General features: G+C 38.3%; 4 protein-coding genes across 5 annotated transcripts; all 4 read left to right on the forward strand.

Moving 5' to 3' along the window:
* The first annotated feature begins 49,102 nt into the window (after positions 1-49,102).
* Positions 49,103-52,561, forward strand: LOC145166873 (auxin-responsive protein IAA9-like). Of its 2 annotated transcripts, none has more exons than XM_079085928.1 (6): positions 49,103-49,386; positions 50,035-50,562; positions 50,648-50,874; positions 50,962-51,103; positions 51,182-51,243; positions 52,176-52,561. In XM_079085928.1, exons 2-6 carry the CDS (start codon positions 50,072-50,074, stop codon positions 52,211-52,213), a joined length of 960 nt encoding a protein of 319 aa, XP_078942054.1. In that variant the 5' UTR covers positions 49,103-49,386; positions 50,035-50,071; the 3' UTR covers positions 52,214-52,561. The 2 variants fall into 2 exon arrangements, with proteins under 2 accessions (XP_078942054.1, XP_078942055.1); XM_079085929.1 differs by having other exon boundaries at positions 49,129-49,386; positions 50,038-50,562.
* A 21,945-nt stretch (positions 52,562-74,506) lies between these two features.
* LOC145164323 (uncharacterized) lies at positions 74,507-89,877 on the forward strand. Its single transcript, XM_079083051.1, has 9 exons — positions 74,507-74,570; positions 87,956-88,026; positions 88,407-88,553; positions 88,642-88,748; positions 89,031-89,123; positions 89,213-89,340; positions 89,424-89,508; positions 89,604-89,739; positions 89,821-89,877. The coding sequence occupies exons 1-9, from the start codon at positions 74,507-74,509 to the stop codon at positions 89,875-89,877; spliced, it is 888 nt and encodes a 295-aa protein (XP_078939177.1).
* Positions 89,878-89,970: 93 nt separating this feature from the next.
* On the forward strand, positions 89,971-96,462 carry LOC145164324 (uncharacterized). The gene is made up of 11 exons (XM_079083052.1): positions 89,971-90,029; positions 90,107-90,227; positions 90,300-90,479; positions 90,565-90,576; positions 90,626-90,831; positions 90,895-90,910; positions 90,992-90,998; positions 94,315-94,476; positions 94,638-94,895; positions 94,992-95,427; positions 95,526-96,462. The coding sequence occupies exons 1-11, from the start codon at positions 89,971-89,973 to the stop codon at positions 96,460-96,462; spliced, it is 2,394 nt and encodes a 797-aa protein (XP_078939178.1).
* A 168-nt stretch (positions 96,463-96,630) lies between these two features.
* LOC145164325 (uncharacterized) lies at positions 96,631-101,352 on the forward strand. Its single transcript, XM_079083053.1, has 4 exons — positions 96,631-97,789; positions 97,918-99,457; positions 100,634-100,869; positions 101,024-101,352. Exons 1-4 carry the CDS (start codon positions 96,631-96,633, stop codon positions 101,350-101,352), a joined length of 3,264 nt encoding a protein of 1,087 aa, XP_078939179.1.
* The last annotated feature ends 42,827 nt before the right edge of the window (positions 101,353-144,179 follow it).

The raw sequence follows: 144,179 nt of genomic DNA on the forward strand, positions 1-144,179 counted from the left end.
TAAGCCCTGTGAGGCGGTCCATCCACGCTGCCTGTTCATATTGTATGCTTGCCTGTTTTGGTGTGTTGGTGTTTTGGGGAAACTCACTAAGCTTTAACTTAAAGTTTTAGTTTATGGTTTCAGGTACTTCCGAGGATCGTGGGAAGGCGAAGGCATGATCGTACACAACTTCCAGTTTTTATGTATTCGGGTCTTGGGAAAACTCTAATTTGACATAATGCTTTTGAAACAATGACACTTTTCCTAAAAAATATTGATTCATGGTTGGTTTTAAAATTTTTAAATATATTGTGATTTTTGGAGTGTTACAAGTTGGTATCAGAGCCTTGGTTTGAGAGAATTGGATGAATATTCGTGTGAGTCCAGACTCAAACTAGGGAACTGCAAAAGTTTTTAAACTGGTTTTCAAAAAAATGTTTTCAAAAGTAACCAAAAAAGGATGTGATATGTATGGTCAGTCGGAGCAAGAAAGTATACCCCAAGTTACCCATACTGTTATTTGATGTTAAGTTATGTTAGAACATCATGCTAGTGATATGCTAAGGATCTTCAAGAATAGCATGATAGAAATGCCTGGATTATGATGCCTGATAGCCTAGGGATATTTCTGCTATGAAATTGACATCATTACTATAGTTGCTTAGTGTATGCATCATAGTTGTACATAACTAAGATTCTATAGCTTGAGAATGTTTGGTTTAGCCTTATTTTCTTTTCTGGTTTGATGAAGGGCTTGGGGTAGAATCATGTATTTGACTGTCTATAGGATCCAATGTTATATATGATTAGCATACATGAGTTTTGTAGGGTTGGTGTAACATCCCGAAATTCAGGTATATTCCTTTGACCCTTTTCTTTCCCCAAGTTGTCAAAATTAGTCCTTAAAAGAAAAGTTTGGCTTTTGAGTACGCTGGGCGTAAGGAGGAGTACGTTGCGCGTACTCATGAGCGTGTTCTTGACGCGGAGTCTACCCAGTACGCTGGGCGTACCATTGTGTACGTCGGGCGTACTACGTTCAGATTAAAACCCTAACTGTGGGGGTGAGCCCTATATAAGAAACATTATGGCCTCCTTGTTGGCCACCATTTCCAGAGACTTGTCCACCAAAAACCCTAATCCTTGTTCTTATAGCTAGAGAGTGCCTTTGAGAGCTTGTTGGTGTGTTCTTGAACATTAGAAGTGGAAAGGAAGCTTTGGAGAAGAAGGAGTGAGAGCTCAAGCACTTGGATCTAAGCTTAGCAGTGTGGGAAGCTTCACTTGGAGATATAAAGCTTCAAGCTTTCCTACTCTTTTCTTTTGTATTTGTATGGGGTGTTTTAGGGTTTTTGTCCCCAAAGGTGATGACTTTATGAGTTAATGAGCCCCAAGAATCCGAGATCTGTCCCTTGTTAGTGTATTTCATGTTATAGAGTCATAAAAATCCAATCTTGGACGTTAGAAGTGAGCCATGCATGAGATATGAGCTCTTTAGTGAAGGAAGTGATGTGTTTTGGGTGTTGATGACCATTACAGCCATGAAAGGGCGTAAAGTCTTCGACTTTATGGATTATGAGGCTGTAGGAGGTCCAGATCTGTATTTTGAGCCAAAGTCTTAACTGATTAAGACCTTAGGTGAGGAAATAGTGAAACTGGGACTTACGCTGGGCGTAATCCCAGTACGCGCAGCGTAGGGGGTCGAGCTCCCCGATTCTGTGAAGCCTTCGAGTACGCCCAGCGTACAGAGCTCGTACGCACCGCGTACTCCGGAGGGCTGACTTTCGTTGACTTTTAGGGTTTAGTCAACATGTGGACTTTTGGACCATTGAAGGGGTAAAATGGTCTTTTAGCTTTCTGAGAGAACATAGGAAGGGATTTGTCTAGCCTTGGGAACCGTTATTGATTTAAGATAATTACTTTATGTGATTAGGCGGGGGCTAGGTCATTGTTTCGAGTGCGGGGATATCGAGCATGTGAGTTACTAGACATCATACGAGGTGAGTCTTCTCACCATACCTTACCTAGAGTGGTAATTATGTGTGACCGGAAGGTCTTATGTGCTATGACGAGTATGTGATATATGTTTCTATGTGATATGTATATGTTATGTATGTTATGAGTAGTATGGTATGGACCGGAAGGTCAGTATGGTATGGACCGGAAGGTCAATAGGGTATGGACCGGAAGATCAACATGGTATGGACCGGAAGGTCGACAGAGTAGGACCGAAAGGTCTACTCAAAGGGTGGGACCGGAAGGCCCGTGAGACACATTGACCGGAAGGTCTCGTAGAGCTATAGCCTCGAGTGGCTAGTTGTATGTACGTGGTATTTTGGGGAACTCACTAAGCATTTATGCTTACCGTGTTATGTGATATGTGTTTCAGGTACCAGCGAGGATCGCGGGAAGGCGCCGGCATGATTTGTACACACTGACAGAGGATTATGTTTTGAGATTTTGGGATATGTTTTATTGTGATGACATTTGATACATGAGATTTTTGAGAATATTATATGAGTTTTGTTATGTTTGAAAAATGAAAAATTGTTTTAAAATTTACTTCGTTACAAGTTGGTATCAGTGCCTTGGTTTGAGGGATTCGGATGCACCTTCGGACGTATCTGAACTCAAACTAAGGATTTGAGAAATTTTGCATAAAAGAAACAATTTTTCTAAAAAGAGAAACAGATTTTTGAGAAACGAAGAACGGAGCAGTGTGTACAATCAGCCAGCGCCCGAACAGTGATTTCCCAAAATACCCTTACATTATGTGTTATGAGATATTATGTGATATGCTATGCATGCTAGAGTAGGCTAGGTATTCATAGTTAGGACTAGAGTGGGCCTGATATGTGATGCCTTAGCCTAGGAGTTACTGCTGCTATGAGATACTTTGAGAGTGAGTAGGTAGCAGCGAGGAGCTTATGAGTGGTCTACTGGAGAGTATCCTGAGTTTAGTAAGATATAGAGTGCTTGTGATCTGGGATCCTAGGAGGAGGACTTGGGGTGAATACCGATGCGTTGTGGAAGGTAGTATAGGGCCCGTACTACTGGAAACACCGGATCGGTGAGCAGTCCAAGTAAGAATCCTTAGGGTACTAAAGAACAAGTAGGGTTGAGTATCGAGTGCGAGTATACTCGAGCAAATCTCTGATTTCTTTTGTGTTGTATTTCAGAGACATCATGGTTGGGACACGCCACAACCCAGGAGGCAGTGGTACCAGTGATGAGGAGATCCGTAGGTTGATTCACGAGGAGGTGACCGCATCCATACGAGCTGAGATTCCTGAGATGTTTGGGTCTATCAAGACCACTTTGATTGAGACGTTTGACGAGCGGTATGCTTCTCTTACCGAGGCTGCGGTTGCTGCAGCCACCGCAGCTGTTGCCGCTGCTAGGCCACAGGGGGTGACTCGTTGCTGTACCGAGAGTTCAGCAACACAAAGCCACCAGAGTTTGATGGGACACAGGATCCGATAGCCGCGATGAGATGGATTTCTGACGTTGAGGGATGTTTCTACACTTGTTCCTGTCCGGAACATCTGAGGGTACGGTTCGCGCTGAACCAGCTTCGCTTGGGAGCGAAGGACTGGTGGAAGTTTGTGACGGTAGATTTTACTCCTGCAGAGCTTACCGCGGAGACCTGGGAGAGGTTCACCACTATGTTTAGAGACGAGTATGTTCCCCCGGTGGAGAGGGAACGTTTGGCCCATGAGTTCTTGTCCCTCAAGCAGGGGACGGAGTCTGTGACGGTGATCACGCGGATGTTTCATGAGAGGGCGTTGTTTTGCCCTGAGCACTTGTCTATCGAGCAGGCACGCATGAGTCGATATTTGAGCATACTGAGGAGAGACATTCGGGAGTTCGTGACGAACTCGAAGTACCAAACATTTGCCGAGCTCCAGGAAAATGCTCGGAAGAGGGAGATTGAGCTAGAGACTCAGGCCAGGGAGGAGGCCGAGTCTCAGAGGAGGGACAGGCGGCCGGCGCAGTCTCATCCGGCAGCCAAGCGGGCAAAGCCCGCCGATACGAAATCTGGAGGGCAGAAGGGCCGCACTTGTGGGAAGTGCGGTAAGGGACATGATGGAGTTTTTCGATCAGGTGTTTGCTACAAATGTGGCAATGAGGGGCATATAGCCAAGGATTGCCCCAAGGGATTCATGGTTTGCTTTCACTGTAACCAGACGGGCCATCGGAAGGCCGAGTGCCCACAGCTACTTCAGGGATCAGCACAGGGATCTGCACCTGCTGCTAGAGCCACCGAGGTCCGGCCAGCGAAGGCCGAGACACCGAAGGCTCGCGGGAGAGCCTTCTAGTTGACAGCGGAGGAGGTCCGCGCAGCGCCCGACGTCATAGCTGGTATGTATTCTTTTACTTACTTATTTTGAGTTTGAGATTCTATGCTTATATTGTGGTATGCATAGGTACTTTTCTTGTGAGTTCTGTACCTGCTTTGGTGTTATTTGACTCGGGTGCGAGTCGATCTTTCGTGTCATTAGCATTTAGTCAGCACATCAGTGTCCGACGAGAGGCGTTGAGTAGACCTCTACTAGTTTCTATAGCCGACGAGCGAGCGGTGTATGCTACTGATGTGATTCGAGGATGTGTACTCGAGATCTTCGGTATTGAGTTCCTGATAGATCTGGTCCCGATTGCGATGGGGGATGTTTGTGTTATTGTGGGAATGGATTGGTTGAGCCGATTTGGAGCCGTTATAGACTGCGAGCGTCAGATGGTGACGATACGAGACCCTAGTGGGGGAGTGCTGACAGTATATGGCGAGGGCACCCGATGTGGGTCAGCATTTTGCTCGGCTGCCTGAGCAAGACAGAGTTTACAGCAGGGCTGTAAAGGGTTTGTAGCATATGTGATGGATATACGAGTGGCCGCAGAGAGGCCGAGTTCTGTCGATGATGTTCCGATAGTGCGCGAGTTCCCGGATGTTTTTCCCGAGGAGTTGTCGGGTGTGCCTCCCGAGAGGCAAGTGGATTTCTGCATTGACTTGATATCGGGGGCAGCGCCTATCGCCAAGGCACCCTATCGTCTTGCGCCACCAGAGATGCACGAGTTATCCTCGCAACTTCAGGAGCTGTTGGGGAAGGGATTTATCCGACCGAGTAGCTTGACCTGGGGAGTGCCGATCCTTTTTGTTAAGAAAAAGGATGGTTCACACCGGATGTGCATTGATTACCGGGAGTTGAACAAGTTGACGGTCAAGAACCGTTATCCACTACCGAGGATCGACGATCTGTTCGATCAGTTGCAGGGAGCATCTTGGTTTTCCAAGATTGACCTGAGGTCTGGATATCAGCAGATGAGGGTGCGGGATGAGGATATCCAGAAGACGGCGTTCAGGACTCGTTATGGGCATTACGAGTTCGTAGTGATGCCTTTTGGGCTCACCAAAGCACCAGCAGCATTCATGGATCTCACGAACCGAGTATGCAGGCCGATGTTGGACCGATCAGTGATTGTGTTCATCGACGACATTCTAGTGTATTCGAGATCCAGAGAGTAGCACGAGTAGCATCTGAGGGAGATCCTTGGAGTGTTGAGGTCGGAGTGGCTTTTTGCCAAATTCTCCAAGTGTGATTTCTGGTTATGAGAGGTCCAATTCTTGGGGCACCTCGTTAATCAGAATAGGATTCTGGTCGATCCGGCCAAGATTGAGGCTGTTATGAGTTGGGAGGTGCCGAGATCCCCCACCGAGATCAGGAGTTTTCTGGGTTTGGCCGGCTACTATCGGAGGTTTATTACAGACTTCTCTAAGATTGTCGTTCCCCTCACCAGATTGACCTGGAAGGGCGTTGCTTTCACTTGGGGTCCAGAGCAGCAGACCTCGTTTGAGACTCTTCGCCAGAGACTGTGCGAAGCCCCGGTGTTAGCTCTTCCCGAGGGAATGGAGGATTTTGTGGTTTACTGCGATGTGTCTATATCGGGATTGGGTGCGGTGCTTATGCAGCGAGGGCACGTGATAGCCTATGCATCGAGGCAGCTGAAGCCTAATGAGACGAGGTATCCCACTCATGATTTAGAGTTGGAGGCAGTGGTGTTTGCCCTCAAGATATGGCACCACTATTTGTATGGGGTTCGATGTACCATATACACGGACCACAAGAGCTTGAAGTATCTGATGGATCAGCCCAACCTGAATATGCGCCAGAGGAGATGGTTGGATGTGGTAAAGGATTACGACTGTGAGATCCTGTACCACCCGGGCAAGGCTAACATGGTAGCCGATGCTCTGAGCCGCAGGGCGGAGAGTGCCCCGATTCGAGATATATGTATGAGGATGACGGTGATGACTCCGGTGTTGGATACCATTCGAGAGGCCCAGGCAGAGGCTGTGAGACCGGAGAACCGCAAGAGGGAGCGGGTGATTGGACAGGTGTCCGAGTTTGTTACTGATAGCCGAGGGCTTATGACCTTCCGCGGTCGGAATTGGGTGCCGTTTACGGGAGGGGCACGTAGCATACTGATGGAGGAGGCGCACAGATCGAGATTCTCTATCCATCCCGGGGCCACTAAGATGTATTTGGACCTGAAGAGAGATTACTGGTGGCCCTGTATGAAGAGGGATGTTGCATGGGTAGTTGAGAGGTGCTTGACATGTCGTCGGGTTAAGGCCGAGCACCAGCGTCTGCATGGCAAGTTGCAGCCACTAGAGGTTCCGCAGTGAAAGTGGGAACAAATTTCTATGGATTTTATCACCAAATTGCCGAGGACCGCGAGGGGTGTTGACGCAATTTGGGTGATTGTGGATCGGCGGACGAAGAGCGCTCATTTCCTTGCTATCAGTGAGAGCTCTTCTACAGAGAGACTGGCAGAGATGTATGTGAGAGAGGTGGTGTCACGGCATGGAGTGCCGATCTCGATTGTGTCAGACCGAGATGTACGTTTTACTTCCAGGTTCTGGAAGAAGTTTCATGAGGAGTTGGGTACGAAATTGCACTTCAGTACTGCTTATCACCCACAGACGGACGGGCAGAGTGAGCGGACGATACAGACACTTGAGGACATGCTTCGAGCATGTGCTATGGACTTCGGTGGAAGGTGGGATACATACCTACCCTTGGATGAGTTTTCTTACAACAACAGCCACCATTCGAGTATTGGTATGCCTCCCTTCGAGCTTCTTTATGGGAGGAGGTGTCGGACTCCCATCTGTTGGGGAGAGGTAGGGCAGCGAGTGATGGGTAGCACTGAGATAGTGCTTAAGACGATTGAGCAGATACAACAAGTCTGACAGAGGTTACTGATAGCACAAAGCCGCCAGAAGAGCTATGCGGATAGGCGGCGATCCGAGCTCGAGTTTCAGGTTGGAGATTTCGTACTCCTGAAGGTATCTCCTTGGAAAGGAGTGATCCGATTCAGGAAGAGGGGCAAGCTGGGGCCCCGATACATTGGACCATTTAGGGTGACCGCGAGAGTAGGTAAGGTAGCATACCGTTTAGAGCTACCTGCGGAGTTGAGCCAGATTCATGATACCTTCCACGTATCCCAGTTGAGGAAGTGTATAGCCGATGAGACGGCAGTAGTGCCGGTAGACGATATTCGGGTGGATGCGAGCCTGAATTACGTTGAGAAGCCGATTACGATCTTGGATCGGAAGATCAAGGTTCTGAGGAACAAGGAAGTGTCCCTGGTTCAGGTCCAGTGGCAACACCGGAGGGGATCCGATTTGACTTGGGAGCCGGAGTCAGAGATGCGGGAGCAGCATCCAGAGTTATTTGCGGAGCACGACTTCGAGGGCAAAGTCTGATTCTACTGGGGGAGAATTGTAACATCCCGAAATTCAGGTATATTCCTTTGACCCTTTTCTTTCCCCAAGTTGTCAAAATTAGTCCTTAAAAGAAAAGTTTGGCTTTTGAGTACGCTGGGCGTAAGGAGGAGTACGTTGCGCGTACTCATGAGCGTGTTCTTGACGCGGAGTCTACCCAGTACGCTGGGCGTACCATAGTGTACGTCGGGCGTACTACGTTCAGATTAAAACCCTAACTGTGGGGGTGAGCCCAATATAAGGAACATTATGGCCTCCTTGTTGGCCACCATTTCCAGAGACTTGTCCACCAAAAACCCTAATCCTTGTTCTTATAGCTAGAGAGTGCCTTTGAGAGCTTGTTGGTGTGTTCTTGAACATTAGAAGTGGAAAGGAAGCTTTGGAGAAGAAGGAGTGAGAGCTCAAGCACTTGGATCTAAGCTTAGCAGTGTGGGAAGCTTCACTTGGAGATATAAAGCTTCAAGCTTTCCTACTCTTTTCTTTTGTATTTGTATGGGGTGTTTTAGGGTTTTTGTCCCCAAAGGTGATGACTTTATGAGTTAATGAGCCCCAAGAATCCGAGATCTGTCCCTTGTTAGTGTATTTCATGTTATAGAGTCATAAAAATCCAATCTTGGACGTTAGAAGTGAGCCATGCATGAGATATGAGCTCTTTAGTGAAGGAAGTGATGTGTTTTGGGTGTTGATGACCATTACAGCCATGAAAGGGCGTAAAGTCTTCGACTTTATGGATTATGAGGCTGTAGGAGGTCCAGATCTGTATTTTGAGCCAAAGTCTTAACTGATTAAGACCTTAGGTGAGGAAATAGTGAAATTGGGACTTACGCTGGGCGTAATCCCAGTACGCGCAGCGTAGGGGGTCGAGCTCCCCGATTCTGTGAAGCCTTCGAGTACGCCCAGCGTACAGAGGTGGTACGCGCCGCGTACTCCAGAGGGCTGACTTTCGTTGACTTTTAGGGTTTAGTCAACATGTGGAATTTTGGACCATTGGAGGGGTAAAATGGTCTTTTAGCTTTCTGAGAGAACATAGGAAGGGATTTGTCTAGCCTTGGGAACCGTTATTGATTTAAGATAATTACTTTATGTGATTAGGCGGGGGCTAGGTTATTGTTTCGAGTGCGGGGATATCGATCACGTGAGTTACTAGACATCATACGAGGTGAGTCTTCTCACCATACTTTACCTAGAATGGTAATTATGTGTGACCGGAAGGTCTTATGTTCTATGACGAGTATGTGATATATGTTTCTATGTGATATGTATATGTTATGTATGTTATGAGTAGTATGGTATGGACCGGAAGGTCAGTATGGTATGGACCTGAAGGTCGACAGAGTAGGACCGGAAGGCCCCTGAGACACATTGACCGGAAGGTCTCGTAGAGCTATAGCCTCGAGTGGCTAGTTGTATGTACGTGGTATTTTGGGGAACTCACTAAGCATTTATGCTTACCGTGTTATGTGATATGTGTTTTAGGTACCAGCGAGGATCGCGGGAAGGCGCCGGCATGATTTGTACACACTGGCAGAGGATTATGTTTTGAGATTCTGGGATATGTTTTATTGTGATGACATTTGATACATGAGATTTTTGAGAATATTATATGAGTTTTATTATGTTTGAAAAATGAAAAATTGTTTTAAAATTTACGTCGTTACAGTTGGTGGAAGTTTCATGGATGAGTTATGCGGGGTCATCATGCTAGTTGAGGAATGTCTAGCCTTTCTCTAGGAAGAGAGAATAGGATGTATGCTTATTCTAGTGTGTGATGTTAGGGTCATTGTGATGATCTTATGAGACAAATACGGGTAGGTGCAGAATGTACTATGGACCCGTACTACTGGAAGCACAGGACTCGTACGCGTAGAATGGAAGTCACAACCCCTAGGGTTTCATTATTTGGAATAGCTCCTATGATATGAATTGCGCTTTATCTGATAGTTTCTGATTTATTTCAGTATGGTGTTCATGAGGGGATCCAAATCAGGAGCAGGAGCGAGTGACGAGGATAGGCCAAGGCTGAAAGAGGATCAAGTTAGGGAGATGATTCATTTTGAGGTTGTTTCCATTGTCTAGGGGCAGATATCGGAGTTTTTTGGGTCTATCAAGAACGCCATGATGGAGTTCTTTGATGACCGATACGCTTCACTTTCAGAGGTTGATGTTGTTGCAGCCACCGCGACTGTCGCTGCTGCGGGGATTGGAGGGGGAGAGCCTTCTAGTACCGGGACTTCGACAATACGAATCCCCCGGTGTTTGAATGGGGTTCATGATCTGATCATTGTTGTAACATTCCGTTTGAAATTAAGTAAATTAATAATAAATCCTAAACCCCGATATGTAAATTTATATTTTATATTATTTAATTCTAGCCCTAAATCCATAATAATTTAGCAGGGTTTTGGTTCCGGGAGTTAAATGTCATAATTTTGGGTATTGGGGGTTAAAGTGTAATTTTTTGGGTGGTTTTGCAAAGAAATTCAGAAGGCAAGGGATTTTTGGTAAATTTTGGAGTTAAATTGAAAAAGGATTTGTGGAGTCAGGGACCAATATTGTAAAAATGAAAGGAAGTTTGTGATGGAGCCAGGTTTAAACCTGTCACTACCCTTCCCTCCCATTTGGAAGGAGCATGGAGCCAAACCCTAACCCTAATTTCATTTGTCCAACTGCCACCCTTATACCCCCATACTTCAGTCGTCGCCGCCTCCTAGTCACGCAAGGACCGCCGAGCATCACCGTCGCTACTCTCATCGCCGGCGAAGGCGAGAGTTTTGAGCTCGACACTGTGGTCGTGGGGAGACCGGTCGAACGTGTTCAGTAGCCGTTATGTCTCTCTCCGTCGATGACACAACCCCAATTCACCCTCTTCGTTGCTGCTGTTGGGTCTCGTCGTCGCCGTCGCCGCTATGCGACCGTTTCGTCTTGATTGATGTTCTCCGACCGCTACCTGCCACCACGAGGGTGGTTGTGTGAGTGTGTGTTTCAGTGGGTTCATGTAGGTATATGTGTTGTTGTTCTAGCCGGAGGTGTGTGTGTATTCTGTTGGCCAGAAATCGTGGGGAACCACCATGGCAGCCAACCATGGTGGTTGTCACCTTGTTGCCGCCATCAACCACCGTGGAAGGTGGCTGTGTGTGTGTGTGTAATATGGTGCAATCATGCGTGTGTTTTATGGTGTGATGTTTTATGAACAACCTTTGGCCGTGAAATCAAGGAAAATCCTCCACTGCCACCGTGAGGTGGTGGCTACCGCCGTGAACCGTCGTCGACCACCACCGCCCGAGGTGGCAGTGGGTGGGGGCCGACCTATTGAAACCCTAATTGACCTATAAACTGAACTTTGGACATTATGACATGTGTTTGGGTTGGAAACCCTAATTAGGGTTCAGAAAACCCTAATTTTGGAGACTTTAGTTGGGGATTTGCCGAGACCCGCGTTTTGGATCGTTGGATTGGAATTATGAATTATGCCCGACCACATTGTATGATTGACCTGGTAGAGTGATAGACTTAATGGATTAAGTTCTTAACGGGTTAAGTGAGAACACTTAACCCTAATCGTCATTTTATGTGAAAACCCTAATCATGTTTGGGCTTCGAGTTGGGCCTTTCTTTTGGGCTTAGGTTTTTGGATTCTTGTTGGGCCATATGAGAACAAGTGTATGGACTAGGATATTTGTATGGGCTTTAGGGTAAGGCCCATGTAAGGGGTTTGGGCCCAATTTGGAAAATTGGGCCATATTTGTGCCTTGGTTGATTATTTGGATTTTGGGCCTCCAGAGTTTGAGTTTGGGCCTTGGTCTTAGACCAAGCTAGGTTAGGGGTAAAATAGTCTTTTTACCCCAAGTATGGATTTATGGTTATGCATTGGCACCCAATTGTTAATTGGGTGTTGTTTTGATGTTTGACAGTTTGGGGATCTATCAGCCAGCAGTCGGGGTTCATCTGTGTGATTCGGCAGTGTGAGGTGAGTCTTCTCACTATATCCATGGGTCGAAGGCACTAATGTCGGCCCATTACTTGTTATGTGGAATGCTAGTTTTCTATGTGATACTTGCATGGAAGACTGATATGTGCATATTTAGCTATATATTTAGTATAGATTTTCATTATTTATTAGTTAATTATTTACATATTATGGACAAAAGGTACTTAATAGTGTTCAAATTGTATTTTCAGCTCAAAAGAAAAAGCTCGGAGGTAAAAGGAAGCAGGAGGTACGATTGAAAGCTCGGGAACTGAAGAAAGAAGAAAAATTCTAAATCCTGAAGCTACTCGGCGAGTAGGGACGTCTACTCGACGAGTACATACGAAGATTCTCGAAGCAATACGTAAAGTCCTTGCCGTATATGGATTCCTCAAGGGGACTCGACGAGTCGGTTGTCTACTCGACGAGTAGCCCCTGTTTTGAGAAATCTATAAATAGAAGCTACAAACCCGAATTGACTCTCTCTCTGGCTTTTGGGAAGCTTACTTGGCGACTAAGGACCCTGCTGGAGATCTGAAGAACGTAAGAAGAACCCTAATCCTCAATTCTAAGAAGATAATATTAGTAATTAGATTAATTTTCGTTCCCTGAGTTCGATACTCTACTTATTTAACTATACCACAATTGATAGGTCCACTGTCTTTGTGTGTCTAATTCGTAAGTGAAAAGTAGGATAAAACTAGTTAGTTTAACACACATCAAGTTTTTGGCGCCGTTGCCGGGGAACGGTTCAAAAATTTATTCTAATTTCTAGTATTATCGATCCTTTGTGTAAGATTAATCTTGCACAAAGTTGCTGCTTTAGTAGTCTAGGTATTAGGTTTAGTTTTAATTTTCTCTGATTTGTTAGAATTTTTATTTGATTTTTTCAGTTTTAGCCTTGAACTCGCCGAGTGCAATCGAAGCTAATCGACGAGTCCATCGCTGAAACTCAGTTTCGTTTTTATTTTATTTTTGTTCTTTTTACGCGTGTTTTCTGTTTTGTTTACAGTTCGTTTATGACCAGGGGAGGAGGTACACCTTTGATCCCACCGCTTGAAGACCCGGAAGCAACCTTGAAGAAAAACAAAGGCAAGAACGTAGGAGAAACCGCAACATTAAAGAATTCACCGTTAAAGAATTTCAAGTCTGTATTTAGTAAGAAAAAGGACAAGAAAGTGGGAGAATCCAACAATTTTTCTGAGGCAAACGAAGACCCAAACAAGGACGATATCGTGTAAGAATCCGGAAAAGAAGAAAGCGAATCCGAGGGAGGAAGCGACATCGAGGGCGAACTAGCTGACCCCATGGCTAACATAGATGAAGTTCCCATGGGTGAATGGAAGAAAAGGATGTGTGACGACACCGGCCCGGGACTCGTGCAACCCGCAATTCCCGGAACTGCCACCTTTGAACTTAAAGGCCACATACTTGCTTAACTAAAGGAGATTCCATTCTACGGGAAGCATCATGAAGACGCATACAAGCATCTTGACGAAGTCAATGACATAGCCGACTACTTCAATGTCCCTAATGTGGCTCGCGACACTGTCTTGCTTCGTATGCTACCTGTCACATTCAAGGGAGCTGCAAAGGATTTGCTAAAATCACTTCCCCCAGGATCCATCACTACTATGCAAGTGATTATGTTGTGGGAGCTGTTTTGGGACAAAGAGTTGACAAGCATTTTCAGCCAATCTACTATGCAAGAAAGACATTGAACCCAACTCAAGAAAACTACACTACTACCGAGAAGGAGCTACTTGTTGTGGTATACGCTTTTGATAAGTTCCACCCTTATTTGGTATTGTCCAAGACCATAGTTTTTACCGATCATTCTGCCCTAAAGTATCTTTTTACTAAACAAGATGCTAAGCCCCGATTGATACGTTGGGTCTTACTTTTGCAAGAGTTTGACATTGAAATACGCGATAAAAAGGGAATGGAAAACGTAGCTGCCGACCATTTGTCAAGATTAGAGAATCCGCATTTGGAGGAGTTGGAAGAAAACAAGATTGGAGACGATTTTCCCGATGAATATCTTTTAGTAGTATCCGGAGAAATGCCATGGTTTGCGGATATAGCTAACTACTTAGCAACCAATTACATTCCAAAAGACTTGACCCTCCAACAAAAGAAGAAATTCTTTTAAGAAATTAAGTACTACTTTTGGGATGAGCCGTATCTCTTCCGAAGCTGTGTAGATGGAATGATAAGAAGATGTGTATTCGGGAACGAAAGTCGAGAAATCTTGGCACACTGTCATAGCGGGCCCGCCGGAGGACATCATGGAGCACACTACACAGCTAGGAAGATTTTTGATATTGGGTTTTATTGGCCCACAATTTTTAAAGATGCTCCTAAATTCGTCAAAGAATGTGATTCGTGCCAACGAGCGGGAAATATATCATCCCAAAATGAGATGCCCCAACATAGTATTCAAATTTGTGAGATATTTGATGTGTGGGGTATTGATTTTATGGGACCTTTCCCAATGTCCAAAGGGAATAAATACATCTTGGTGGCGGTCGATTACGTGTCTAAATGGGCGGAGGCACAAGCATTACCAACTAATGATGTTCGGGTGGTGGTGCGATTTCTAAAGAAGTTATTCTCAAGATTTGGAGTTCCTAAAGCTCTTATTAGTGACCGGGGCACTCACTTTGCAAATGATCAATTAGCTAAAGTGTTGAAAAAATATGGGGTACATCATAGGTTCTCCACATCTTATCATCCACAAACTAGTGGGCAAACTGAAGTGACAAATAGGGCGTTAAAGAGGATTTTAGAGAGATCGGTTGAAGGAAATCGAAAGGAATGGTCGGATAAATTAGATGATGCACTTTGAGCCTTTTGAACAGCTTTCAAGACACCTATTGGTACTACACCATATAGGCTAGTTTATGGAAAGAATTGCCACTTACCGGTAGAAATTGAGCATAAAGCTTTTTGGGCTCTAAAGATGTGCAATTTTGATTTGGCTGAACTTCGAACCAACCGGTTGATGCAAATGAATGCCCTTGAAGAGCTTAGAAATGAGGACTACACTAGTTCCTTGATATACAAAGAAAAGACAAAGAGTTGGCATGACAAAAGATTAAAGGGTAATAAGGACTTTCATGAAGGACAAAAGGTGCTACTCTTCAATTCAAGGTTCAAACTTTTTCCGGGCAAGCTAAAGACACTATGGGATGGTCCATTTATAGTAAAGCAAGTTTTCCCTCATGGAGCTATTGAGCTTATATCAAGAGACGGAACTCCTTTCAAGGTTAATGGTCATAAAGTGAAGAGATATGAAGAAGGAATTCCAAGAGATGAAGGTCTTGAAGAAGGGCTGCTTCTAGGAGGAACTACAGAAACTTAAAGCGGGGAGGAGTCCAGCTAATGACTCCTTAAAAAGAAGCGCTTCCGGGAGGCAACCCAAGTTTAGAGTTTGCTTTCTTTTTTCCTTTATTTTTCATTTTTATTTTCGTTTTTCTTAGGATCTACTTTTATCATTCTTCTTCTAAGCTTATGATGATTGCTTGAAGGCAAGCAATGCTCAAGTGTGGGGTCTGACATACAATTCAAAAAAAAAAAACTCAATGTTTTTAGCTTTCTGAATAAAAGACTCGCCGAGTCCCTAAACCTGCTCGGCGAGTCCATTTAAGAAATCCCGATCAAACGCGGAATAGCGAAACTACTCGGCGAGTCCACGTATTTATCCGAAAAAAAATAATAATAATTTTCACATTCTATAAAAGGGGTTGGTTATTATACTAGTTAAATTTTAAAGTTGGTTATTATACTAGTTAAATTTTAAAAATTTTTGCATAAAATTGCTAGGACTTAATTTCGAAAATTTGGTAAAAAGCAATTACGAATCATGCTAGTGTTATGTTTAGCGATTGCATGAAGACCCAAATGTTTAGTTGAGCCTATAAACGTTACAATGCATTTGTGGCCCCCTTTATTCTAGTGAAATCATGGGACAAAAACATAACCTCGCTTAGTTTGAGGGATGCAACACGTTTCGCATCGTGTACTTGAAATGTATCCAGGAAAATTTTTATCTTTAACCAATAAAGGTTGAAGTTGAGCGCCCCTTCTTAAGCATGTAGGGTTTTGAGTGAAAGAAAAAAAAAAGGTGAGTTGCATGTGAAAAAAAAAGAGAGAGAGAATTACAAGAAAAGTTTGAAGAATTTTGGAGCAATTAAAGTGAAGATCAAAAGATCAAAATTCCGAAGGATCAAAAGTTAAAGATACCAAAAACCAAAAGTTTGTGAATTCAAAGAAATAAAGATCAAGTTATCAAGGAAGTGAAGAATTCTAAAATAGCTCCATATTGGTATCGGAAAATTTGTAATTTTCTAGTTATGTATGCTTGGGTTGCTCAACCAAAAATACCTTGAGGTTAGGAGGTTTTCTGCGGATGGATTCGGAGGGATGCATAAAATGAGCATGGTTCAAAAGAAGTGGGCAAGTGTTTATGAGGATTGTGAGTATTTAGAATTGAGGGGGGTCCTTAGGAAAATTTTAGACACAAATGCATGCGTTGCGGTCTTGATATAATGGCTGGGTTTGATTGGAATTGTCTTAATTAACAGTAGTATGCTAAAATTCAGTTTTGCTTGGGGGCAAGCAAAAGTCAAGTGTGGGGTATTTTGATATGTGCATATTTAGCTATATATTTAGTATAGATTTTCATTATTTATTAGCTAATTATTTACATATTATGGACAAAAGGTACTTAATAGTGTTCAAATTGTATTTTCAGCTCAAAAGAAAAGCTCGAAGGTAAAAGGAATCAGGAGGTACGATCGAAAGCTCGGGAACTGAAGAAAGAAGAAAAATGCTAAATCCTGAAGCTACCCGGCGAGTAGGGACATCTACTCGATGAGTACATACGAAGTTTCTCAAAGCAATATGTAAAGTCCTTGCCGTATACGGATTCCTCAAGGGGACTCGACGAGTCGGTTGTCTACTCGACGAGTAGCCCCTGTTTTGAGAAATCTATAAATAGAAGCCACAAACCCGAATTGACTCTCTCTCTGGCTTTTGGGAAGCTTACTTGGCGACTAAGGACCCTGCTGGAGATCTGAAGAACGTGAGAAGAACCCTAATCCTCAATTCTAAGAAGACTAAGGCAACTTAGGTTTAATTTTCCACTTCACCTTCGAATAGAACTATGTCTAGCTTGTTTGAATTCGTTTTTAGTTTGTTATCTACTGCAATTATGAACTAATTTCGTTAGTTTCTGTTTAGGGTAGACAAGTTTGCTCCTATGGATTAATTTACTATTTTGATTAATTGTTATTGGTGAATCTTGTTAATTTAAGCTTGTTAAAGACCCTTATGCATTAACCATAACTATTTTCTGTTAATTGCTAAGTAATTAAGCTGCATGAACATCTCTTAATTGCTTATTTCGTATGATTTATGTGAACACATTGCTATATGCCTAGGATTAGTGAATATGAAACTAGGATTAACTAGAGAATGAGTAAATTAATGTGTGAGCTTGTGTGATACACCATCAACAAGAGGTTAATTGAATCACCAATTTATTTAGCTAATTACAAGTCTTATTTAACCCGAATAATTAAACTAGGGAATTTATTAGTTTAACCACTTGATCACTGCTTAAATTAATCTATTTTCTAAGGATTGGTAATAACGAATGTGAATCTAATCACCTTACTCGGTAGCCAAATAACAATTAATCCATTACATTACCATAAAAATGAACCGTAGGAGTAAATGAGTTTAACCTAAACAGAAACCCTTTTGATCATTGAATTTAGTTGGTTTTTACGTGTTTTCAACCATTTGTTGATTAATTAAGTTTTAGTTAAGTTTCTAGTCTTGCAAAACTAGAGAAAACCCCTCCTATTTTATTATTTGTTTTAGATAATATTAGTAATTAGTTTAATTTCCGTTCCCTGAGTTCGATACCCTACTTATTTAACTATACCACAATTGATAGGTCTACTGCCTTTGTGTGTCTAATTCGTAAGTGAAAAGTAGGATAAAACTAGTTAGTTTAACACACATTAAAGACCATGGGGGGAGCCCATGACATTTTATATAATACCATGGAGGGAGCCCATGACATTTGGATATAAGACCATGGGGAGGAGCCCATGACACTTGGATATCAGACCATGGGGGAGCCCATGGAATTCATGGTAAAGACCATGGGGGAGCCCATGGCATTTCCTGGTAAAGACCATGGGGGAGCCCATGGCAACTATATGTATGTCGCATGATATTCCCAGGATGATATTTTATGGATGATATTCTGTGGTTGTATGCTATGTGGTATTTTGGGGAACTCACTAAGCTTTGTGGTTACGGTTTTCAGTTTATGTTTCAGGTACTCTGGTTTTCAAATGGACGGGCTCGGGATGATTGCAGAGCACACACCACATGTTTCCGTCTTATGTGAATTACTCTGATTTGTCAATGTTTTGTTAAAACTTAATTACTACGGTTTTTGTGGGAAAGACATGTATTAACGATTTATTAATCTAAAAACAAAAAAAAATTATATCATGATTTTTGGGGTGTTACAATTGCCATGATGTGGCTGTCTGATGTTGAGGGATGTTTATTTACTCGCTCCTGCCCAGCTGACCAGAACGTCAAGTGTGCTCTGAACCTTGTTCGATCTGGAGCAAAGGATTGGTGGAAACTGGTCACTAGTTCATACACTTCGAAGCAGAGAGATATTGTATCATGGGAGCATTTCTCTGAGATGTTTCGCTTGAGATATGTCCCACTAGTTGAGAGGGAGAGATTGACCCAAGAGTATTTGGACCTGTGGCAGGGTACTGAGTCGGTGACGGAGATCACCAAGATGTTTACTGATAGAGCTTTGTTTTGCCATGAGTTTGCTGCTTCTGAGCAAGCTCAGATGACCCGGTACTTGAGCATGCTCAAGACGGACATCCGCCAATTTGTGTCTACTCAGCATTATGGTACACTTGTGGAGTTACAGGAGGCCGTTGGGCGGCGGGAGATTGAGTTGGAGCTCCAGAATAGGGAACAGAGGTAGGCTCTGATGTAGTCGTAGCCTGTGGAGAAGCGGTTTAAGGCCGCTGGTATGAGATCTGGGATTCAGAGGGGCCGCACATGTGGCAAATGCGGCAAGGTTCATGAGGGTTCTTGTCGATCTACTTCTGGGTTCCAAAAGTGTGGTAGGGCTGGGCATTATGCCAAGGACTGTTGCCAACATGTCTCTGCACCGACCACCAGGATCTGTTATCACTGTGAGCAGGTAGGCCATATTAAGGCCAACTATCCTTTGCTCACGTCGGGACCGGCATAGGCTCCAGCGCCAGCTACTTAGAGGATGACCAATGGGTGATAGGGTAGTGCGGATCCCCTGAGGGCTCGAGGTCGTGCTTTTCATCTCACGACAGAGGAGGTCGGGGCGGCGCCAGACGTCGTTACTCGTATGTTTCCATTTACTGTTACGTCGATTATATATCGGTATGCTTATGTTTATGTTTCTGATAGGTACATTCTTAGTGATTTTTTTGCATGCTCTTGTGTTGTTTGACTCGGTCGCGAGTCAGTCCTTTGTGTCTCGATCTTTTAGTAGGGATTTTGGTTTGACCCTTAGCGAGTTGGAGCGTCCGTTGCGGGTTTCTATCACCAGCAAACATGGGATTTTTGCATCCTGAGTGTATCACGGTTGCGTTCTGGAGATTTTTGGGGTGCCTTATCCGATTGAAGTGATTACTATCCCCATGGGGGATGTATGCGTGATAGTGGGGATGGATTGTCTAAGTAGGTTTGGTGCTATGATAGACTGTGAGGGTCTGCGAGTGATAGTTCGAACCCCAAATAAGGGAGAACTGGTTATCTACGGAGAGGGTAACAGGATTGGCTCAGTGTTTTGTTTGGCGGCCAGGGCTCGGCAGTACATTCAACATGGTTGTATGGGTTATCTTTCCTATGTGGTTGATACACGGGTTGTGGAGTAGACATCGGATTTGGATGTGCCAGTTGTTAGGAAGTTTGCTGATGTGTTTCCGGAGGAGTTACCCGGTGTGCCTCCCGAGAGGCAGGTTGAGTTCAGGATCGACCTAGTGCCAGGTGCGGCTCCTATTGCCAAGGCGTCATATCATTTGGCACCGCCCGAGATGCAGGAGTTGTCCTCTCAGCTTCAGGAGCTGTTAGGCAAGTAGTTCATCATACCGAGCAGTTCGTCGTGGGGAGCACCAATATTGTTCGTTAAGAAGAAGGATTATTCACACCGGATGTGCATTGATTACCAGGAGTTGAACAAGTTGATAGTGGAGAACCGTTATCCCCTTCCGCGGATAGAAGACCTCTTTGATCAGTTGCAAGGTGAATCTTGGTTCTCCAAGATCGATCTGATGTCGGGGTATCATCATGTGAGGGTTAGAGAGGAGGACGTGTAGAAGACTGCATTTCGGACTCGTTATGGGCATTATGAGTTTGTGGTGATGCCATTTAGGCTCACCAATGTGCCTACAGTGTTTATGGACTTTATGAATCAGGTATGCAGGCCGATGATCGATCGATCGATTATTGTTTATATTGATGATATCTTGGTGTATTCCAAAACCAGAGAGCAGCACGAGGAGCACCTCCCGAGAGCTTTTGGGAGTATTGAGGCGGGAACAGTTGTCTGCTAAGTTCCTGAAGTGTGAGTTTTGGTTACGAGAGGTCTAGTTCTTGGGGAATCTTGTTAACCAAAGTGGGATTTTGGTCGATCCGACCAAGATTGAGGTTGTGATGCAGTGGGAGGTTCCAAAGTCTCCCTCAGAGATCAGGAGTTTCTTGGGTTTGGCAGGTTAGTATCAGAGATTCATCCACGTTTTCTCCAAGATTGTTGTACCCCTAACTCATCTGACGAGGAAGAGAGTGGATTTCTAATGGGGCCCTAAGCAGCAGAAGACATTTGAGACACTACGACAGAGGTTATATGAGGCCCCGGTGTTTACCCTTTCAGAGGGTGTCGAAGATTTCGTTGTATTTTGTGATGCATCCATCACAAGTTTGGGGGTGGTTCTTATGCAGAGAGGGTGAGTGGCTGCATATGCTTATCGGCAGCTAAAGCCGCATGAGGCACAATATCCTACCCACGATTTGGAGTTGGGGGTAGTAGTGTTTGCACTTAAGATTTGGTGGTACTACTTGTATGGGGTCCGGTGTACTATTTACACGGATCACAAGAGTTTGCGATATCTTATGGACCAATCGAAACTGAACATGAGGCAGCGCAGGTGGCTTGATGTGGTCAAGGAATATGACTGCGAGATTCTTTACCATCCGGGTAAAGCGAATGTGGTCGTAGATGCCTTGAGCTGCAAGTCGCTTGGATCTTCAGCTGGGGATATGTGTATGAGGATATCCATTGATTCTCCACTTTTGGATTTGATCAGAGGGGCACATGCAGAGGGAGTCAAGAAGGAGAACTGGAAACAAGAGAGGATCAGGGGAGAGATCGACAGATTTGTCACCGATAGTCGGGGATTGTTGACCCGATGTGGCCGGGTTTGGGTTTCGGTTTCTGGCGGAGTCAGGCAGGTGGTTATGGAGGAGGCACATAAGTCTCATTTTTTGATACACCCGGGAGCCACCAAGATGTATCGGGATTTGAGACTAAGTTACTGGTGGTCGTGTATGAAGAGGGAGATAGCCTAGTATCTTGATAGGTGCTTGACCTGTAGGACGGTCAAGGCCGAGCATCAGAGGCCGCGTGGCAACCTGCAGCCTTTGGAGGTTCCAATGTGGAAGTGGGAATAGATCACCATGGATTTTTTAACCTCCATAAAAATCACAAGAAATTTAAACTTTTAAAATCAACCCAAAATCATAAATTGTTTACAAACCATAGTTTTCAAAATATTTTCCAAATATCAGATTCTCCCAGAATCATAAGCCATAGACAAGAGGATGTGTATGGTCACGCCTTTGCCTTCCCGTGATCATCCGAAGTACCTGAAACCACAACCCAAAATTGTAAGCCAACGCTTAGTGAGCTCCCCCAAAGTACCACCACATAAACATAACAACAAAGAAAAATGCATACATAGCCTTCAGCCTGACTGGAACGTCGCACGGGCCTACAGACTATCTGGACCGCTCACAGAACCTTTAGCATGACTGGAATGCCTTACCGGGCCTTCAGCCTATCTGGACTGTTCTCCGGGCCTTCGGCCTGACTGGTACACCTCTCAGGACTTCAGTCTATCCAGGCCACCCTGGGTCTCTTGGCCTTCATTCTATACTGGTCCACTTCAACCCAACCCCACAGAACATGTCGGCATATACATAACAGATAAACATATATAACCAGTCAACAGACAATCAGGTAGATCTACAGATCACTAAGCATATCATCATCCTATATACCAGGATACTAATCTAACATATCACAACAGCACGATAACATACTATCACATAACAGGATATCTAATCTAATAGGCAAGCCTTGGTGCCTTCGACTCGTAAGTACAGTGAGGAAAACTCACCTCACAGTCCGAACAATAGCTGATGAGGTCCCAACTCCGAATCTCAGCTCTAACAGCTACCTATTCATCCAAATGACCAATTCTAAAACCCCATTCAAATTACCCAAAAATACCCCTTGGTCAAAGTCAACTTAGTCAACTGAGTCAACCCAATCGAGTCAACCCAGCCAATTCAACTCATCCGAGTAAACTCAGTGAGCGTATGCGGGGGGTACTTTAGAGGTATGCGGGGCGTACTCGCATTGACTGGAAATGGAGTGGCTGACTGAGTACACTCAACATACACATAGGTACGCATGATGTACTCACAGAATTTCCTCTTTTCATATTAAAAGCTTAATACTTCGACTTAATGCTGCAGATCCATGGCCAAAATATCATAAAGAGTCATAAAGTTTCCAATTTTATGACCTTGCATGTCCAATAAGTGCTTAAAACACCAAAACTCAACATCTTAATGCATCAGACCTTCTAAATGATGCATGGAGCAAAACCAGCCATTTGGAACCCATTTTTATGACTCAAGACCCTTCCAAAGGTCTGAAAGGACGGCTTATTGGGTCAAGAACATGTTATTCTCATGATACACCACATTTGGGACAAAAAGGTCCTAAAACCAACCCAAAACAAGATCTAAAAGAAACTTCACCAAGTTCAGAACTTTATACCTCCAAATGATGCCAAAAGGTGGTGTGATCCTGAATCTAAAGAGATTCACTCCTCCAAGATGGTCTCTCCTTCCTCCCTTCTTCTTCAAAAGCAAAAAAAACACACAAACAAGCTTAGAAATGCTTCACAAGATGGATTAGGGTTGCACAAACGTTCTAAGAGGATGGAGGCTGATGAAGTGAGGGCAAATGAGGCTATAATGGGGTTTAAATATGATCCAAACCCTAAAAATTAGGGTTTGCATGCTTGGCACGTACGTCCTATGTACAGATGTACGCCCAGCATACACACGTACACATGGAGTACTCCCCCAACACCCATATTACGAAAATGCCACTAAGGCCCTCATTGACTCTTTCTTTTACTTAGGTTCCACATTTCAATATAATTAGATTATAGGGTCAAAATTAGAAGTACCTCATCATCGGGATGTTACGTATTTTATCACCAAGCTACCGAAGATGGCCAAAGGATTTGATGTTATCTGGGTCAACGTGGATCGATTGACCAAGAGTGCCCACTTGTTGGCCATCCGGGAGAGCTCCTCTGCCGAGAAATTGGCCGATGTGTATGTTCAGGAGATTGTTGCTCGTCATGGGGTTCCAGTCTCCATTATATCAGACCGAGATGTTCGATTCAGTTCCTGATTCTGGCAGAAGTTCCACGAGTAACTCGGTACGATGCTACATTTCAGCACTGCTTATCATTGTTGGATTAGTGTCTAAGTCCATAACTATAATTGGTATGTACTTGACCCGACTTCGCATGGTCCATTTGGGTTGCAGTTCACTGGAACAATTATATATGGATAGTCTTTTGAGAATAGTATGTTTGTGATTTATATTAATATATTATAAGTTCTAATATATTAATATGGAATCATATTATTTAATTAGTATTGATCAACAATTAATTTAGAATTAATTTAGTGATCAAAAGGAACTAATTAAATATGGACTCTTATATATATATATATATATATATATATATATATATATATATATATATATATATGGAATGGGCCAAGTTCATTTAGGTTGGGCTAAGCTTGCATGGAAAGTCCATGGAGTTTTTAACCCATGGATCCTATGGAAATGAAAGGTCATGGGTATTAAGGTTTACATGGATGAAACCCTAATCCTCCATACTATATAAAGAGGTCCTTGGCACTTGAAATTGGCACTAGTTTGTGAGGACAAAGGGTGGGCCGATTTTTAGAAGTGCTTGCTATTCTCTCAAGTTTTCCAAGGTGTTTTTGGTGATTTGTGATTCTACTTGAGGCTTCCACACTATTGGGGCTAAGCTCTTAAAGACCAAGACTTCAAGCTCCATCAAAAGGTTTGTCATCTAACTAGGCTTTTGTAGTATAGTTGCTCCATATTATGCTAGTTAGGATGAAACCTTGGAATATTGAATATTTGCATGTATAATAGAGAAAACATAGATCCAAGGTTTATAGGGTTGCATGTACACCATAGGAGTGTTAGAATGCTCAAATCCCTTCAGTGGTATCAGAGCCCAGGCTTGAATTCTTTTATACTTGATGCAAATTGCTGAAAATCGAAGTTTGTATGCTGACTGGATAGCTGACTCGCCGAGTCCATTAAGGTACTCGACGAGTCCATGCCTAAATTCATCCAACTCGGCGAGTTGGTTCATGCACTCGACGAGTTGGACCCCCTGACAGCATATCTTCGAGTGTTAAGTCTGGAATTGGTCTAGAATCATTACCTTAAACTGTTTTGGACCTATAAAACCTGTTTTTGATGTGGTAATGATTATGGTAAACCAATTTCAAAGTTGTTATCAAAATTTCAAGCTTTATGTGTGTTTATGTAATTCTTGAAATTGTTGATATGGTTGTTCATGCACTTATGAGTTTTGGTAGATCATAGGAATTATTTGCAAACAATTGTTTGTTAGTTAATTCTTGATCTAAATGTATTTTAATGGAGTCGATAATTTGTCCTCAAGTTATGGATTACCAAAAGTTATTTCTTTTAAAGATCCATTAAAATGCATAGGTTACAAAATTGAAGAGTCTTTTTGTTTTATGAACTCCATAACTTAATCCAAAAGTTTTTGAATCGTTCAAAACTTGCCCTCAAGTTTTGGAATTTGTAAAGTCTCACACACACTTTAATTCCAAACCCTAGAGTTTTAAAAGTTAAAATTCAACCCTTAAACTTTATAGTATTATAAGTTACTATATATATATATATATATATATATATATATATATATATATATATATATATATATATAAGAGCAAGTCAGTCTTACCGTTAGTAGGCCTCATTCACGAAGCCGGTCTATAAGGGGGTATAAGGTTATTGCCTATAAAATGGCAGTTTAATGGGTGTCCACTCTCACCCACCGCTTCCTTGACTAGTGGAGGGTCGTTAGCCGAGCGGGTAGGACAAGGACTATAATTTTCATTATAAGTATAATGATAAATATAAAGTAACTAAACCTTTTATAAATTCCCAATCTTAGTCACTTTAGGAAAATGTGAATTTGGTGCTAACCCATGAAATTACACTTTGTACTTTGCTTAATTCGTTAGTGGAGCTTGTGTGGTTAACCGACACACTAACCTGGATTTAACAAGGTAGGCAAAGGGTAACTTAATGTTTACCATAGAAACGGTGGAGCGCGTGTGGTTAACCGACACATCGATTAAGTGATAAATATTAAGGGCACCAAGTATATTTGCATGGTTATTCACACCTTGTTTTGTGATCCTTGGCATCCCAGTCACAAAACTTGAGAGGGCACAATCGAGATTGAAACATGCTATTGAAAAGTTCCATGAATCTCAAAAGATCTAGGAGTTTCAAATCCAATTAAAACCTAATATTTCTATTTCGTTTTTCATGGTGGAAATTGGTGAATCGTCATTCGCCTACCTTCAAATATTTTATAGCTTGGATTACGGCATCCCTCTTCCAAGTTATAAAAGTATTGTGTTGGGTCCTAGCCTTAATATTTCATATTGGGTGTTATATTAAGGACTTTAAATCAACTAACTTGAATTTCTCCCGTTGTAAATGTCTGGTTCAGACAACTATGATCTTCCCAAATCTCATGGAACAAGCTTTCCTAATGAAGACGATATCCCGTGGTTGGCTCATGGAAATCATACTTCACTTCCTCCACCTCCTCCAATTATTCTCCCTAACCCACAAGTTCTTGAATAGTTCAAGGTCACTCAAGCCCTATTGGCAAGCAAGGTCTATGTGTGGTCACATCTTGGAGATGAAGTCACATATTAACAAGCCGGGAGAGTTGGGTGTCAAAGTCTTGAGAAAGTTGGTTGTTCAATCACTTTCTAAGTCACATAGTGAGTTTCCTTTGGGACTACTATGAAACAGACCATGACATGACCCTTAATGATCTTATCTATTTGCTAGGTGCTGCTGAATCAACAATGATTTGGAGCACTGGTAAAGCAAATTTGATTAGAAGATCAACTTCCCAAACTTGCATGGACTTTGACAATGGTAACATTGAAAATCCAGAAAAGCTTTCTCATCCCAATGGAAAGGATCGGCCATAGTCAACTCAGTTGACCAAATGGTAAAGAGAAAGGCTAAGTTTGAGACAGTCTCGTGTACCATTCACAAAGAGTCAATATGCTTATATTGCCAAAGGAAGGGGCATTGGTTGCAAAGCTGCCCTATTTACCTGAAAGATCATAAGGTTGGTCAAGTCAAAAAGTTTGACTCTACTTCAGGTAAGTCCACTATATAACTCTATTAAGTTCCTATTTGGAGATTCTTATTACATGATGTGACTGGGTCACATGTTGAAGTTTTAAGAATCAAAGAAAAAAAGAGGAAGCTTAAAGAAGAGTAAGCTGATTCAGATCGCGAAGATGGATTTCGATCGCATGGTTTAGTGATCAGAATTTTTGAGCTGCTGCTTAAGAGTTGTGATAGATTGCTTAGGAATAGATAACAACATATTTTTCATATGCATTTGCATTGTAAGGATAAGTTTTTCAGCAAGTTTTAAATAAAAGAAAAGTTTCATTTTTATTTATTTTAAATATCCTTACAGTGGCATTTGTGAAAAAAAATTGTTGTTTATATGATTCCATTCATACCAACATTGGCAAATGGATTTGATTCTTTCGTTTGTGGTAGTATCATAATTTACCAAATAAGGAAAGATTCTCATCAACCACGTTTTAGTTGGATAGGAACTTAGAATTATGCAAGTTGTATTGTATGGTGAATGAGAATTTTCATCTTTGGAAAATTAAGACTAGTTCCTTGTTCACATGTATATGTGAGTCAAGTGAAGGACTAAGGGATCGGGTACACATTCTTATGCACTGGTCAAGTCCACCACAAAGATCGATAAGATTATTCATCATGATTTACTGAAGTTCAGTAAATATGGTTATACTTACAATTTTAAGTATAATTCTAAAACATTGGAAAAGTTTCGATGTATGGCAGAACGAATGAGAAGAATCAAACTTGGCAGAAAGATAAAAGTTTCTCAAATCTGAAAAGATGGGAGATTACTTTAGTATCATGTTTTATGATCATCTTAATGATTATGAAACCATATCACAATTGATTCTCTAAGGACATCTTAGTGCATTTGTTTGACTAAGAAGAGGAATCGTGAATTGTTGAATTGGTTAAATAAAAAGATGAATCATACTTAGTTCCAAAAACAAGTCTTAGAGTCATACTCCAAGATTTTAATTTGAGTGACACATCTTCAAGAAGGTTTATTAACACTTATAAAATGTAAGGGTAAGATGTGTCCTACTCTTGTACATTTGAAATTGGTAAGTTGTGATGTTTTGGATAAAACAGAGACCAACTTAGGCCAATTGTGTGAAGTGTTTGTCTTGATAAGAATCTGCACTATCTCTTGAATATTTGTTTGTCAAGGATTGGGTCTTGGAAAGAGAGTCTTATATGTCAAGAGGACAGTGGGAGTCTAAAATATCTTGAAAGAGTCTAATCAAGAATAAAACATGTAGTTTATCACTAGCACACGACTTGAGGTTTATAACCTTTCGTGTTGACATATTCCTATTTCTGTGCCCATTCCAGTTAAAGTTGGCTTTGCATATGAGTTCTGAGAGTTCTCAATCGGTTGCATAACAACTTGGAAGCAATGGCAGGCCCTTGTGCTGCCAGGTGGCAAGCATTTAAGATTGCACAAGTTCAATCCATGTGTGTTTGGATTTGTCACTAACCTTGTCTTGTGATTATGGCTTTGCCAAATTCACATGGATAGGAACACATACACCATAAAATCTAAGTTTCATAAGGTTTCTCTCCGATTCATGAAAATGATGGTGAGGAAACGCTTTCACTAAGAGGTTTTAAGTAGATAGTAATTGTGATATTTGCATTCTCAAAGTCGTTAGTGGAGTGTGTGTGGTTAACCGGCACACTAACATGGACTTGTGAGCAGTGGAAAAGGTCTAAACAATTGAGACTATGATTATGGAATCCCTTTTCATAGTTCTGAAATTGTTTAGACACACATGTGTGCAATCTAAGGAAAGGTGTATGATTTTGATAAAGTTTTATCAAATCATCTTGTATCAGAAATCTGAACTTTGGTAAGAAAGTCAATAAAGTATTGATTTCTAGAAGTCCAGCTGATTTCTGAGTACATGTCAAAGCTAGTGGGAGCATAAGTGTTATGCGAATAATCGTCATGTTAGTGGTAGCATGATAATTATGATAAGTGTTGCAAGTTAGCAATATTAATTGTAGAAAACAAAAGTTTCAATTGGGAAAAGTTGTTTTGCTATAATTAAGGGAGAGGAAATTATACTTCATTTCAATTCTAAAAGCTTAGATTGATATTTTAATCAAATTTAGTCAAGTATATATATGAATGTTATGTTGGAATGGTTCAACATAAGGAAATTCTATATATGGCAACATTATTTGCGTTCTCAAATTTGATTATGATTACGGCATCCCTTTTCATAATCTGAATTGTGAGAACATGGCAAATAGAAATAGAAATATTATAGCAAAAGACTGGTCTAGTATCATGTCTTTATGTAATACATCATGAATCGTGTCCCATATGCTTCGAATATAGGATCGATTGCATGTGCTATAATATTCATCCTTTCTAAATTTTCCAAATGCTCAGGGCATTAAGAGGGGAAAAGTCTAGAACTGGATATGACTAAAATGATTAAGCAATTATTGAGGACAATCTAAGGTTTACCAAAGATTGGTTGCTCAGGGACAGTTGGAAGTATGGTGTGAATTTTTAGAGAGGACCATATTGACATATTCTGAAAAGAGGCAACTCTTGTTCAGAAGTGATAGTCAAAATGAGAATATGGAAATATTCTCATAGGTGGAAGTTATTCATTAAATTTGTGTAAGATTAGGAAACTTAATGCAAGAAGGATGTTCAAAGCAATGTACTTTGAATTTGAGACTTCGTTTTCATGGAATGATCTCCATTGGAATACTCTGTAATGACTGTTGACAAGTCTTTGTGACTTTGTGCATAATCATTACAAGAGGATCGGTGCATATAAGTTTAAAATCTAACAAGATTTCGGTAAATGGCAGGAATTTGGAATTCTTGCATTTGCGGTAAAGGATTTGGGATTGTGAAATGAGAATCATTGGAATTATGTTCAATCGATCTATTCCACAAAGTAAAGATCATAGACAAACATAGTGTACGTACTTGGTGTATGACATGACTAGTGTTTAGAAAACATAGTGTACATGCTTGGAGCATGGGACAACTATTGTTTTAATTCAAGTGTAAAGTTGATAATTTGAAATAGTATGCGATGAATAATGTGTAATCAATATGGTGATAAATAAAAGATGTTCTATTTATATTATAAGTTCTGAGACCATATTGGATTCGATTATTCTTGTGTTTCACTTTGCATGCTTTGACTTCCAAAACAACTAGGTCATTCTTCCCGAATGACTAAGTTATTCAAACCATCCACAGCCGATAATACGTTGGAAGTAGGTATTAAGGCAAGACTGTCATGAAGCTGGTTTGTAGATGCCCAAGGTATTGGACATAGCAAGAGTTGCTACAACATTCATGAGTGTTCATAAGTTCTGAGTATTGGATTAAACCCACGCTCATTTGACTCACTTCATGGATTTTATCACGAGTGATCATGCGACCATAATATCTTATATTCTTCAAACCTAGAGATATGAGTTGTCACCTATGAGTTGGTTATACATTGATTGTACGAAAACACATTGGTAACTCGATGTTATAAAACATGCCTTTGTGTATGATTCAACAAGTAGTAGAACAAGCATATGAGTTGAAGTTTATCCATTCCTTTTATCCTTAAAGGGATAAAAGCGATATCTGTGGGCCCCTCGATGATTTAGTGATGACACCCCGAAGTGCTTGTCCAAGCCTGCACTGATGTGATTTGTTCAATTAGTCAGTCGTCATAAATCGAAAATCGGGAAACAACAAATGGACATAGAGAATGATTATAATCCATGTCTCAGTCCATATGATATCTAGAATGGAGGAATATATGATCCTTTATCTAATGGACAAGTCATTGGATAAGGTCAGAGTTTGACAGCGACTTTAAGAGCTACGATTGCTAGTCGGGTTTTGGAGTCATACCCAATAATAGTTTTAGACTTATCCAAGTGGGAGACTGTTGGATTAGTGTCTAAGTCCATAACTATAATTGGTATGTACTTGACCCGACTTGGCATGGTCCATTTGGGTTGCACTTCACCGGAACAATTATATATGGATAGTCTTTTGAGAATAGTTTGTTTGTGATTTATATTAATATATTATAAGTTCTAATATATTAATATGAAATCATATTATTTAAATAGTATTGATCAAGAATTAATTTAGAATTAATTTAGTGATCAAAAGGAACTAATTAAATATGGACTCTTATATATATATATATATATATATATATATATATATATATATATATATATATGGAATGGGCCAAGTTCATTTAGGTTGGGCTAAGCTTGCATGGATAGTCCATGGAGTTTTTAACCCATGGATCCTATGGAAATGAAAGGTCATGGGTATTAGGGTTTACATGGATGAAACCCTAATCCTCCATACTATATAAAGAGGTCCTTGGCACTTGAAATTGGCACTAGTGTGTGAGGACAAAGGGTGGGCCGATTTCTAGAAGTGCTTGCTATTCTCTCAAGTTTTCCAAGGTGTTTTTGGTGATTTGTGATTCCACTTGAGGTTTCCACACTATTGGGGCTAAGCTCTTAAAGACCAAGACTTCAAGCTCCATCAAAAGGTATGTCATCTAACTAGGCTTTTGTAGTATAGTTGCTCCATATTATGCTAGTTAGGATGAAACCTTGGAATATTGAATATTTGCATGTATAATAGAGAAAACATAGATCCAAGGTTTATAGGGTTGCATGTACACCATAGGAGTGTTAGAATGCTCAAAACCCTTCAATCATCCACAGACTGACAACCAGAGTGAGCGGACCATCCAGACACTTGAGGATATGTCGCGGGCTTGTGTTATAGATTTTGGTGGGAGTTGGGATTCCTACCTACCTCTTGTAGAGTTTTCCTACAACAATAGTTATCACTCCAGCATTGGTGCACCGCCCTTTGAGCTTCTGTATGGTCGGAGATGTCGTACCCTAGTTTGTTGGGGGGAGGATGGTCACAGTGTCATGGGAAGGACTAAAATATTCCTCCAGACCACGGAGCTTATCCAACAGATCAGGCAAAGAGTGGAGACCGCTCAGAGTCGACAGAAGAGTTATGCCGACCTGAGTTATTCGCAGCATCCGACTTTGAGGACGAAGTCTAGATCAAGTGGGGGATTATTGTCACATCCCGATGATGGGGTATTTTCAATTTTAAACCTAACCATAGTGTCATTTTGATAATTTTTGCCAGGAGTTTAGTACGCTAAGCGTACGTTATGTACACTAGGCGTACTGGCGGACTCTAGTACACTGGGCATACACCGCGTATGCAGGGCGTATGTGGTAAATCTTCAAACCCTAATTTTAGGGTTTGATCCATATATAAGCATCATTATCACCTTATTTCTCATTCCCTCATCAGCCTCCATCTAAGAAAACGTCCCTCTAGCAAACCCTAAGTGAGAAGAGTGCATTTTGAGCTCATTTGTGTGCTTTGGTTGTGTTTTTGAGCTCATGGTGTGCATCTTGGTGTGTTTTGGCTCATATTCGAGAATAAGGAGTTTGTTGCAAGGTTATGTATCAAGGACCAGCTTGTGGATCTTGATTATTTGCTTTATTTCCAGCTTGTTTGAGGTAAAAAGCTATGAACTTGTTTATTAATGGCTTAGACCTATTATATTTGAGCTTTGGTTCATTTTTGTCCCCGAGAATGAGATCTAGTGGTTTGGTACCACTCCAGGACCTATGAGTTGCCACTCTTGGTGTTATGAGGTTTTAGATTCATAAAGTTGTCTCCTTTAGGGTTTGGAATCCCCCATGTATGAGATTGTGTCCATTTGGTGAAAGTATAAGGCTATATCTTGAAGTTGGGTTCTTTTGGGGGATGCAAAGTCACCAAGTCAGTGACTTTATGGTTCTAGACAATTATTAGTACTCAAATCTGTGGCTTGGACTTCTAGACTTAAGCATTAAGAGCTTAATGGAGATTTTGGCTTAATGGATGAGTACGTCGGGTGTACAAGTCTGTACATGTAGCGTAAAAGCCAAATAGCATGTACGCTTAGCGTACAGCTGAGTACGCCCCGCGTACTCAGTCAGGTGGGATTTTGCATTTTGGGCTTCGAGTTTGGGCTTCCTTTTGGGCCTGGGTGTTTGAGTTCTTAATGTTCCATCTGAGTACAAGTGTTTTGGATTAGGCAAAATTGTTGGGCTTTAGGGTAAGGCCCATATAAGGGGTTTGGGCCCAATTTGGAAAATTGGGCCATATTTGGGCCTTGGTTGAATAATTAGCTTTTGGGCCTTTTAGATTGTGAGTTTGGGCCTTAGTCTTAGACCAAGCTAGGTTAGGGGTAAAATGGTCTTTTTACCCCAAGTATGGATTTATGGATATGGATTGGGACCCAATTGTTGATCGGGTGTTGTTTTGATATTGATATTTCGGGGATCTGTCAGCCAGCAACCATGGATTTTCTGTATGATTCGGCAGTGCGAGGTGAATCTTCTCACTATGTTCACGTGTCGAAGGCACCAAGGCCGGCCCATTATCTAGTTATGTAGTAAGCTAGTCGTTGTGTGATACATGTTATGTTCGGGTTGAAATATCCCCCTAGGTGGGGTCCACTGTGATATGTTCGGGTTGAAATATACCCCACGACGGGTCCCATATTTGCTTTTTAGGTTGGAGTGAACCCCAAGGCTGGGACCATTTGTATGATTGGTATGTGGTATCTTGGGCAACTCACTAAGCTTTGTGCTTACGGTTTTCAGTTTATGTTTTAGGTACCTCGGTTTTTAATTGGAAGAGCTCGGGAAGATTGCAGAGCACACACCACCTCGTTCTGCATTTTATTGATTTGCTCTGATATGATGTGATGATTGATACATTTATTTTATCTGGATTTTTATGATGATGTTTCTTGAATAATGGTTTTATTAATTTATAATTGCAATTTTTGGGTCTTATTTTTGGGACGTTACAACGCCCCGCCTACGAGCTCGAAGTTGACTCGACTGGGTTGACTCAGTGGACTTGTGGATTTTGACTAGTTTTAACCAAGGGTATTTTGGGAAATGTTTTGACATTTAGGATTTGGGTTGAGCCGGTTGTCGGAGTTGGGATTTTTTCAGACTGCATTCAGATTTCAGACTGTGAGGTGAGTTTACCTCACTATACCTGTTGGTCGAAGGCACCAATGTCGGCCAACTAGATTATTTATCCTGGTCTGGATGGTGATTTGATAATTGTAGCTGTTCGGTGGATCCGTATGATTATCTGTATTTGTTGGCTCTATGTTTACGTTTGTGTTGTAGGCCAAGACACCCGGGGACGACCGGATAGCTGTAGGCCATACGAGGCGGTCCAGTCAGGCCGACGGCCCGTGGAGCGGTCCGGATAGGCTGTAGGCCCTGCGAGGCGGTCCAGTCAGGTTGCATGTTCATATTGTATGATTGTTTGTTGTGGTGTGCTGGTACTTTGGGGAAACTCACTAAGATTTGACTTACAGTTTTAGTTTATGGTTTCAGATACTTCCGAGGATCGTAGGAAGGCGAAGGCGTGATCGTACACAGCTTCCAATTTTTATGTATTCGGGTCTTGGGAAAACTCTAGTTTGAAATAATGTTTTTGAAACAATGATTCTTTTTGTAAACAATATTGATTCATGGTTGGTTTTAAAATTTTTAAATTTATTGTGATTTTTGGAATGTTAAAATCTCTCTTCCTACATTTACACATCTACTCTTTTTTCTTATTATTATTATTATTATTATTATTATTATTATTATCTTTCTCTCTTAATGGTTAATATCATATTGTTCTATTAAATTCATTTTTTCCTTAACGTCAACAATCAATCTGCAGTTGTATCATTTGATCTTATCCCTTATTTCCTCGCACTATCTTAATTTATATAGGGTTAAGGTTCTATTGACCGATCCCTTATCAAGAAATCTAATGTATTAGTCGATAAATCCAGTTATAGTTGAATCAAATATATTATTAATTGTTGAAAGTGTATATTTTTTATTGGTTTTGTGAAATTAAAATGTATATGAATTGGTTCAAACTATATTGCTTATCTTGTAGCAGAAAATTCAACACTTATTTGAATAAGGTTTTGAGGAAAATTTTGATCTTTTGGGAGGAGAACACAAAGATGGCGGTGAGGGTGATAAAGTGGTTACATGTGGTGGTCGTTGTTGAGGATGAATGGTGGTAATGTTGGTGGTGGGGCTAGTATTGATGGTGTGTTTTTCTTGTTGGGAATATTTATGCACGAAAATCGGTCGAAATTTTATTATCTAACCGGAGAAAATGAAAGTTTTCGGAAGGAGGCAATGGTTGGAAGAAATGTGATATAGTGTCAAGTGGGGTGAGGCGTTGACCTAACGAATTAGAAGGGGAGACACACCTATAACTTTAACCATAATTATATAAAAATAAATATGAATAGAAAATCTAAAATAATGGTAAAATGATAATTTAATAGTGACTTAGTAGACTAAATTAAACGATGTTAAATTCAGAGACCAAATCTACGATGAAACTATGAAATAAATATGATTTTTACAAGGAATTTTTTTCGACATCAGCAAAAAAAAAGTACAAACTTTACAAACTATTTTAAAGTTTTGACTTTTGAAAATAAATGTAGAGTTTTTAAAAATATTCTAATGTATAACGAAAAAAGTATAAATTATATAACTATAATTTAAAATAACAATTTAAAAAGCAATAGTCATTTTTTAAATATTTAGACTTTAAGTCCTTTTTTTTGTACATCTTCAAAAGTCATTTTCGTTAATATATATTTATCTCTATCTCTATATATTGTATATTCAATTGTGACCATGAGGGCGAGTACATGTCATAGCATACATGATCGAGCCAATTGCAGAAGCATATGGTACTCGGCTCATCTCTGCTATCTCGGCATCGGTACTCGGGCTTTGAGTCTTACTCAATTTGGTATTGCTCTGGATAGATAATTCTCCTTTCTTGGAGTTCTCCATGTTGAAACGTTTCAACACCTTGTCCAAGTAGGTTCTTTGACTAAGTCTAATTTGTCTTTTACTCCTATTTCTCAATATCCTTATCCCTAGAATGTAAGCAGCTTCTCGAAGGTCCTTTATAGCAAAATACTTTCCAAGCTAGGACTTAACCTCCTTCAAGGTTGGAACGTTGTTTCCTATGAGAAGTACGTCGTCTACATACAATACCAGAAAGCTAACTATACTCCCACTAGCTTTGACATATACGCAGGACTCATCCTCGCTTCTCGAAAAGCCAAATTCTTTGACTTTCTCATCGAAACAAAGATTCCATCTGCGAGATGCTTGTTCCAATACATAAATGGATTTCTCAAGATTACACACTCTATTAGGGTACTTCGCATCGACAAAACCCTATGGCTTACTCATGTAAACATCTTCAGCCAACTTCCCATTTAGAAAAGTGGTTTTGACATCCATTTGCCATATTTTATAATCATGAAACGCAACTATGGCTAGCATAACCCTTATAGACTTGATTTTGGCCACTGGTGAGAAGGTATCGACATAGTCAATTCCAGGAGTTTGAGTAAAGCCCTTCGCAACCAATCGCGCCTTATATGTGTGTACTTTCCCATTCATGTCGTTCTTATTCTTGAAGATCCATTTGCACCCGACTGTCTTACGACCAAGTACATTGTCAACCAAGTTCCAAACTTGATTGTCATACACGGACTGAATCTCGCTGTCCATAGCCTCTTTCCATTTTGTGGACTCGGGGCCCGCCATGGCTTCCTTGTAGTTATTAGGCTCATCCAAATTTACCAGTGTACTATCACTGATAAACGTATCACCATCTGTAGTAATATGGAAAACATAAAACTCAGGTGCCCTTCTAACTCTACTGGAACGTCTCAGAGGTAAGGACTCGTCAACTGGTTCAACAGGAGTTTCCTCCTTAGGTTGAGTGCTAGTATTTGAGGTTCCTTCATCGCTTAACTCTTGAAGCGCTTCAAGGTCAATTCGCCTCCCACTGTCCTCTTGACATATGAGTTCTCTTTCGCTGAAAACCCCTCTCCTCGCACCGAAGACAACATTGTCACTCGGTATATAGAAGAGATATCCAAAGGACTTTTGTGGGTAGCCGATGAAAATACAACGCTCACTACGAGGTTCGAGCTTGTCGTGAGTCTCTCGTCTTACGAAAGCCTCGCAACCCCAAACCTTGATATTCGCTAACGAGGGAACCTTCCCTGTCCACATTTCGTGAGGTGTTTTGGCAACCTTCTTAGTTGGGACTAGATTAAGAATATGGGCGACAGTCTCTAAGGCATACCCCCAGAATGAGATAGGTAACGAAGCTCGAGTCATCATGGAACGAACCATGTCCAACAAGGTTCAATTGCACCTCTCATCCACACCATTAAGCTGCGGTGTCCTAGGTGGCGTCAATTATAAAACAATTCCACATTCCTTAAGATAGTCATGGAACTCAATACTAAGATACTCACCACCTCGATCGGATTGAAGCATCTTTATCTTCCTGCCCAATTTATTTTCCACTTCTTGCTTAAACTCTTTGAACTTTTCAAAGGTTTCTAACTTATGCTTGATTAAGTAGATATACCCATATCTGCTATAATCATCGGTAAAAGTCACATAGAAGCGATTAGCATCCCTTGTAGCAGATCTGAAGGGCCCATACACATCGGTGTGTATGAGATCCAACAAACCCTCACCTCTTTCACAAGTACAAAGTGAAAGGTGACTTGGTCATCTTTCCAAGTAAACAAGATTCGCATGTGTCATCCGACTTTAAGTCAAATGACTCCAACACTCCATCCTTTTGGAGTTGGGCTATGCGCTTCTTGTTAACATGTCCAAGACGACAATGCCACAAGCATGCCTTGTCCAAACCATTGGACGAATCAATATGCAATACAAATACATTATTTCATAAGTTTTCTACAACCATCATAGTTTCATATATACCATTACAAGACAATGCTTCAAAATAAAGAGTACCATTATAAAAAGCATTAATAGAACCAATTTCATTATTAAACAAAAATCTAAAACCTTGTTTATACAAACCATGAAAAGAAATAATGTTTCTCGCCATATCCGACGAGTAGCAATAATTATTCAAATCTAACTCTAACCCATTATTAAGCAATAAAGAATAAACTCCAATCTTGGTGACAGTCGATACTTTCCTATTCCCCATGATCAGGTTCATCTTCCCGTGCTCCACATCCCTACTTCTTTTTAGACCCTGCAAATCAGAACAAATGTGAAAACCACATCCTGTATCAAGGACCCAAGAATTAGCATGTGATGAGTTATTAGATAGAATAGTGTAAATACCTGCGAAGGTAGGCTTTATTTTCCCATCCTTGATGTCATGCAAGTATTTGGGACAGCTTCGTTTCCAGTGCCCTTTATCATGACAATAGAAGCACTCTGCTTCTTTCAGATTGGAAGAAGGAGTAGCAGAACCAGCTTTGGTCCCACTAGAAGAGGATCCATTATGGGACTTTCCCTTGTGTCTCTTAGAAGGAGCCTTCCTCTTCTTCCCTTTCCCATGTCCAATTGCCAGAACAGGGGCAGCAGTAGTAGGAGTGGGTACAATAGACTTGCTTTTAAACTACTCTCAGCAGTTCTCAGTAGGCCTTGAAGCTTTCTTAGTGTCACTTCCTCCTTGTTCATATGATAAGTCATTCTGAACTGATCATAACAAGAAGGTAAAGAGTGTAGGATAATGTCGATAACCAACTCTTCATCAAAATTGACATTCAACTTCAGCAAGCGGTCCACATAACTTTGCATCTTCTGTAAGTGGGTCGTGATGGACTCTCCATCCTTCATTTTGGTTGTTATCATGGAGGAAATGATCTCATACCTTTCCCGTCGAGCACTTTGATGGTACCTTCCATCAAGTCTTGGTGCATCTCGAAAGGATAATAGTCCTCATAGGACTTTTGGAGTTCAACTGTCATAGTGGAAAGCATGACGCACGACACCTTTCTCACGTCCTTCTCATGAGCCATATATTCATCAATTTCTTCAGGAGTAGCAGTCGCTTCATCAACCTCTTTTAGCTATTTATCGAAGACATATTCCTTATCCTCGTAACGAGTGACCATCCGTATGTTTCAAATCCAGTCATTGAAATTCGACCCATCGTAAATCACCCTCCCACATAAGTTCATGAGGGAGAAAGAGCTGGAAGGGTTGGAGCCAACAGCGTTTGGGGTAGACATCTGAAAAGAAAGACAAAATTTTGGATTTAGATAATAATCCTTAATATAACACCCAAATAAAATATTAAGGCTAGGACCCAACACAATATTTCACAACTCGGAAGAGGGATGTCGTAATCCAATTGCAAAATATTTAAAGGTAGGTAAATGACGATTTACCAATTTCCACCATGAAAAACGAAATTTAAGGGTTAAGTTTTAAATGAATTGAAATTCCTAGATCTTTGAGATTCATTGAACTTTTCAATGGCATGTTTAAAGCTCGATTATGCCCTTCAGGTTTGTGACTGGGATACCGAGGATCACAAACAAGGTGTGAATAACCATGCAAATGTGCTTGGTACTCTTGATGTCATTTATCACCTAATCAATGTGTCGGTTAACCACACACGCTCCATTGATCTATGACAAACATCAAGCTACCATTTGCCACCCTTGCTAGTCCAAGTTAGTGTGCCGGTTAACCACACACGCTCCACTAACGACTTGGCAAGGTGAAAAGTGCAATTTCATGGAATAGCACCAATTTCACATTTTTCCTAAAGTAACTAAGATTGAGAATTTATAAAAAACATTTAGTTACTTTTATAATTATCATTATACTTTTTAACGAGTATTAATGTCCTATCCTACCCGTTCGGCTAACGACCCTCCACCAGTCAAGGAAACAGGGTGAGAGTGGACACCCATTCAATCGCCATTTTATAGGCAATTTCCTTATACCCCCTCATAGACCAACTTCGTGAATGAGGCCTACTAACGGTAAGACTGACTTGTCTTATATATATATATATATATATATATATATATATATATATATATATATATATATATATATATAAGTATTAATCCTTTAATATTATAATAGTATAAGGGTTGAATTTTAACATTTTAAAATTCTAGGGTTTAGAATTTAATGTTTCATAAATGAGATTTTTCAAATTCCAAAACTTGAGGGCAATGTTTGAAACTCTTCAAAAACTCTTGAATTTTAGAATTTAGTGTTTCATAAATGAAACTTTTTAAATTCCAAAACTTGAGGGCAAGTTTTGAAACTCTTTAAAACCTTTTGGATTCCAAAACTTGATGGAAAGTTTGTAACTCTTCAAAACCTTTTGAATTCCAAAACTTGATGGCAAGTTTTGTAACTCTTCAAAGCCATTTAGATCAAATTTTAAACAAGTAAAATAATCACATATTTTTATCATTTACCAATTTGATCTAATTCAACTCATATAGCAAGATAATTTCAAATCAAATAATACAAATAATTAGCTTATCATATAATCTAGTAATTACCTTAATATTTGACAATTATCTTTCAATTTGGATGAAGATAATCATTACCTTGTCATAAAAAACAATTTTTATTAGTCAAAACAGTTTGTGGTAATGATTCTAATCCAAAACTGGCCAAAAAACTCGAAAATCTGCAAGCAAAAGATCCTATTCGTCGAGTGCATGAACTGGAATCGTCGAGTTGTCAGTCTGTGAGTGAACTCGTCGAGTCAGATAATTGGACTCATCGAGTCCATCAGTCAGAGACCAGAAATAAGACTTTTTCAGCTTTGAAAATTTAACCAATGCATCAATATAACAGAAAACAACCTTGCTCTGATACCACTGATGGATTTTGAGCACTATAACATCCCTATGGTGCACATACAACCCTAATGCTATGGATCTAAGTTTTCTCTAGTTATACATGCAATTTTCATTTTCCAAAGCATGAAGCCTAACTAGCATACAACATTGATATTTGAAACATAAAAACGAGTTAGATGATTACCTCTTTGTTGTAGCTTGTAGAACTTGGCCTTACAAGAGCTTAGCACCTCAAATGTGATGCCTCAAATAAGTCACAAAACACCAAGAACAAATGGAGGATTATGAGAGAGGTTTAGAAGGCACCAAAATCATCTATACTCTTCTTAGAATACTTGTGTCTCGATTTTAGGGGCTTAGGGGTTACATATATAGTGTAGAATTCCAAGGGTCACTTGTAAACCCTAATCCATTCACTTAGGCTTTTGATCACACAATTCATTTGAACTAACACTTCATGGACTCTCACATAAGCTTAATCCATCACTAATTAAACATGGATAATTAGCCCAAACTATATGTATCATTGATTTACATAATCAGCCCCTGTTAATTTAATCAGTCTCTTTTGATCACTAAATTAATTCCAAATTAATTCTTGATCAATACCAATTAAATAATATGATTTCTCAAATAATATATTACTCTTATAATATATTAATAAATCACAAATAACCTCTTTCTCAAGTATCCTTCCTATCAAATTGTTTCGGGGAATGTAACCCAAATGGACCATGCTACTATCGGGTGAAGTACATACCAATTATATTTATGGGCTTAGACACCTAATCCAACAACAAGTTGGTATCAGAGCCTTGGTTTGAGGGATTCAGACATACTCTCGGGTGTGTCTGAACTCAAACTAAGGATTTGGTAAAGTTTTTCAAAAATGAAAGAAAATTGATTTAAAAAGGGGAAAAAAGTTTTCTAATACAAGAAAGGGTTTGGTGCATGCAATCGACCGAGCTCAAGTAAGTTTCTCCCAAAATACCCATACATGTTATCTGGTATGATTTAATTTATGAATCTGTGAATCGCATGCTAGTCAGGGCTAAAGACCTACACAGTTTTTGCATGGTATAATGCTAGGAGAGATGCCTTGTATGTCTATTGTATGAGCTTGTAGACTTGCATGCTAGTTTTGATTAGCCAGTGATAGGTTGGCCTGATATGTGATACCTTGTAGCCTAGGAAGCATGGGATGCTAGCTTGGGTATAGTTTGTATACGTAAGGCAATCAGTAGCGGGAGTGGGAGCTCCTAATATGGGTTGTAGTATGTGGGTTTGGATGCTCGTGTTTATTCTTTGGGTTGAGTGTTACTGCACGAATGTTGCTTGCTTTGTGCATAGTGGAATTCATAAGTGATGTGAGTTAGTTATTGAGTGACTATATCAAGTCACATGTGGCAAAGGTTGGATAATCTCAAAGTGATGGATTTGACCCTATTGCACAACTCTTGTCTGAGTCCAACCGTTGTAGGGATGAGTCTGTTACTCAAGGGATTATCTAAGCTTTGTTGCATGTGATTGTATTCATGAGGTGGGTGACTGGAAATATGGGAAGTTCTTCAGCAGCTGATGCTAGGGTGAGGTCGGGAACCTAGGAAAGCCTAGGGATTGCTTTAGTGGGTTTTTTTATGCTGGTTAGTGAGTGTTGGTGTATGGATTTGAGAAGGTGACTTAGAGGATTTGGGAGGATTCTTGAGGAAAGTATGGATTGGTGTGGAAGGTAGTATTGGGCCCATACTACTTAAAGCACAGGATCCACACTCGAATCGGGAAGAGTCTTGGAGAATCTAGGAAGCCTGTGGGATGAGGATTCTTAGGTATATTCAGATCTATTGCATATTGTTTTCGGTATGGTGTTGAGAACTAAGGAATGGGGTTCAGATTCTTGTTCCGGCTTAGGAGCAGGTACTGAGTCAATCGATGCGGGATGTGGGAGTTCATCTCATTGGAGGTTACCCGCAGTATTTTTGAATGGACCGCGGTGGTCTTGGGTTCAGTCAAGGAAGGGATTTTGGAGCTCTTAGATGGTCATCTTGGGGCCTTTTGGGCCGAGATTGTAACAGGGCAATTGGGGGATCATCTGGAGCCCAAAGCTTGTGGATCCCTAGGATCCTTCAGGAAGAAGGATCCTACTGATAGTTCTTGTTATTGGGATCGAAGGTGAGTTTTGCACCATGTCCTCAGGATGGTCGGGGTAACTCAGGAGGAGGAGGTCAGGATTCCTTCGCATGCTTTTGCAGGTATGATATCTTCTGTTTTCTTCTGGGTTGTTATCATGAATTTGTATTGCTTTGGAATTTTGCTTGGGTTTGGTTAAGTTATATCTCGGGTTGGTTCTTTGCTATTGTCTGGGTTATCAAGGATTGTTATATGCCATTCTGCATGCTGAGAGTCTTCAATGAATCTTTAGAGGGTCGTATTTTGTTGAGCGGGTTCAGCGTGTTCAGTTGTTGATCCGGGTCTTTGTCGGGATTAATTCAGGGGTATTGCTTTAAGGATCTTTGGTCGGGGTTAGCGGGTTAGTTCTCTAGTGAAGTTAGGGTTCAGTGGTTTTATCATCTGTTCTGGTATGATCGGCGGTTGCCTATGGAAGAACTTTTAGGTTCAAACACTACCGTTGCTAGGAGAGGAGCGGTAGCAGGAAGATAGTGGTGTCAGTTACATGAGTTGTTTGGTCATTGGATGTGTCATGGGAGTTGTATATTCACATGGATTGTAGACGGTTAGAGTTTAATGGTTCTTTGAGGATGGAAGTTGGGGTGAAGATTCATCAGTTCAGGTCAAGGGTTATGATTTTTTTTAGTCGCCAACATAAGAACTCAGGAATTGTATGGTATCAAGGGAGGTGATTTGGATTATCAGACTGGTTAAGATTTCAAGAGTATTCTTCAGGATTTCAGGAGTTGGGCGATCATTGAGTCTGGCTAGCAATGGAACGCTAGTATTGATTAGCGCATGTCATAGGCAGTTCATGCTATATGAGGTTGATGGGATGGGAATCCATCAGGATTTAAGAGATGATAGAGCTTCGTCAAATCCAAGTGGGGGAGAATCGATCAGAATTTCCGGAAGTTTGGAAAGGTGTGGAACTAAGGCAAGTTTCACATCCCAACCAGGAAGAGAGACGACCCAAGTGGCCGTTTAGATTGAGATTGTGTAAGTGGGTGTTCAGGAAACTTCCAACCGCTGGTCGGCGTCTTCTTTATTATGCATAACAGGCTTGTGGTTGAGTTCAGGTGGAGGGATTTGGGATTCGAAGCATGACCCGAACACCTGATTGGATGCAAGTTTCGGCTCAGGATGAGTGGGGTTGTGATGGTTAAGGTGTGGTAAGGCCATGGGTGGTAACCATGGTTGGTTAGAAGTGTTGTAAGACTGCGATGGGATCGTAACATTCACCAGTTAGAGGTAGACTATCGTTGGAGGTGGTCATGAGCGTAAAGGAGGAATCAATCGTGCCTTGGGCCCGCCGGTTAGGATTGTTGAGGAGTAATTATCTGTTTTCGGTTGAGGACCATTGGGGTCCGAGGTGAAGTCGAGCCTGTGTAGATTTAAATTGGTGGGACCCGTGGTCGAGGCCGCTCTGTGGTATAGTTGGGTGGGACCTGGTAGTGACCGTTGGGTCAAGGTTTTGGATCTTGAGTTGCAATATTAAGTGGGTGGTCAGTGTGTGAAGCAACGGGGTTTATAGGATGGGTAGCCTTGTTATTTGGACTCTTGGGAACCTGGTGGTTGGACCAGGTGCGAGACTGGTAGTCTCATAAATGTTTGGGAACCTTTATATATCGGTCTAGAGAGTGGTTTTCGTAAATCAGAAGGTTTTGGTGAAATGCAAGTGCAGATCTGTGGATCTCGGGTTTGGAGTTGAGTATCGGGTTAGTTTTTGGGTGAGATCTCGAGTTGGGTATCACGAGTGTTTATGTGCAGGATTTTCCTTTCAGTGGGATAAGAATTGGGGTATCTATATGCCGAGGTCATCAATCGAAGGGTTCAAGGGTTAGAAATGGATTCAGTTTTGATGACAGATCAAGCCTTTGTGATCGTGTCTTGGATTGGTTCTTTTGTGAAGGGCATCAAGATAAGTCAAGGCGATATTATTGATTTGGAACTCGTGTGTGGAGTCGCTTGTTATTCGGAGAATATGTTAGGTCGCTTGCAGTTTGGGTTAAATAATCTCAGAGTAAAAGATTTGACCCTGTTGCGCAACTCTCGTCTGAGTCTAACCGTTGCAGGGATGGGTCCTCTACTCGAAGGATTATCTGAGCCTTCTGTCAAGTAAAAGTGTTCTGCAGCAATAAGTGGTCCGTGATTATGTTTTCTAGTGGGAACCTCAAGTTATCAGAAGTTGAGTAGTCAGTTGGGAGATAAGTGGAATGGATTTAGCAATGGTTCGATATAGGCGGTCTGACAGGGAGTCAGACTATCTCGAGACTTCAGATTCCAGGTTGAGTAGACGTGGTTGTTTTACAAGGGTGTATTTTAGGTTGAAAAAGGATTCATTCATCCTCGGGTCGGAGAGCCCTGGGGATGGTAAGGAATGATTGCGAGGACAAAATCTAATTTAAGTGGGGGAGAGTTGTAACGCCCTGTTTCGAATCGTTTCCCATTTCGGGGTGGTGATCAAGGATTGGGTATTAGCAGACTTAGGACCCTTGAAGAATTGAGATTTGGACTCATTTGGGGGTGGATGATGTAATTTGGATGATTCGGGTATTCGGTTTGTGCATAAGAACCAAAGGGTATTTTGGTAATATGTTAGCTCGGGCTTTTATGGAAATTGGATGTTTGTTTGGGAAATTGCAAGGCAAATATGAGTTGATTAAAGTGTAGAGCTTCTTGTTACCTTTTCATGTATATAAGCATCGTCAGAATCGGATTTATAACAAAGAAGTTATGGCCTTCGGAGTGCTTAAGGGTTTTAGAGGAAACCCTTATATGCGGGGCGTACCTAAGGAATCTACAGGGCGTACCTAGGGAGTACACGGGGTGTACTGATGCGAAGGGTGGTACGCGAGGCGTAATGTGGTGTAGGCTTAGGTTACTGCAAAGGTTGGATCGGGGGTCCGAGACCTCGTACGTTGGGCGTAAGAGGAGTACGCGGGGCGTACGAGGGGGTAAGTGAAAACCCTAATTTTTTATGTTGTACCCTATATAAGCACATTAAGTGTTTTGGGTTGGCCTCTATACCAGCCTCCAAGTCCCCAAAACCCTATAAATCATTCCTTAGCCTCCATGGTTGTGTTTTTGAGCTCATGGTGTGCATCTTGGTGTGTTTTGGCTCATATTCAAGAAGAAGGAGTTTGGTGCAAGGTTGTGGATCAAGGAAGAGGTTGTGGATCTTGATTATTTGCTTTATCTCCAGCTTGTTTGAGGTAAAAAGCTATGAACTTGTTCATTAATGGCTTAGATCTATTATATTTGAGCTTTGGTTCATTTTTATCCCCAAGAATGAGATCTAGTGATTTGGTACCACTCCAGGAGCTATGAGTTGCCACTCTTGGTGTTAAGAGGTTTTAGATTCATAAAGTAGTCTCCTTTAGGGTTTGGAATCCTCCATATATAAGATTGTGTCCATTTGGTGAAAGTATAATGTTATATCTTGAAGTTGGGTTCTTTTGGGGGATGCAAAATCACCAAGTCAGTGACTTTATGGTTCTAGACAATTATTAGTACTCAGATCTGTGGTTTGGACTTCTGGACTTAAGCATTAAGAGCCTATTTTGGCTTAATGGATGAGTACGTTGGGTGTACAAGTCTGTACGTGCAATGTACAAGCCAAATAGCGTGTACGCGTAGCGTACAACTGAGTACGCCCCGCGTACTCAGTCAGGTGGGATTTTGCATTTTGGGCTTCGAGTTTGGGCTTTCTTTTGGGTCTGGTTGTTTGAGTTCTTAATAGGCCATCTGAGTATATGTGTTTTGGACTAGAAAAAATTGTTCGACTTTTGGGTAAGGCCCCATGTAAGGGGTTTGGGCCCAATTTGGAAAATTGGGCCATATTTGGGCCTTGGTTGAATAATTGGCTTTTGGGCCTTTTAGATTGTGAGTTTGGGCCTTAGTCTTGGACCAAGCTAGGTTAGGGGTGAAATGGTCTTTTTACCCCGAGTATGGATTTATGGATATGGATTGAGACCCAATTGTTGATCGGGTGTTGTTTTGATATTGATAGTTCGGGGATCTGTCAGCCAACAACCATGAATTTTCTGTATGATTCGGCAGTGCGAGGTGAATCTTCTCACTATGTCCACGGGTCGAAGGCACCAAGGCCGACCCATTATCTGGTTATGTAGTAAGCTAGTCGTTGTGTGACACATGTTTAGTTCAGGTTGAAATATACCCCAGGACGGGGCCCGCTGTGATATGTTCGGGTTGAAATATACCCCAGGGCGTGCCCATATTTGCTTTTTGGGTTGGAGTGAACCCCAGGGCTGGGCCCATTTGTATGATTGGTATGTGGTATCTTGGGGAACTCACTAAGCTTTATGCTTACGGTTTTCAGTTTATGTTTTAGGTACCTCGGTTTTCAATTGGAAGAGCTCGGGATGATTGCAGAGCACACACCACCTCGTTCTGCATTTTATTGATTTGCTCTGATATGATGTGATGATTGATACATTTATTTTATCTGGATTTTTATGATGATGTTTCTGGAATACTGGTTTTATAAATTTAAAAAAAGGAATTTTTGAGTCTTATTTTTGGGACGTTACAACGCCCTGCGTACGAGCCCTGAGTTGACTCGACTGGGTTGACTCGGTGGACTTGTGGATTTTGACCAGTTTTGACCAAGGATATTTTGGGAAATGTTATTAATTTAGAATGGGAAATGTTTTGACATTTAGGATTTGGGTTGAGCCGGTTGTCGGATTTAGGAGTTTTTCAGACTGCATTCAGATTTCAGACTGTGAGGTGAGTTTACCTCACTGTACTTGTTGGTCGAAGGCACCAATGCCGGCCAATTAGATTATTTATCCTGGTCAGGATGGTGATTTGATAGTTGTAGTTGTTCGGTGGATCCGTATGATTATCTGTATTTGTTGGCTCTGTGTTTATGTTTGTTTGTTGTGTATGTCGACATGTTGTATTGGGTTGAGGCGGTCCTGCTTTGTGTTGTAGGCCAAGACACCCGGGGACCACCGGATAGCTGTAGGCCATATGAGGCGGTCCAATCAGGCTGACGGCCCGTGGAGTGGTTCGGATAGGCTGTAGGCCCTACGAGGCGGTCCAGTCAGGTTGCATGTTCATATTGTATGCTTGTCTGTTGTGGAGTGCTTGTACTTTGGGGAAACTCACTAAGCTTTGGCTTACAGTTTTAGTTTATGGTTTCAGATACTTCCGAGGACCGTAGGAAGGCGAAGGCGTGATCGTACACAACTTCCAATTTTTATGTATTCGGGTCTTGGGAAAACTCTGGTTTGAAATAATGCTTTTGAAACAATGATTCTTTTTGTAAACAATATTGATTCATGGTTGGTTTTAAAATTTTTAAATTTATTATGATTTTTGGAATGTTACAATCTCCCTTCCTACATTTACACATCTACTCTTTCTTCTTCTTCTTATTATTATTATTATTATTATTATTATTATTATTATTATCTTTCTCTCTTAATGGCTAATATCATATTGTTCCCTTAAATTCATTTTTTCCTTAATGTCAACAATCAATCTGCAGATGTATCATTTGATCTTATCCCTTATTTCCTCGCAATATCTTAATTTATATAGAGTTAAGGTTCTGTTGACCGGTCCCTTATCAAGAAATCTAGTGTATTTGTCGATCAATCCAGTTATAGTTGAATCAAATATATTATTAATTGTTGAAAGTGTATATTTTTTTATTGGTTTTTGTGAAATTAAAATGTATATGAATTGGTTCAAACTATATTGCTTATCTTGTAGCAGAAAATTCAACACTTATTTGAATAAGGTTTTGAGGAAAATTTTGATCTTCTGGGAGGAGAACACAAAGATGGCGGTGGGGGTGATAAAGTGGTTACATGTGGTGTCGGTTGTTGAGGATGAATGATGGTAATGTTGGTGGTGGGGCTAGTATTGATGGTGTGTTTTTCTTGTTGGGAATATTTATGCACGAAAATCGGTCAAAATGTTAGTATCTAACCGGAGAAGATGAAAGTTGTCGGAAGGAGGCAATGGTTGGAAGAAATGCGATATAGTGTCAAGTGGGGTGAGTGGTTGACCTAACGAACTAGAAGGCAAGACGCACCTGTAACTTTAACCATAATCATATATAATAAATATGAATAGAAAATTTAAAATAATGGTAAAATGATAATTTAATAGTGACTTAGTAGACTAAATTAAACGATGTTAAATTCAGAGACCAAATCTATGATGAAACTATGAAATAAATATGATTTTTACAAGGAATTTTTTTTCACATCGGCCAAAAAAAATACAAACGTTACAAACTATTTTAAAGTTTTGACTTTTGAAAATAAATGTAGAGTTTTTAAAAATATTCTAATGTATAACAAAAAAAAAGTATAAATTATATAACTATAATTTAAAATAACAATTTAAAAAGCAATAGTCATTTTTTTAAATATTTAAACTTTAAGTCCTTTTTTGTACATCTTCAAAAGTCATTTTCGTTAATATATCTCTATCTCTATCTCTATCTCTATATATTGTATATTCAATTATGACCATGATCTAAAATTTGTCGGCTCAAAATTCAGAAATATTATTTATTTAATTGTTTAAAAAATAAGAAAAAAACTTATTACATAGATTCAAGTTTCAGGGCACACAGCTCAAGCTCAAGCTCAAGCTCACAAACCCTTTTGTTGCTTTCTGCTTAATGGAGGGACCTTAAAATCCTCTTTCTCTCTCTTCACATCCATTCATACCTTTCTCCCCCTCTTCTTCATCTCAATTCTCACCTTCTTCCTCTCAAGACTACTCTCGTTGCTCATCTTCATCTTCTCCACTGACTGATTTTCAGGTATGTTGTTTTTGATCATCATTCAGCTAAACTCCAAAATCATTTTTTTTCTTCTTCTAAAAGTCGAGATCTGGATTACGCTTTACAGTCATTCCTCTTGCAACCTTTTCGCCATTTTTTCTAATGCTTAAAAAATCAGTTTGCATGTGCATAATGTTTGCGTTCTTGTGTTTTGGATTATTTTTGGCAAAAGTTTCTTCTCTACAGCTGTCTGATTGTCCTTCGGATGATTTATTAACAGGAGCATTATTGTTTCGAGCTTTAAGACGGAATTTCCGGTCATTTATTGCATAATTTTACTTTTTATTTTTTACTGATATAAATGCGTAAAATAGATCTACAGCTTCCTCTATGTATGTTCTGGATTTCATCGGAAGAAAATCGAAGATAGTTAGGTTTTTTCGTTTACCTTTTGACCCTAGTTTGATGATTGATGACAACAATCCGTAACACATTCATAATCAGTGTTAATTTCTTACTCATTCGTTGATTTTAGTCGATCGATAGTTTTAATTTCCGAATTTATCAAAATCTGCTTCCATTATTACTTATCTCTCTCATGAATTTTGCTTTATCCTAAATGAATACTCTCAAATAGGGTTTTTTGTTTCTAAATTGATCGACTTTATGATTCCATACTTATTACAGCAGGTTTGACTAACAAATCAAGAACTTTAGGCATCTGATGTCTCCACAACTCTTAGGTGTTCAAGAACACATACAAGGGAACACCTCCTTCCCCACTTCCACATGCTCCATGGAATCAAATTTCCAGAAAATTCCTGGATTAACTGAAAGAAATTACCTCGGATTCTCTGATTGTTCCTCTGTTGACAGCTCAAACGTATCCACCATATCAGAAGTTAACAAAAACAGTCTCAACCTTAAAGCTACTGAATTAAGACTAGGCCTTCCAGGATCTCAATCACCCGAAAGAGATCAAGAAAACAGCTTAACAAGCTCTGAAAAACTCGATGAAAAACCCTTGTTTCCATTACTCCCTTCTTCTTCTTCACAAAAGATTATCTCATCTGGACACAAAAGGGTATTCACTGATACCATGGATAGTTCTTCTGAAACAAAAGGAATCATATCATCAAATTCCGAGCTTCCATCAATTAAATGTTCAACTCCTATTAACAAAGTAAACAACAACCCCAATCCTCCTGCTTCCAAGTAAGTAAAAACAAACCAAATTTCTTGATTCAATGATTCAATCTCTGTTTTTTTTTTCTTCACTAATTTGGATTAAATTTAACAGAGCTCAAGTGGTGGGGTGGCCTCCAGTTAGATCATTTCGCAAGAACATGTTAGCTGTAAATTCAAAGAACAATGATGAAGTAGATGGAAAGCCTGGACTTAGTGCTTTATTTGTTAAAGTTAGTATGGATGGAGCTCCTTATTTAAGGAAAGTAGATCTCAGAGGCTACTCTACTTATCAAGAACTTTCTTCAGCCCTTGAGAAGATGTTTAGTTGTTTCACCATTGGTTAGTTAAAGTTTTCTATTCTTGTAAACAAAAGTCATAATCTTTTTTGCATTTTTATATCTCAAATGAAAAAATCTTTGATTGAAGGTCAATGTGGATCACAAGGAGGTCCATTAAGGGGGAGTCTTAGTGAGAGCAAGTTGAGGGATCTTTTACATGGATCGGAGTATGTTGTTACATATGAAGATAAAGATGGTGATTGGATGCTTGTGGGAGATGTTCCATGGGAGTAAGTACTAAGTAACAATGGTCATTCTAGTTTGATGAGTTTGACTTATATTGACTTTTGATTTTATTGTTGTTGCAGTATGTTTATCGGTTCATGTAAGAGGTTGAAGATCATGAAAGGCTCTGATGCTATTGGTTTAGGTATACTTTGCATTTAATCATCCACTTTTAAAATTCGCAAACAATCCTTCAGGCTATGTTTAGCTGACTAGCTGAAAAGCTAGTTGGTAGCTGAAAAGCTATCTGGTAGTTGAAAAGCTAACTGAAAAAAAACTACGGTTGGTAAAAACTACGGTTGGTAAAAACTAGCTGATAAGCTGGGTGGAAGATATAAAATGACATAAAAGGACATTTAGAAGAATATGTTTTTTTATAATTAATTAAGGGTATATTCTAGAAATTTTCAAAAAGCTCCTGAAAAGTTACTCAAAGTAGCTTTTCAAAAAGCTAATTTATCAGCTACTTTTGGGCTTGCCAAACATGACAATTTAGGCTATGTTTGACGTACTAACTGATAGTTGGAAAACTAGCTGTTAAATAAAATGTTAGCTGATAAAAAATGTAGTTTGATAAAAACTAGCTGAAAGATATAAAATGACATAAAAGAGCATTTAAAAGAATGTGTTCCTATAATTGATTAAAAGGTATATTTGGACTTTTTTTAAAAAAGCTAGTCTAAGTAGTTTTTCTAAAAAGCTAGTTTATCAACTACTTTTTGATTTGCCAAACATGACACCTTAAAAGAGCTCGAAAAACAAGTTAACTTATCGCACACCAAACACAACCTATAACTGAAAAGCTAGCCGACAAAAAACGACATTTGGTAAAACCTAGTTGTATCTGGAAGAAATAAAATGACATAAAAGGACATTTAGCAGAATATATTTTTTATAATTAATCAAGTGTATATTCGAGAAATTTTCAAAAAGCTCTTGAAAAGCTACTCAAAGTGACTTGCCAAACATGACAATTTAAAAAAGCTCGAAAAATAAACTAGCTTATCAGCTAACTGTGACGTGCCAAACACAACCTTTATATAACCCCATAACCATTTTTTTTTAATGAATCCACAGCTCCTAGGGCAAGTGTAAAATCGAACAATAGGAACTAGCAAAATAACTGCAAATGGTTGGAAAACGGAAGATTAGTTTTGGTTCGGGTGGGTGGGTGGAGGAAACGGGTCGGGTCAGGTCGGATTGAACTGTAGTTATGTGTTTGGTTCTCTTATTGTCCGGTTGCAGTATCCACATGACTCTTCCATGGAGATAAGTCTCTTTACTTCCTTATTGCCATTAAAATGCCATGCTTTGCTTAGCTTTTAATGTATTTTGATTGTAGGAATGTTTGGTGTTTCATGTAGTATTTTGTGTGTGATTTTAAAACATTGTTCATTGTTGTTGCTCAAACTACATATATGTAGTTGATTGTGTCTAATGATATTGTTATGTGGATTGTGCTATGGTTTTGAATTACTTTGCACCTTAGTTATTAATTAGTATATAACTACGGATAGTATTCTTCGTATACCTTTCAACTCATTTTCGATGTAGAGTTGTTACAAACAAAGTTGAAAAATCAAAATAGCATTTGCAACAAATTATTTAATATTTAAAATCTACATCCCAAAAACATAATATATGAAAAACATATTATAATTGAATTTTAAATTTAATTTATGATACCTTGATTAGGAACTTGTGAAAACATATTTTTCATTTCTTCTCGATAAAAGTGACCCAACCATGTTATGTCATATTTATTGCATAATGATGTGATTTTATTCATCCAAGTATCCCTGCAAAACTCCTTTAGTTACAAAACAAGTCTCAATAGTATCAACATCTTCTCTTTGCAAAGCAAGACACAAATCGTTGGTGTATCTAAATCTACTAGACATTAATCACACCATAAAGATAAAATTAAGAGAAAATTGCAAATTTAACCAAATTTCTTTGTGGAAAATAGCCAAAAAAAACCCAAATTGCAAATATAGTCATGAAAATCGCAGATGGATTAAGCTCATCTGTGATTTAGCATTCCATCTGTGAATGTACAAGTCGCTAAAGCACAGTCGTTCTTTAGCGACTTGTACGTTCACAGGTGGTTTTTTTTTTAGTTTTTTTTTCCGTATAAATACCCCAATCTTTGACTGAAATCACAGATGAACTAAATTCATCTGCGATTTCCTTTCATCCCACCTGCGATTTAACATTTTTTTTTCTTTTATTTATTTATTTATTTATAATTTTGACTACAAAATTGATAGAGTTTAACTACGAAACAACCTTAGTATATATAAAGTTTTGCAAAAAATTATAAATTTAGTTCTTATTTCTTTGGAACATTTGTTTAAAACATCTCTAATAAAATGAATTCTCCAACAAAAAATTTGAAAAATGAAATCGTTCATAATGCCTGCAGAGAAAGTTCTTCAAAAAAAAGTTTGAAAAATGAAAGAAGAAAAAAAAAATTACGTTTTTATACCCCTGGAAAAGGGGAAATCACAAATGGACGCAAAATCACAGATGGACTGAGTCCATCTGCGAACATACAAGTCGTTAAAGCACAGATGTGCTTTAGCGACTTGTACGTTGGCAGATGGACAAGTAAAATCGCAGATGGACTGAGTCTATCTACGATTTTGATGACTATTTTTGTAATTTAGGTTTTTTTGGATACTTTCCACAAAGTAATTATGAGATTAGACTATTTTTGTAATTTTCTTTAAAATTAAATGATTCTAATTAGTACAAAATACTAAAGACTTTTGCTCTAACATATGAATTTCAACCATTCTCTCTAATCATCCTGAGTACTTAACATTTTTTATTTAACCCCGATCTTGTTTCAATGTCACCCATTTCCAATGTTTGATCTACTTTTTGAACATAAATTTCTCGAATCATTTCTCTCCTCTCGTAAGATACTCCCAAAAACATTCGACAAAGTTGCAAGCGTATCAAAAAACCAAACACACTTGTAATTCTTTTTGACAATTGCGACAAATATTAGTTGAAGTTGATGAGAAAAACAACGAAACATAATAAATAATGAGAGTTTCAACAACAATCAAAGTCTTTAGTCCATTTATCTTACCCTTTATGTTGCTTGCCCTCTAAGATTAGGTGGGTTCAAATAATGTTCTAACAAGTAAACTCATATTGCAGTTTTAAAAAGATGAAGTGGTGGCATAACTAACATGAACAAGTCCAAGAAACATCTAACAATTTTTTGTGTTTTTCGTTCGATATAAACAGAAAAAGAGCCATTTGCTTCTTCACATTACTTAACTCATCAACATGACCATTCTTTTGATTTTGAAGACCTTGTGTGAAGAGTAAAAATGAACCTATAACTTTTTTATTATATATAAGCAAAGTTACTCATAATTAGCGAATAAACCGTAACAGAAGCCCACCTGATTCCAAAGTGCTTTGCGATTTCCAATGAAAATTTCCGTTGCTAATTCCTTTGTTTCTAGTACGTAAACAAAATTTCGAGCCCCCTTCACATCGCGAATATAGTAAAATATTCATCACCAAGATCCTCTATAATTTGTTTAGTTGTTTCTTTCTCACAACAATCAATGATCTCTTTTTTAATCATGGTAGATGTTAATAGACAATTACCCGAAACATTTTCAACTTGACATTTGAAACATCTTCATTTTGTGCTTTTAGCTATTTCAAAAGTTCTATAATATTTCCTTTATTAAAAGATTCTTTGTTTTCTCAATACCTATGAAATGCTAATCTTTATCGTAATAGATCGCATAAACAAGAATTTGAAGCTTTCAATTATATTTTGTTATCGCTTTGAATTACTTCGTATGTATTGGCAAAAACATGTATTGATTTCTTTTTACAATCTCTTCATTTCATATATTTCCCATAAGCCAGATTACAAGCTCTTTTAAGTCACAACTTCACAAAGCATGTTTTGTAAGCTATTCGTTTCTTCTATGAACGAAATCTTCCATTAACAAATGCATCTTCTTATAGATTAGCTTCAACTTCACATTTTAACAAGTAAAAAAGAAATAAAAAGTCTCACCATTCTCAATACCATAATCTGACCCAATCCCATTTTTTTAAAGCCAAAACATACTACGGGAGTGTTTGAAATGTTCATTGACTTATTGAAGTTTGACACATATAATATAGTGTTTGAAGTGTTTGTGTATCAAGATTTCATAAACACTTATCAACTTAATAAAAAAATTTAAAGTTATTTCTTCCTTATTAACTTATTTAAAGAGTTCTAGATAAGTTACTTCCATATTACACGAATATACGTATAAGCACAATTTGCTAAACACTAAAAAAATATTTTATCAACTTATTATGTTTTGGTATCACATAAGCTAATCAAAACATTTTTTAAACTCCCTTTTATCACATAAGCTAATAAACATTACTAAAAAACATAAGCTTTTAAACAATCTCAAACACCCCTAAAGTGACATTGGTCTCCAATACCTATTAGGACATGAATGACTTTGATTAACAAGGCCCAAGAATTTATGCTTGCTTAACATTTTGTCGAAGATAATCCATAATTATTGTTCTTTCACGGGATCATGAAGAAGAAGTTGAACATCATAAACCAATTCATCATCCTCTAATGGTACATTACTAGCATCTGAAGTACCAAAATTTGTATCACATTAAAGAACATGAAGTTTCTTGAATTTCATTTTATTTAAGGGTTAGTATATAAAAAACTTTATATATTGAGGTTTTTTTTTTTCCTTTTTTAAAAAAAAAATTAAAAGTCAAGTTTATTTTTCATGAAAGAGGCCTTACGTTTTTTCATTTCATCGAAAAAAACCCTTAACTTTTTATTTTATTGGAAAAAAATCCTCAATCTTTTACTTTTTTTCCAAGAAAACCCTCACATTTCACAATTTTTTTTGGAAAACAAACCCCTAACCATGCTAAATATTTTTTTTTTAAAATCAATATTTTTTTCAAGAAAAAAAAATAAAGTTACAGTTTAATCCAAAAAACACAATATATAAGGATTTTTTTTAATGATATCAACTATTTATTAACATAAGTTGTCGAATATCAATTGTTTTCCCATTCATCAAAAGGCATTTGGCCTGATACCGGATGGTACCGGGAGTCGAAATTTAGGGTAATTTGCGCGTTTGGTCACTAACTTATTTTTTTAACTCGGAAGGTCTCTACTATTTGTTTTTGTTACGCATTTGGTCTCTGTCTTACTTAAAAACACTATTTTGACCTTGATTTTTTAATTTATTTAATAAACAGACCCCAACCATACCCCCTAACCTTACCTTACTCATCCCACCATCCCTATTTAAATAATAATATTTTTAAGTAAGACAGGTACCAAACGCATAACAAAAACAAATAGTAGGGACCAAACGCGTAACAAAAACAAACTGTAAGGACCTTCCGAGTTAAAAAAATAAGTTCGGGACCAAACGCGCAAATTACCCCAAACCATAGGGACCATTCGTGTAATTTACTCAAATAAAAAGATTAGTGTGAGCCGTTTAAAAAAGTAAATTATTTTCCCTTCTATTTTTTTTATGTAGTTACTCATTATTTCAAACAATGCCTACAGTATAAACTTATGTAATCAATATTAAATAACTAGTTAGCAATAACATAACAACACATGTATTACACAATCAAACTCAAACTTAATGATTATAATTCTCTAAAGGTCTAAACAGTAATCTATTTATTAAAAACAAAAGGAAAAACATACCTGAATATGATACGGCTATGTTCGGCAATTGAATAAGACCACAAATCGACGATCAATATTCACGAATTGACATTGATGTCAATGTGGAACTGGGAAAAAAGAAGCAGCGACACTCGGCAGGAAAGAAATAAATAGGCGTTAATTCTTGGGATATGGGCCTTATATGGCCATGTGGGCTTCGAATGACCCATTCCCATGGGCTCTTCACTAAAAGGAAAGCATGTAATATGGTCTTTAAGATTTCATTATAGCCCAATTAATTTTTGCTTTTGATTTTAAATGGTAAGTAAAAGGTTTTTTTGGTGCATTTTAAATTCTAAACTAGGGATCGAAAAAAAAGCCCGAACCCGACGGGGAAACCCGAAACCCGATCATTTTGGATCGGGTAACAGGTCGTTATCGGGTTTTTTATTGGGTTCGGGGCAGAGAGTGGGTTATCCTCGTCCCAGCCCGCCCCGCCCGAATATATATATATATATATATATATATATATATATATATATATATATATATATATATATATATATATATATATATATATATATATATATAGGGGACAGTTCACTTGAGATTAAAAAAAAAGTAGAGATCTTGAGATTCAACCTCAGCCACATATTTCTCATTTGCCACTCTAATGCTCCAGCGTACCAGCAACAACGAGGTATGCCTAATCATAAATGATTACATGACAAAGAAGTATAATCATATAGGATTATACGTGTTTATACGTATATGTCTAATCATAAATGATTATATATATATGTCAGTTCACAGATTGAGTAATCATAAATGATTATGACAGTTGGTGGCAGAAGAGGCGGTGGTGACAGAGGTAGCGGTGGTATAAGTAACGGAGGTGACAATGGTGGTGTCGGCTGGTGTCAGAGGTGGTGGTAGTGGTGGTGGCGGTGGCGGTTATGGTGGTGGGGATGGTGGCCGAGGAGAAAAGAACGGGCGGCGCTGTATAATCATTTATGATTAGACCAGGCCTGCCGCGCCGGTACGCCGGAGGGTTAGAGTGGCAGATGTGAAATACGTGGCTGAGGTTGAATCTCAAGATCTCTATTTTATTTTTAATCTCAACGGAACCCCTCTCTCTCTCTCTCTCTCTCTCTCTATATATATATATATATATATATATATATATATATATATATATATATATATATAAAACATGTTCGAATCCTTTTGATGTTAATTGCACGCATTTAAGGATAAAATACTTACCGTGGATATATATATATATATATATATATATATATATATATATATATATATAACATGTTCGAATCCTTTTGATGTTAATTGCACGCATTTAAGGATAAAATACTTACTGTGGACAATGTAACAACCCAAAATCCAAATAAATTTTCATTTTCAAAAAGGAAATTACATCCATAAATTGTTTAGTAAACCCATTACACTTTAAACATGTTCAATTGTCAGAGTAACAATATCAGTAAGTGCGGAAAACAATGGAGAGTGAATGCTACGCCAACAAGTCGGGTCATTCCCCTTAGTACCGGAAGTACCTGAAACCACAATACAAACTGTAAGCAAAAACTTAGTGAGTTTTCCAAATACCACATATCATACTATCACAAAATACCACACAACATTCATATGATTGTCGTGGGCTATTCCCATGGTCTTTTCCCTGAAATGTCATGGGCTACCCGCATGGTCTGACATTCAAGTACCATGGGCTACCCCCATTATCTTCCATACAAGTGCCATGGGCTACCCCCGAGGTCTTTCAGTCAAACAAACACATAAACAACTATCATTCTGCATGTCAAGTAATGGGCCGACATTGGTGCATTCGACCCATTGATATAGTGAGAAGAATCACCTCAGTCTACTGGTAAATACTAACTGCTCGGCTACCGATCCGACAATCTCACACTGAATATGCATAAATTACCCTAATTAGAATTAGGTCACAGACTCAAGACATGGGCCAAAACCATAGGTCCAACTCCTAGACTATGGCCCATTTCGTCTATCCCATAATGGGACTAACCATATCGTCCCACTCACAATAACGACTCCATGGCCCAAAAGGCCCAAACCATGACAACAAGGCCCACAACAAAAAACTGGGCCCACCTATCATAAACAGGCCAAGGCCCAAAACTAGATAAGGCCCAAGAGTCCCAAAAGTCTAAAACTTGTCCAACAGCCTAATGGGCGTACGTGCAACGTACACCATCAGTACGCTTAGCGTACTCGGTCTTCAGGCAGTAAGCGCGGCGTACATATTAGTATGCCCAACATACCAAGCTGATAAGCGTATTTAGCCATTAAGTGCTTAATCCATGCAACCACTTCGTCAACTTCCATATCTTGGTCATTTAAGGGGTCCTAGTGCATAAAGTTGGCAACTTTATGCCTTTTCATGCCTTATGGGAGCCCAACATCCCATTTTGTCCATTAAGACTCACTTTAAGAACCTAAACCCATGCATGGTGCCATAACAACCATCAAGATATCATTTTTATGCTTCTAACATGCCAAAGGGACCCATATCTAGCATTTCTAACCTCCGGAGTTTCCCAAACTCACAAAAGAGGATCGATGGACCAAAAATGAACTCATAACCAAACCCTAACTCAAACTAACAAAAGGATCCATGGACCAAAAATGAACTCATAACCAAACCCTAACTCAAACTCACAAAAGAGGATCCATGGACCAAACGATATAAAGATTTCATTATGAATTGTTGTACACCCGATAAGATACCCAAAACCTGACAGGAAAACCCGAAACCCGATGGGGCGCCCCGATAAGATACTCAAAAGATATCAGGACGGGTTTGGGAAACCATGCCCCGCCCCAACCCGCCCTGTTGCCATTCTTATTCTAAACTTTTATTTTACCTGTTGATTCCCGTTTCACTGGTTACAATAAGTCGATTAAGTTTTTATTTATTTATTTTATTTTTTTAATCAATATTCAAAAACTAATCCATATGGCTTTTTTACTAATTTTTTTGGGTATGCCGTACAAAGAAACAATCATCCTCATTAACCCTGCTTTCTCTTCCTCCGGTAATGCACCAAAGGTGTTGACGACTTCACTATCCTTTCTCTCCCCTCTCTATATCCATCACCGTTCACGACTACAACATCACCCACATCCTCGCCAGGCAACGAGTTGCAAAACTATCTGTAATCGCTGACATCCTCTTCTTCATCGGTACGATTTAAGGGAATGATCTCCATTTCTTCATCTGTACTCGAGGACTGTAAGTCTAGGGTCGGTGAGGATACCGATGAGTTGGTTCCTCTCTATCTTCACAAACCTATCTGCTACCTTTTTTTGGTTTCTATCATATACTCCATCAGATTACTGTGGTATATGTTAAACGGTGGTGGGGTGGGACAAATTCAAGATTTGGGATTTATTTTGCACCTAATTTTGAATTTTATTTTGCAGCACTGACACTTGAAATGACTGTAATATGAAGATCAAGACATTGAAAACCTCTATGATGAAAGGCTATCCGAGAAAAAAATATATGGATTGGATTAAGGTGAGAGTTTGTGTGGAGCGTTGATGTGCAGGAAACATAGAAAACCGAACACATAAAGGTGAGAGTACGAAGAAAGTTTGTTATAAAGCTTTTGATAGGAGAGATGTTGTTGAGAGTGGTGGATGGAAGAGTATTGAGTATGTGAGTAGACATATTAAGGGTCTCGATCCAATATGTAGGTGGTAGGTGAGCATAGAAAAGATGAGACGGGATCAAGTTATTTATAGTACAAATCATTCTCTTAGACTTCCCATTTTCTTGAAAAGAGTAAGGGCACGAGAAACGCCTCTGAATGCCATGAGACTCACATAACTCATGAAATTGGGTATTATTATACTCACCACCATTGTCACATTTAAAAGATTTAATTTCACAATTAAATTGATTATGAAGATATGAACAAAAATTGAAAATTTTATAGAAGACATCTGATTTAGCTATTAATGGATACACACATAGAAAATATGAGTACTGATATAGAATTAACACGTAATATTTAAAACTAGAATTGCTAATAACATGAGATATCCAAACATCCGAATGAACAATTTGAAATTGAAATGTAACAATAGTATTAGACACTTTAAACGGAAGGAACAAATGTTTTCCAAACTAACATAAACTAAGATAGTTTATTGCTTTTACAAGGATCAAATTTTGCAAAATTAAATGTCTAAACATGTCATGACCGGGGTGACCAAGATGTTGATGCCAAGTTGAGACGGATACAAAAGCTTAAGGAGAAGGAAGCATGACTGGATAAAGATCGTCAGTTCTGTCACATCAGGGAAGAGTTTTGCGAGTTTGAAAATCCTTCGCAGACTAACTAAAAGCATTAAATTCTATAGAACATTTGTTTATCATAGTGATTGTTCACATATATATCAAATTTTTGATGATTTTGGGATGTGATGAGAATGTTTTTAAGTACAAGCGGCTAACACGTGTTGGCATGAGGAATAATATAATGTCCTAAAGTACTTACATGTATTTTAGATCCATTACTGACTAAAACCAAAGGTGAAATACAAATTTTATTGATAAGATAACAGAGAATACTTGCGTCAGAGCAAAGATTTGCAGTTGCTTCGGTATCCATGAATCACCTGTTGCTGGAGGGATCATTTAGGTCTGGATTATTGACTAACAAGCACAATAGGAGATGAATCGTTACCCGAATAATTTGCAGCAAGCTGCGGTTCCTCCAATAATAAAATAGAACGAGCTTACAAAAATGATAGGAAGGGGTGCGTGCTTGATGAGACTAGCCACATGATATAAATTTTGGTGGAAGACCATTAATGACATACATTATCAGATTTTTATATTTCAAGAACATGAGATTCAATGTTTTCGAGAAGGTCAACCAATGATTTGATTTTAGTAAGTAGGCAGCGATGTTGGAGTTTCTAACCTTAATGTTATGAATCTCGTTGTCAACCTCCATGGCTTTTGCATCTCTGCTCATTCCGAATAGGGCTTCAAGATCCTTCCATATAGTTAACCTTGGTAAACGTGAATTGTATTGTATCACTTAGAATGTCACGATTACACAAGGTATTAATAATAGATATATTTACACTATGATCCCTCTAGAATATAAACATGTAATTAGTGCCTAGTATTTATAACATTTGTCTAATATTCCCCCGCAAGCTAAGGTCAGGGAGCGACTCTTAGCTTGGACCTCAAGAACTGAAAACGTTGAGAAGGTAGCGGTTTGGTGAACACGTCTGCAATCTGGTCATCTGTATTGATGAATTGAACCAGGCGCACAACACTCGTTATTCCGTCCACCCAGGTTCAGATAACATGTATCTGGATCTTAAAAAGCTGTACTGGTGGCCTAACATGAAAGCAGAGATTGCTACCTTCGTGAGTAAATGCCTTACTTGCGCCAAGGTCAAGGTCGAATACCAGAAACCCTTAGGTCTACTACAACAGCCGGAGATACCGGAATGGAAGTGGGAGCGGATCACTATGGACTTCATAACCAAATTGCCCAAGACAACGGGTGGACGTGATACCATATGGGTCATCGTCGACAGATTGACCAAGTCCGCACACTTCCTGCCTATCAAAGAGACAGACAAGATGGAAAAGCTTACAAGAACCTACATTCGGGAGATTGTACGACTGCACGGTGTTCCCATATCCATTATCTCGGACAGGGATAGTAGATTCACTTCGAGGTTCTGGCAGTCGCTACAAAGTTCCCTAGGAACTAGGCTGGACATGAGTACAACCTATCATCCACAGACCGACGGACAAAGTGAGAGGACTATCCAAACCTTGGAAGATATGTTGCGAGCCTGTGTGATTGACTTTGGGAAAGCATGGGATACTCATTTCCCCTTGTCGAATTTTCCTACAACAATAGTTATCACACGAGCATAAAGGCTGCTCCATTCGAGGCCCTCTATGGCCGAAAGTGCAGATCCCCTCTGTGCTGGGCTGAGGTGGGTGATACCCAGTTAGCTAAAGGACGAGTTCCTAACAGCACTCTCACGGGTCCGGAGATCATACGGGAAACGACAGAGAAAATTGTTCAGATTCGTGAACGATTGAAAGCCTCTAGAGACCGACAGAAAAGCTACGCAGATAAACGAAGGAAACCGTTGGAATTCCAGGTGGGCGACCGTGTTCTATTGAAGGTCTCACCCTGGAAAGGCTTGATACGCTTCGGAAAGCGTGGAAAGCTAAATCCAAGATACATAGGGCCTTTCGAGATTCTCGCTAGAATCGGCCCTGTAGCTTACAAACTTAACTTACCCCGCGAGCTCAGTAACGTACATTCTACTTTCCACGTCTCGAACTTGAAAAAGTGTCTGTCCGACGAGACTCTTGTGATCCCACTCGACGAGATCGAAATCAACGAGAGCCTCAACTTCGTGGAAGAACCAGTAGAGATCATGGACCGAGAGGTCAAACGAACCAAGCAAAGCCGTATCCCGATAGTGAAGGTTCGCTGGAACGCCAAACGAGGACCAGAATTCACTTAGGAGCGCGAGGATCAGTTTAAGCTGAAATATCCTCATCTTTTTACTTAGTTATTTGTAATAACTTAGTTGCTTGAACTCTAATTTCGGGACGAAATTCCCTCTAACGGGGGGATGATGTGACAACCCGAAATTTCCATTTGAACAAACTCTACCGTCTAGCACTTCAATTAAAAGTCAAATTCTTTTCTGCTAATTTTTAGCTCGGTTTAAAGTCCGGTTGGGTATTTTTAATGTTTATTTTCTTGAGAGAACAAATTAGAGGAAGTATACTTTAGGATTATTTGTGCAACATTTAAGTCACAAAACTCCAAGAGTTTGGAGTTTTCGGCCCAAAATAGTGTTAGGGCCGAAAACCCTAAAGGGTATATAAATGACACTTAGTCATTTTTAGTCATTTTTCCCATTTCCAAGTCAAGAACATTCTCTCTCAAGTATCATAAGATCTTCATCCGAATTTTTGTCAAGATCTTCAAGATTGTAAGTGTTTCCTTCCTTGTTTAGTTGATCTCTTCCATTATCTAGTGATCTTACATGATTTCATCCATGAAATCATTCCATTTTCTTAGATCTTCAAGTGTTCTTCATTTCACCAAGAACACCAAGAACACACACTAGTGTTTTGGGCCGAAAACACCCTTCTTTGCTTCCATATTGTAAGTATCTATCTCCTATACTTGTTATCTAGTAAGGATACTTGATTTAGGGCTTTGAAATCATCATTTATCCAAGAAGAAAAGGTGTTTTCGGTCTAGTGCATAGTGCAAAAATGACTTTAAGCCTTTCCTAATACTTAGTATTGAGTCTAGAACACTTCATTGATTTTTGAAAGCCCTTGAAAATCACCTTATGCATCAAAGACCATGGGTTTTCGGTCAAGACCATTTGGACCGAAAACCATATGGACCGAAAACCATATGGACCGAAAAACCATATGGACCGAAAACCACAAGAACCGAAAACCTACTTGGACCGAAAACTCCAATGAGAGGCCATACTCCCCTTAGATGCAACCCTAATGTACTCCTAGCACTTGAATCAAAGTGTTATACATGTTTTAGGGTGTCTTTACTTAATTAATTAGTTGTTAAGTGACTAATTGGATACATGTATGTGTCAGTATATGTTAAATAGGATCCGTGTGTGTGCTCAAGTCTTCACTTGACACTTAGCATCCTATACCATCCGTTCATCCAAACCACTCACTACAGGTGAGTTCATACCCCTTAATCAACCTTTTAAATGATTTTATGGGGGGGGGGGGGGAATACAAGTTGAACTATTATAGTTATTATATCAATCACATGTGATTAATAACTACTAAACAAGTGGATTTCTTACTTTTCAAACCGTGTTATCAAACAAACTACTTCAAACTGTTTTACAAACTCTTTTACATGTTAAATACTTTCTATTCAAACTCTTTTAAACTTATACTTTGTCAAATGTGTATCTATATAGATATAGTTATATAAGTAGGATTGAAAGGACTTAGGACCGATAGCTCGCCTTGCTTCCTGTTCCTTGTTTGGTTGTGGACTTAGGGTATCGGTTATTTGTCCGAAGGTCGTTTGAATCCTAGTTATATATTATGTATATGTATATAGATATAAAAGTTACTTCTTTCATTTCAATACCTTTGGGTAGCAAAGGTATACAAACATGTTCATCCATACAAACAACATTACTAGTAAACTATAATAGGTATAGTTTAGGAAGTTCAATACTATTACTAGAACAGTGAAACATACAACGAGTCAGTTCATACATGAGTCAATACACACTATGATGAGAAACAAACATAACATACAGATAGAGAACACTATGATAAGAAACAAACATAACATACAGATAGAGAACATTATGATAAGAAACAAACATAACATACAGATAGAGAATACTATGATGAGAAACAAACGATAACATACAGAGAGAACATACATACATACTAGACAGAGAGAACATACAATACAGCTAGTACATACAATACATATACAAGAACAGTACAACAGTTATGTGAGCCACGTAACGGCGCATGGCATCACCTGTCATGGCCCGTTTTGTATCCAGAATCTCCTTAAATGGGGAGCGTTGAATTTGTGTATAGATCTATACTGGATTGACTATCCTACACCTTGCTGCTCGCTACAGTGGGACTTGCAAGTCTACGGGTGCCAAATGTCATTTCTTCCGACGTCTTTCGTCGTCGTGTTTTTAGTCGGTAGTATGGTACAGGCATATCACATGTTACTTTAAATAACATATTGGTTTACGGTAATTAGTACAGCAGTAGTTACTTAATACAACACTACAATACTTTATTATTTCCCCATTGTATTCACTTTGTGATCTTCACACAATGAACGATAATGTAAAACTATATTTCTGGTTAATGATAGTCATACTTGGGAAAATACACACTTTTACAAGAAACAGACATACAAACATTTGATGCCTTGGTAGAAGGCTACTTTTAGTAGAAAACATAGGGTTTTCTAGGAGAGTTCAAACATTTACAAACAATTACAAACATTTACAAACTTATACACCAAGTACTTACAAACATTTTCATACAAGCAATGACACTAAAATACTTATGATCTCACCAGCTTTAAAGCTGATAAACTCTTTCAAAATAACTTGTATTCTCAGGTCACCAGTAGACAGGTACCGGTGCCAGGTTCTGAGAAGATGGAGCTCGTTCAAGACTCATCTTTTATTTTGTTTCATATTTTTGGTGTCTATTAAACTTGACAGAACACACTTGTATTAAAATTATATTATTAATGCAATGGATGATGTTGTTGCTTGTTTACTACTATGCATTGTTGTGATACTGTACATGACGTCCTCCACCCCCGAACGATTCCGTCGTTCCGGTTTTGGGGTGTGACAGATATCAGGTTTGTCTGGATCAACAAAACCTGGTGGTTGTTGCAAGTAGACTGTCTCTGTGAGATCGCCATGTAAGAAGGCATTTTGAACATCAAGTTTTCGTAAGGGCCAATTGTGTGAGACTGCCAAGGATAGAACCACCCGAATTATAGTCGCTTTGACAACGGGACTAAAAGTCTCATGATAATCAAGACCATGTTACTGACGGTAACCTTTTGCAACAAGACGTGCTTTGTAACGTGTAATTTCCCCAGTCGGATCCCGTTTGAGCTTATAGACCCATTTACAACCAACAACATTAACATTCGATGGAGGAGGAACTAAGGACCAGGTGTTGTTGCGCTGAAGAGCAGAATACTCGTCGGCCATGGCCTGACGCCATTGAGGCAATTTGTTAGCAACGTTAAAGGTGGATGGTTTGGTAGGAACAATAGTAGTATGATAGGAGGCAGGATTATATGGTTGAGAGGGTTTAGGATTAGGACGCAAATTAGAGGGACGAGGACGAGGTAAAGAGGAGGAAGTGTGGGGTTGGGAGGTAGAATTTTCTTGTTGAGATGTGGTGTTTTCTGGTTGAGAGGTGGTGGTAGTTTTAGGGCGTTGTGCGAAGGTATAAAGGAGAGGCGGAAGAGGAGGTTCGTGTGGAGATGTAGGGGAAGAAGATGATGTCGGAGATGGTGTAGGTGATGTATGAGATGGTGTTGGTGATGTAGTGGAAGGAGTGGATATGTCAGGTCCATGATTAGGATAAGAGGATGTATAAGGATCAAAGGAAGATGTGGGTGGAGATGGGGGTTGATTTGGTAAGGGAAGAATTGTTCATGAAAACGAACATAACGAGCGATATACAGGCGTTCGGAAAGAGGGTCAAAGCACCGATAACCATGGTGGGAGGTTCTATATCCAAGAAAAACGCACGGAAGAGATCTGAAATCCATTTTATTCTTGTTATATGGACGGAGATGTGGATTACATCGACAACCAAACACACGAAGAAAGGAAAAACCAGGTTTGTGTTTGAAAACTTGTTCAGAAGGTGAGGTATTGGAGTTGGTTCTAGAAGGCATATGATTTATGAGATAAACGACTGTGTCAAAAGCATAATGCCAAAACCATTGTTGAACACCAGATTGAGCAAGAAGAGTGAGGTCGGTTTCGACCACATGACGGTGACGACGCTCAACAACGTCATTTTGTTCGCTGGTGTGAGGACAAGACAGGCGATGAGTAATGTCGAGAGATGAGAAAAACTTAGAGAGGTTTCGAAATTCACCTCCCCAATCAGTTTGAACAGATTTTAGTTTGGTTTGAAATTGTCGTTCTACTGTAAGAAGAAACTGTTGGAAAGTACTAAAGACATCAAATTTGGATTTTAAGGGAAAAATCCACATAAAACTAGAAAAATGATCAACACATAGTAAGAAATATCGATGGTCTTCAAAAGAAGTAAAGGGGCTGGTCCCCAAACATCATAAAAGAGTAAATCTAATATATGAGAACTTTTATAATTAGAAGATGATAGATGAAGTTTTGAAGATTTTCCAATAGAACAAGAATCACAAGGTGAATTGACAAAATTGTTTGATAAAGGTAAACTATATCTAGAAATCATTGACTTCAACAGCTGTGGATGGGGATGTCCAAGTCGTTGATGCCAAGTGACGGAAGAAGCACGGGTAGCAGAGAAAACAACTTTAGACGAGCTAGACTGCAACTGCGGAAGGTGGAAGGAGTAAAGGCCGCCACTACTTGGACCTGTGAGGAGGGTAGTGTGAGTATTCTCGTCCTTCACAACAAAAAGGAAGTGTGAAATTCAAAATAAACATTATTATCATCGCAGAATTTTTGAACAGAAAGAAGGTTTTGTTTGATTTCTGGAACATGAAGAATTTGTGAGAGATGAAATTTCTTATTAGGAGAATAGAGTTTAGAGGAGCCAATATGAAGAATGGGTAAACCTTTATCGTTGCCAACATGTAAGTTGTCATGGCCATGGTATGCCTCGGAGTGATCAAAGCTCGAGAGATCGGATGCAACATGATGACTGGAGGCAGTATCAGCGACCCAGGTAAAGGAGGCCTGGGATCGATAATCTGCAAAATTAGCAGATGGTTGTTGTTGTCTCACACGTATGGTGGAGGGATCTCGATTAGGGCATTGAGACGGAACATGCCCAATACCGCACGTATTACATATACCATACACAGTATTTTGATTAGATGCCCAACTAAATTGGTTTCGATTACCTCCTCCTTGTGGACGATTGTTGTAGTTACCACGCCCACGGCTGTTTGTTGATCGGTTGTTACGATTGTTTCCTAATCGATTTTTGTAAAAATCTTGGGCTGATGTTGAATTAGTTAGCTGGAGTTGTAACCCCAGCTGTTGTGCAAGCTTTTGAACAACTTGGATTGCTTCATCTTGTGATAGAGACGAACCAGCAGCCATGGAACTGGGCTGTCTAGTGGTGGTTGTGAACGCTTGGGCTGGTGGCACCACTATGGAGGTCTTTGTGATCATGTAGTCATGGTCGGACAGTAGACCATGAAGTTCAGCAAAGGCTGTTGGAGACTGTCTTGCTAAAACGATAGATTTCAAGCCATTGTATTCTTCTCTTAAGCCAGAGATAACCAACATGACAAGGTACTTTTATTTAACTGGTTCGCCAATATTGGCAAGAGCATTAGAATACTCTTGTGCACGGGTTAAGTAAGCAGAAGAGGACTCATCTTCTTTCATTGTGATTTTCAGAAGTTGGGTTTTAAGAGTATATTCATGAGAATAAGTATGAGGAGCATAAGCACTTTCTAAAGACAGCCAAAGATCACGAGATGTATCACCTTGAACATGCTGAAAAGACGTCTCGGAGATGGCGGACCGAATAAGCATTCGAACATGCGCACCATTAGAGACCCATATATTATAACACGGGTTAATGGTAGATGTGGATGTGGTCACGGTGTCGCCTTCTTTCCCTGTAGGAGTGGTGGACACGATGGTGGCTGGTGGGCACTGTATGGTGTCATCAACATACCCGAACAGGTTGTTTGTAACCAAAAAAGGCATGTAACATAGTTTTCCAGTAGCCATAGTTGTTTGGGGACAAAGTAAAGGAAAATTTATGAGAGTTGTGGGCTGTTTTTTCGGTAGTGGTGAATGCTGTGAGAGGCGCCATTGTATTGGCTAATGTCAAAATAAGAGGAGGAGGATAATAGGTACTGATCGACAAGAGAAGAGAGGAAGAAAAAACAGAAACAGGTGCAGGTTGATATGGATGATTGTTGCTATCTGGTGCGGTCGATGATATGCAGGATCGAGAGGGCTGCTGTGGCGCCAATTTTAGGGTTAGGGAATAGTGGCTCTGATACCAAGTTAACCTTGGTAAACGTGAATTGTATTGTATCACTTAGAATGTTACGATTACATAAGGTATTAATAATAGATATATTTACACTATGATCCCTCTAGAATATAAACATGTAATTAATGCCTAATATTTATAACATTTGTCTAATACATATTTTTCAAGCATGAGATTTCTTTTTCAAAACCATCCGAAGAAGAGGTTGAGAAGTTGTGTTGTACATCAACATGTTCACAATATTGTCGATTCTTTCCCATACGGTTTGATCTGAAGCAGCAAGAGTCTTTTCATTCGGTTATTCCAAGTGAGCAAAATCACCAAAAACTTTATAATGAGTTTCAAATAACTCACTCTAGACATCATAGTTAAGTCGATCCAAATCAAGGATCAATGAAATCGATGCCTTGATGTTTGTTATACCAAACGGTTTTCAGAGACAACAATTTTGTTCAGTTGTCCCTCACCCATTGATGATCATGAAACATAAAACAATAGAATAGAAGGAGGAAAATGAGAAGGAATTGACACCAGAAGAGAGAAAACGGCGGCTACGGTAGAAAACTAGGTATGGTTTGATACCATGTAACAATATAATTTTTGCATGATTTTCCTTCTCAATCCAACGATATAGATATATACAAAGACACATATAGGACCGGATACAAAACAAGGATAATTACAAATAATATATAACACTAACAATCACATCAAAAATTGAGTTCTAATACCATTGATTGTGAGGGTGAATCGATGGTTTGCTCATTTGAGCCATACACATACAATGTGTTTGTAGAAATACCCCACTAAAGTTAAATGTATGAAATGAGAAAGATTGAAACTCCCACTCAAGATGTATCTACCTGGAAAAAGGAAGACGTATAACATATTATAAACAAATACTAGACATGGGTTAAGCCATAGTCAAATTCCTAATTTTTCACTATAGTATTTGTTTGCTTCTTACAATAGTTTGTGGTTGTCTATATTGTTGTTATGTATATCACTCGATGTGGTTTAGTTACATAAAATCTTCTTTGGATTATTTAGATCCTTTGGGTAATAGTGTCATCTATTGTAGTTAGGTTATTTATTAGCATAACATTCTTGTTTTTAAGGTGTATGATGTGAATAAAAAGGAAGGATATGACTATCCTCTTCTTCATATGTACCATTTAAGGGATGTGAATGGCTAGTCAAGAGGTTTAGAATATGTGTTATCGGGGGAGAGAGAGAGAGAGAGAGTTTTAAAATTTAAACTTTAAAAAAAATTTCCATGTGTACGCCATGTCAGCGCCACATGGAATATATATATATATATATATATATATATATATATATATATATATATATATATATATACTAGCCGTTTACCTGCGCCAAGCGACAGGTACAAATAGATTTTTTAGAAATTAGTTTCTAGAGGCGATTAGTTCTTTTGCGCAGATAATTGCTACATCTAAACAATTATCAATAAGAGTCATGCTAGCCAACCCAGGCTCTAGGGGGGGGGGGGGGCAAGATGTGCAGTCGCACAGGGCCCCGAAAAAAATAGGCCCCGAGTTTTTCAAAATTATATATATATATATATATATATATATATATATATATATAATTCAATGTTTTATTTGTTTGTAGTTTGGCAATCAATAATCAAAACAGTTAAATATGAAAAGAAAAATGTCTAATTAATGTAGTTGTCTCAACTCCAATACTATAAACATCAAGATAGATAAATATGTTAGGCTAGAGTCCTAGGTTAATTATCTTATAACACGATAGTTATTGGTGTATCCATCACATGTACATTAGATAAAAATACAAAAAAAAATGAGTAAGCTAAGAAAAAAAAATGTGAACTTACAAACCGTCTTTAAACATCACGAAGCATAATTCAAATATCCCTTCTTTCATGATACTCATGATTATTGAAATCATTTCTAACAATAATTGTCACTATCTACTGATGGATTTAAATAAATCTCCTCCACTTGAGTTTCAGGGTCATGATTGCATCCACATCCAAATTACAAACAGTCTCTGAAATCCAATGTTTTAAAACCCGGGTTTTTAGTTGACCCGGTGTGATGACCGGTTCATGGGTCAACCGGTTCAACCGGTTGAACCGCCGGGTCAACCCGGTTTATGGTCTTTTTCTATTTCTATATATTTTTACTTTCATGCATAATGCATAAACATATAAATCCAATAATTTGATGTTCACAAAGTTTAAACATTGAAAAACATTGAAGAAACCGCAAACAGCTCGTTGTTTTGGCCTTCGCTACTTGTATCCAACTATCCAAACTCTATTGAAACGGGTCAAACCGGTTCAACATAAGCGGTCGGACCGCAGTTTAGGGGAAACCCGACCGGTTCGATCCGGTTAGTATTTTTACAAAAAACCGGTCTCAATTGACCCGCCTTCTACCCCGGGTCACGGTCCAACCGGTTGAACCGGCCGAGTCGACCCGGGTTTTAAAACATTGCTGAAATCTTCAATGAAACAAAAAAAAAAAACTTTAAATATTAAGCGTACACACAAGAATATTTTCCATACAAAGCTTTATGTAAATGTTACCATAAATTTGAGAAAAAAGTCAGAATTAACCCTCGTACTCATATTCTTCCTACATAGTGGCAGCAAAAATACCAGCCCTGAACCATGCACACAAGGTTGCACGTGACTTTTTTATTCTTGAGTACAGTGCTCTATGTATTTGTTTGCACATCTTGAATTAAAGTTTTACATAACATTTAATTATTGACTATACTGATGTCTTGTCTTACAATAATTTTTCCAAATCTGCATACCACAAATCCAGGAAAAATGGCATCCGGGTTATCGCCTATAATGATTACAATCTGCATAAACATAAACAGAAGGTGGTGAAAAAAACATACCAATATAACTTACATGGTTCGTGAAATAGTTTTGCATATTAGCGTATATATACCTCCCTGTTGTAATTAGTTATGATTCCACCCTTCTATAAAGGACAATATGTAAAATTGGAATTAGATCCTTTGTAAAATTCTGAGATAGACCAACAACTTCCTAACATTTCAATGCTTGGTGGTCATTTTGGATTCACCATGGATGCACACCACCACAACCTTCTGGACTATAACCTCCAAGCATGCATTTAATATAAATTATAATTATAATATAAATGAACAAATTTTAAAATACAATATCATAATGTGGCATCTTACTTTGATGAGAAGAAAGCACAAACTTACTTGACAATAATCAAAAGCCGGTATGGAACAAACAGAACAATCAGAATCCATGAACAGATTAGGGCACCATTAATACGTTTGTCGATAACCTGCAACAAAGAAGAAGACAAACAGAAGCCACTAAAAGATTCTTTAACACTTCAAAATTGTAAAATGAGAAGGGGATATTACTGGATGGTTTATTCTAGAGCGTTTTAAGAGTAAAGGTGAAAATCGACTTTTTAAGGGGGTGTGATTCCTGTTAAAGGCCCAAAGATAATAAAAAAAACTACAAGATATGAAAAAGTTGTTGAAACTAATTGTGTTTTTTCATATTATAACTGCAAGATGTAAAATATCCCTTTCAGCGAATTATTACTATCAATAGCTTCATATCTCTTTGCCAATGCATGTATGTTTTTAGTAAAAAAAAAGTAGGATGTTATAACATGAAAGTGAGTAAAGTAAATTGTTATTATTTTTTAGTCACCAAAGAACCTATTAACCAATCAATACATCCACAGTCCACACACAATGCAGTTCTTGAAATAGAGGTTGTGACTCAACAAACTATAAAATAAAATTTATAGTTCATATTAGAAAATGAGAAGCATGTATAAAATCTAGCCAGTGTGGAGTCAACTGATAAAGAATTCAAAATTTAGCCAAACATATTCAAACCAATATCACCGATGGTTTCAGGCTTGGCAGCCCTGATGATGAGTTTAAACACAAAAACTTTCATAATTTGAAACAAACACTTAATCAATGTCATCTTTGGTTATTGAGTATTAAGAAACAAACTCATAACTCAGTTCAATTCATAAATTAAACATTAGAAATTCAATTTTTATCGCTCAACAAAAGAAAGCAGTAAAAAGACCATCTTGAAAGTACTTTATCCAAAAATACCCCTAGTGTCTAAGGTGTACCAGGACCTTTCTTTTTTTGACTTCTGTGTATGTTGAAGTTTTCATACTCTTAGCTTCCTGTGATGTGATTTCACTGGGCATGACCTCAAAATAATTGTCTGTAAACCAAAAAGTGTCAGAAACAAAAATAAAACAACAAAATGAAGACTAAATGATTCCTATCTTCTTCCAAATATCAAAAACCAACAAAATATAAAGGTGCATCTTATCTGGAGCATTCCATCGAATACATGGAGTGCTTTGCCTTATTCTTCAAACCAAAACCCTATAAAAATAAAACAAAAATCTGGATGAGAAAGATATAAACATAGAATTATCTTGTAGTACTCATTGTGAACCAAATCAAGAAGAAAGCAACAAATCTAAATTTGGAAAAGTCTGTGTAGACCAAATCATAAATGGCTTCGATCAATCTGCCTTCATATATTTGACGAAGCAACATGGGCTGTAATATGTTGAGAGAGACTGAGAGATGACTACTGGTAATTAGGGTACCAAAAATTGAAGAAAAATGAGATGCTATATAACAATTGATCTAAAAGATTCAATTTTTTTGAACAACTCATAAGCCGCAACCTCAAACATTTGCAATTATGTTAAAGCTTATATGGTTCTGATTATGGCTCGAACATTTGCGATTGAATCGGCTTGAAGTTGAGGTTGGTAGATGACAGGCCAGGGAAAATGGATTTGAAACAGGCTGGTTTTGTGGCAAATGGTTGTGGCTGTAAACGTTGTGGAAGGTGGTGTAGGGGTTCAAATTGATGGTGGTGATGAAGGTGATTGAACGCATCTGAAATAGAGCAGGAGTGGTGGATGGTGGTGTGTGTTGGATTTTGTGGTTAGGGTTTTCCAAGGAACAAATTTGGGTTGGACGCCATGAGAGATTATGGGATACCAATGTTATGTTAATGCCAGTGGGGAAGAAGGCGAGATTTTGGATATAGATGCATAGATTGGGTAATGGAGTTCTTAAGGGCGCTCATATTGATCGATTCAATTGGTTTTTTTGACCGATTCACTTGGCGACATTAAAGGAATACAGTTTCAAGTTTGACAGATTGACTTTTTCATGGTTCAAGTTTGATTTTTGTTAATTAAATAAGATTTCGTTGCATAACTTGTTTGTACAACTTGCATTAGAGTTTGTACCTCTTAAAATTCAGCAAAACATGCTAAATGCTTATTAAGGTATAAAGATATATATACTAGGTGTAAAACCCGTGTATTAGTGTATTACACGGGTTAATTAAAAAAATTAAATATTAAAATTAAACATTAAGTATTTTTTTTAAATAAAATTTTGAAATAAGGAGAGAGAAAACGTATTAATTACAATTACTATCATATTTATTACATTTAATATTGCATATATAACTATTATGTGATTTTCTAATTATAAAAATTAGAAAAACATAGAAATTGACATGTGGATATTATTTAATTCCAAAAATATCATAAAAATGACAAGTGTCAAAACTTATGAGAGATTGACATGTGTCAAAATAGATCTTCATTTATTATAGTTGACATGAAAAACTTTGGTCTCTTTCATTACCTGATATAAAAATATCAGCTAGTCTGCCATTTTTATTTTTTACCGAAAAATAAGGAGATGACTCAATTATGTGGATTTAGATTCAAGAACACTACCAAAGTTTTTCAATGGTGGGTTATCTGAGCATAAGGACCTCAAAAAAAATCTCTTTTCGTCCTATGAACTTTAAGGTGTACGAAGTTTCATATTTGATTTTTAAATAAAACGATAGAGACTTCATTTCACTTAGGTTAATCTAGGCTAGAGGCAGACCTACGTCAAGATAACCCCCTTGAAAAACTTTGGTAGTGTTCCTGAATATGAATCCACATAATGACTAGGTGATATTTTATATCAGTTAACGAGAGACCAAAGCTTTTCTGATATATATATATATATATATATATATATATATATATATATATATATATATATATATATATATATATATATATATTGTAACATCCCGGAATTCAGGTGCGCCTCTTAAACCCTTCTTCTTCTCCATGTTGTCAAGTTTAACTCTTAAAGGAAATATTAAGGCAAATGAGTACGCTGGGCGTACTAAAGAGTACGCTGCGCGTACTCATGCGCTTAAGTTGGACGCGGACTCGCCTAGGTACGCTGGGCGTACCCAGGGTTACGCTAGGCGTAGCGGGCCCAGATGCAAACCCTAATTTGAGGCTTGTACATTGTAAAAGGAATGTTAAGGCCTTATCCCCAGCCACCATACTTCAGTGAGTGAAACCCTAAGAGAGCAAAAACCCGTCATAAGCTTGTGTGTGTGTTCTTAAGCTTGAAAGTGCCATTTCAAGGTGGTAAAAGAGAAGATGAGGCCATTATAGGAGCTAGAAGTTGGTGGACAAGAGTAGATCCGAATTCTTCAGAGGTTGGAGCTTCTTTCTGAGGTAAAAAGCTCAAAGCTTTCCTTGTCATTTTTGATTTGTGCTTCTTGGACCAATTTTTAGGGTTTTTGGTCCCAAGGTGGAGACTTTAAGAGCAAATGGTCTCCATTGGCCTAGATCTGCCACATTTCAGGATAATATGAGTTGTATGTTCATAAAAATCCAATCTTGGACGTGAATATTGAGCCATGCATGAGATCTAGACTTTATGAGGAAGAAGGAAAGGTGTTAGAGTGATTAGGGACCTTTACAGCCATGCAAAGGCTTAAAGGTCTCGACTTTATGGATTAAGTGATCTTAGAGAAGTCAGATCTGGAGTTAGAGTTTATGTCTTAACCGTTTAAGACCCAAAATCAAAAGGAGTATGAACTTGGAGTTACGCGGGGCGTAATCCCAGTACGCGCAGCGTAGGGGGTCGCGTTCCCCGATTCTGTGAAGTCTCCGGGTACGCCCAGCGTACAGATTTGGTACGCGCAGCGTAACCCGGAGGGTTGACTTTTAGGGTTTTGGTCAACATTTGGACTTTTGGGTTAGGGAGGGGTGAAATGGTCTTTTACCCTTCTGTGGGATTGTAGAAAGGGATTTATTCTAGCCTTTGAGAGCCATTAATTATTTGAGGATATTGTTTATGTGATTAGGCGGGGGCTAGATCAGTATATTCGTGTGCGAGATTATCCGAGTTACCCGAGGTGAGTCTTCTCACTATACTTTACCTAGAGTGGTATCTATGTGTAGACCGGAGGGTGTTGTGTGCTATGTGTATGTATGAGATTTTGTGTTATGTGATATACACATGTTATGTGTTGTATAGACCGGACCGGAGGGTCCAACGATACAGACCGGACCGAAGGGTCCAACGAGCTATGACCGGACCAGAGGGTCCAACGAGCTACGGGACTGGAGGGTCCCGCTGAGACACATCGACCAGAGGGTCGTATTGTAGCCTCGAGTGGCGTATGTGTTGTATGTGGTATTTTGGGGAACTCACTAATCATTTATGCTTACAGTTGTTGTGTTATGTGTTTCAGGTACTAGCGATGATCGCGGGAAGGCGCTGACATGATCCGTACACACTCATGGAGTTTATGTTTTGAGATTCTGGGATATGTTTTGTTATGATAACATTGGACACATTATGTTTGACATTATTTTATGAATAAAAGTATGCTTTAAAAATGAAAAATTATTTTGGAAATTTACGTTGTTACAAGTTGGTATCAGAGCCTTGGTTTGAGGGATTCGGATGCACCTTCGGGCGTATCTGAACTCAAACTGAGGGTTTGTGGAAGTTTTTCACAAAATAAACAATTTTTCTAAGGAAGTAAAAGAATTTGAGAAAAGCAGAAGGAAGCAGTGTGTACGATCAGCCAGCGCCTGAACGGTGATTTCCCAAAATACCCTTACATTATGTGTTATGAGATATGTTATGATATGTTATGCATGCTAGAGTAGGCTAGGTATTTATATTAGGACTAAAGTGGCCTGATTTGTGATGCCTTAGCCTAGGAAGATTTCTGCTGCCGTGAGATGCTTGAGAGCGAGTAGGTAGCAGTGAGGAGTTGATGAGAGGTCTACCGAAGGGTAGCCTATGCTAGCGAGATATAGAGTACTTGTGATCTGGGATCCAAGGAGGAGGACTTGGGGTGAATACTAATGCGGTGTAGACGGTAGTATAGGGCCCGTACTACTGAAGACACCGGATCAGTGCGCAGTCCAAGTAAGAATCCTTAGGGTACTAGGGGACAAGTAGGGCTGAGTGATCGAGTGCTAGTATGCTCGAGCGAGTCTCTGATATTTTTATGTTGTATTTCAGAGACATCATGGTTGGGACACCCCACAAACCTGAGACGAGCGGCGTGAGTGACGAGGAGCTTCGTTAGATGATCCACGATGAGGTGGCTGCGGCGATCTGAGCCGAGATTCTGGAGATGTTTGGGTCTATCAAGACCACGCTGATCGAGACTTTTGATGAGCGGTACGCTGCTCTTACTTATGCTGCTGTTGCTGCGGCCATCGCAGCTGTCGCTGCTGCCAGGCCGCAGGGGGGTGACTCGTTGCTGTACCGAGAGTTCAGCAACACAAAGCCACCAGAGTTTGATGGGACGCAGGACCCGATTGATGCGATGAGGTGGATTTACGATATCAAGGGATGCTTCTACACCTGCTCGTGTCCGGAGCATCTGAGGGTTCGGTTTGAGCTGAACCAGCTTCGCTTGGGAGCGAAGGACTGGTGGAAGTTTGTGACGGCAGACTTCACTACGGCAGAGCTTACTGCGGTGACCTGGGAGAGGTTCACCACGATGTTTCTGTTGGGTTTTGAGCATTCTAACACTCCTATGGTGTACATGCAACCCTAAATACCTTGGATCTATGTTTTCTCTATTATACATGAAAATATCAATTTTCCAAGGTATTGTTCTAACTAGCATAATATAAAGTACACATAAGATAAATTCTAGTAGAATTACATACCTCTTGGTTGGTGCTTGATTCCATGTAGCTCAAGAGCCTAGTGCCCCAAGTGTGACACCTCAAATGGTTCACACAACACCATGAACATTTGGAATAACCATGAGAGAAGATATTAGTCTTATATCTCTATGAAATCGGCTTGCCCTCTATATAGTATACTAGTGCCCTTTTCACAAACTAATGGGGTCTTTATATAGTGGCACATTAGGGTTACACCATGTAACCCATGACTCAATCCATTCCTTATGCTCCATGGGTTTTAACCTCCATGGAGTATCCATGGACCACCACATGGGTTAAACCCAACATAAGGAATCATGGATCATGAGCCCACATATATAAGAATCTATGATTTACACAATCAATCCCCATATATTTAATTAGTCTCTTTTGATCACTAAATTAATTCCAAATTAATTCTAGATCAATACTAATTAAATAATATGATTTCATATTAATATATTAGAACTTATAATATATTAATATGTCACAAATATCTTCTTCTCATTAAAAGGTCTATCCAAATGTTCTGATGCCATGCAACCCAAATGGACCATGCCGAGTCAGGTCAAGTATATACCAATTATAGTTATGGACTTAGACACTAATCCAACAGTTTCGAGATGAGTATGTTCCCCCTGTGGAGAGGGAACGTCTAGCCCAGGAGTTCTTGTCCCTCAAGCAGGGAGCTGAATCTATGACGGTGATTACGAGGATGTTTCATGAGAGGGCGTTGTTTTGCCCTAAACACGTGTCGTCTGAGCAGGCACGTATGAGCTGGTACTTGAGCATTCTGAGGAGGGATATCCGTGAGTTCGTGGCGAACTCGTCATACCGGACATTTGCTGAGCTCCAGGCAAATGCCCGGAAGAGAGAGATTGAGCTGGAGACTTAGGTCAGGGAGGAGGCCGAGTCTCAGAGGAGGGACAGGCGACCGGCTCAGGCGCAGCCGGCAGCCAAGCGGGCAAAGCCCGCTGATTCGAGATCTGGGGGTCCGAAGGGCCGCACTTGTGGGAAGTGCGGTAAGAGCCACGAGGGAGTGTGCAGAGTTGGGGTGTGTTACAAGTGCGGAAAGGAGGGGCATTATGCGAGGGATTTCCCCAAGGGGTTCACGGTTTGCTTTCATTGCAACCAGACCGGCCATCGGAAGGTCGAGTGCCCACAGCTACTACAGGGATCAGCGCAGGGATCTGCACCTATTGCTCGAGCTACTGAGATCTGGCCAGCGAAGGCCGAGGCACCGAAGGCTCGCGGGAGAGCCTTCCAGTTGACAGCGGAGGAGGTCTGCGCAGCGCCCGATGTCGTGGCTGGTATGTATTCTTTCATTTATTTATGTTGGGTTATGAGATCTTGTGCTTGTATTATGATATGCGTAGGTACTTTTCTTGTGAGTTCTGTACCTGCTTTGGTGTTATTTGACTCGGGTGCGAGTCGGTCATTTGTGTCTTTAGCGTTTAGTCAGCACATCAGTATCCAGCGGGAGGCGTTGAGTCGACCGCTACGGGTTTCCATAGCTGACGAGTGTGCGGTGTATGCTACGGATGTGATTCGAGGATGTGTACTTGAGATCTTCAGTGTTGAGTTCCCGATAGATCTGGTCCCGATAGCAATGGGGGACGTGTGTGTCATAGTGGGCATGGATTGGTTGAGTCGATTTGGAGCGGTTATAGACTGCGAGCGACAATTGGTGACGATATGAGACCCTAGTGGGGGAGTACTTACGGTGTACGACGAGGGTACCCGATCTGGGTCAGCGTTCTGTTCGGCAGCTAGAGCGAGGCAGAGTCTACAGCAGGGCTGCAGCGGGTTTGTAGCTTATGTGATGGATACACGAGTGGCCGCGGAAAGGCCAAGTTCGGTTGATGATGTTCCGATAGTGCGTGAGTTCCCGGATGTTTTCCCCGAGGAGTTGCCGGGTGTGCCTCCCAAGAGGCAAGTGGAGTTTCACATCGATTTGGTTCCGGGAGCGGCGCCTATCGCCTTGCGCCACCAGAGATGCAGGAGTTATCCTCACAGCTTCAGGAGCTGTTGGGGAAAGGATTTATCAGGCCGAGTAGCTCACCTTGGGGAGCGCCGATCCTTTTTGTCAAGAAAAAGGATGGTTCACACCGGATGTGCATTGATTACCGGGAGTTGAACAAGTTAACGGTCAAGAACCGTTACCCACTACCAAGGATTGATGATCTGTTCGATCAGTTACAGGGAGCATCTCGGTTCTCCAAGATAGATTTGAGATCTAGATATCACCAGATGAGGGTGCGAGATGAGGATATCCAGAAGACGGCGTTCAAGACTCGTTATGGGCATTACAAGTTCTTGGTGATGCCTTTTGGGCTCACCAACGCACCGGCAGCGTTCATGGATCTCATGAACAGGGTGTGCAGACCGATGTTGGATCGTTCGGTGATCGTGTTCATCGACGATATTTTGGTGTATTCGAGATCCAGAGAACAGCATGAGGAGCATTTGAAAGAGATTCTCAGAGTTTTGAGGTCGGAGAGGCTTTACGCCAAATTCTCCAAGTATGATTTCTAGTTGCGAGAGGTCCAGTTCTTGGGGCATCTCGTCAACCAGAATGGGATATTGGTCGACCCGGCCAAGATCGAGGCAGTTATGCGATGGGAGGTGCCGAGATCCCCCTCCGAGATCAGGAGTTTTCTGGGGTTGGCCGGCTACTATCGGAGATTTATCAGGGATTTCTCCAAGATTACCGTGCCTCTCACCAGGTTAACCCGGAAGGGTGTCGCTTTTTCGTGGGGCCCGGAGCAGCAGACCTCGTTTGAGACACTTTGTCAGAGATTATGTGAGGCCCCGGTGTTAGCCCTCCCGGAAGGGATGGAGGATTTTGTGGTGTATTGTGACGCATCGATATCGGGGTTGGGTGCAGTACTTATGCAGAGAGGGCATGTGATAGCTTATGCATCGAGGCAGCTGAAGCCTCATGAGACGAGGTATCCCACCCATGATCTGGAGTTGGGGGCAGTGGTGTTCGCCCTCAAGATCCGGCGTCACTATCTGTATAGGGTTCGGTGTACCATATACACGGATCACAAGAGCTTGAAGTATTTGATGGATCAGCCCAACCTGAATATGCGCCAGAGGAGATGGTTGGATGTGGTAAAGGATTATGATTACGAGATCCTGTACCACCCGGGCAAAGTTAATGTTGTAGCTGATGCCCTGAGCCGTAGGGCGGAGAGTGCCCCGATTCGAGACATTTGTATGCGGTTGGCGGTGATGACTCCGGTGTTGGACACCATTCGGGGGGCCCAGGCAGAGGCTGTGAGACCGGAGAACCGCAAGAGGGAGCGGGTGATTGGGCAGGTATCTGAGTTCGTTACCGATAGTCGTGGGCTTACGATCTTTCAGGTTCGGATTTGGGTGCCGTTTTTGGGCGGGGCACGTGCTATACTGATGGAGGAGGTGCATAGATCGAGATTCTCGATCCATCCCGGGGCTACTAAGATGTATTTGGATCTGAAGAAAGATTATTGGTGGCCCTGTATGAAGAGGGATGTAGCATGGTTTGTTGAGAGGTACTTGACCTGTTGCAGGGTTAAGGCTGAGCACCAGCGTCCGCAAGGCAAGTTGCAGCCACTTGAGGTTCCCCAGTGGAAGTGGGAACAAATTTCCATGGATTTTATCACCAAATTGCCAAGGACCGTGAGTGGTGTCGATGCAATTTGGGTGATTGTCGACCGGCTGACGAATAGCGCTCACTTCCTTGCTATCAGTGAGAGCTCTTCTGCAGAGAAACTGGCAGAGTTGTATGTGAGGGAGGTGGTATCGCGGCATGGAGTACCGATCTCGATTGTGTCAGATCGAGATGTACGTTTCACTTCCAGGTTCTGGAAGAAGTTCCATGAGGAGTTGGGCATGAGGCTGCATTTCAGTACCGCTTACCACCCACAGGCGGATGGATAGAGTGAGCGGACGATTCAGACGCTCGAGGACATGCTTCGGGCATGTGTGTTGGACTTCGGAGGAAGTTGGGACACGTATTTGTCATTGGCTGAGTTTTCCTATAACAACAGCCATCACTCGAGTATTGGTATGCCTCCCTTCGAGTTGTTGTATGGGAGGAGGTGTCAGACTCCCATTTGCTGGGGAGAGGTAGGACAGCGCGTGATGGGCAGCACTGAGATAGTGCTTTAGACGACCGAGCAGATACAGCAGGTTAGACAGAGGTTGTTGACAGCCCAGAGTCGCCAGAAGAGTTATGCAGATAGGCGACGGTCCGAGCTCGAGTTTCAGGTCGGGGATTTTGTACTCCTGAAGGTGTCTCCTTGGAAAGGAGTAATTCAATTCAGGAAGAGGGGCAAGCTGGGGCCCCGGTACATTGGTCCTTTCAGGGTGACCGCCTGGGTGGGTAGGGTAGCATACCGTTTGGAGCTGCCTGCGGAGTTGAGCCAGATACATGATACTTTCCACGTGTCTCAGTTGAGGAAGTGTATAGCCGACGAGTCGGCAGTGGTGCCTCTAGAGGATATTCAAGTGGATGCGAGCCTGAATTATGTTGAGAGACCGATCGCGATCTTGGATCGGAAGATCAAGGTTCTGAGGAACAAGGAGGTGCCTCTGGTTCAGGTTCAGTGGCAACGTCGGAGAGGGTCCGAGCTGACTTGGGAGCCGGACTCAGAGATGCGGGAGCAGCATCCGGAGTTGTTTGCGGCATGAGACTTCGAGGGCGAAGTCTGGTTCTAGTGGGGGAGAATTGTAACATCCCGGAATTTAGGTGCGCCTCTTAAACCCTTCTTCTTCTCCATGTTGTCAAGTTTAACCCTTAAAGGAAATATTAAGGCAAATGAGTACGCTGGGCGTACTAAAGAGTACGTTGCGCGTACTCATGCGCTTAAGTTGGACGCGGACTCGCCTAGGTACGCTGGGCGTACCCTGGGTTACGTTGGGCGTAGCAGGCCCAGATGCAAACCCTAATTTGAGGCTTGTACACTATAAAAGGAATGTTAAGGCCTTATCCCCAGCCACCATACTTCAGTGAGTGAAACCCTAAGAGAGCAAAAACCCGTCATAAGCTTGTGTGTGGTGTTCTTAAGCTTGAAAGTGCCATTTCAAGGTGGTAAAAGAGAAGAGGAGGCCATTATAGGAGCTAGAAGTTGGTGGACAAGAGTAGATCCGAATTCTTCAGAGGTTGGAGCTTCTTTCTGAGGTAAAAAGCTCAAAGCTTTCCTTGTCATTTTTGATTTGTGCTTCTTGGACCAATTTTTAGGGTTTTTGGTCCCAAAGTGGAGACTTTAAGAGCAAATGGTCTCCATTGACCTAGATCAGCCACATTTCAGGATAATATGAGTTGTATGTTTATAAAAATCCAATCTTGGACGTAAATATTGAGCCATGCATGAGATCTAGACTTTATGAGGAAGAAGGAAAGGTGTTAGAGTGATTAGGGACCTTTACAGCCATGCAAAGGCTTAAAGGTCTCGACTTTATGGATTAAGTGATCTTAGAGAAGTCAGATCTGGAGTTTGAGTTTATGTCTTAACCGTTTAAGACCTAAAATCAAAAGGAGTATGAACTGGGAGTTACGCGGGGCGTAATCCCAGTACACGCAGCGTAGGGGGTCGCGTTCCCCGATTCTGTGAAGTCGCCGGGTACGCCCAGCGTACAGATTTGGTACGCGCAGCGTAACCCGGAGGGTTGACTTTTGTTGACTTTTAGGGTTTTGGTCAACATTTGGACTTTTGGGTTAGGGAGGGGTGAAATGGTCTTTTACCCTTCTGTGGGATTGTAGAAAGGGATTTATTCTAGCCTTTGAGAGCCATTAATTATTTGAGGATATTGTTTATGTGATTAGGCGGGGGCTAGATCAGTATATTCGTGTGCGAGATTATCCGAGTTACCCGAGGTGAGTCTTCTCACTATACTTTACCTAGAGTGGTATCTATGTGTAGACCGGAGGGTATTGTGTGCTATGTGTATGTATGAGATTTTGTGTTATGTGATATACACATGTTATGTGTTGTATAGACCGGACCGGAGGGTCCAACGATACAGACCGGACCGAAGGGTCCAACGAGCTATGACCGGACCAGAGGGTCCAACGAGCTACGAGACTGGAGGGTCCCGCTGAGACACATCGACCGGAGGGTCGTATTGTAGCCTCGAGTGGCGTATGTGTTGTATGTGGTATTTTGGGGAACTCACTAATCATTTATGCTTACAGTTGTTGTGTTATGTGTTTCAGGTACTAGCGATGATCGCGGGAAGACGCCGGCATGATCCGTACACACTTATGGAGTTTATGTTTTGAGATTCTGGGATATGTTTTGTTATGATAACATTGGACACATTATGTTTGACATTATTTTATGAATAAAAGTATGCTTTAAAAATGAAAAATTGTTTTGGAAATTTACGTTGTTACACACACACACATATATATATATATATATATATATATATATATATATATATATATATATATATATATATATATATTTCAATTGAGAAAATAAAAAAGGTTGAGAATGAGGGTTTCATTCTCAGCCAATTATTTATTTTTGCCGCAAAAGCCTTCAACGTACCGGCGGAAATGGAAAAAGAATACATATGTATTTTCCAACAAAACATGTTTACTTAAACTATGATAATCATTACCTTAATATATAAAAAACATAATTTTTTTTTTAATTTTTAAGGAGATATTTTTATCGAAAAATGATTTTAAATACATCAAAATTCATAATTTTTTATTTTCTATAAATAGACATCCATATTGATATAGTTTTAAGAGAAAATAAAATTTTTATTTTTTTATAGTTTCAGCTCTTGTTATTCATAAGTGAATAAAAATGCATCATATTTTTATTATAGTACATCAGTTATTTATTTATGAATAAAAAGTACGATTAATTTCATTTAAAGTTTAAATATCATTCATATATAAATATAACATATATAAACTCTTTACAGTTTACATTAGCTCTCGTCACATGTTATAATCACATATGAATAAAACGTGTATTAGTCTTTCTCACAAATATATTCATATATGAAAAACACATTTATCATAATTTTGTTACGGTTCATTTGTTATTCATATATGAATAAGTAGTTCAAAATTATAAAACACGTCATTTTTTTATTAACATACTACTTATTCATATTCGAATAACAAATGAACTATAACCAAAATCTGATAAATTTTTTATTTATATATGAATATAACATATGACGACCATTAATACACATTTTATTCTTATATAAATATAACGTGTGACGAAAGATGATGTAAAATAATATATTTTAGATAAAAAAGTTTTATTACGTGTTATATTTATATATGAATGATACTTAAACTGTAAAAAAGTTAAGCATACAGTTTATTCATAAATGAATAACGAATGTACTTTAATAAAAATCTGATCGATTTTTATTCACTTATGAATAACGAGTGCTGAAACTCAATAAGAAATAAATTTTTTATTTTATTTTAAAACTATATCAAAATGAATATTTATTTATAGAGAATAAAAAATTATGAATTTTGATTTAATTAAAATAATTTTTTTGATAAAAATAGCTTTCTAAAAATAAAAAAAATAAAAAAGACAAAAAAGATATATTTTTGTGTATATTAAGGTAATGATTAGCATAGTTTAAGGAAACATGTTTGGTTGAAAAACACATGTGTATACATTATCCATTTTCGTTGGTACGCGTAAGTGTTTTGCGGCAAAACAAATGTATGACTGAGAATGTTTAACGAATGTACTATAATAAAAATCTGATCGATTTTCATTCTCAACTTTTTTTGTATCAATTGAACACTTCTCTCTCTCTCTCTCTCTCTCTCTCTCTCTATATATATATATATATATATATATATATATATATATATATATATATATATATATATATATATATAGACAATTAGGGTGTTTGCGGTGCGGTTTAGAGTCAAAACCATAAACCACACCCGCACATGCGATTTGCGTTCACGATAAACTGCAAACTGCAACGCAAAAGCTTTTAACCGCGTTAAGTAAGATATAGTACATAGTAATTTTCTTTTGCTAGTTGACGTGATACCTCAAATTTTTTATAAAGATTTGTACTTTTATTATAAAATGTATTCAATGTTAAATCCTCTTTGTAGTTGATGCATTGTAGGTTTCTTCAAATAACCCATATATTTGATAACTCCATGCATAAATGAAAAAATAGTTTATATGTTGTTTTTTATGATTTGCAAAAGTAGACACACGAGATAGAAATATAGAAACAAAAAATTAGAAAATTATTTTATAATATGTATTTTACGACTACTTCTGTAATATAGTTTGCATAAGTGAAAAAGGAGTTTACAATTTTTTTTTATGGAATAATCTCGAATACATTATAACTAATATATTTAAATAATATACTATTTATAAAAATCTAATAGTATTATCCTAATTCTAATAAATAAGTACAACTCTGCCACGTGTCACTCTCTAAGGACCCACAAAATCGAGTTTTCCGACTCATTTATTCATCTATAATTTACGTAAATGCCATTCAATCCAAATTAAATCAAAATTCAAACTGATGCAAAAAATCCGGAAATTTGAGCAGTCAACTGCATTCAAAATATTCAACCATTATTTTTAAATGAATAAAAATTATGGAAATAATTTGAAAAAATATGTTAATCAAAAATCAGATTCGAAATTCACGATTAAATTTGAAAGTTTGTTTATTTTGATTGCAAATTAAATATATTGCAATCATTAAATCCCTAAAAATCTGCAGTATTCTTCTCAGCAAACGTAAATACCATTTATACAGTTATTTTGTTTTTACCATTCTGCTCCATAACAATTCTGCTTCATAGAAACCACAGCAAACGTATTCTTCTTCATTCTTCTTGATTCTGCAACGCTTTAATAATTAAATATCAGGTTAGTGTATTCAAATATCAAAATTACAAATATTTCTATTCCCTTCATGGTCTTATTTATCGGTATCTATCACGTTCTCATTGTATGATTGCTATTCTTCTTCTTCTTTTTTGTAATTCTTCTTAATCGTCTACTTCTTCTACCTTTTCAGTTTAAAAGACGAAAAACTAATGAACATGACAAGTTCATTTTCTTTAAAAAAATAAAAAATAGTTTTTTTCAGATCTGAAACTTTACTATTATATTATTTTTTTTTGTTTTGGTGTTACATTTACTTTGATTTGCTGTTACATTAAATCTAATTTATGATGTCAATTATTTTTACTTTGTCTATTTACGTATTAATGTAGATGTATACGAAAAAACTAATGAACATGAGAACTATTTTTTCTTTAACATGATTGTTGTGATCCAGCTTCAAGTTCATTACTACAAATTAGTGAATTAACCCATAATTCTGACATGATATGCCAAACCATTGGAGTTGACCTACAAAGTTATTAAAATTCTAAATGGTCAGTCTTGCACAGTAACTTTTGTTTTGATGGTATGAAATTTTAAAATTTGTTTGTATTTATCTAAATACAATCTCAATAAAATGATTAATAATAGCATACAAGTTACCCTACGTATAAACAAGGGTCTGTAAGAAATCTACTCATTTGGTTTACACATTAAAAAATATATATTACTTACTTTAAGAAAAAATTATTAGGTGCTGATTTATAATTTTTCTGTTTTAATTGTTAGTTAGGTTGCTAATTTTCCTTACAATTCTATATGGTTTAAATTTTCTTGCAGAAAATGAATATAGGAAATAAGGTTTACCTAAATAACATTGACCAGATAGATGAAAAATCACATATCAAGGTTCGGGTGCTTAAAATTTGGAACTTTGTCAGAAATAATAAAGTTTGTTCGATTGAAATGATCCTGATGGACGAGGAGGTTTGTTGTATTTCATATATTTTTTATTCATCATTCAATATTAGACATGTTTCATGAAAATAATAATTTTTTGTTTTTTTTTAAACAGGGTACACAATACCATGCTCGTGTCTTCAATCAGAATTTCTTCAGATTTCGTCATCTTTTAAAGGAAGATGAAAGTTATATAGTTATACAAAACCCAATATGGCTGCTGTTACTAATGGTTTTAGTTATACAGGTCATAAACAGACCTTAACTTTGGATTGGAAAAGCATCCTAAAAAAATGTGATGATTTCTCGGGTCCGGTCAATGGATTTATGTTTGTTGACTTTAATTCTATCATAGAACAAACATGCCCAAGAGACACATTCTTTGGTTAGTTATAAAATATTAATAAAATCATTTTTTATCATTTGTTTTCTTGGTTATAAATTTTATTATTTAAATATTATGATTTTAATTCAACAGTTTATGTTGTGTTATCTGTTGTGTAGATGTATTGGACATATCGTGTCATTTAGGCCTCTTGAAACTTCAAATCCAGTACCATCCAAGCATTATATAAAACTCACTCTTAGCAACCTAGAGTGAGATTATATTTTATTATTTATTTATTATTTATTATCTTTAATTAATCACAAATTAATATTAATATACGATTTTTTGGTTTATTTAGTTCTGTACATCTGAAGGTTACTATTTTTGGAAGTCAAGCATATCAAATTTCAGAATACCTAAAAAATAACCCGACGGTTAATTGTGTTGTTATCGTGATGCAGTTTTTGAAGCTAAACATTTGGAATGGTTTGTATTCACTCTTTATATATAGATGTTTATAATTACTGTTTTTATATAATTTTTATTAATTGGATATACATTTTTTACAGGTATTGGTGAAGCTAAAAGTCATTTTGAAGTAACGAAATTGTTCATAAATTCTGACATTTATGAAATTAATGAGTTTAAAAATAAGTTAGTTTCCAATTGTTTTTTATTTTTTTTATAATGTATTTTAACTTAAAAAAACACAAATCCTAATATTCTTGAATTTAAATTAAACATCACAGGTTGAAATGTCATGACAATTTCGGTATAACTGAAAAAAGCATAACTACACTTCAAAGCTACTCTTCTTCATATACAGATGACTTTAAGGGCAATTTTCCATTAAAAACAGTTTGTGAGATCACCGAACCAATTAAGGTATATTGCATTATTTGATATGTTTTACATTTTATTTTTGCATAATTTATTTTAATAAGTTTTACATTTAATATGATACAGGAAATGAAGTTTTTATTAGTTGCTTCCATTGTTAATATAAGGCAGAATCTACCATGATATTATGAAGCATGCAAAAAATGTGGAAAAAAAATAATCCCTGTTCCCAAAGCCAATCATTCGTATACCAACCCTGAGGGAAGTTCAGAAACTATGGTTGTCGAGTGTACAAATGCACAATGCAAAAAATCTGAATTTCAGACAGTTATAAAGTAAACACATATTTATTTCTATTAATTTTGTCAATCTGTAAAACAACACTAACAATGACATAATTTTTTTGTTTTAGGTATATAATTCCAATCAACGTACAAGATTGTACTGGAACCATTGGATTGACTCTTTTTGATAGGGAAGCAAAGAGGCTGTTAAATATAAGTGCATACGAGTTGAAAAAGATACATGATGCGGTATATTATTCATACCTTAAAGTCAGAAAACATTTACTTTTTTTTTTGAATTTATTAAAATATATCTTACAGGCCGGAGACAGTGATGCACTATTTCCAATGCAACTTAACGTGTTGAAAAACCGCAAGTTTGGTTTTGTTGTAGATATTACAGAATACAATGTCAACAACTATAATAACATCTACACAGTTCTCAGAGTTACAGAAGATATGTCCATTGTTTCTGAATTGGAAAGTAAAATAGAACTTATGGTATGTAACATTTTATTGTTGAAAATTTACAATTCTTTACTGTTAAAATACATAACGATTAACATATTTCCATTTTATTTTTTAGAGTATTCAATCTGTAGTTTTTATTTGGAATTAAACACTTATTATTTTTTTTTTTAAATTAGGATGTGATCTCACAAACAGATGAAAGTTTTACACCCTCAACAGTTGATAAGTCAACCGCAACAAGTCCAAGCAAAATATCAGGTGATTTGAAGCGCAACCTCCAAGAAATTTATGATGTTGATTCTGGAGATGATTTAAGTTCAACTAAGGCTAAAAGAAAGTCAACCGGAGAGGAAACTCCACTCTTAATTCCAAAATTGGAAAAGTGAGTTGCTATTGGTTATAACACACATTTAATATATATTGATCATTTGTTTTGGTTTTAAAGATATTTTGATTGCTTGGTATGATTTTTATTTTGGGATATTTAGGATGTGAAATATTATTGGTTTTGAATATTTTTGGATATTTTTATTGTTTTAAAGTGGACAAGTTAGTTGATTTTGGTTTTAACTCAAATTAAATATATTTTGAAGTTTATTTGCTTGTAAATATATTTAGAATTTTTTCTTAATATTTAAAATTTTTGGCCGATATTGCCTATGGGGTTATTATTGTTCAAATGTTACATCTCATCCAGGTTGTTAAGTAGTATAAGGTTTTTATGATTTTTTGGCTACCCCTTTTAGTTAAAAAGTATAATGCCTTTGTTGTCTCTTCCTTTAAGCATAATGCTATTGTTGATTTTCCTCTTTGAAGTGTATTGCTATTCGTATCTACTGGTGTAGTAGTATGTTTTATTTTAATATTTAATTTTTGTTTTGTAAATAGTTTTTATTTAGACTCTTAATTAGCAATGATTGGCTCTTTTATTTAAAAAGTAAAATAAATGAAGTCTAAACTGTTATGTCTTGATAAAATGACTATTTTACCCATTTTACCCCTATTATACTTATAAAAGTTTACCTTATTATATAAATGAAAATTGCTTTACATTTGAATTATATTGTTATAACTTGGTATATTTATCAAAGTACAATTTTGTGATAATAATAAATGAAATTAGGATGCTATAATAATCAAAATACTTGAAATACATTTTTATTTCTAGCATTTAGCTCAATATTTAAACAAAAAATGATAGTGATAATAATACCTGTTAATTAAGAAAAGGTGCTGAAACAGAATTCAGTGAGTATGAGCTTAACTTATAATCTCTTTGCATAGCCTGTAGAAAATAATACAATGAATTAAAACCTTATAGTTATCCCTACATATCAACTTACTTTTTCGATAATATTTTTACAGAAGTAATGACCTGAATTCTTTCAGAACTCTCCCTTCCAATGTAACTTCTTTACTTTCACTTGTACAATACTGTAACAACAATGACTAAATTTAAAGTAGCAATGATTCGAATCAAAAAAAAAAATTCCAGATTTTTTGTTTTTAATAAACAATTTTCCGAAAATACCCCTAAGATCTTTTGTTATATTAATGGTTGCAAATGCTCTGAATCTAATTGCAATTCATTCGATAAGCACATAGGCATTCAAACTTCTTTTGCTATCACAGAAAAAAAAACACATTGTTGTAATAATCCAGAAAAAGTACAGGTAAAAAGAATGCAATCAAAAACTTTAACATAACAATTTACTTGAGTAAATTTCTTTTTACATATGAATTAAAAATTGAATAAAAGGATCATGTGTAGTCTCAGCAAAGACACCCTTTCCACCAGCACACTCCATCTCGATACTGAATATGCAAAATGGACCCATTTTTTAAAATTATCCTTCTGGAGCATGGCAAATGAGTTATGAATAACTATTATTTTTGTCACGATAATTATGTTATTTTTATTAAATAATCAATAACCAATTCTAAACAAAATTTATATCTTTTATTTTCTTCAATTAATTCATACATTTTTGTAATCGTGTCAGCATATTTACTGATCTTCTATAAATTTCGTATATTCAAGATTCTATTTCCTAATATTCTATACTCCCTTTTTAGATGAATATCTTATATTAAACTAAATTTCAGTTGTAATCTTATAAATCCCAAAAAATCAGGAACAAAATTTTATCCAATAAAGATGCAACAACAATAAAATCATAAAATCAAAACCTTTTTCCAATATATATATATATAACTTTACCTCAGAACGTGAAACCGAAAATTTTGAAACTCCTCATTCGTCTTCTTTATGTTTCAATTGCTTCTGCGATTCTTTTTTCATCAAACTTACATCAGGGTGCTTTATTCAAGTTCTAATCCTCATTCCAGTTCACAAATCAACTGCTTTTCATTTTAAAGCCGTCTTACTTCCTGCAAGATTTCCATATCCATATGTCAGGTTAGTATTATGAGTTTACATTACATTGGTTTCTCTATGAATTTATGGTTGAAATTCACAACAAACTGTTTCATACAAGTTCAAAAAAACTTATGTGTTCTTGGTTTTTGAAGATCTTTGTTATAATATATACAAATAATAGAGCAAAATCTTTTATCTCTTGTGAAACAGTTGCAATTAACCGATGTTTAATCGAGATATGGAAATACTAGAACAAAAAGTGTTACCGAAATCTAAATAAACTTTCATTTTACTAACTGTAAAAAAATATGTTGGAATAGATGTTTATGATCAATAATCAATTTTTAATCATCACGGTTTTCGTCTATCACATGATTTTACCTTCATTGTTTCATTGGAGATCTAGGGTTTTAACCCCTGAAATCATCCGAACCCACGATTGGTTGAAATTGGGGAAAGAGCAGATGTAAATCGAATAAAACCTAGGTTGGAAACGAGGATGATGAGTCATGATGGTCATCATGGAAATAATTGATTGTGGCACTGGAAGAAGGAGAGTCTACCTTCAGATCGTATTTTTCAAACCTGAGTATGACCAAATCGGACGACGAGACGGCATCGTAGATGAAATATTCTAGGTTCCCTTTCATTCGTTGTTGATTGCGATCGATTATGGGGGAATCGATGAGATTCATTGACGGCTAATCTTCGACGACCATCTATGGAAGATTGGAGTCGTTGTAAACAAACATCCAAATTTCAGATTTTCTGTGAAACGAATTGGTTTTTTACCTTCCTGATACGAAAACACAAACACAGAGAGAGAAACATAGACAGAGTGAGTGATGAATAAGACTTTTGTAGAGAGATAGTTGTTGGTAGATTATTGAAACTTCTTTTGCTAGATTAATTTGTTTAAAAAATATACGTAGCCCTACAGGAAACCACAAGTGATGGAACAATCAAATACACAATCGTAACACATATATTTTTCAAGATTATTGAAGAGTTACACAATATAAACAAATATAAAATTTCTATTTTATATTATTTAATATTCTAAATATTTCAATTGGCTATTTTGTTTAAAAAATATTATAAATGAATAAATTAATATTTGCAAATTTTGTTACACATTTTAATAAACGAATTAATAAAGGTAACTTTTTAAATACATTTACTTTATTATTATTATTTATTTAATTTTAACTAACTTTAATTGTATTATATAAACATATTATTTACCTAATAAACAATTCATATCCTATCCTATGTCTTCTTATGCAGAAAACAACAGTAACATGTACCACATGCAGGCCAGAGAGAAAAGAAGACAAAGAAAAATATATTTGGAAAATAAAAGATCGAAGAAAATAAAAACAACATCGAACGTTCCAAGTACATCATTACAGCATTTCTTCAAAAATACTGTTATATAGTTGTATACATATATTTACAAGTTTTATAATTTATTTCTATTTGCAGATCAATCAATCAACATTGTTCGTCAAACTCAAAATGTTAATACATTTACAACACCTGCAAAGCATAACACAACCATACAATACTGTCCTTCCTTTACAGATGTTAGAACTCCATTTTCTAACATTACAAATGTTATAAATCCGTTATCTAACATTAGAAATGGTAATTATTTATGGTTCTTAAAATATACTATTATCCATTATGTATATAATCGGGATATATATATATATATATATATATATATATATATATATATATATATATATATATATTTATTTATTTAATTATTTATTTATTTAATATATATATATTTTTTTGGTCAGATAACATCAGTTTCGATAAATATACCACTTCCAAGTTAGCAAACAAAAGACAGTACCATGTACTTTCAAATGAAATGACATCAAAAAATGCATCTACAGTAACAACTTCTTCATCATCAATCAAGTTAAATCCAAGATGTCATAAATTAAAAACGAAGACAAGACATTTATCCCCTATCCCATTGATTGATCTGACAGAAGATGTAGAAAATATACATCAAGTGAACAATGAAAATCTTATAGTTGGTATCTCAAATGGTAATCAAAAAATAATATCCATTTTACATTTCAAATACTATGTTGTATATAATTATAAAATTCATTGATATTTTATTCAACGCTTTTATTTTACAGAATATTTGGATCATGGTGATCAAGTTGTTGTATGTCAAACATGTCGTGCAAAGTTATGGAGAAATGAATCCATTAGAGGTAAAGAAAAGGGGAACACGGATTATTCATTATGTTGTGGTTACGGCAAAGTTCAACTTCCAGATTTAAAGAATGCACCCCCGACTTATGAAAGAATGTTCCGAAATATGGATTCAAAAAGCAAACACTTCATGAAAAACATTCGACGTTACAATTCAATGTTTTCTTTCACGTCGATGGGTGGTAAAATTGATTCTTCAATCAATAGAGGAAACGCTCCATACATTTTCAGATTGAGTGGTCAAAATTATCATAGTATTGGAAGTCTTTTGCCAGCAAAAGGATCGGAACCAAAATTCTCTCAGTTATACATTTATGACATTGACAACGAAATTACAAATAGACAAAGATGTTTTCGGTATTTTCTCAAACTTCTTATTCATAATTTAGTATTATTATTAATATATATATATATATATATATTACTAATATTATGTATAAATATATTTATTTTAGTGGTGAAAAGGATCAATCAACATCAACTGATAGTGATATTATTGAAGATATTAAGGTGATGTTGGATTCAAATAATGTCTTGGTTAGATCTTATAGGATGGTAAGAGATACTTTTCAGAAAAATCCAGAAGTTGATATGAAATTACGACTTATCGGGAGAAGGGAGCAAGATGGAAGAACATATAACCTACCGACTGCTTCTGAGGTTGCTGCTTTAATAATTGGTGACATTTCGGATTCAATCGAAAAGAGGGATATCGTCGTTCAAACAAAAAATGGTTGTCTACAACGTATCAGTGAATTGCATCCTTCGTATCTTCCTCTCCAATATCCATTGCTATTTCCATATGGGGATGATGGTTATAGTGTTGACATTCTTCATAGAGGTGTGTCATTTACGAACAACAGCAAGCGTGCGAAATGTACAATGAGAGAATATTTCGCTTATAGGATTCAAGATAGAGATCATTCGTTCTCTCTCATACTTAATTCAAGAAGGTTGTTTCAACAATTTCTGGTAGATGCCTACACTATGATGGAAACGGAGAGAATGTACTACATACGTAGGCAACAACATGTTCTTAGATGTGATTCTTATGAAAATTTACGTAACCAAAAAGCTCAAGGAACGACTGATATCTCGAATGTCGGCCAACGTGTCATATTACCTTCATCCTTTACCGGAGGTGCACGATATATGCTGCAAAACTATTTGGATGCCATGTCACTATGTAAATGGTTTGGATATCCTGATTTCTTCATAACCTTTACGTGTAATCCCAAATGGCCTGAGATTAAAAGGTTTCTTAAGGATACTTCACTTCAACCAGAAGACAGGCCTGATATACTATGTAGGTTGTTCAAGATCAAGCTTGATGCATTCATTAAAGACTTAAGGGAGAATCAAATTTTCGGCAAAGTTCAAGCATGTAATTAAAACTATATTTTTAAATTTTTTATAAAACATTGATCTTATTATTATATTTTAAATATGTTTTAATATCTAATCACATTTTCTTTTTTTTTTTTGGCAAATTCTTTTACATATGTTTATACCATTGAATTCCAAAAAAGAGGTTTGCCGCATAGTCATATATGTCTATTCATGCATTTTGACAACAAGCTACCAACTGTTGAACTTATCGATCCGATAATTTCAGCAGAGATACCTGACAGAATTGAAGATCCTGAATTGTATTCACTTGTAAATGAGTTTATGGTTCATGGTCCATGTGGAGCTGAAAATATGAATTGTCCATGCATGGTGGATAAAAAGTGCTCTAAAAACTTTCCAAAACAATTCAGTAATCATTCGTCTGTTGATCAGAATGGTTTTCCGTTATATAGGCGAAGAAACGATGGTCATTTTGTAGAAAAATCAGGTGTAAGGTTGGATAATAGAAATGTTGTTCCATACAACAAATATCTATTGAAAAGATATCAGGCACATATTAATATTGAATGGTGCAATCAGGGATCTTCTATAAAGTATTTGTTTAAATACATAAATAAGGGTCCTGATAGAGCTACAGTTGCTGTTGTACCAACCAACAATGAATGTGAAAATAATGATGCGGTCGATGAAATAGCTGAATATTACGATTGTAGATATTTATCAGCATGTGAAGCATCATGGCGAATTTTTACATATGATGTTCATTGCAGATATCCTTCTGTTGTCAGACTACCTTTTCATCTTCCTAATCAACAGCAGATTGTATATGGCGAAGACGATGATATTGATGATGTTGTTGACAAACCTTCTGTTGCGGCTTCAAAGTTCACAGCTTGGATGGAGTGTAATGCAATCGACAGTGAAGCACGAAAACTCACATATGTTGAATTCCCTACAAAGTTTGTTTGGATATTAAATGGTCGGTTTTGGAAGCGAAGGAAAGTAGGAAAAGCCATCGGTAGAATTCATTCTGTTTCACCTAAACTAGGTGAACCATATTTCTTAAGGATTCTTTTAAATAAAGTAAAAGGACCAACATCATTTGATGATATTCGCACGGTAAATGGTCAAACACATTCTTCTTTTAGAGATGCTTGTTATGCACTCGGGCTATTAGATGATGATAAGGAATACATTGATGCAATTAAAGAAGCAAATCATTCTGGATCTGGTTTTTATCTACGCTTTTTATTTGCTACATTGTTGATGTGTAATAGTATGTCAAAACCAGAAGTCGTTTGGGAAAATACATGGGAATATTTGGCAGATGGAATTCTATATAGACAACGACAAAGATTTAAGTCTGCAGGTATAACATTTTTTCTTATTTTTTTTAAATTAATTTATTTTTATTATTCAACAACCATTAAATAATTATTAATAAAATTATTAAATATCGACGACATATTTTATTAATTATTTAATATTTTCGTGCAGAATTGTCACTCGGAGTAGATGAACTTAAGAACTTAACTTTGTTCGAAATACAACAAATTTTACTTCGAAACAACTCTACTCTCAAAAACTTCAAAAACATGCCATACCCAGATGTTGAATCCGTTTCTTCTTCAAACAATCGGCTTATCACCGAGGAGCTAGATTACGACGTTCCCGTGATAAAGAATGACTATGATCGTATGTTTCTTGCATTAACAAATGAGCAACGTAATATTTTCCTAAACATCATGAGTGCTATTCAAGAAAATAAAGGAGGTGTCTTCTTTGTTTACGGTTATGGTGGAACGGGTAAAACTTTTTTATGGAAAACAATATCTGCAGCAATTAGATCTGAAGGAAATATTGTATTAAATGTTGCTTCAAGCGGTATTGCTTCCTTATTATTGCCCGGTGGTAGAACAACACACTCTCGATTTATAATTCCATTTGAGCTTACAGAGGATTCTTTTTGTAACATAAATCCAGACGGTGAGTTGGCAAGCTTAATAAGAAAAACCTCTTTAATAATTTGGGATGAAGCACCTATGGTCCATAAGCATGCATTTGAAGCTTTAGATCGAACTTTGAAGGATTTATTAAGGTGCGTAAATTCAACAATCTCAAATATTCCATTTGGAGGGAAAGTTATTGTCTTTGGAGGAGATTTTAGACAGATTCTACCTGTTGTTCCGGGTGGCAGTAGACAGAACATTGTAAATGCTTCTTTGAGTTCTTCATATTTATGGGAACATTGCAAAGTCCATAGATTAACAAAAAACATGAGGCTAACTGTTGGAAGGGATCAATCAGATATAGGAAAAATAAGAGATTTTGCAAATTGGTTGTTGGATATAGGAGAAGGAAAACTTGGTGGTCCGAACGACGGTGAAACTATTATCGATATTCCGGATGATATTCTCATTAATGATTCACATGATCCTATAGGTTCCTTAATTGAGTTTGTATATCCTTCAATTTTAGAGAACTATAGCGATATAAATTATTTCCAAGAAAGAGCGATACTTGCTCCGAAAAATGAAGTTGTCCAGGAAATAAACGACCGTTTGTTTAAGAAGTTTCCAGGAGATGAAGTTGAATATTTAAGTTCAGACAACATATGTGAATCCGAATTTCTCCATGATCAATTTGATGCAAATCTATACTCTCCTGATGTATTAAATGGTCTCAAAGTATCCGGTTTACCAAATCATAAGTTAGTTTTAAAAATTGGTGTTCCAGTAATGTTACTGAGAAATATTGATCAGAAAAACGGCTTATGTAATGGCACAAGACTGCAGGTGTTATCATTGGGCAAACGTGTTATTGAGGCACGTATAATAACTGGAACTAATATTGGAAATCGGACTTTTATTCCAAGAATGTCTTTAACTCCATCAGAAAAAAAGATTCCCTTCAAATTCACAAGAAGACAGTTTCCTTTGGCCGTATGTTTTGCAATGACTATTAATAAAAGTCAAGGACAATCGTTATCAAAGGTTGGTTTGTTTCTGAAAGATCCAGTTTTTTCACATGGACAATTGTATGTTGCCTTATCTAGAGTTCAGAGCAGAGAGGGATTAAAATTATTAATTTTAGATAAAGATGGCAAATTCACAAATAAAACTTCCAATGTTGTTTATAAGGAAGTTTTTCGAAATTTGTAGCCAACTTTTTTGTAACGTCGTTTTATTCAATTTTAGCAAATCACACTTAATCCATCATATTACTGTATTTTTTTATAATTACGTATTGTTGTATTTTATGTTAATTTCATTACACACATTGGTAATGCATCATCTGCATATGTCCAACAAGAATCATGCATAAAAAAAAAGAGTTTTCAAAAATCTTCATTCCTAATTAAATACTTCTCATTTACTTTGTAATTAAATACTTACAAATAAAAAAATTTGTTGAAATATTCAATATTACAATTTATAAGTTATCAGAATTATTGAAATATTATTTTATTAAATAATTAATTTTTAAATTCAATTCAAAAACAGCACCCATGGGTTCCACGGGTTTTAACCTAGTATATATAATAAATTGAGCGGACGCTTATGTACAGTGACATTTTGCTTTTTCGATTTTGGCCCGACGTCATTGCCTTTTCGTTATGTTTGCTCCCTGAATTTTTGTTTTTCCGAAATCTGCCACATGACCTTTAAAATTAAAAGTTTTCAATATTTTGGTCTTTTGTGGATACTTTTTGGTTTTGCGTCTTCTTTTACACGGTTTCTCCATATCCTTTTCTTTTAATTTTCCGTCGCACGTGTTCTTTTTGTGTGGGTTTGACTTAATTTTCTTGCCTACGTGGTTTTTTCGTGTCGTATATTGGATATTCCTCGGTATTCTTGCCTCCCCTTTCTTTCTTCTCAGGTTATCTATCTGCTCTAGGTATTTTTCTTCTGCTCCTTCTTCATCATCATCTGTCGATTAGGGCTTTTGTGAGTTCGTCTTTAATTTTTTTTTCTTCTTGCTTATGGTAAATATTTTTCTTCTTTTAATTTCCTTGATTTCTGATTATGCATAACCGTACGAAACGTAAGCTTAGTGAACGTGGGTCTCCGTCTTCTGCCTCTTCTGCTCCTCTTTTGCGCAGGAGTCGACGATCTCGATTTTTTTCTTCTGCTGCTCTTCCTACGTATTATGATTGTGGGGATTGTATCTGTGTTTGTGAATTTTGTGGGGCTTTGTTTTGGTATATTGAAAGGCTTGGAAATCGTCGTCAAACTAATTGTCCTAAGTATAATCACTGTTGTAAAGGAGCTTCTGTTGTGTTACCTCTTCCGCCGATGCCTCCTCCTGAACTTTATAACCTTTATACGGATGCTAATTTTCTGAATGACATTAGAGGTTATAATAGTATGTTTTCCATGACGTCTTTAGGGTCTGTTATTGACGAGGATATTAACAACGGTCATGGTCCATATGTTTTTAAGGTTTCTGGTCAGATTTGCCATTGGATAGGGTCTTTGTGTCCTGATGAGTCTAAGGGTCCAAGGTTCTTGCAGTTGTATGTTGTCGATACTGCTAATGAGGTTTCTAATCGGTTGAAAGCCTTTCATACTTCTACTAAGAAAGGTTTAAATTAATGGTGCAGTTGTACAAATTCTAATGGAATCTCTTTCAAATCATAACGAATATGTTAGGACATTCAAAACAGCTAAAGAAATGGCTGAAGCTATGAATTTGGATTCGTATGCAGTTCGTTTGTTCAGTGACGTCCCTGATCATAGGTATGGTTGCCCAGCTCCTGGTACTTTGGGCTGTATTGTTACTGGTGATGACAGTAATTGTAGCAAGTATGACATCATTGTTCACTCGAAATCTGGTACTCCTCAACATGTAAGTAAACTTCACCCAAGTTATATGCCACTACAATATCCTTTGCTTTTCCCATTTGGTGAGGAGGGTTTTGAAATTACGTGATGAGACAGGGAAAAGTGTTAGGAACCTCACGGTAAACATGTATTATAGTTATCAAATCCATGCACGTCGTGGTATGTATTCTCTTATACTCAATTCCGGTCGGCTTTTTCAGCAGTACCTTGTCGACGCTTATACTTGTATTGAAGCTGGTCGGTTAGATTATGTTTTAAACAATCAGGACCATTTACGATCCGAATTCCTGTCCGGTCTTTATGACAGCACTCTCTAAAGGTAATTTGGTCATTTTAACGAAGAAAGAAGACTTGAATTGAACTGAATTTCTTCTACCCACCCCTAAGTATAATGAAATCTGTTAAATGCAATGTACTTTTACACATAAACTCAATGTAGTTACAATATAATGCCATAAAGATGACTCGAATGTGATAAAGAAATTCATTTTGTAGGAATTTCGGCAAACGCAATCTTGCCCTGCAACATAAATTTGTTAAGAACACAAGAAAACAAAAATAATTGGAATATATCTTACCTAATAAATGAAAGTTTTTTTGTCACATGTCATCACTTAATTCAATATGTCACAAAACATTTTTTTAAAATTTTCAATTTCATTTAAATCCACTTAGCAAATTGTGGTTTTTTGGCTTTTTATTAAATTATAAAAAAATCTAATCTAAAAATATAATAAAGAAAATAAGAAAACTTATATGTCTCCATAAATTTTCACGTAATTTGTCAATTAATGTATTAAATTCAATTTAAATTTAAATCAACCTTCCTAATTGAAAACATAATTTTCGGCTAATCTCTTTTGAATTCACGATAATTTGTAGAAACCTTGCAAAAATTGGTTCATTCACAGCTAATATTGATATTTTTTCCAAATTCAGTTTTTTAAATTGTTAAACATGTAATGCTTAACAAAATATATATTTTTTTTAAAAAAGACTCGTGTATTACACGGGTCTCACACATAATAACATATAATTTTGTAGTTTATATCAAATTTGAACTATAATGGTGAGATTTTTTAGCATCGGGAAAGAGAAATCATCTATTATTTTTCCATTTATCAACAACCATGACCATTATTCATCTCATTTCGTAACATGCAAGCCTAACCAACTAAGGGCAATTTGGTAATTTTAATACTGATATAACTGGATAACCAGAGTTATTTAGTGGATTGAAACCAAGGACACATTGAAGAAGGCGATGCAGGTTGATCAAAAAATAACCCCTACAATTAGCAAAACACAATTTAAATGATCAATTTAATCAAATACAAACATTTACACGATGCTTTGTCAAATATAAACATTTACATGAGGTTTTGGTCAAATATACATGACAATTTGATCAAACAGAAACATTTAAATGAAAAAAAAAGTATAAATAAAATCCAAGTCCAAGTTGCCTGATGCTTCTATCAACTAAATTAATACAAAAAATCACATAAACCACCTTTCAACCATTTATCAATATGCAATATCTATATCATAAAGGGCAAAAAAATAAATAACCAGGATTCAACTGTAGTATAGCACCACAAAGGAAAAGAAAATTTATAAAAAAATCGATTACATGAAGATATAGACCCCGGATTGTACCTTTCGATTGTCAACTTCAAAGCAACCCGATTGTTGTTTGCCTATTAATTAAGTTGGCATGTCAGGTCCATACCAGTCTTACTTCTTAACTTCAAACAAAGCTGATCTGCCACCTTCAAACCAATACCAACCTGAAACATAAATACGAAAGAAATAAATTTTAAAGTTATTATTAAACATTTTTTAGAAAAAATGTGCAAATACGAAATAATTACTTCTTTTACTTACAAATAGCAAGATTATTCCAATTTTCAATTTTGACTCTATATGTCCTTCCATGAATGACCAATACTCAATGATTCAACAAAACCACATATAGGTGAACAAATTCTTCCAAAAGACTGCAGCAACTCAATTCATATGCAAAAGAAAATAAGCACACATGGGATCAATCAAAAACAAAATCGAAAGTTCCACCATGTAAGTACATCAATCTGATCACCCTCCTATACCACCTGAAGGCAAGTGATAGAACATAAAAATTGATTAAGCAAACAGGGTTGAAACCATAACTGTAGTTTTGATTCAACTTTACCAAGCAGAAACACTACTGACTAGATTTTTCGTTGAGGATTTTTGTCGAGCAGCCGGTGTTAAAAAAAAGCACAAAGAACATAAAGTTATATTCCATAATTGAATTCCTATTCTAATAACAAAGGTCAAATTCAAATAAACAGTAAATTACCACAATATAAGAATTTCACACCTTTAAGTATTCTTGATCTTTCATCTCCGTCTTGAAGCCCCGTCAATGGCTGAGTCGGAGTTTGGTGGCCACCTGTTTTATTCTCCATGCTTATAGCTAAATAAAACGACGAAATTTCTATTGAAATTGATGAGAAATCAGAAGCAGAGAGAAAGGCACCTGATTTGATTGTAGAAAATGGAAGTGAAAGCGTATAAAAGAAGGTGGTCACAGAGCCAACTGTAGGATTGTTGATCGGATATCCAAAGGAAGATATGAAGAATCGGAATCAGAGAGTCGATAGAGTTTTGAGGAACAATACATCGACCCCTACGATTGTTGTTGTTCGTCTTCCTGGTCATCGGCGTACCCATCTGGAAGGCAGGTGAAATAGAAATTGAGTCCAAGGAGCTAACCCGGATGCAAATCCTAGAAAACTAACTAACCTCGGTAAAGGAAGCCAACTTCCGAAACTGCAGGAGAATTGGGACCCTTGCTTCGCTTCGCACCTCGTCATAGCCTTGAAAAGCTCACTCGGAGTTATAATTAGAGAATGGGATATGATTAACTACTTGCCTACTGCTACCTGGGAGTCTTTCCTCGGGAGATCGAAGAAGGTATACTATTAGACAAGGTTCATTCCTGCTTAGCTGCTTTGCTGCTCTTCTTCTTTATCAAAGATAGCTATTCCTCTGCTTTGATGCTTTCTGTACCTTTATGGGACTTACAGTAGAATAAAGGTCCCGGACCTCATCCACGAGACTAACCAAGTCTCATGATCTAGGGATCACTCCCTCGATGCCAACCTAGAGAGATGGGTAGAAACTAGCTAATAGTACTGGGTGCCTTACCTATCCTACATAAGAGTAATCCACATTAGCAGTGGGGTAGAAAGGTCATCCTGAATATGAAGAAAACAGAAACCGTTGTCTTCCCCTAAAGTAATCGTTCGTGTGAGAATAAGTAGACTAATGATTCAATTGAAAAAGACCTGACTCCCTCAGATTGTACATCTCAGCTTCACAAGATTCTCTCTCTAAGAGACATGATCAGAAAGTAGTGACGAGGGGTCGGGGAAGATGCAAAGAGCAGAAATGACGACAACAACTTTTCGATAGGCCTATGCACCATCTTCATTAGAAAGGGCTGCAGAGGCCTATCTTTGGGCGTTAAAAGAAGAGTTTCGTCCCCGATATAGTTTCAAGGGACGCACCTAGTCGCTGCGAGTCTAAGATCAAAGGCAGTTCCAAAAACAAGTTCCCCATTTACAGCTTGAGAAAGGGTAGTGGTAGGGAAGTCTCAGTCCCAATTCGTTCTCGAGAGTCCCTGAAGCAAGGAAGCGTCTCTTTCCATAGCCCCTAATGGGGTCGGGTTTGACCCGTAAAGCTAGGCTCGATGTAATTGAGGCGAGTAGGGCTTTAGCAGCTTTTTAGATGTTATAGATAGCGGTTGAAGTTGAAACGGAAAGAAAAGTATGTACGAGCGGAAGTTTTCATGCCAGCAAGTGCCTTTGTTTCGGGAAAGGCCAATACCCTTCTCGTAGTGTATAGTGGGGAATCCAGTTGAAGCTATACCGTAGTGGAGGTAGAGTTTAGTAGGCCTAGTTCCCTCCTCCCCATTTCATAACAAGTATAGCCAGCTCCATTGCAAGCCCGAACTTGTGTACCCGGAAATCAGTCCAATAATAAGCTAGCAAACCAACTCCTGTCATGTGCGATAGTCCCGAAAGTAGTAAGCCAGCTAAGAAGTCATGCTTCTAGTCCGTTAGTGACAGTAGGAATGCCATTAAGCCAGTAGGAGTTCAGTAGCTCCTCCCCAGTCGTGTTGAATAAGCTGGTGTTGGAGGGATTTAGAGGTTACTCTTCACTTAAGAAGTCATTTCGTCAGTCAGCAGTTTAGCCCGAGGTTTGAAATGGGCAATCAGCTTCATTCCTCACTCGTGCTGTAATCAGGCTTAGCGACCTTCCATCTTTTAGAATCTAGTTGTTGGTGCAGTTCCTCTCTTTCCTGTCTCGCCCCTGGGTGTAGTTGATCTAAGAGCCCTAGTTCTTTCGTTGAGGTATGAAAGTAGAAAGGAAAGGTGAGCATTCTTGTCTTTCAAAAGGAGTAGCGGAAATAATTAACATAGTCTAGATGAGGCTCACTTGGAAGATCCCGCGCCGGGAGCGATAACAGAGTTGTTTAGTCTAGTTTTTGGCCTTATATTTCTTATAGGTGGCGACAACGTCGAGTTGCTTGGTTGGCTAAGGAGGCGGAGAAGAGATCAGACCGTCAGTTTTATCCACCGATAGCGAGAGGGGTAGACATGTCTCCACTCACTTAATTAAAGGTGAAGGTGCGCCCGATACAAGTACCGGATTTGACTGTCTAACTATAGCCAAGAGACCCATGCTTCCGGGTCCAAAGGCAGAGGCAGGTAGAGTCCTCGTCGCAGCGCACTAGTTAGTAGGTGTGATCCAAGACCAGAATGATAAGGGAAGGGGATTAGCCGGGAATCCTACTAGAAATAGAAATTCAAACAAGCGACCTATCGGACACATAGAGAACTTCGCTGCGCTTCAAGCCAGCAATCAAACTCAATAGCTATAGGCTTCAAGCTAACGTGCACTCAGTCCTCTCCGTCCACTAGCAATCTCATAGCTATCAGTCTTAGTAGTCTTTTCATTGACCAGAGCGGGACTATTTGCTTGCCTCGCTTCTCTCTATACGGGTAGCTAAAGCGAAACGACTTTCTCCCTGAACCGACTTGTGAGAGCAGACGCAAATTATCTATTCCCTTCCATCCTCTCGTAAAGCTCGAGAACTACGTACCTCGATCTTCTGATACAGCAAGGGTCGCCTCCCTCCCCCTTACCACACTTTTCCACCCTCTGGCCATTAAACCCCCTCTCCTCGGGTGATAGGGGTTCCTCTTTACACTCCGAGGCTCGAGTTTCTTGTTCGGTCGTAATTGTTCCTGTACTTTTTCTACCATAGCTGGTAGAAGGGAAGTAGGTTGATTTAGCTCTCTCAATTTCATACCTGAGAATGCTTTTCTAAAATGTTTTTTGATGCACGAGGAATTCTCTGAGAAAGGATTGGTAAGTAAGCATTCAGTGTGATTGGGGATAGGTTGGCATTGAGAATCGTCCCTTACCAGTGCTATCAAGAATAAGGATCTTCTATGAGAAATCCATGAGAGTGATTGCCAACATGAATGAGTAGTACGATCAACTGTTCTTCTGAGAAGTGGGCAACTCATGGAGTTTAGGGATTGCATGCTTGGGATTACAACGAGATATCAGGACTTTTATGCAGTTCATTGAGTCTCCACTTTCTTGTACTAGCTGACTAAAGGCGAGCTACTTTTGAATTCTCTAATTAACTAAGCTCTATCCATAGATAGTGTTCCCCACTGTAAAGAAATGCTAGCCCATGAATGAGGATCTATTTCCTTGGAGTCTTTGCCTTTAATAGTTTATAATATGATCTTACCAATATGAAAGCGAGCTAGCGAAGTACCTCTTAGGAAAGCAGGTTATAACAAGCCAGTTTAAAAGTATGCTCTTGGGCTGTTTCCCTAGGAAGGAATATTGATAAGAGCTGGTGTTTTTCCTGCAAGTTTGAATGCCATTAAGCATTCCCCAGTGCTTATGCACCATCTAAAAGTCTCAGCTCCCTGTATAGTAAAACTATTAAGGTTACTTCTTTAATAAGCTTTTTCAAATTGTATAATAGCTAACCAACCGCTTAAAGCGGACTGCAACTGTACTTATTAGCTTTCCTCCAGCGATACTACAGATGGAATAGCTTCCCAGGCATTAGAGGATAAGCTTGACTTAGATTCAATTAATAGGGCATTTGCCCCGTCACTTGAATAAGCGGCAACCCCTTAGTGGCACAAGCCCCCTTTCCGGAGCTGTAAAGGAACTTCATTCCCATCTATTCGGCTCCTACCCGCTCCGACCAGGGGTTACCAATCCGTTATCAACGACTTTCTTACAAGAAAATGTTATATCATGGGCTTGAGGTATCACCGTATAAATTTCCCTGTTTGGTACACATAGCTTTTCCTATCTCTCTTTTTAGCATTCCTTCTCTATAGCCTGTGTCTATCTTCTGTCAATTCCTATTCTCTATCTGGTCTAATCGACTAAGTCTTCTATCTCTTTCGATGTAGTCGATGTCGGACTAGGAAAGCCAGTAAGGTCAAGTGTATTGAAGTTCTACCAATTCACTTACTAAGGAGCGTAACGAGCAAAATCTAAGGAGCTATAGTGTTGTTTTAGTTTCAGCCTTAGATTCTTTCTTTTTAGCATTCCTTATTAATCCTTTTTTAGGGAGATGTTGAGACTTTCAGGCTAGTAACAAAGTACCTTTCTAGGTGTAAGGATGCAGGTAAGAGAATCAATCTTAGCTGTTGTACATGTAGTAGCAGCATCCAGTCTAGCCTTGGTCCAATTCCTACTTAAAGGAGGGGTCTTATTCACTGTATGCGCATTCCCTGTATTCTATGTCCGACTATTCCACCTGAACCATATTAGTCAAGGGAGTAGGGCAGTCTTAGTGAAATTACCCTGGGGAAGATCTTATTAGCTCCTATTGATTCTAGGTTATATGCCGACAGTTCTATTGACAACGTAGGATTTGACGATCGTAGTATGATTGATTCCCGACCGGGGAAGACTTCTTATATAATAGAAGGGAAAGCAAGCTAATTCCAATGATTCGAGATCTGGATAATGCATTGAGCAAAGCTGCTGAAATAGGACCGCTTGTCAGCCTACTCCTCCATTTATAGATTTCTATTCTATAATAGAAGAAATAAAGCCTCGAGCTATTAATTACTATGAGAGCTAAGCTACTCTTTTTGCTTAAGAAAGATGGTCATAAAACGAGCTCTTTCATCAGCTAGGCCTGACCTGGTGACATACTCCAGATGAGTGGCCAATCCCTGGAAGATCCTGATTCTGATTCAGTAGTATGCCATATTGGAATGAAAGGAAAGTAAGCTGCTTCACGACCCTTTCACTTTATTAGCTTTTAGGCCATGCAGAAGGAGCTAGCTCGACCATTTACTGAGCTCTTTTCGAAATGGTAAGACTTTCCTGCTATTTACGATAACAATATATATAATATGTGGTGCGTTGCGGTGCGGTTTAACAATGTTTTGTAAATTCAAAACCGTAAATCGCACCGCATAGTGGGGTGTGACAAAATTACAAACCACAAAACGCATCATAGATGTTCTAAACAGTATGGTATCCATGATTTTGTTTTATGGTTGGCCAAATAATATACAAAATATGAACAAATTGCAAAATTCTTCAAACGATAATAAAATGTAACTATATATGCATTTTTAATTAAATTGTTTATTTTAAGTTGCACACGATGTTGTCTTACATCATTAAAATAATCTAAAATGAAATATAATCGACATAGACAATAATGTATTATCTTCTACTAAATTTAAGAAAATAATGGAATAAGTCATATTACAACCCTAATTCCTTTTATAACCTTAATTTTGTGTGGATGGGCCAATGCTCACTCTTGCCTTATATTGGCTACGCTCTTGGTTCTAAATCGTGGTGCGATTTAATGAACACCTTAGGGTCAGTTATATAATTTTATAAGGACTATTCCTATAAAATTTTCAAAGATGAAGAATAATTGGGCAATATTTTACAAATATATTAAGACAAAATGCACCCAAATTATTAAATTTCCGTGGTAATTGTATATATATTTGATCATTTGTATGACCAAAAAAAATTGAAATGGGATCATGAACATAAACGTTCGAAGGAGAAACTCGGAAAAGAGCAATAGCATCGGCCAAGTGCCGACGAGGTATTTTGGTTTCTTTTCTTACATTTAATATATTTTATTATCATTGTTTTAATTTAAAAAAATTTGCTTAGAAAACATTTATTTGGAAGTTGAAAAAGAAAAAACAAAAACAAAAAACAAAAAATGACAAAGACAACATAATAAAAAGTTAAAAATGTTGAAAAGAATTCATGGACGGCAAGGTGTTCGGTATAAGCATACGGAGTTTCCTTGGCAGTCCACTGCCGTTTCTCTCGGCAAAACCAGTCAATGAGATCGATCATCTAAGATATCTAAGGCAGCATTCCAATTAACCTAACAAATGATAATGTTATCTTTTAGTTATAAGACATCTAAGGCACTATTCCAATTAACCTAACAAATTATAATGTTATCTTTTAGTTATGTAAAATAACTTATTTTCTGTTTTTTTTTTATCGAGCCTCAAATTGCTTTGAGCCAGCCCTACATCCACATCTAGTGTGTACAACAATTATAATTAATATGTCGTCCTTGTATAACTAGTTATATCAACTTGCTATCATATACATTAAGCTTAATTTTAATTTCATTTCTTATATTATTCGTAGTGAACAATCGTTTTTTTTTATTATTATTATTTATTATTTATTTTTTTTTGTCAGTGTGGGACTAACACATTTGATAGAGGTGGAAACATTTTAGATTCAAACCCGGATATAAACAAATTAGCTCACTTGATGAATTTAACTTATAACCATTTATAAGTTAAATTTAACTAACCGACCATTAAAAAAAATTTACTTCATTTTTTTATGTCCCCCACCACCACCACCCAAAACACACACACATGGGTCCACCATTATCATATCATTCCTTCATCCCCTCTTTGATATAAAGTATAATATATATGAGGTCTCATTAACTCTCCAAAAAATCTGACGTGACAGGATAGGAGGCTTCAACATATATAACCATTTATAAGACCGTGTCACATCGATATGTGATACACTAACACTACCCGTCAGAGTTAGAAGCTTGATGAGGATAGACAGTGATGTGCTAAGCCACCTGGTGCGAGACATTGGCTCTGATATGTAGGTCCAATAGTAACTTTCAAAAAGAGCATTTTTGGATAAATGACAGACTTCAACATATATAATCACTTATAAAACCGTGTCAGGCCGATATTAGATACACTAACAAAAAAAAAAAAAAAACTACCCAATTACAATTTGCAGACAACATAAATCACATAGAAAAATCACCAAAGAACAACAATGGAATTAGTAGACGGATATTACAATAACATGACACAAACTAAAATACAAAAGTTGAAAGTATTTAAAAAAGTCTCTAAGGGAGAATGCTTATGACCCTGTAAGCCGCTTTTATAAGAGGGGTTTAAATTTGAATTGGAGAACAATAAATTGCCTAATTTATAAAACTTAAAATTAACTAAAAAATTAATATTTTTATTGGAGAGCAGATTGCAAAATACAAAGTGAAATAGTTTGTTTCGAAAGAAAAATAATATTTTAAATTTGAGGATGTTTTTAATCAAGTAACCACCATGTTTAAACTTGATTGACATGGGTATTTTTAGTATTTAGCTTGATTCGGTGTTGTGCCCGGCTAGTTCGGAGAGTGTCACACATTTGTTTCTTAAGTGAGATGTTGCGAGTCAGATTTGGCTCCGGTCACAATACCCAATTATGGCTATTCACTTATAGTTGTTTCTCTCAATGCTAGTTTTAGGCTAAGTTTATAAAATTTAATTTAAAAAAAATGATTGAAATTTACTAAAATTAAAATGCTAATCAAACACATAATTTGAAAATCAAGATAATCATACGATTTTACAATCAAAACTAACAAAATTAAATCAGGCGATAAATGCAAACTAGGGGAAATTGAATTTTAAATGTCTAAACAACGAAATGTGGGATCGACGAGAGACCTCAAAAGTCAAAACTCTAGACGAATTAAAAGTTATGATAGTTCGAAGATAGGTTTCTTTTGGTATCATTTGTTTTCTCTCATTTATCCATAAAAACTTCTACCATGTTTTATATATGCTTCATAGAATGACACATCTCTTCCTCTCAAGTATTCGTTCAATCACAACTTACTCTTGTTACTAAACTTGTACCTTCAACATTTAATTTCATCCAAAATTCTTCTTCAACCTCACTAGAAAAAAACCGTCATAGGACAAAACGCCTCTATATCGTATAATAATAAACCACTTCCACCATTTTATCACAAATCACCTTCTACATCTCTCTAAAGGCATCTACAATGCATTGCATAGAGTTCAATGGACTGCCACATCATCTTTCTACAATCCATACAACTTTATCATTTTTTTCCTATAATACATTGAACTCTACAAAGTTCAATAAAATGTTATAAAATGTAATTTATAGTAAATATTTAAGAATTAAAAACTTTCATTTTTCCTATTGAAGAGTTCAATGGCCATTGAACTCCAAATTTATTGAATGCCAAAACTCTACCATTGTGAGATGCCACTTTGACATTCAATAGATTTGGAGTTCAATGGCACATAGACTTACCACCTTATTCAACTCTCTCATTCAACCTACCATTATGGATGCTTTAACTCTGACCACCATCTTCTCATCGAAGAACCCTTTAGGCTATTCTCATTCACAACCCAATCATTTATTATAAAACTAATTTCTCTTTCTTCCACATCTATAATTCAGTTAAACTCAATCTTTTACTCCTATTAGCAATCCAACCCAATCCAATTTTATATAAAAAAAAATATAAAAAATATTATATCAGTATTGGTATCATTTTGTAGAGAAAAATTTATCATGTATTTTGATATATTTCATTTAATTTTTTACTCAAAATAAAATACAATTATTAACAAAATTAAAATTCAACTACAAAAGCTATTTTACATATACTAGCAAGTGATTGACACGTGGGTTTAATTAATGATAAAAAGAGGCGAGCATTGGTGAGCTAGGGTTGTGTCTGGAGCCTAGTTCATCAAAATTAATTTTGTTTTCATTTTCTTTTAATTTAGAATGGGTGAGCGGCTCGCCAATATAACCCCAATCGGAGTAGTCTTATAGACATTATTTGATCTTGGTGGTTGGGTGAACCTTCTACTAACTAGATTAGATCAAGATTCTGATCTTATTGAAAAGAAGACTTTTCTATTGTTGATAGTTCATAAGGTTCTTGGGCTGATGAAGGAGAGTACTAGAAATCTTATTGAAAAGCGAAGATTTTTCTATTGTTGATAGTTCTTAAGGTTCTTGGGTTGATGAAGGAGATTACTAGAAGTACATTTGAGGGAAAAAAGGATTGCTAATGATGGATGTGTAGATTCAAGAGTTGTTAATGGTATATGTGAAAATCGAAGAGTTTTGTGTAGATCAAATGGTCAAAATCAAAATCAAAACTTATTTAATCTACGCATTAAGAAAATGTATAGAAAATATGCATGTGGTAACTATATCAACTTTTAATTGATTGAAAAGATTATTTTCATTTGAATATAACTAAAAATATAAGCTTATGGAAAATTGGAAATATAATACTTAAAAAAATATATGAAAGACTAGAATGAATATTTAGATAATTAGTTGGTTTAAAACAAACTTTACCACTCCATTATTAAATACCTTGTAAAACTCTATGTTTGTTACACTTTAATATCATAATAATCATTTAAGACACTTCCTCAATATCAACTACCCTTCGCATGTACCTCGAGCTGCCACATAGCTTTATTCCACTCCACATTGTGTCACAATTTATTGTGTGTTAAGCATGTTTGAATTTAATGTCTTCAACTATTTGAATTTTTAATTCGAGTATATGATATCATACCAATTTTATTCCATATACAATATATTATATTACAAAACAATATAATTTATTTATTCTATGTATGCATGTGGATACTTAAATAACCACATATATGTGTCCATCATCGTAGCTCCTAACTTTCTCTCATCATTTTCATCACAAAATCATTTTCAAAAAACCCTGTTCTCAATACCCCACATTTTTTACACATTAATAATTTAAATTGGTTATTGATTTTCAATAAAGTACATTAAATATAATATACACCGGTTGATATTAATTGAAAACAAATGTGATCAATTGTTGTAAATAGTTTTATCAACAAAGTGAAAACACATAATTGTTAACTATTAGTAAGAAACTTAAGTAATTTTCAATAGGATATATTAAACAATCTTTATTAGTGGGGGAGTTTTAAGTTTTAACCATACAAATATAATTGTTGAATAATATCAATGTATGATTGGGTGGGCCTTAATTTGGATGTGGGCTTATGTTCTATTGTTAAGTCCTTGTAGGTATTAATGATTCCAAAACATAGGCCCTTGACCACTCATTGAAGAATGAACAGCCATGTTCATGGAGCCCAACTAAAATGGCTCATTATGATCGGATTAAGACTTTATTTATTTACTATTAAAAAAATACAATTGTTTCATTTAATAGATAAAGGTGTTTGGTTTAATTTAAAAATAAGTTATATGATATTAATCAAATAAAACTTGGGAAAATAATAAGGCGTAATATGGATTACGGGTATATTTGATAAAATAGCATAAAGGTATGGAGGTGGAGTTGCAACATTAGGTGAAATTTTGAATTTAGAATTTTTATTTGTGTGGATGCGGTTGGCAAAAATATTATTTTAGCTTTTTAAAAATACGAAATTACATAACAAAACATGGTTGTCAAATCGAGATCATTAAGGCTGGACAGAGTGGAACTCGGCGACCCTCGACAGATTTGATGTGGACTTGGCAAGCACTGCACGACTCCGTTCAGCATAATATGATTGTTATCCATTTTAAAATACAACGATCTTACGATTGGCTTGAGATCAGAAGATACTACCAAAATGATCTCATATCGAAATTTAATCGTAAGTTCTTGTTTATGTAGAACCTATTGTCCGCAATCAGAACACTTGGTATTATTACTATTAATGACAGAGTCCATTAGGTTACACGTAAGGACATATTTAGGCAATTATTGATATGAGGGTGTAACATCCCGACTCCCAGGTATAATATTTAATTAAGATCATTTTGTCAGGGCGGCTCGACGAGTTGGAGGCCCCAACTCGCTAAGTAGAATTGGAGACATCCGCGTGATTTTTAGAGTCTACTCGACGAGTTGGTGGACCCCAACTTGACGAGTAGGAGCTGAGTATGAAAACCCTAATTTTCAGGGTTTGTGTCCTATTTAAAGGACCTTAAGCCTTCATTTCTACCTCCCTTATCACTTTAACACCCTGAGAGAAACCCTAAACGAGCTGGTATCATCTGTGAGAGAGAGAGGGAGACTAAAAGTGTGTGATTTGGTGCATTCTTGGAAGGAGAAAGAAGAGCATAAGGCTTGGAACGAGAAGAAGCCTCTGGATCCGGTGTTTTTTCAGTGCTAGCTACTTTTTGGAGGTAAAAAGCTATCACCTTGATCATTGTTTGGTTAGATCTATTCTTTAGGGAGTTTGTGGCCATTTCCATCTTCCTTTTTGAGCCTTTGATTTGTTTAAGCATGCAATGAAGTTGAAACTTCAGATCTGGGCTGTATGAGGTCCCTTGGGCCTAAAGATTCAAGCTTTACCAAGCTATTGGCCAAGTTTTATGCATTAAGCCCTCCATAGAGCCTTGTTTTGGCACTTTGAGCCCTAGGTGTCATGCATGGACGTAAAGCTTGCAGCTTTACGTGGTATTTCAGCCTTGGGAGGCTAGATCGAGAGTATAGGGATTTAGTTCTGCTTAAAATCGTCTGAATGAGAAAGGGACTTGAGGGACTCGACGAGTGGATGAGCCAACTCGACGGGTCTGTTAGGGTTTTCCCCGATAATCTGGACGCGCTACAACTCGGCGAGTTGATGAGACAACTCGACGAGCCGCATAGGTGCACTCAACGAGTTGGGTCAACATGGACTGTTGAATCGAGTGTTGACTTTCATTGACTTTTAGGGTTTGGTCAAGTGATGGATATGGAGACCATGGAGGGGTAAAATGGTCTTTCACTCTTTCCTTGAGTTAGAAAAGGGATTAGCCTAACATCTTTAGTGTGATTATTATAAAGTGTTAATTAGAGATGAGTGTGATATTTAGGCAGAGTCTAGACCGATCGTTGAGTGCGAGACATATTTTCTTTGCTTACGAGGTGAGCCTTCTCACTATACTTACCTGAGTGGTAATGCTGTGTGACCGGAGGGTCTTATTTGAGTTATCAACCGGAGGGTCCTATGTGCTTATATTGAGTTATGTGATATTATGCATTTTTGTCCTTGTGATATATGCTATATTATTTTGTGCCTTACTGAGTTAGGACCGGAGGGTCCAAACCGAGTTGTGAGACCGGAGGGTCTTCACTGAGATACAGAACTGGAGGGTCCGACCCGAGCTGTGATACCGAAGGGTCTTCACTGGGACACATGACCGGAGGGTCCACACTGATCCGTGAGACCGGAGGGTCCTCACCGAGACACATGATCGGAGGGTCCATGTCGAGCTATAGCCATGAGAGGCTTATTATTTGTGGATGTGGTATTTTGGGGAACTCACTAAGCTTCGTTCTTACTGTGTTGTGTTATATGTGTTTCAGGTACTTCTCAAGATCGCGGGAAGGCGCCAGCTTGATTGTACAGACTAGTTAAACATCATGATTTTGAGGCTTTTGGGATTTTATTAAACATTTGTTGAATTGTGTTTTGACAACTTATGCATTTTGTGGTTTTTGGAAAGTGTGATGTTGAGTTTATGTGATTTTGAAAATGAAAAATTTATTTGAAAATTTACAGTGTTACAGAGGGAATAATAAGAAGCTAGTTTGTTAATTTATTAGGGATTAATAAATTAATAGAAACTTGTAGAACTTATGGGGTTTAAATGGAAGTATTTGTAAGTCAAATCTTATATATAATTACTTAGTGACCAGGTAATTATCCTATAAGGGTTATAAATCCTCCTCTATGAATATATGAGCTTAGGATCGAATTTACAAGCGTTGAGAACCCTAGAATTCGGCTACCTCTCACCCCACTCTCAAAACCCTCGATCTGATTGTAGAACGAGACATATTCATCTTCTTAACACAACGTGTCAATACGGAAAAACCCTAATCGTTTAGGATTTAGTGTGTTACGGTTTCTAGAGGTTGTCAAGGTTGCTTTGTTGTTTCCTTAGGTGCGACTACGAAATAAGAATCCTCATTTGGATTTTAAACTTTCATTGTGTTGGGTAAACCAAAGAAATCAATGGATACGAATGTATGCTTTTTTTTTATCTTTCTGTGGTTGTTTATTTTGTTATATTTGATTGGTCAAACATGGATCTAGTTTTGGTGTATGGGATGGTTTTATATGTTGCTTCCGATGTGCCTTTTTGGATTTTGTATCCTCATAACCCAACAAAACTATTATAACTTGATATTGATCAAGACATCAATTATAGAAGTTTGGGGTTGCTTATTAAAGCAACTTATGATTTTATGTAAAAGTGCTTATTAGCTTTGTCCGATGTTAAACAGAGTCTTAAAAAAGTAATTGTATCTTATCTGGTACCAAAGGTAACAAGTTTATAACTTGTCTTTTAGTGTTTGGAAAATCGTATTGATATGTATAATAATAAATTAAATTATTAAAAACTTCTTATTTAATTCAATATGTAAGGAGGAAGTAACTTATCAAAACTCCTTATGTAAGTCAATAAGTGCTTGTAAGATACTCACATCTAAACACTTAATTTTTTTTACTGCTGTCAAACCACAATAAGTCAATAAGCATTTCAAATAAGCAATCCCAAACATCCCAACTTTAACTTCTTAAGAAATAACCATAATTCTTGTAGATGCAATATTTAAGAAGAAACCGTCTTAAAAAAAGCTCAGAATGACGATGTATAACTGAAGGTAAAATATCACAATGGAACTAACCACCATGTTGCGATGCTCTACCAAATTTAAGATGCATTGATGAGATTACGATGCTTTATGGGAATTCTAGTCATCTGAAATACCCGATTTTGAGTTGATTGTACAAAATTTTAAGGCACGATTTAAAGGTAAATAAACAATCTTCTAAGTTATGGATGAGGGTTAATGAATAATTTCATATTGTTTACAAGAGTAAATACTAAAGACTAACGAATGTCTTATTGTTATCAATGTAACACCCAGTTTCAGGATTTTTTTTAATTCAGGATTGTGGACCGTAATTCGATCGTGCAACGAAATAAATTTTAGACCTTATTCAATGTTGATAATATTAGTTATGACATCTAAGCCCTTTATTTGTGTGTTAGAACCAATGGGTAAAATAGGAAAAGTTATATATCGGGTTCTTGCATGGAATATAGCTTTAGTTCGACATGTATTAAGACAAAAGTAACTAGATAGAAGTATGGGACTCATCAGTACCTTTTCGTGCATATAAAGAACACCGAAAACAAAGTTGAAACGAAGAAGTTATTAATGTTTGAATTTGAATTGAAAATTGAGAATTTTGCCCTACGCTTTGCATAAGAAAGCCCCTACGAAGATCGTAGGTGCTGAATTTCGGACACGAGTTTAATGACCTATGCCAAGCGTAGGTTATGCTACACTAAACGTAGTTGTTGCAGACCAAAACCCCAACCCTAAGGTTTTGAGCCATATTTAAGTGCTCCAACTCCTTAAAATCATCCCTATGCTCAACCTTCACCCTCCTGAAGTGTTCCTTTGAAACCCTAGCCTCCATTTGTGAGTTTTGGAGCTTTTACAGAAGTTTGAGTGCTCTTTGAAGGAAGAAGGTGTTTGTAGAACCAAGTGTAAAGCGTCAAGGTGTGTAGATCTAGGATTTGCAAGCCAACATTTATATATGGAAGGTATAAAGCTTTCATCTTGAGGCTTGTCCATGTTAAATCTAGTATGGTTGTGAGTTTTATGCTTTTGTACCCATAATCTTGGTCTTTGTGTGTATGGGTTACTCCAGACCATTTGAATGCCTCCTTATGATGTTTTTGAGGTTTTAGAGTCATAAAATGAGAGCTTGGGCACTCTCATCCATCCATGCATGAGTTCTTGAGCAAAAGGTGATAATATGGACTTAGAGTTTGGTTTTGTGCTCTTCTTGGCCATGCAAAGGGATAAAGTCAGAGAATTTATTTATTAAGAAATTCATTTAGATCAGATCTAGAATTTTGAGGGTTTGGCTTGCTATATTAAGAGCTTAATAGAGGTTTTGGAGAAACAGGGGTTCTACGTTGAGCGTAGCCTTCTGTATGCTAAGCGTAGCTCTATGCTGAGTGTAGACTTATGTACACTAAGCGTAACTCTACACAAAGCGTAGATCAGTGTGCTATGTTGAGCGTAAGTCAACCGAGGGTTGACCGTTGACTTTTAGACCGGTTTGACTTTTGGTCAACCATAGTGTTGGAAGGGAAAAATGGCATTTTGCCCAAATGAGGTTTAATTGCGAGCCTAGACATTTTGAGAGTTAGTTATTACCTTAATTTTTAATTAGGTTCATTTATGTATATGTTTAGTAAGAGGATACTTGATATCGTCGGCTCGAGTATGTGGTTTATCTTTTCTTCAGGATTGAGGTGAGTTTTCTCACTATACTGTGTAGGATGCTAGCTGTATTTGTGATTCTTACATTGGTATGTTGGTCTTGGCCCGTTTTGTATGTTGGGTTAGACCCATTTTGTATGTTGGGATGGGCCTGTTTTATATGTCAGGTTAGGCCATTTTTGTATGTTGGGTTGGGAGCGTTTGTATGTTGGGGGGGGGGGGGGTGACCGATATGAGGGCATGACCTGTTGTTATGTTTGGTTATGTAGTATTTTGGGGACGTCACTAAGCTTTGTGCTTAGGGTTTGTGGTTTAAACATTTTCAGGTACTTTCGGTTCCAAAGGGAAGAGCCCGGCTTAACTGCACAACATCCCCTGATGGCTTTTTCCATACTGATTATTATTATTGTTTTACTATGATGATGGGAAATACATATTACTTTGATTGGTTTTAGAAAAAAGGTTTGTATGGATTTAATGGTTTAAAAATGAAAATTGTATTGGTATTTTTGGGACGTTACAACTTAGTATCAGAGTCTTGGTTAGAGGGATTCAAGTATACTCTCGGGTGTGTCTGAACTCAAACTGAGGAATTAATAATTTTTTTTGAAAGAAAATTTTTTTTTCCAAATATTTTTTTACAAAGAAAGGGGTGTGATGTGTACAATCATCCGAGCTCAAGTAAGTGATTTCCAAAATACCCATACATGAGTATTATGCGTTTATGTGAATTGCATGATATGATAGGGCTAAGGATGACTTCAGGAATTACATGATAGAATTGCCTGATTTATGATTCCTTGTAGCCTAGGAGGAATCGGATGTTATGAATTACTTGGAATCTATATTGACGAAGTTAATTGCTATGGTATGTTTAAAAATTATATACAATTAGGATCATATAGCCCTATAATGACTGATTTAGCCTTATTTTATGTTCCTTGTTTGGTTGTGGGCTTAGGGTAGAATGCTTTATTCGACAGTCTATTTGATCACATATTGTGTATAATTTGCATGCATAAAGCAACCGACAGTTTGGTAGAGGTTCCTGGTATGGTAGGGACAAGTGAGATGATGATTCCTAGGAGAGCCTAGGGAGTGTTATAGCAGGATGTGTATGTTGTTTAACATAGGAGGGGATTTTGTGGTGTTTCGCACCATCAAGGAGGGGATCATGGATCCACTGGATGATCAAGTACGGGAAACTGCACGATGGAGTGTGTCGAGAAAGGATTTTAGACTGCTACAAGTGCGACGGTATTGGTTATATAAGCAGGGATTGCCTTCTAGGATCGAGTCTGATTTGTTTTCACTGCAATAAGTCAAGCCACAAGAAGGGCGAATGCCCGAGACTGACGAGTGGAGCGGCGAGGACTTCTGCCCTAGCTACACTGAGGATTTATGATAGTCGCAAGGGCTTGGTGGAGGCTCCGGAAGTGAGGAGCCAAGGGTGTCAATTGAAGGTCAAGGAGGCCCGAGTTCTTCCAGATGTTGTCATGGGTACGTATTGTATTTATTTCCTTTCTGTTTTCATCGTTTATGTTTTTATTATGCAATTATGTATGGAGACAGAATGTTCAGAGTGTTTAAGTCTTCACCTAAAGTTCATAGTTTCTTTATGATTGTCTGGTTTCTATTCGAAGGGTCGACATATGCTATTTCTCTGAGAGTCATGAGTGGGGTATATCTGGTTGAGTCGATCTTAGGACATCAACCAATGATAGAGTGAGCCCTAAGTGGGGGAGAACTGGGTGTTCTCCTTAGAGGATCAGCATCCAGATAGATTGTAATGGTTCTAGTGCAATGAATCCGAGGAAGTGGCAATGGAAGTGCATTGGATTTTTGGATATCGGGATTAGTTGAGATCCTTCATGGTTGCGAGGTAACGAAGGATTGGTTAGACTGTGAGTGTAGTTTCAGATGTTATCAGGTTTATGTCTTTAGGAATGTGCATGTGTTCCTTGCATCAGAAGTTGTTAGGAGAAGATCTCTTTGTGTCCAGTTGTTCCTTTATGGAACAACAAATATTAGGTTAAAATGTACTTGAGCCACTCAGGTTGAATGTTCGTTGAAGGTCTGGTTAGCTCGCTGTACCGACCGCTATATTTAGTAGGGGAAGAGTTTTCATTGATCTATCAACCAACTCTGGGGCATGGTTGATGCAATTTCGCATGAGTTTTGTTCAGTAGTAAGTGGAGCTCGAATGCTGCAACAACATTGATCATGAGATGCATCGGGTTCTCTTGTGCCCGGTAATGTCAGTCTCGGAAGTAAGAATCAAAGTAATGAGGTTCGGGTTGGCTTGGTGTAACACCCAAAAACCTGGTATGTCTTGAAACCCTCAAGAATTCATATTTTTGCATATTTGGTCCCTTGAGTACGCTGGGCGTACCTATGGGTACGCTTAGCGTACTCTGCCTGAGTGATTGCAGAGGAGCCTCACGTACGCTGGGCGTATGTGAGGGTACGCCGGGCGTACACATCAGAGGATCAAAACCCTAAATCCCGGACTTGTTCCCTACTTAAACATCTCTTGGCCTCTGGGACCAAACCCTATCAGTCTCTTTAGCCCAATTTCGTCTTCCTTCAGCTGAGTTAGCGTGTGAGTGAAAGTTGGAGCCTAAGAAGAGGGTTTTGGTGGTCATTTTGGAGTTCTTTCAAGAAGGCGAGTTGTCAAGCAAGCTTGGATCAGTTGGGTGCTTCAAGAGTCTGCTTTTGGGTCATCTTACAAGGCTTCTGGAGGTAAAAAGCTTGTACATTTCCATTTAAATATTTAGATCTAGCTAGGGTTTTCTAGTTTGGTCCCTTTATTGGACTTTAGACCTCTTTTGGCGAGTTAAGCAACTCCATGAGAGGAGAATGGCAGATCTGAGGTCCCTTGGTCGTTTTGAAGTATAAAAATGAAGTCTTGGTGGAAGTATTGATCTCATGCATAGGTTAGGGACCTTGGAAAGGTCTTAATGAAGGTTTTGGGTGTATGTGAGGCATGCAAAGGCATAAAGTTGGCAACTTTATGCCTTAGGACGTGTTAATCAACTCAGATCTGGCTTTTGGACGTAAAGGAATCGAATATTAAGCACTTAATGGAGAAAGTGCTTAATCTGGAAGAACGCTGGGCATACTCAATATATGCTGCGCGTAGTCCTTAAGACCCCGGTACGTTGTGCGTACCAGAACGGTACGCCGAGCGTACGCACTGCTGATTGGGCCGGATCTGTTTTGGGCCTTTGAGCTATTTGGGCCTCATTTGATTATTAGGAATGGTGGTATTATGAGAATTATGGGTCATATCATCTATTATGGGTCATGGGCATATTGATTGGGCCTTATTGGGCCAAGAGGCTCATTAGGTATTTTGGACTTGGGCTTTGGGCTCATTAGCAAGGGATGGATAATTGGGCCTTAGGGAAGGGTTTGGAGTTTGGGTTTCCTTTGACTAATTAAAGTCCTAACATTGTTTAATATTATTATTCAGCACGAGAGGTTACAGACCGTTAGGAGAACAAATTTTGTATTCAGCAGGCAGAGGTGAGTCTTCTCACCATACCCATGGGTCTAAGGCACCAAGTACGGCCCATTATGTGATTATGATTTATGTATTGGTCATTCTGTGATTTAATATGATATGTGATGGCATATTTTGGATATAAGACCATGTGGGGTAGCCCATGGCAGTCCTAGGTAAAGACCATGTGGGGGAGCCCATGACATTGGATGTAAGACCATGTGGGGTAACCCATGGTAGTCCTAGGTAAAGACCATGTGGGGGAGCCCATGGCATTGGATGTAAGACCATGTGGGGTAGCCCATGGCAGTCCTAGGTAAAGACCATGTGGGGTACCCCATGACATTCTTACATGTTTTATGTATGCATGGCTTATGTGATATGTGTGTAGCTTTAATTAGCTAACAGGATATGGGTATGTGTATTGTGTGTGGTATGCTCTGGGGGACTCACTAAGCATTTCGCTTACAGGTTGTTGATTTGTTTCAGGTACATCTGAGCCCAAGGGCAAGGGCAAGGCGTGATGGCGCGACGAGCACTCTATCTCTCCTTTACTGATATGTTTTTGGGGACACTCTGATGAATTAAATAAGTTGTAATGAATACTGATTTGAAAACAATTACGTTGGGATTTCATGGATTACGCAAATGTGTTTGTTAATGTAAATGAAAATTTTCCTTCAAAATTTGGTTCGTTACAAGCTGGTATCAGAGCCTTGGTTTGAGGGATTCGGGCACACTCTCGAGTGTGTCAGGACTCAAACTAAGGAAATGGTGAAATTGTTTTAAAAAAAAATTAATAACTTAAAAAAGAGTTTTCAAAAAGAAGTGAAAGATGAGAGTGCAACGCGCGTGATCAGCCGAGCCAAGTAAGTAGTTCCCCAATATGTTAGCCATGTTATACTGATATTTGAATCTTGTTGATTATATGGAACTTGCTATGTGTATGCTTTTAAAATTGTATTCGGTTAAGAGCTTATAGCCTCAGAATGATTGGTTTGGCCTTATTTCCTGTTCCTTGTCTGGTTGTGGTCCTAGGGTAGAATCTTTTATTCGAAAGTCTATTTGATCCTTTTCTGTGTACAATTTGCATGCATAAAGGCAACCTGTTATGATGGGTTTGATTGATATGAGTAGAGGAAAATCTTAGGATAGCCTGAGATTGAGTTTTGCGGTATATGTGGGATATTGCTTGGTTGTGGGACGAATTAGAGTTATCGGGTAGAGCAATGGGGAAAGGTACAGGTAGGTGTGGAAGGTAGTATTGGGCCCGTACTACTGGAAGCACAGGACCTGTACCTGAAGCACTGTTAGATCGGACGACTCCAAGGAGGACCTGTGTGGAAAGATCCCTTATATGGAAATCCTGATCATTATAATTTATGATATTTCAGTTCAGCATGGTGGTGACACGATTTGGAGCAGGAGGATCAGGATTGGGATCTGGACCCGGGGCGGGATTTGGAGACACTACTGATGTCATCGATGAGAGGCTACACGAACTCATTGCAGCCGAGGTTACCAGGGGTATTCTTGATGTGACCCCAGTCATTTTTGGGACATTCAAGGAGGGTATTATGGAGATTATGGAGGAGAGACTCCATTTGTTCACGACTGAGATTGTTGCGGGCCAGATTGGGGCCTGAACTCCCTCGTTTCGGGAGTTCAAGGCATGTGGGGCGCCAGAGTTCTTCGGGGTCAGGGACCCCATTGTCAGCCGACGCTGGGTAGCAGACATCGAGAATGCCCAGGGCACGAGTTCCTGCACGGATGCGGCAAAGGTTGGGTTTGCTTCTTGCATGCTAAGGAATAGGGCCCGAGATTGGTAGGGCGAGGTTACTAGCAAGGTGGGGCCAGCCGGGGTGGCGGAGATGTCATGGGCCGAGTTTGTTTGGCGGTTTGATTTGGAGTTTGCACCACCTATTGAGGTGCAGTGCCTAGTGAGGGAGTTTCACGACTTGCAGCAGACCACCGAGACTGTGGTGGAGATCACCGCCAAGTATGCTACCGATGAGTAGATGAGGCGGACCCGATATCATCCCACAGTATGCTACCGATGAGGAGATGAGGCGGACCCGATATCATTCCATGTTGAGGGATGATATTCGCGAGTTTGTGAGCTTTACGGGGTGCAAGACCCTAATTGAGATGGTGGAAAAGGCCCGTGAGAGGGAGATGGAGTTGGATACCCGCACGAAGCGGAAGACTGAGCAGGCGCAGACAGTAGGGGGTCAGGCTAAGAAGCCTAAGGCCTCTGATTCTTCGGGTAGGGGCCAGCAGGGTCGGGGCCGGTGTGCCAAGTGCGGGAGGTTTCATAGTGGGGTGTGTCGGACGGCTGGGATATCAGGATGTTACTCTTGTGGTCAGTAGGGCCATGTGAGCAAGGATTGCCCCAAGAAGGGCCTGATATGTTTCCACTGCAACTAGACTGGCCATAAAAATGCCGATTGTCCGAGGTTACAGGGAGGGGGAGGAGCAGTGGTGGCACCCGCGCCCGCCACAATGAGGATCACAGATGGCCGCCCTGCTAAGGCGGATGCCCCGGCGGTGAAGAGCCGTGCTTTTCAGCTGACTACCGAGGAGGCTCAGGCAGCTCCGGACATCGTGGCTGGTACGTATCCATTATTCTCTGTTCCTATTTACTTGTGTGACTTATGTGTACTATATGCTTGTATAGGGACCTTTTTGGTCAATGTTATGTCTGCTCATGTCCTATTTGATTCGGGTGCTACCCGATCATTTGTGTCACTTGCGCTTAGCAAGAAGTTTGGTGGTGTACTGCAACGCGTCGATCTCAGGGTTAGGTGTGGTACTAATGCAGAAGGGGCATGTGATGGCTTACGCCTCGAGGCAGTTGAAGCCTCATGAGGCGAATTACCCCACTCATGACCTAAAATTGGGGACAGTGGTGTTGGCCCTCAAGATTTGGAGGCACTATCTATATGGAGTGCGGTTCACTATCTATAACGATCACAAGAGTCTGAAGTATTTGATGGATCAGCAGAACCTCAAAATGCGACAGAGGAGGTGGCTGGATGTGCTGAAGGATTATGATTGCGAGATTCTATACCACCCAGGGAAGGCCAATGTGGTGGCCGATGCATTGAGCCGCAAGACGGAGGGGTCCCCGATTAGGGACATTTGTATGAGGATGACAGTGATTTCTCCTTTGTTAGATATGATTAGGGAGGCCCAGGTCGAGGGGGAGAAGAAAGAGAACTGGAAGATAGAGAAAATGCGGGGGCAGTATCCTTTGTTTGTCAAGGATAGCCGCAGACTTTTGACACAGTGTGGTCGAGTATGGGTACCGTTGACAGGGGGAGTAAGGCAGAGGCTACTAGAGGAAAGGCACAAGTCCAAGTTCTCTATACACCCAGGGGCTAAGAAAATGTATAGGGACTTGAGGCTGAGTTATTGGTGGCCCTGCATGAAGCGGGAGATCGCCTGGTTCGTGGAGCGGTGCTTGACCTGCAGGAAGGTCAAGACCGAGCATCAGCAGCCTCATGGCAAGGTTCAGCCACTACCCATTCCCATGTGGAAGTGGGAAGAGATCACCATGGATTTCGTCATGAAGTTGCCTAGAACAGCGAGGGGAGTGGACGCTATATGGGTGATCGTGGACAGGCTGACGAAGAGTGCCCATTTTATTCCGATTTCTGAGAGCATATCCGCAGAGAAGTTGGCAGACATTTATGTACGCGAGGTGGTGGATGGACACGGGGTGCCCGTGTCTGTAGTCTCCGACAGGGATGTCCGGTTCACTTCCAGGTTTTGGAAGAAGTTTCACGAGGAACTGGGCACTCAGCTACATTTCAGTACGGCATACCACCCTTAGACCGACGGTCAGAGTGAGAGGACGATCCAGACGCTGGAGGACATGCTTCGGGCATGCGTACTGGATTTTGGAGGGAGTTGGGTTACATATCTCCCGTTAGCAGAGTTCTCGTACAACAATAGTTATCATGATAGTATTGACCGAGCCGCATTCGAGATGTTATACGGTCGGAGGTGTCGGACCCCAGTGTGTTGGGACGAGGTTGGGCATCAGGTCATGGGGAGCACCGAGGTAGTTCTCAAGACTTCTGGATTGATCCAGCAGGTGCTCGACCGGTTGCGAGTCACGCAGAGCCGCCAGAAAAGTTATGCTGACCGACGGCGTTCGGATCTCGAGTTTCAGGTGGGGGATTTTTTTTACTGAAGGTGTCGCCCTGGAAGGGGATTATCAGGTTTCGGAAGAGGGGTAAGTTGGGCCTCAGTTCATAGGCCCGTTCAGGATTTCGGCCCGAGTGGGCAAGGTGGCATATTGATTGGAGCTGCCAGAGGAGCTTAGTCAGATTCATAACACCTTCCACGTGTCTCAGCTTCGAAAGTGTGTTGCGGACGAATCCGCAGTCGTCTCCTTGGATGACATTCAAGTGGATGGGAGCCTGAATTATGTCGAGAAGCCGGTCGCCATATTAGATAGGAAGACGAAGGGCCTTCGACGCAAAGAAGTGAAGCTGGTAAAGGTGCAATGGCAGCACCAGAATGGCTCTGAATGGACTTGGGAGCCGGAGGAGGAGATGCAGGAGCATTACCTCGAACTATTTACAGCTGCGGACTTCGAGGACGAAGTCTAGTTCAAGTGGGGGAGAGTTGTAACACCCAAAAACCTGGTATGTCTTGAACCCCTCAAGAATTCATATTTTTGCATATTTGGTCCCTTGAGTACGCTGGGCGTACCTATGGGTACGCTTAGCGTACTCTGTCTGAGTGATCGCGGAGGAGCCTCACATACGCTGGGAGTATGTGAGGGTACGTCGGGCGTACGCATCAGAGGGTCAAAACCCTAAATCTCGGACTTGTTCCCTACTTAAACGTCTCTTGGCCTCTGGGACCAAACCCTATCAGTCTCTTTTGCCCCATTTCGTCTTCCTTCAGCTGAGTTAGTGTGTGAGTGAAAGTTGGAGCCTAAGAAGAGGGTTTTGGTGGTCATTTTGGAGTTCTTTCAAGAAGGAGAGTTTTCAAGAAAACTTGGATCAGTTGGGTGCTTCAAGAGTATGCTTTTGGGTCATCTTACAAGGCTTCTGGAGGTAAAAAGCTTGTACCTTTCTGTGACAACCGTCAATTTTTGGCCAAGTCAAAGTCAACTAAAGTCAACAAGTCAAACCGGTCAACTCATCTAACCCTTGTATATTAGGGTTTCCATTATGATTCTTATTGTACAAATCGCAATCTTAACACAAAGTATCACTTAGAGTTTGCACGTGTTCGGAAATTATAAACCCTAATCAGGGTAAGTGATGAATCTACTCGATAAAACATTATTCCATACCCCTTGGGAGCGTATAACATTCATAACGAGGCTTAACGGGATTTACGAACCTTACGTTACAAAGCCAAACACTTAAAAAGGTCGCACACGAGATCTCTCTCAAATCTCTCCCAAATCTCTCCAAGTATGTGAAATCTTTCCCAGATCTCTCTCTGTATGAGAAATATCTCCAAGAATGTGAAATCTCTCCCAAATCTCTCTCAAAATCTCTTTCAACTTTTTATAATCTTTCGGGTCATCCCGACACTTAACTTGGTGAAAAATCGCTCGAAACGGGAAGATTTCTTGAAAAATAACCTTAAAGAACCGAAACCTTCCTTTAAGGGCCGAAGCCTCTCGGACTGAAACCATAAAGGACCGAACCGAAACTGCTGGAGCCGAACCCGAAGCCTTGAACCGAACCGAACCTTCCGAACCGAACCCGAAACCCTTCGGACCGGACCTCCTCACTTCGCTTTCGGTCTATTTCGGCCCATTCTACTTTCGGGCTATTTCGCTCCTATTCATCTTCGGTCCATAGCAGAAGGGACCGAACCTCCGGCCCACATCCGAGAAGCTTCGCTGGAAGGCCTAATTCACCCGGTTTTCGACCACGATTCCGTTTTAAGCCCGTTTTTGATTATTTTAACGTGGGATTTTCACCCAAAATTATATTTCAACATATAAGACCCCCTATTTCATAATTTTAATCACGTTTTGAGTATAATCTTTAATTAAGAATAAAATCTAGTGGGTGAGATATTTAGGTGGAGTGTTGACTTATCCTTTGGGCAAGGACACAAGTTACCTCCCATACCCACTCCATGACCATCCCTAGTTACTATTCACCATACCTAGTCAATCATTGTCCTTTTTACACTCTTTTTCAGCCATAATCTTGAACAAAAGCTGGAGAAATCCTTATCTCTCCTCCCACTTTATTCACTCTTTCTCAAGGAAAACAAACACATCTCTTTCACTTTCTCTCTCTAAAATTCGAGATTCAAAGGCTGGTCTTGAGTTTTTCCTCCACATTTGGTAAGTATCTTCGTCCTACACTTAGATATTCTACTATCCTTCATCCAAATCATGGATTACTTACACAAATATCGACATATTTGTTGTTAGATCTTCAAATCTTCAAGCATCTCCCAAGTGTTCTTGAGTTGAACACTTCTTTTCTTCATCATCCATCTACTGAAATCACTCAAGGTGAGTTCATACCCCTACATTTTCATGTTTTCTTCAAGTTTTAGGGGGGGGGGGTGGATACAAGTTAAAATACCGAAAACTTAACTAAACTCAAACAACAACTTTCATCAGAAAAGTTGAGTCTTATTCATGGACTATTTTGACTATCTTAATCTTAATATATTTCAAAACTGTTTAATATGAATATAGGTCAGGTTCATACCTTTAAAATGACTACTTGCACATCTCCATACGATTTTTCTACGAATTATGGTATTTTTACAAAACTGCCTATCATTTCGGAAACGAATTCGGACCAGTCTGTGAATATGAACATTTTAACACGAGTTAAAGACTTCTAAAAATCATAATAAACATTATGAATAAACTAGACACATTTTATGAACTCTCAGAATTTACGGATTCAGTTTTCGACTTCGTATGATTTTTCTAAAACAGTGCAGAAAGGTTAAAAACTAGTTAACAACTTATAATTTTCATAACACTTTGTAGTATGTTGAGAAAAGTGTATAACAATAAGTTCTAAATATTGAATGTATTTTTTTGTTAGTTTATCATCATAAACTGAAATTTAGTCATTCATAATAAGGATTCTTCAATCCTTTCGAACACATATAATAAACTTCATTAAGCATGGTTTATGGATTTTTACTACATGAAAAATATTTTACTCTCAAAACAAATGAGTTTTCACATAGTACTTGATAAACTATAATAGTAATAGTTTTTGGATTCATATCACGAATTTATTACATAAAAGGTGATTTCACTTCCACCACCGAAGATGTTTTATTTTCAAACTATGTGTAAACTAGTTAACTTAAGTTGTGAGGCAATTCTCTCCCCGTACGTTCGAGTACGGGATCCCAATTCCTGTAAGTTATAACCAGAGTCTCTTGTAGGGAGAGCGTGATAATTGTATATAGATCTATATTGGGATTGACACCCCACACCTCGCTGCTAGCTACAGCCGGACCGACAGGTCTGCGGGTGACAAGAGTCATAGGATCTTAACGTCTGAAAAACGTTGTTGCAGGTTATTTCTCGTCATAGTATGGTTATAGCGACTCACATAGGGAGTTAACAATCTTTCAAGTTTACAGGGAAAATTCTACTTTAAAAAGGGGTTTTACTTTTAAATTAAACGAGTTTATGTCGATTTAAACTCACATGAATTACTTTAAGTATGGAAAAATACTTGTATATATCGGTCTGGACATCTAAGGCTACATAACTTTTATAAGGAAAATATTGGATTTTCTTTGGAAACACATTACCATTATGAACATAATAAGTACAAAACACGCACATATTCTCGGTCTTGACCTTTAAGACTACATGACTTTTATAAGGAAAATATTGGATTTTCTTTGGAAACATATTTCTATTAAAACTACATTCATCTAGAATTGTTAGGCTTCAGCTATAATTGCTAAGTGTATATGCTAGAGTTATATAAGACTCTAGTCACAATCGACTTAGAATTAGTGGGCCCGCCTTACTTCCTGTTCCTTGTTTGGTTGTGGACCTAGGGCAGACCCATTATATTCGACGATTTATTTAACTTGAACTTTTATATAACTTATATACATTGGGTGATTATAGAAGGAATCTACGGGTCTTTCTAGGGTTCATTATCGCATAACATAGGAGCATTCATTTCACACTTAACAAAGAAAATATTGGATTTTCTGGAAACAAACTCTGTCGCTTTTACAAGGAAAACAGTTTCTTCCTCAAACAAAACTCTTATGAACTCACCAACTTAATTGTTGACACTCTTTCAAAACTACTTGTATTCTCAGGAAATCAGTGAAACAGGAAAACCACAACATTTTGAGGATGGGACGTTAAATCGTCAACAATTCATTTTGTCATCATAATGTAATTGATTTTGAAACATGTAAACATATACTATGGTGTAACCTTTTCAATTATATTTATGATGGTTGTATTTACTTTGAGCACTATTATACTCATTGTTGTGATACTATACATGAAGTCCTCCACCCCCGGACGTTTCTGCCATCCTTGGTTTGGGGGTGTGACAGATTGGTATCAGAGCATTGTTTATAGTGAACTAAGTATATCGAACCACATAAGATATACAAACTATAAATACATTGGGACTAAAGTCTCTGATTAAACATTTTCAAAAGACTATACTTTTAGAAATAAATAGTTTCTTGTTAAAAGTATACATGCATGCATACATACTAAGGTCAGCATCATACTAGAACAAAACAAAAGTGGTGATTGTTGAATGGCACAAGTAGGCTTGGGGATGTATAGTCATGTCTGGGAATGATATAGCCTGATCAACTATGTCTATCCCAGAAGTGATTAGCATATGCCCGGGAATGGTTGTGATGTTGCAACAAGTCTAAAAACTTACCAACTCTATCTACAAAGAAGCATTGAAAACATAAGACAAACATTAAAATACTATAGGAGTATTTGGTGATATGATAATCAACTTATGTGAAAACTAAAGACCCCTATTAGTAGGTCTATAATGACTGAGGGCATACGCTAAGGTTATACATAATTAAAGATATTATAGACTTAGAATCTATGGCTATTGCTCTACTTCCTGTTCCTTGTTTGGTTGTGGACTTAGAGTAGAGTCATTTATTCGAAGGTCTATTCTATCTCAGATTATGTATAACTGGTATGCACTATGTGATTATAGACGTGACTAATAAGGATCACCCCTATAAGTAATTATAGGATTAGACGTCTATTAATTACCTCTTCTACCCCTATTCTCCCACGAGCAACGTGATGGGTAAAACTTAACGCCGTACAAAACCTACTTCTACCCACTACCATAACTCCGTCTCAGGAACGTTAGCAGAAACACCGAGAATAGTTCAGTAAAGTGCGAAATTTATATACGTGTATATAAATGGTAAGGATATAACTAGAGATAATCATCCCCACTCAAGACATCGTTTCTCCCCATGCAACAGGGTTATGTCTTAACAAGAAGGTAACCAGTCAACAAGCAAGGCAGCAATCCTGCAGATAGACCCTGCTACCTTTCAAGCTGCAGTCACGGCAGCCGTGACAGCCGTGATGGCGCAACTCAATGCTAACAGTGCCAGCAGAGGTGAAGGCGGTGTTGGCAATTCTAACCGCAGTAACAATCAAGAACGCCAACGGGTGTCTGCCAACGAAGACGCCTCAGACCACAGACCCAAGAGCAAGAAACGAAAGTTTTGGGACAAAATGGAGCGCAACCTATCTCAAAAACGCGCTAATAGATAACAATCTGTGGCTGCCCCTGCCATTACAACATCAGTCACGACACATGCCTCAACACTAGCCACAAGGTCTGTCACTCAGGCACCGGTCAGACAATATATGGGAACACTCCCAAAGTGTAACAAGTGTAGCTACCATCACAATGGGGTTTGCCGGGTGCCGCACTGTAAAAATTGAAACAAAAATGGACATACTTCCCGCTCCTGCAGGACCCAGACCCAACGCATCGTTTCAATCCCCAATGCCAGCGTAAGTCCAGTATGCCATCTATGCGGTGGAATGGGATACTTCAAGAGAGACTGTCCAACTGAGAAGAATGACGGGGGAGCAGGAGGAGTGTGACGAACAAACCAGCAGGAGCAACAAGGGAACCCTATTAGGACTTTTGTAATGTTTCCAATGACAAAAACGTTTGAGTACCATATGTTTGTAATGAATTTGGTATGTTTTCTAAAATTACGGTCTTTCAAAAAGTAGTTAAAATACTCTCTCGTTCAAATCAAATCAAAGACACTCATATATGACCTTAGGATCATTGCCGGCAAGCCGTGACGACTTTGTGTATACGTCAGGGATAATTATAATCAAAGTACTAAAGAATTAAAGTGAATAATTCCTTCTTGACTCCTGTTCCATGTCTAGTAGTGGGGGTTAGGGTAGAGCCACTCACTCGACGATTTCACCAATACCAAATTACACGCGACTTGCATATACCGCTCGATCATAGAGTGACCTGTCGGGGATCATGATATGAAGTATCATTACTAGCTATCAGAACACACTCACTATCAGTACTAGTAACATCAATACGAAACAATTACAGTAACAATAACATTTATCAAAACGGAACACACTGAAAAGAAACACAAGATACTCTATCACTCTAACGAACATTTCGTGCGAATACAACTTAACACATGTTTTACCTAAAAAGATACTGTTGTCGTCATTCGATTTCGATTGGTATAGTCCTCACTTTCCCGATTAAACAACTACGAAAGGACCCTTCACCTAACCCACTGAATATCAAAATCTTCGTCTCTCATAAACACAAATCCGACACGGACCTCCGGGTCATCTTTCGCTGTGAAACCCCAAAACACTTACCAGAGGAGTATTATACCTTCCGAAACCTTTCCACAAGTCTTTCCAGAAGACCCCTTGGGAATGTCATGCATGCAACATATAAGGTTCAAGCACAGAAGCTTGGGACGAATACGGTTAGTCTATCACCACTAAGTGCATACGCGAGGATAATATATAATTAAGATTCTACGGACATTGGATGTGTGTTTCCGCCCTATTTCCTGTTCCTTGTCTGGTTGTGGACTTGGGGCAGAGTCACCCATCCAACTGTCTTACCAACCTTAATTACATATGACCTATATGCGCAAGATAATGATGGATGGACCAGGTACGATTCCTACCATGAACTTCGGGACAAGGCTACCCAGGAGTGCGAGTGAACGTTCTACCATCCGAATAAGTCTAGTCGTGTAAACCGAACCCATATGTTCCCTACCGATCTAATCAAACGAGAAACACTAAATCAGGCCCTATGCAGCACTCTGAGGAGAAGTTATCACTTATGACTTAGTACAAATTCGAGAAAGGCTGAAAGCATCTCGAGAACACGACAAAACCCGAATAAGTCTTATCATCTATATAAAAACGCAGGGTTTTTACTAGTGAATCTATGATGGCTAGTGTAAACATTATGGTCATATATCATTAAGATTCTATGGACTTAGAATGTATGATTCCGCCTCATTTCGTGTTCCTTGTTTGGTTGTGGGCTTAAGGCGGGGTCACTCATCCGAATGCCCTTGCAATCTTAATGATATACGACTAGTTTACACCAAGCGATTATAAAAGATCTGGTAGGACTTATAATGCAAATTTCATCACAAATTGTTGAAATATTCGCAATGGTAATAACAAGGGATAAAACAGGGAGCATAAAGACACACATAGAATACACTATCATTCCAAAACAATAACTCCTTTTAAATCGACTCAGCTCAAGTTACAATAAGAAATTCCAAGGTCGTCATTTAACATCAGGTGGGTTGGTCCCCACCATAATCAATTTCTTGTACTACGAAAAGTTCCCCCATCTTTCCTCCAAATTCTTGAAGTCCCAGTCGAAACACTAATTTCGGGACAAAATTCTTTCTAACGGGGGGATGATGTGACAACCGTCAATTTTTGGCCAAGTCAAAGTCAACTAAAGTCAACAAGTCAAACCGGTCAACTCATCTAACCCTTGTATATTAGGGTTTGCATTATGATTCTTATTGTACAAATCGCAATCTTAATACAAAGTATCACTTAGAGTTTTCACGTCTTCGGAAATTCTAAACCCTAATCAGGGTAAGTGATGAATCTACTCGATAAAACATTATTCCATACCCCTCGGGAGCATATAACATTCATAACTAGGCTTAACGGGATTTATGAACCTTATGTTACAAAGCCAAACACTTAAAAAGGTCGCAAACGAGATCTCTCTCAAATCTCTCCCAAATCTCTCCAAGTATGTGAAATCTCTCCCAGATCTCTCTCTGTATGAGAAATATCTCCAAGAATGTGAAATCTCTCCCAAATCTCTCTCAAAATCTCTTTCAACTTTTTATAATCTTTCGGGTCATCCCGACACTTAACTTGGTGAAAAACCGCTCGAAACGGGAAGATTTCTTGAAAAATAACCTTAAAGAACCGAAACCTTCCTTTAAGGGCCGAAGCCACTCGGACTGAAACCATAAAGGACCGAACCGAAACTGCTGAAGACCGAAACTGCTGGAGCCGAACCCGAAGCCTTGAACCGAACCGAACCTTCCGAACCGAACCCGAAACCCTTCGGACCGAACCTCCTCACTTCGCTTTCGGTCTATTTCGGCCCATTCTACTTTCGGGCTATTTCGCTCCTATTCATCTTCGGTCCATAGTAGAAGGGACCGAACCTCCGGCCCACATCCGAGAAGCTTCGCTGGAAGGCCTAATTCACCCGGTTTTCGACCACGATTCCGTTTTAAGCCCGTTTTTGATTATTTTAACGTGGGATTTTCACCCAAAATTATATTTCAACATATAAGACCCCCTATTTCATAATTTTAATCACGTTTTGAGTATAATCTTTAATTAAGAATAAAATCTAGTGGGTGAGATATTTAGGTGGAGTGTTGACTTATCCTTTGGGCAAGGACACAAGTTACCTCCCATACCTACTCCATGACCATCCCTAGTCACTATTCACCATACCTAGTCAATCATTGTCCTTTTTACACTCTTTTTCAGCCATAATCTTGAACAAAAGCTGGAGAAATCCTTATCTCTCCTCCCACTTTATTCACTCTTTCTCAAGGAAAACAAACACATCTCTTTCACTTTCTCTCTCTAAAATTCGAGATTCAAAGGCTGGTCTTGAGTTTTTCCTCCACATTTGGTAAGTATCTTCGTCCTACACTTAGATATTCTACTATCCTTCATCCAAATCATGGATTACTTACACAAATATCGACATATTTGTTGTTAGATCTTCAAATCTTCAAGCATCTTCCAAGTGTTCTTGAGTTGAACACTTCTTTTCTTCATCATCCATCTACTGAAATCACTCAAGGTGAGTTCATACCCCTACACATGTTTTCTTCAAGTTTTAGGGGGAGGGGGGGTGGATACAAGTTAAAATACCGAAAACTTAACTAAACTCAAACAACAACTTTCATCAGAAAAGTTGAGTCTTATTCATGGACTATTTTGACTATCTTAATCTTAATATATTTCAAAACTGTTTAATATGAATATAGGTCAGGTTCATACCTTTAAAATGACTACTTGCACATCTCGATACGATGTTTCTACAAATTATGGTGATTTTTACAAAACTGCCTATCATTTCAGAAACGAATTCGGACCAGTCTGTGAATATGAACATTTTAACACGAGTTAAAGACTTCTAAAAATCATAATAAAAATTATGAATAAACTAGACACGTTTTATGAACTCTTAGAATTTACGGATTCAGTTTTCGACTTAGTATGATTTTTCTATGATTTTTCTAAAACAGTGCAGAAAGGTTAAAAACTAGTTAACAACTTATAATTTTCATAACACTTTGTAGTATGTTGACCAAAGTGTATAACAATAAGTTATAAATAATGAATGTATTTTTTTATTAGTTTATCATCATAAACTGAAATTTAGTCATTCATAGTAAGGATTCTTCAATCATTTCGAACACATATAATAAACTTCATTAAGCATGGTTTATGGATTTTTACTACATGAAAAAGGTTTTACTCTCAAAACAAATGAGTTTTCACATAGTACTTGATAAACTATAATAGTAATAGTTTTTGGATTCATATCACGAATTTATTACATAAAAGGTGATTTCACTTCCACCACGGAAGAGGTTTTATTTTCAAACTATGTGTAAACTAGTTAACTTAAGTTGTGAGGCAATTCTCTCCCCGTACGTTCGAGTACGGGATCCCAATTCTTGTAAGTTATAACCAGAGTCTCTTGTACGGAGAGCGTGATAATTGTGTATAGATCTATATTGGGATTGACACCCCACACCTCGTTGCTAGCTACAGCCAGACCGGCAGGTCTGCGGGTGACAAGAGTCATAGGATCTTAACGTCTGAAAAACGTTGTTGCAGGTTATTTCTCGTCATAGTATGGTTATAGTGACTCACATAGGGAGTTAACAATCTTTCAAGTTTACAGGGAAAATTCTACTTTAAAAAGGGGTTTTACTTTTAAATTAAACGAGTTTATGTCGATTTAAACTCACATGAATTACTTTAAGTATGGAAAAATACTTGTATATTTCGGTCTGGACATCTAAGGCTACATAACTTTTATAAGGAAAATATTGGATTTTCTTTGGAAACACATTACCATTATGAACATTATAAGTACAAAACACGCACATATTCTCGGTCTTGACCTTTAAGACTAGATGACTTTTATAAGGAAAATATTGGATTTTCTTTGGAAACATATTTCTATTAAAACTAAATTCATCTAGAATTGTTAGGCTTCAGCTATAATTGCTAAGTGTATATGCTAGAGTTATATAAGAATCTAGTCACAATCGACTTAGAATTGGTGGGCCCGCCTTACTTCCTGTTCCTTGTTTGGTTGTGGACCTAAGGCATACCCATTATATATGACGGTTTATTTAACTTGAACTTTTATATAACTTATATACACTGGGTGATTATAGAAGGAATCTACGGGTCTTTCTAGGGTTCATTATCGCATAACATAGGAGCATTCATTTCACACTTAACAAAGAAAATATTGGATTTTCTGGAAACAAACTCTGTCGCTTTTACAAGGAAAACGGTTTCTTCCTCAAACAAAACTCTGATGAACTCACCAACTTAATTGTTGACACTCTTTCAAAACTACTTGTATTCTTAGGAAATCAGTGAAACATGAAAACCACAGCATTTTGAGGATGGGACGTTAAATCGTCAACAGTTCATTTTGTCATCATAATGTAATTGATTTTGAAACATGTAAACATATACTATGGTGTAACCTTTTCAATTATATTTATGATGGTTGTATTTACTTTGAGCACTATTATACTCATTGTTGTGATACTATATATGAAGTCCTCCACCCCCGGACGTTTCCGCCATCCTTGGTTTGGGGGTGTGACACTTTCCATATAAATCTTTAGATCTAACTAGGGTTTTCTAGTTTGGTCCCTTTGTTGGACTTTAGACCTCTTTTGGCGAGTTAAGCAACTCCATGAGAGGAGAATGGCAGATATGAGGTCCTTTGGTCGTTTTGAAGTATAAAAATGGAGTCTTGGTGGAAGTATTGGTCTCATGCATGAGTTAGGGACCTTGGAAAGGTCTTAATGAAGGTTTTGGGTGTATGTGAGGCATGCAAAGGCATAAAGTTGGAAACTTTATGCCTTAGGACGTGTTAATCAACTCAGATCTGGCTTTTGGACGTAAAGGAATCGAGTATTAAGCACTTAATGGAGAAAGTGCTTAATCTGGAAGAACGTTGGGCGTACTCAATGTACGCTGCGCGTAGTCCTTAAGACCCCGGTACACTGCGCGTATCAGAACGATACGCCGAGCGTACGCACTGCAGATTGGGCCGGATCTGTTTTGGGCCTTTGAGCTATTTGGGCCTCATTTGATTATTGGGAATGGTGGTATTCTGAGAATTATGGGTCATATCATCTATTATGGGCCATGGGCATATTGATTGGGCCTTATTGGGCCAAGAGGCCCATTAAGGATTTTGGACTTGGACTTTAGGCCCATTAGCAAGGGATGGATAATTGGGCCTTAGGGAAGGGTTTGGAGTTTGGGTTTCCTTTGACTAATTAAAGTCCTAACATTGTTTAATATTATTATTCAGCACGGGAGGTTACAGAAAGTTAGGAGAACAGATTTTGTATTCAGCAGGCATGGTTTAGGGGTTTTCAGACTCAGATAGGGGTGCAACATCTTCAATATTAGTTAGTGGTAACATAATTTATTCTTCGTTGGGTATTCAGCTACATTTCAACACATCATATTACCCCAGATCGGTGGATAGAGTGAGCGGACCAATATGATGCTCGAGGTTATGCTGATGGCATGTGGTGTTGGATGTAAGTCTCCATGCCAGTGGTGGAATGATGTCCTGATTAGTGTGTTCAGTGATCTTATCATTCTAGTGGACTAGATGGTGTCACGATGTATCATGAACCAATGAGTGTATGAATCATGTGGGTGGGACTCGTAGTCATATGTTTGAGACTCTTTGGTCTTAGATCATTAGTATTTGGCATGGTTGGGTGTTAGAAATTTTGGGGGTCGGGAGGCTCAGTGACTAGCTGGTTTGGATCATGTGTATAATAATTTTTTTTGATGGAAGTCTTAGTTGTGCGAAGAAAGTAACTTGGCAGATGTTTTCATTTGTGGACCCCCCTGTTTGCTTGTAGGCCATTTATTAGGAGTTTGGTTGCCAATGTTAGGTATTGATTCTTGAACATAGGGTCATGAAGTTCGTAGTAAATGCCTCGAAGGATTTTTCAGGTGGTTGTACACTTGAGCTGATGTGGGAGTTGGACACAACATGAGATTCTTGTGTCAAACCCTCGGTTGAGGCGACAGAACATGTTGGGTTGTGCGACTTAGTTCATGGAACACAAGTAAATTAAATATGTAGCATAAGTACAACAATAAACAAAAAGTAGTTGTATTCCATCTTGAAGTTTGAATACAAGGTTCTTACATATAATAATCGAGTACATGAATTACCTTAAACAGGTAGGCAAATATAAAAGAGTAGAAAAATAGGCCGCCTGGAATCCATGACTATTCCATCGTCTGAAGTGTTTGTTTAGTGATTCCCTGAGAATAAATATATTTTGAGGATCAACACAAGGTTGATGAGAGTTACAAGTTTTCTGCTAGTGCAGTAATGCTACTTTTAAAATGATCAAAAAGTATTTTTCCTTGTAAGTAAAACCATACTTAAAAATGTTTTGTAGTGAGAGAAACCAACTACATGGTTTATAGAGAGGGAGAAAGAGGGGGAGAGAGAGAGTGAGAGAGAGATCCAGTTAATTTTTATAGTGAGTCCTATAACCGAGCTGTGTGACTGAAGTACCCCCTACAATGCTTCATTGGACGTCATCGAAATGTATGAAGATAGTAATCACCCACTTCAACTTGACCGTCATGGTTGTAGCTAGTAATCGCGGGTGGGGGTGTCAAACCCATATAGATCTATACATACGTATTTCGCTCCGAGGATTACTGATTATAGTAGTATGGGTATTCTATGTGTTTATACTTAGGTAATGAATATCGTCTCACTATAAAAGACATTAACTAATGTACACGAATAACATGCCCTATCTTTGTCATACCCCGAACCAGACGGCGGAATCATCAAGGGGCTCGTGTGACTAGCAATTGAATTATCATCACAATGAATATACATGAAACATAACACAATCATCACCAAACATTACATATTACAACAGGTATTGTTCACATCGAGTACATTGTCTTGGGTTACATATTCCAAAATATTAATTGTACGATGATCCATATTACACAAAAATAAATCCACACACTTGAAGGTTCTTCTGCTTAACGGTTACCTGAGAATACAAGTTATTTTGAAAATGGTCAACATATATAATGTTGGTGAGTTCATAAGCATGTTTGAATGAAAGATTTTTGTATTGTTTGTAAAACCCAAAAAATCCGATATTTTCTGTAAAAAGTCTGAGAAATGATGTGAAAATCGAGTATAGATGCATGTGTGATTTTCATAGTAAAAAAAAAACATGTATAAGTATGCAATCCAAATTTTAATTATATTATTTCTGTGGTAAGTAGAAGGTAATTGAATAATAGTATTTCCCCAGAAAATCCGATATTTTCTGATTTATAAAAATGTTGCGGTCCTTGCATTATCGTATCATTTGTTTTGTATCAATATGAATTACGAGTTTTGATTTCCGTAATGTCGTGATGGTAATGGATCTTTATGTGAGTCGTTATAACCATGCATGATAGTGACTGATTTGCCTGTCTTGGCATTTTTCCAAACGCCAGATTTTGATCAAGGTTTTATCACCCTAGAATGGCCTAGTCTAACTGTAGCGAACAGCTCTGGTGTGGAGGAGTCACCCCCGTATAGATCTATACACAAACTCTCGCTCTCCCTCCAAGAGACTCTGATTATAACTACAGGCTACGACCATACACTCAATGGTGTCAACCGACAAGTCTCACTAGATCCCAATTATTGCCACATGAATATGTATAACGTTATATGTATTTAGAATTTTGAACACCAGATGATACATGAACGTGAAAGGATAAGGGCCAAAAAACATGAATAAAAGACAATTGTGGCCCATTAGACATGTAAGTTAATTACAGGCTTGTTAAGTATGCAATGGGCACACTAAAGTCCATTAAGCATATGATGAATTATTCCAGGCTAAATTAGTATGTAAATGGGCCACTAAGGCCCAATAACATGTAGAGGCTAATTTAGGCCCATTAAGCATGTAATTGGATCGTGAAGGCCCAATCGACATGAAATGATTTTATTGGGCCCAATAAGCATATATAGTGAGTACGAGGCCCAATAGTCGTACTGTTGTTGTATTTCGTTTGTTTGTGATAGTATAGTTCATTTAGTCAAAACATTTATCCATAATGTTATAAAAAGTCCAGTGTTTCGTTATAATGATATTTTCTTGTTCGATACGTCAAAATTCTATACTTTGAATACGTATTTATTACAAAATTTCATTTTAGGTCCCTTAAGAACTAATTTGAACATTCAAAGGCTTATTTTTACATAAGATGTCATTTTTGGTCTATTTTAATTAAAAATAACATTTTAGCTCATAGATTTATAAAAATCTATATTTTCGCCCCAAATGTTTAGTAATCGACGGGTTTGGCCCAATAATACATATATGGACATTTTCAGCCCATCTTTGCAGAAAATTACATTTTAAGCCCTTATTTGAAAAAAATGACATTTTCGGCCTAATTTTTCTAAAATTAACATTTTTGGCCCAATTTTGAAATAAGTGTCATTTTCAGCCCCTAAACTTGTAAGTTTTAATTTTTTTACTCAAGTTTTGATGAAATAACATTTTGTCAATGAAAAGTTATATTTTCGCAATTTGGGCCCAAAAAGCCGTAAGGCCCTAACTAAGGCCCATAATGCAAAATATTACACTTTTGGTCCTTTGGAAAGTATAGTTGTTATAAAAATTCATTTTTATACAAATGTGACCCTTTTGATCCTTACAAAACCATAAGTGACAAAAATTATCCCAATCTTTTGTTTACTTGTCAAAAATGATCCTTATACAAGATTTTTGTTTTGTTTTTCACATCTTAGGCATGTATAACACTTTTATCCTTGTAGTATGATGTTTAGAGTGTTTTAGTTTATGAATCTCACCCATTTTTGTTAGAGTATTCGAGATTCATCAAGATTTATCACATAATCACAACATAAACCAAGAAAATCACACGTAACATGCATAAATACATAGATCTACACATAAACACTTGTATTCTCCCCCCAAAAACATGTAAAACCGATAACAAGGGGGTATGAACTCACCTTGGGGTGAGGGATCGGTTTTGAAGAAGAAATGGAAGAAGATGGTGTGATTTTTGGCTCTAATTAGTTCCTTGAGGGGACCTTCGAATTTTTGAGGAGTTCTAGGGAGCATGATCACGAAGTTAAAGTGGTAAGAAGAGTGAATGAGTTTAAAAAGATAATATATTACTTAGGTTTGTTAGATCTTACCACTAGAGTGTAACTTGAAGTGATTTTGGATGAAAAACTTCCTTGGAATGCTCTAAATCTCGAAAATTCTTGATGAAAAGGGAGAGATGTTCTTGAAAGTGTATTTGGAGAGAGTTTGATATTGTGTGTGTGTGTGTGTGTTTCTTGCTCTTGGTTGAAGGAATAAGAAGAGAGGGGAGAGAGGGGTGTAAATGTGATGGATACATAGATGCATGAGATTTATGGATTACTTAATGGTTAATTTGCATGGAAGACCATCATGCAAATGTGATGTGTCAATTGCAAATTATTTCTTCTCCCCCCCTTTTTTTACACTCATATATATTTATATATGTATTGGGCCGATATTTTTGGGTTAGGAGGAATAAGAATGAGATAGTTTGGGCCCATTCTAAGCTTGGTTCGACTTCATGGAGCCCAACAATGGTTTTCGGCCCATTGGGCCCTTGTGAACATTCACGACCCAATAAGGTATAAGGGAATGGGTTTATGGCCCCTTAGGGCTAATTAATTTATTTATGGCCCAACAAGGCCCATTAAGGGTAAACTAATCCATTTTAGGCCCATTATAGCCCAAAATGTTAAGTTTTATGAATGTGGGTCCAATTAGAGCCCATTTAAGGGTTCTAACCTAAAGTAGTCAAATTGAAAGCGTATTGGTCCATTAGGCCCAATAAGGAAGTCCTAGTTCATAGTGAGCTTTAACCGGGATTCGTAGGGTTTTCAACCCCCAATTGACTATTTGAAACGTTTTGTATAAATTTTTGGACTTCACAATGGATTTTGATGGGAGTTTGTTGTCATTGAGTGAGTAGCATACATATTATCAAGTTAGGGTTACAATTGTTATCATAGTTAATGTTTGCAAGAGCATAGAATTTCCTAGCTAAAATTGCTAGTTGTGACATCATCCCCCCGTTAGAGGGAATTTCGTCCCAAAATTCTTTTGAAATCTAGGTTTGAGGATGTGAGAATAAGTGAGGGTACTTCTGCTTCATTTGGTCTTCGCGTTCCCATGTGAATTCCGGTCCACGCTTAGCGTTCCAACGAACCTTCACAATTGGAATGCGACTCTGCTTTGTACGCTTCACTTCCCTCTCCAATATCTCGACTGGTTCTTCGACGAACAGAAGATCCTCATTAATCTCGATCTCTTCTAAAGGAATGACAAGAGTTTCATCTTATAGGAACTTTTTTAGATTTGAGACGTGGAACACGGGGTGTATGTGATGGGTTTTGAGCATTCTAACACTTCCTAAGTGTACATGCAACCCTAATAACCTTGGATCTATGTTTGTCTAATAATCATGCAAAGTTGAATTCCAAGGTTATATTCCTATCTAGCATACATGGGGAACATTTTTAACTTGAATGAAAGATAGAATAACTTACCTTGTTGTTGATTATGATCCTTGAAACCTTGTGAGCCTAGCACCCCAAGTGTGATGCCTCAAATGCTTCACACAACACCAAATGCAAAGGAGTAAACTTTGAGAGAATCTTACACTTGCAAAATCGGCTCTAGCCCTCTTGTTTCTTATGTGTCGCCGATTTTGGTGGAGAACATGTTGCTTATA

This window comes from Lactuca virosa, chromosome 3 (genome assembly GCF_052849685.1).
Source record: "Lactuca virosa cultivar CGN04683 chromosome 3, Lactuca_virosa_CGN04683_v6, whole genome shotgun sequence".
Lineage (NCBI taxonomy): Eukaryota > Viridiplantae > Streptophyta > Magnoliopsida > Asterales > Asteraceae > Lactuca > Lactuca virosa.

Excerpts from the sequence above, each read along its gene's own strand:
- LOC145166873 (XM_079085928.1), top strand. The coding sequence starts at position 50,072 with ATGTCTCCACAACTCTTAGGTGTTCAAGAACACATACAAGGGAACACC. Across the intron at positions 50,563-50,647 it reads CCCAATCCTCCTGCTTCCAA|AGCTCAAGTGGTGGGGTGGC; the intron begins GTAAGTAAAAAC and ends TAAATTTAACAG. Across the intron at positions 51,104-51,181 it reads GTGGGAGATGTTCCATGGGA|TATGTTTATCGGTTCATGTA; the intron begins GTAAGTACTAAG and ends TTGTTGTTGCAG.
- LOC145164323 (XM_079083051.1), top strand. The coding sequence starts at position 74,507 with ATGGTTGTGGCTGTAAACGTTGTGGAAGGTGGTGTAGGGGTTCAAATT. Across the intron at positions 89,124-89,212 it reads CTCACTCTTAGCAACCTAGA|TTCTGTACATCTGAAGGTTA; the intron begins GTGAGATTATAT and ends TGGTTTATTTAG. Across the intron at positions 89,341-89,423 it reads GAAGCTAAACATTTGGAATG|GTATTGGTGAAGCTAAAAGT; the intron begins GTTTGTATTCAC and ends CATTTTTTACAG.
- LOC145164324 (XM_079083052.1), top strand. The coding sequence starts at position 89,971 with ATGGTTGTCGAGTGTACAAATGCACAATGCAAAAAATCTGAATTTCAG. Across the intron at positions 90,228-90,299 it reads TGAAAAAGATACATGATGCG|GCCGGAGACAGTGATGCACT; the intron begins GTATATTATTCA and ends TATATCTTACAG. Across the intron at positions 95,428-95,525 it reads AATAGACAAAGATGTTTTCG|TGGTGAAAAGGATCAATCAA; the intron begins GTATTTTCTCAA and ends TATTTATTTTAG.
- LOC145164325 (XM_079083053.1), top strand. The coding sequence starts at position 96,631 with ATGCATTTTGACAACAAGCTACCAACTGTTGAACTTATCGATCCGATA. Across the intron at positions 99,458-100,633 it reads GTTTTTTCACATGGACAATT|GCTTGGAAATCGTCGTCAAA; the intron begins GTATGTTGCCTT and ends GTATATTGAAAG. Across the intron at positions 100,870-101,023 it reads ATATGTTTTTAAGGTTTCTG|TTGTACAAATTCTAATGGAA; the intron begins GTCAGATTTGCC and ends TTAATGGTGCAG.